The sequence below is a fragment of the Lepus europaeus genome, chromosome 8, assembly GCF_033115175.1.
Source record: "Lepus europaeus isolate LE1 chromosome 8, mLepTim1.pri, whole genome shotgun sequence".
NCBI lineage: Eukaryota > Metazoa > Chordata > Mammalia > Lagomorpha > Leporidae > Lepus > Lepus europaeus.
The window spans coordinates 87,599,682-87,724,070 of NC_084834.1; the positions used below are offsets into that span (position 1 = coordinate 87,599,682).

General features: G+C 38.6%; 1 protein-coding gene across 1 annotated transcript; it reads right to left on the reverse strand.

Moving 5' to 3' along the window:
* Positions 1 to 40,794: 40,794 nt before the first annotated feature.
* Positions 40,795 to 109,296, reverse strand: MMRN1 (multimerin 1). Its single transcript, XM_062199159.1, has 8 exons — positions 108,722 to 109,296; positions 83,245 to 83,364; positions 79,270 to 79,376; positions 62,837 to 62,947; positions 61,642 to 61,815; positions 54,363 to 56,336; positions 43,157 to 43,303; positions 40,795 to 41,585 (listed from the first exon to the last, which is right to left on the reverse strand). The coding sequence occupies exons 1-8, from the start codon at positions 109,294 to 109,296 to the stop codon at positions 41,164 to 41,166; spliced, it is 3,630 nt and encodes a 1,209-aa protein (XP_062055143.1). The 3' UTR covers positions 40,795 to 41,163.
* Between the last annotated feature and the right edge of the window lie 15,093 nt (positions 109,297 to 124,389).

The window sequence follows — 124,389 nt, forward strand, 5'->3', positions numbered from 1 at the left end:
AGAGGCAAATAGAACCTGATAGAAGGGGCTTGATAATAATCTGGTGGGCTTTAGGCCTTGTAAGTGAAGAGGCCCAGACCTATCTATCTCTTCACATGGGGTATATCCTAAGGGAGGTGTGAACCTCCTAGGGGAAGGCACTCTGTTGACTTTCATTACTTGGCTGTCCTGGGAGGAGAGCTGGCCAGGTAAAGGCAGGGGGCATCTCTAACAAGAAATTTACAGTTCTGCCTGCAATGTTGCTGACCCTACTTGACCATCCCCTCAGCTGCAGTGGTCACTTTGAAAGTTGGGCTGAGTGAAGGGCTTTTCAGCTTAGAGCCAATAAGATCTGTGGCTCTGACCTGGGCATCCTTCGACTCCAGGGCAGGTCCATTTCCAGTGATCCAACTCTTGGCAGAGCTGCCAGGGCTCTTCACAAGCTGACTTCTGCTGAAGCCCAGGCTTACCACATTGAAAGCCACTGCAGTGGACTGGCCTGTTGGGTCTCCTTGAGGGCAGATCACTGTACAGATCAGCCATTAATAGGCCTGCCACCCATTGCTTCTGATGCCGAGCTTTCTTTTCCTCCTGGTTTGTGTTAAAGCAGACCAGAGGATGCAAGTCAAGGGAGTGCCCGTTTCCCATCTCTAATCTTCAGTGGCCTGAACTATAGGTCTATAGTCACAGGCATGTTCTGTAGTAGTTCCAAGGTAGACAATGCCCATGAGGAAAATTATATTCTCACTTTAAAACTTTCTTTCCCTTTGGTCTGAAAGGGAGGTTTTTTTTTTTTTTTTCTACTTACTGTATACTTCGCTGATGGCGAAGTGAATCTAGCTATGAGATTATTATTTGAGTTCTTATTTTGGCTATGCTATTGCAGAAAAATGTTAGCCATCTCCTTTATAAGGTCTAAAGATTAAATTGTACATCCTACAGATTCCTTCATAATAGAATTAGTTTCCTACCTTGAAGAGAATAGAGAAATGAAAGAACAAGTTGGGCTTAGAATAGAGAAATGAGGGAGCAAGTCCTAGATCGCTTGCTGACAATAGCAATATCACATGAATACTTAGCAAACTGTTTCAACCATTAGATAACAACTTAAGAAAACATTTACCAGAAGGTCCAATTCCTTCTATTAATTTTAAGAATCATGTATTTGAAAACACCTCTTAAATATCTAACATGGTGTAGTTTGTTTAACCAGTAAACTTAAGCACAACCATATAAAATGTTTTTAGTTTCTCTCTACCAACAAGTTTAAAACATATGATACACAGATTCAGGTCACACAAATTAAAATGTATCTTTGATTGATTTTAGCAGCTTAAATTTATGGACAATCTTATCTATAAGCCATTTAAAATAAAACTCTTAATAAAATTTCCCCATGTGGACATACAATATGTACACACATATAACATAGCATAATAGACCAATATAGCAATTTTAATAATAGCTTTTAAAATCTTTAACTCTTTTTTGTGAATTGCCAATTGATTTGAATTGCTTTTTCTTTTTAGTAACCTCAGTTAACCATACTTTCTCTCAGTTGGTACTGTTAATACATTATTGGCTTCATCTGTTTACAGAGCCATCCCAAAGTACTGAATACAATAAAAGTGGCTGGAAAAAGTCCATAGGAACCTATAGGAGGACAGCTAAACACAGAACCAACAACGCTTTAGTTTTATGAGCAGCAGATCATATATAACTGTGATGACAAAAGACTTTAAGTCGCCATGTTTAAAATTATAAACTCATCAACCAACAAGAGGCACTTGCTTACTTCACAGTAGTTTTGAAAGCACCTGTAGGATTTTACAAGTATTTAACCCTTTAAGCCTCTGGGGCTTTCTCATTAAGATAACTATCATGTCTAGTAACACAAGATCATTAGACTTTTTAATTCTCAAACATTTGTATTAATAGCATTTTCCATTATAGAAACTTAAAGTCTGGTACCACATCACATCTTGACAGTCCTTCTAATATACTCCAAATAGACTGATTAGTTGGTGTCTCTATAAGATGAGAGACATAGGTCCTTCGATTTTTTCAGTTGGGCCCAAACTGGAAAATCCAAAGTCCAGGATTTACTGGAAATTTTAGAGACCAGATTGTTTGAAACTTTGATTTTTTGAATGCCTGTCAAGAATGCCAAGAAGGCTCAAAATCCAAAATATCTGGTTGAAATAAGATTTCTTAAAATCATGACATAACATAGACCAAATTTGATCATTGTTACAAGGTGATTATTCAAATTTTTGAAAAAAGCACATATTTAAATAACCCATAGCTCTTAATAAAAATTCAGCTGTTTTTGAACAATTAGAATTTAACAGACATCAAGAGAACATAATAGATTACTTTAACACATTGCTTTAACAGAGCATCAGAGTTTAATTCTATGTCAAAGAGAAATTGAGCTTCCTGTGATCTTTTGCTGTGAGGTTTCCTTCCTTTACCTTCTTTCATATTGGTGACCATGTTTCTGTGTTTCTGTGTATAAGACATCTTTAAGCATCTTTTGCAGGGCAGGATGAGTGGCAACAAATTCTTTCAGTTTCTGTTTGCTATGAAAAGTCTTAATTTCACCTTCATTCACAAATGAGAGCTTTGCAGGATATAGTATTCTGGGCTGGCAGTTTTTCTCTCAGTACCTGGGCTATGTCTCGCCATTCCCTTCTAGCTTGTAGGGTTTCTGATGAGAAGTCTGCTGTGAGTCTAATTGGAGATCCTCTAAGAGTGATCTGACGTTTCTCTCTTGCACCTTTTAGGATCTTTTCTTTATGTTTCACTGTGGTGAGTTTGATTACAACATGTCGTGGTGAGGATCTCTTTTGGTCATGTTTATTAGGGGTTCTATAAGCTTCCTGTACTAAGATGCCTCTGTCCTTCTCCAAACCTGGGAAATTTTCTGCTAGTATCTCACTGAAAATGCCTTCTAATCCTTTCTCCCTCTCCATGCCTTCAGGAACTCCTAGAACCCGAATGTTGGGTTTTTTAATAGTATCCTGTAGATTGCCGACAATATTTTTTAGGTTTCTAATTTCTTCTTCTTTTCTTTGGTTTGCCTGTTTCCTTTCCTGTTCTCTGTCTTCTAAGTCTGATATTCTCTCTTCTGCTTCGCCCATTCTGTTTTTAAGGCTCTCTAATGTGTTTGTCATTTGATCTATTGAACTCTTCATTTCATTATGATTTCTAGTCACTATCAGAGTTTCTTGTTCCACTAGTTGTTTCATTTCATTTTGATTCCTCCTTAATATTTCACTTTCACGAGAGAGATTTTCTATCTTGTCCATGAAGGATTTCTGTAGTTCAAGAATTTGTTTTTGAGAACTTCTTAATGTTCTTATCAATTTTTTGAGATCCGTTTCTTGCATTTCTTCGATCTCATCATCTTCATAATCTTGAATTGGGGTGTCTTTTTCATTTGGGGGCGTCATAGTTTCTTCCTTGTTCTTGTTAGCTTGGTTTTTGCGTTTGTTGTTTGGCATGTTGGAGATATTTGGTTTCTTCACTGTGGTGTTTTTTCTTGTTACACTATGGCTCTATATTAAGTGGACTGTCTGCTTTCAGTGGAGCCTTAGAGGCTTGAGATGAGTGTGGACTGAGAGCTGTGTTTGGTTCATCAGGGTTGAGGGTGTGTCAAGGATGACACTCCCAGGTTAGGTGTGGTAAATCTCTCTTTCTTTTTTTGATTTAAAGGGGAAGTAATTCCGCACAGCTGAAGGTAATTGGAGGTAGTTAGCAGGCAAATGATATACCCACAGGAGCCAGAGATCGGAAGCTCTTTCCCAAGGACCACACAGGGAATCTCTGCTGCCCTCAGTGTGGGCTCCAATTCTCCTGCAGTCTCCCACTGGGTTGCCAAGTTAGATGCTAATCTCCTGTTATTTCACCCCTCCCCACAGAGTCAGGTTTTTCTGCTAGGCTCAGGGCCGGTGCAGACCTGAGGTCGCCCTGCTTATGACGTATGTCCAAAATGGCGCCTGCTCTGTCTTGCTCGCCTTTGAGAGGTGAGCGGAGAGAGAGAAACTTGTGTCCGTATCAGTCACTTTTTTTATTTTTTCTCTCTCTCTTCTAGTTAGCCTGGTGAACTTTTCCCCACGGAGTTTCAAGCCTCATTCCCTCTAGCCTCCTCTTTCCGCTTGCCTGCTGGTATCTCGGGCTATGGAGGTTCGGCTCACCTCGCGTTCCAGCGCTGGTGCGTTGAGTCTGCCCCTGGTGTCCCGAACTTGGGCTCCCACGCTCTCCACGCAGGTCCACTGTGAATCACTAGTTCCGGAAGAGTTTCCTCTGCTGTTTCATCCCCTACTCTTCCTTGACCCTGCAGTATCTCCACTTATATTAAACTTTCTCTCCCCCCGGACTAAGTGTGCTTCCTGCCTATTCCGCCATCTTGCCCAGATTCGAGTCTTGGATTTCTGTGGTGGAATGAGAAGGCCATGCCAAGGTGGCTGCTGGCAAGTGAGTGTCAGTTACTCAGGAATGGCTTTGAAACCCACCTGGCAACGGAGCCTGCCTGGCAACAGGCTGTGATTGGATGGATTTGAAACCCACATGGCAAATGGAGCCTGCCTGGCAACAGGCTGTGATTGGATAGCTTTGAATCCCACCTGGCAATGGAGCCTGCCTGGCAACAGGTGTGATTGGTTGGGGCATAGACCACCCCTTGACCGGATTGGCTGGTCTTGGCTATATAAGATGTTGTACCAACTGAAATAAACAAGTTTGCGGGCTGCTTGCCTCAAGCTCGCTTTCACCCGACTCCCAGGGTCTGTGTGTTGACTCTGCGCCTCTTTCCCCCACCACGCTCCTTCTCTCAGAAACGAATCCACTGCAACATTGTTGAGAAATCAACTGCAACAGATTTCTATTTGGGACAACTTGGTAGATAGTGACAACATTTATTAAGATAGAGAATTCTGGAGAAGGAACAGGTAGACGTGTTCAAATAGAAAAGTGAAGTCATTTCATATACAATTTATGCTCAAGATGCTATTAGATATTCAAGAATACCTATCAATCTTGCAATTGGACTTGTAAATCTGAAATTCAGATATGTAAGTCAAGAAACTGTAAGAATTCAGAAGACATTTAAATCTGGGGCAACAGAAAGGATCAACTAGACTTAGTGGACAAAAATAGAAGAGTACACAAATTTGAGTAATTTCAGCAATTCGAGGTCAGAAGAAGAGGATCAGAAAAGACTGAGAGGGTGCAGGTAGTGAAATAAGGAGACAGGTAAGAGAATGTGGTGATTTGGAAGTCAAATGGGGAACTTCTTTCATTTCGGAGGAAAGGAAGCACTTATGCCCAGGGCTGCAGGGGAGTGAAATTGAGGACAGAAGTATAGCCCTTCTATTTGTCAGTTTGGAGGGTAAAAATAGTTTGATTGGAATGCTAGAGGCAACAGCCAGAGCAGATTGTAGAGTAAGGACTGTTGCTCAATGGGGATTTGTGGGAATTCCTGAGGCTTCTGGAGAATTTTCTTCTTTTGGTGAAAGTGGTCAAAATCCTAGTATAAATCAGTGGTCCAGTGCATCGGCAATTCATATGATCAAACGAGTGTTAGGAGACATAGAAATGTTGTGTGATCAGCATCCTCCTCATTGAGGGAGCAGGGAAGGCTCCCAATTTTCCATACCTCCCAATGCATCTTTACAACTTGCAATCTGATCAGCAAACACTTTTCCATCTTGTTTCCAATCACATATACAGATTTTTTAGCCCTGGTTGGTCAACTCAAATCAATGAGGATATTGTTATGGGAGAACTGCTGTTGTCGGTCATCATTGCACACTTTTGCATGTGCCACAACAGTATTACTAGTGACAGCTCATGAAATACAGGAGAAAAACATTAAAAGTCAAGTTGATTATTTCACAGTTATATAAAACTGTCATGGAGAAAAATAAACAGATAAAATTAACATATCCTAAAAATAGGTGGAACTGTTGTATGTGAAACTCTATTGAGAAACCTTTGCCTAATATTAATGCATTCAGTCCTAGCACAACTTTTCTGAATAGTGACTTTTGGCAAATACTCATTCTGTGTTCTGCATCTAACTTCTGTTCTCAAAAAAATTCTTATTTTTATTCCCCTACGAACTTACCAACCCTTGTTATTTTCAGTTGTTTTATTTTTAGCAATTTACTGATGTGTGCTGGTATTTCTTTGTATTTATATTTTTCATTTTCCAATGCTGTACACTCAGTTAAATGTACATTATCCATTTGAATGTATTTTTGCCAAGTCTCTATGAATTTTAGTGACTACTTTTTATTTTAATTTTAATATAAACAATATATTTAATGTAGTTCATAGATATGATTCTTTTAAAAAATTTTTTTTATAGATAGGACAGTGAGAGAGAGAGAGAGACAGAGAGAAAGGTCTTCCTTCCATTGGTTCACTCCCCAAATGGCCACTACGGGCAGCACCCTGCACCGATCTGAAGCCAGGAGCCAGGTGCTTTCTCCTGGTCTCCCATGCGGATGCAGGGGCCCAAGCACTTGGGCCATCCTCCACTGCCTTTCTGGGCCACAGCAGAGAGCTGGACTGGAAGAGGAGCAACTGGGACTAGAACCTGGTGCCCATATGGGATGCTGGCGCCACAGGTGGAGGATTAACCAAGTGAACCATGGCGCCAGCCCCTCATTGATACAATTCTAAGAATACAATACTTTCCTTCTTCCTTCCTTCCTTCCTTCCTTCCTTCCTTCCTTCCTTCCTTCCTTCCTTCCTTCCTTCCTTCTTTCCTTCCTTCCTTCCTTCTTTTCTTTTTCTTTCTTCCCTCCCTCCCTCCCTTTCTTCCCTCCTCCCTTCCTTCCTTTCTTCATTTTTATGGTTTCAGATAACATATTTTACATTTACATTATAATCAGAGGCTTAATGCTCTGTTAAATAACAAATTCAACAAGTGAAAAGACCATAGTTCATCAGATATATAGGCAAGGACTATAAGCAATAATCAAATGAAAAGATGTCAATTTCACTCATATAAAGTAAATTTAAATATAATCACAAATGATTCTCATTTTTTTTTTTTTGGACAGGCAGAGTTAGACAGAGAGAGAGAGAGAGAGAGACAGAAAGGTCTTCCCTTCGTTGCTTCACCCCCCAAATGGCCGCTATGGCCGGCGCTGCACCGATCTGAAGCCAGGAGCCAGGTACTTCCTCCTGGTCTCCCATACAGGTGCAGGGTCCAAGCACTTGGGCCATCCTCCACTGCCTTTCTGGGACACAGCAGAGAGCTGGACTGAAAGAGGAGCAACCGGGACAGAACCGGCACCCCAACCGGGACTAGAACCTGGGGTGCCGGCACCGCAGGCGGAGGATTAGCCTAGTGAGCTATGGTGCCAGCCAATTCTCATTCTTGACAATTTCTTTGACAAAGATGTAAAACAAAGTTTGATAAGATTGTATTTGCTGCAATACTGATACACATAGGCATTGCTTTTTTGTTTTTTTGATTGTTTTGTTTTTAATTTTAGTGCCACGTATAAGGGAGAATGTGGTATTTGTCTTTCTGTGTATCACCTTTTTCACTCATCACGAAGCAAATGGTAGAATTTCATTCTTTTTATAGCTCTAAAATATTCCAATGTGTGCATAAACCAGATTTCTTTATCTATTCATCTGATGACGGACATCTTGATTGATTCCATTCTTTAGTTATTATGAACATTGATGCTAAAAATATTGTGTTACATGCATTGCTCTGATACAACGTGTTCATGGTTTTTAGGTATATAACCAGAAGTGGGATTGCTGGATCATATGGCAAGTATATTTCCAGTATTTTAAGAAATCTCCAGACTATTTTCCATAGTGGCTGCAGTAATTTAACATTCCCCTCAATGGTGTCTAAGAGTTCCCCTCTCTCTACATCCTCAACAGCGTTTGTTATTCTCTTTTTTTTTTTTTTTTGGATGTTAGCCAGCAGACAAGGGTGGGGTGATATTTCACTGTGGTTTTGATTTGCGTTTCCCTAATGACTAGTGATTTTGAGCAATATCATAAATTTTTTGGCCATTTGTATTTCTGCTTTTGAGAACTGTCTGTTGAAGTTGTTTGGCCATTGGTTTGGTTGTTTTTTATTGATTTTTTTGAGTTGATATTTTCTGAATATTCATCCCTTTTCAGATACGTAGGTTGCAAATATTTTTGCCATTCTGTCAGTTGTCTCTTCACACTATTGATTATTACTTTTGACGTGCAGAAGTTTCTGAGCTTGATGTAATCCCATTTCTCCACTTTTGCTTTTGTTGTCTATCCTTTGTGGGTCTTATCCAAGAAGTCGTTACCTATACAAATGTCATGAAGTACCTCCACCTATTTTGTTTCATCATCTAAGAGCTCAAACTTAGGTCTTTGATCGATCTTGAGTTGATTTTTGTATATGATAAGATGTAAGGATTTAATTTCATTCTTATACATATATACATTTAGTTTTGCCAGCATCATTTTTTGAAAGGATTACATTTTCTCCAATGTATTGTCTGAGCATTTTTGTCAAAAATCAGTTGGCTATATGCACATGCTTTAATTTCTGGGCTGTCTATTCTTTCCCCTTGATTTATGCCAGTATCACACTGCTTTAGTTACTATAGCTTTATAGCACTCATTGAAGACAGATATTGTGATGCCTTCAGCTTGATTTTTTTTTAAACTCAGGATTGCTTCAGCTATTCTGGATATTTTTTAATTCTATTTGAATTTTAGGATTGTTTTTTTCTAATTCTGTAGAGAATGTCACTTGTATTTTGATAGGAATTGTATTAAATCTGTAGATTGCTTTAAGTAGTATAGACATTTTAATGATATTGATTCTTCCAATCCATGAGCAAGGAATATTGTTTCATGTCTTTGTGTCCTTGATGATTTCTTTAATCAGTGTTTTATAATTTTCATTGTTTAGATTTTTCACTTCTCTGATTAAATTTATTCCAAATTTTTTTATGGCCACTGGAAATGAGATTTCTGATTGAGCCAGTTCATAATTAATGTATGGAAAAAGCTACTATTTTGTATGGCTTTTTTGGTAATATGCAACTTTATTAAATTGCTTTTATCAATTTTAACAGCTTCGTGGTGGAGCGTTTAGGTTTTCCCATGTACAATATCATGTCATCTGCAAAGGATATTTTGACTTCCTCCTTCACAATTTTGATGCTGTTATTTCCTTTTCTTCTCTTGCTAATACTTCCAATATTATATTAATTAAGACTGGTAAAAGTGCATAGCCTTGTGTTGTTCCAGATCTGAAAGGAAATGCTTTCAGGTTTTTCCCATTCAATATAATATTGGCTGTTGGTTTGTCATATATAATCTTTATAATTTTGAGATGTGTCCCTTCTACATCTAATTTGTGGAGGTTTATTTTTTTCTTTTTATCATGAAGCAGTGTTGCATCTTATCAGATGTTTCTCTATATCTATTGAGATACCCATATGGCTTTTATTAATCATTCTGTTGATGTGATTTATGATGTTTATTGATTTCTGATGTTAAATCACACTTGTTTCTCTGAGATAACTCAACTTGATTGTGATGTATGATTTTTTTTTGTGGTATTGGATTGGATTTGCTAGTATTTTGTTGAGAATTTTTGCATCTATATTCATCAAGGAAATAGATGTGCAGTTTGGTTTTCATGCTGTGTCTTTATTGGGTTTTGGTATCAGAGTGATGCTACCTTCATAAAAAGAGTTTGCAGGGTTCTATTATTTTCAGTATTTTGGAATAGTTTGAAAAATATGAGTTTGTTCTGCTTTAAATGTTTTGTAGAATTCAAAGTAAAGACATCAGGTCCTGGACTTGTCCCTGACAGGAGATTTTTAAAATACTGCTTCAATCTCATTGCTTGTTATGGGTCTGTTTAGATTTTTCTGTGTTTTCTTGATTGCCTTCTGACAATTTTGGTGCTGGATTATTCTTGCTTTCCTATTTGAGATGTACCATTAGATCATTTGAGACTGTTCTTTTTTTTAGTGTAAGCAGTTAATGCTATTAAAATTCCCTATTAATAGTGATTAATACCCAGTTTTGCTGTATTCCAGAGGTTTTTGATATGCTGTGTTTTTATTTTCTTTTATTTCAAGAAAGCATTTGATTTTCTTTTTACTTTCTTCAGTGACCCATTGATTATTTAGTAGCATGTTGTTTAATTTCCATGTATTTGTAAATTTCCCATTGTTGTTGATCTCAGGTTTTATTCAAAGCTTTGTGGTTTGAGAACATATACGATATGATTTTAATCTTTTTTTTTAATTTCCTGAGACATTATCTGTGGCCTAACATATGGTCTACCCAAGAGAATGTTCCATGTGCTACTGGAAATAATGTATTGTGTAGCTGTTTGGTGAAATATTCTGTAAATGTCTTTAAGGTCATTTAATGAATAGTACTGTTAAATTCTGATGTATCTGTGATATTCTGTCCGGATGATCTGTCCATTGATGACAGTGGGGTGTTGAAGTTACTCACTGTTGTTGTATTGGAATCATGATTCTCTTTAGGTCTAATGCTATTTGCTCTATATATCTGAGTGGACTTGTGTTCAGTGGATATATTTATATATATATAATATATAAAATGTATATATACATATAATTTATATATACATTACATATATAAAATATATATATATGAATTATGCTGTATCTTCTTGCTTAATCAATCCTCTTATCAGTATAAAACATCCTTCTTTGTTTTTACAGTTTTCAATGCAAAGTCTCTTTTACATGATGTGAGTAAATCTACTTCGTTCATTTTTGGTTCTATTTGTTTGGTATATCTTTGTCCAGCTCTTCATTGTCAGTCTATGTGTATTTTTATTTGTGAACTGAGTTTCTTTCTTTTTTTTTTTTTTTTTGACAGGCAGAGTGGACAGTGAGAGAGAGAGAGACAGAGAGAAAGGTCTTCCTTTTTGCCGTTGGTTCGCCCTCCAATGGCCGCCGCGGTTGGCGCGCTGCGGCCGGCGCACCGCGCTGATCTGATGGCAGGAGCCAGGTGCTTCTCCTGGTCTCCCATGGGGTGCAGGGCCCAAAGACTCGGGCCATCCTCCACTGCACTCCCTGGCCACAGCAGAGAGCTGTCCTGGAAGAGGGGCAACCGGGACAGGATCGGTGCCCCGACTGGGACTAGAACCCGGTGTGCCGGCGCCGCAAGGCGGAGGATTAGCCTAGTGAGCCGCGGCGCCGGCTAGAACTGAGTTTCTTGTAGGTAGTATATAATAGATCTTTCTTTCTTTTTATCCATTCAGCCAATCTAAATCTTTTGGTTGGTGAATTTAATCCATTTTCATTCAAGATTAATATTCATAGATAAGAACTAACAACTGTCATTTTGTAGGTTGGTTATTGATCATACTTTTTCTGTTGATGAATCTGATAGTGTACTATGTTTTAATAATTTTTATTTCTAAAGTAAGACTCAGTTCAGAATTTCTTGTATGACTGATCTTGTGGTGGTAAATTCTCTTAGTGTTTGCTTAGCTGGGAAATATCTTATTCTTCTTCACTTCTAAAGGATAACATCACTGGATAAAATAGTCTTTGTTAGGACTTTCTTTCTTTTCTAAAGATTTATTCATTTATTTGAAAGGCAGAGAAGCAGAGGCAGAGAGAGAGAGAGAGCGAGCGAGCGAGCGAGATACATTCTATCTGCTGGTTCACTCCCCAAATGGCTGCAACGGCTGGAGCTGAACTGATCCAAAGCCAGGAGCCAGGAGCTTCTTCCCGATCTCCCACGCAGGTGCAGGGGCCCAAGGACTTGGACCATCTTCCACTGCTATCCCAGGCCATAGCAGAGAGCTGGATTGGAAATGGAACAGCCCGGACTCGAACTGGTGAACACAGGGGATGCTGGCACTGCAGGTTGCAGCTTTACATGCTATACCACAGCACCCGCCCCTTACTTTCTTTTAAGACTTGAATTATATCACCCCTACTCTTCTGTTCTGTAGGGTTTCTGCTGAGAAGTCTGCTGTTAGTCTAATTGGATTTCCTTTATGTAGCTTGATGTTTGTTTCTTACTGTCTTTAGGATTCTCTCCTTGTGCTTAACTTTTGAAAAATTTGACTTCAGTATGACTCAGAGGAGGTCTTTTTTGGTTGGCTCTGCTTGGGGTCCTTTGAGCTTCTTGTATGTGGACGTCTGTCTCTTTCAAGACTTGGAAAGTTTTCAGCTATTATTTCACTGAGCAGCTTCTTAATGCCTCTTCCCTTCCCTACTCCTTCAGGAAGCCCTACACATGAATATTTGGTGGCTTAATGATATCCCATTTTTTGTATAGGCTTTCTTTATTCTTTTAAATTCTCTCTCTTTATTTTTCTCTGAGTTGGTTATTTCAAAATTCTTTTCATCGAGATCAGAAATTCTGAGGCTGACACTGTACTGTAGCAGATAAAGCTGCTGCCTACAACACTGATATCTGGTAATCTCACATGGGTGTGGTTTGAGTCCTGATGCTCTACTTCCAGTCCAACTCCCTGCTAATGCACCTGGAAAAGTAGTAGAGGACAACCCAAGTGCTTTGGCCCCTGCATCCATGTGGGAGACCTAGATGAAACTCCTGGCTCCTGGCTTCAGCCTGGCCCAGCCCTGGTCATGTGGGCATTTGGAGAGTGAACCAGCAGATGGAAGACTCTCTCTCTCTCTCTCTGCCTTTGCTTTTCTCTCTTTCTAACTGACTTTCAAAAAAATAAAATGAATCTTAAAAAAAAAAAAAAGAAAGAAATTCCAGGGGCTAGCTCTGTGGCACAGCAGGTTAAAGCCCTGGCCTGAAATGCCGGCATCCCATATGGGCACTGGTTCTAGTCCTGGCTATTCCACTTTCGATCCAGCTTTCTGCTATGGCCTGGGAAGGCAGTGGAGGAGAGTCTAAGTCCTTGGGCCCCTGCACCCACGTGGGAGACCCAGAAGAAGCTCCTGGCTCCTGACTTCGGATTGGCTTAGCTGTGGCCATTGCAGCCATTTGGGGAATGAACCAGTGGATGGAAGACCTCTCTCTCTCTCTCTCTGTCTCTACCTTTCTCTGTGACTCTGTCTTTCAAATAAATAAAGGTAAATCTTAAAAAAAGGAAAAAGAAATTCCTGCCCCTACTTGGTCTATTCTGCTCTCAAAGCTTTCAATTGTATTTGCTATTTCATTGAAATTTTCATCTTCAAAATATCTATTGGGCTATTCTGAATGATTTCTATTCCCTTAGTGAAGTTTTCATTTTTGTTACCTATTGTTTTCTTCATTTCTGTAAGCTTTCTATCTGTATTCTCTTTCACCACACATTGTTTTTTTTTTAAAGATTTATTTATTTATTTGAAAGTCAGAGTTACACAGAGAGAGGAAAGGCAGAGAGAGAGGTCTTCTGTCCAATGGTTCACTCCCCAGTTGGCCGCAACGGCCGGAGCTGCGTCCATACAAAGCCAGGAGCCAGGAGCTTCTTTTGGGTCTCCCATGTGGGTACAGGGGCCCAAGGACTTGGGCCATCTTCTACTGCTTTCCCAGGCCACAGCAGAGAGCTGGGTTAGAAGAAGAGCAGCCGGGACTAGAACTGGCACCCATATGGAGTGCCAGCACTTCAGGCCAGGGTGTTAAGCCTCTGTGCCACAGCACCGGCCCCTATCAAGTTTTCTTACAATCATTATTTTGAGTTCCATTTCTGGCATTTCATAAATGTCGATGAGATCACGATCTATTTCTGGAGTTTTGGTCTTTTGGAGGTGTCATGCTACCTTGCTTCTCATGTTTCCTGTATCCCTCCATTGACATGTACGCATCTCGTGTAATACCCTCTTCTTTGTGAAATAGGTTTTATTGTAAAGGAGTTTATGGTTTAGATGGCATACATGATATCACCTGGCTTATTGCTTTTGCTTTGGTCCTAGGTGAGCCCAGAAATGTAAACTCTGAGTGATTTCTTTTGCTTTAATCAATGTCAGCTATGTCTATCAGTGACACTGTGGACTAGTCTGTAGCCGTTTGTAGGGGTAAAAGTGTGACTCAGATGAATGTGGGATGTTTAGGGTGTGCCTCTTCAGTCCCCAGAGAGTTTAGTTTCATCCTTACCATGGATCGTAACAGCCAGGGTCTCATTCTTGGCGCTGAGGGACACAGAGGAGGCTGTCCCGTTGTCTCTCTGGCAAGCCTGAGTGATGCTGGGGCTGTAGCAGCAATAGTTGTGATTCTAGGTCTATGTGAGGTGGATAGGCCCTTCCTTATCCTGCTGGGAGAGTGCAACTGTTGCTGGGGCTTACAACAGCAAAAGCTCTAGTCCCAGGACATGGAGCTGTGAAGCAAATGCTTCTCCAGTGTGGCAGAGTGACTACAAGGAGACTTTGTACTGGGAATTATGGGTCTGGAGAGGTGGAATGCAAACTGATTATTCCCTAGGTCCCTCCAGGTAGATTCCAGTGGGATTGTGGAAATTACTACTGGTTGTTACAGCCTTGGTGCCGCCAGACACAAAGGCATTGTTGCCTAGGATGGGAGTCAGATGTTGGGGATGGTAGTAGCCATCTGCTTGCAGCAGGGAGACGAGATAGAGTAGTCTAGAGAACACAATTGAGTAAAAAATCACTCTAAAAATTGTAATACCAAAATCACCAGTCAGTCCTGGTTCTGCGAGGTACAGGTAGAAGTGCTCCAAGTTCTCATATGGCATGCAAGTGTGATGCTGGGGTTCGTGCCTGGGACTCCCAGCACCATGAGCTAGGAGGTGCAGAAAGAACTTCCTTAGGTCAGGTTCTGTTTTTTTATGGGCTGCTACTGGTGCTAGCCCCAGGATGTTGAAGGGAGTCATCCACGGATCACGGAGAGTGAGTACAGCTGCAGGGCATATGGCCAAAACACTCACAGTTGCAGGATGCAGGGGTCTGTCTATTTTCTGCCCATGAATCGCCCTAGTTCTGGCTCTAGTCACTTGATAGCTGCCCAACAGTGATCAGCGCACAACTCTATATAGCCAATTGAGTCTGGTGCTCCGGTGGGTGGGGGAGGGAAGGGAAGCAATGTGGCTTCCCTTTTCAGAGTCGTTGCTCAGATCCCAGTCAGCTAGCCAGGCTGCAGCTGAAGTCAGCGAGGGACTGTGGAATTCTCCCTCGGTTAACCCGGCTGATCGTGGAGCCTGTGGCAGCTCCTTACTACTGAGACTTGGGAGGATGGTGTTTCCCAGCTGGCAGCTGGCTGTGTAGATACAGGGCGTGGCTGTCTGCACACCCAGCTGTGGCAGTGTCTGGCCTCTCTCCTATCTGGCCCATGGAATCTCTGTCCTGTTCTGTTGCTTCTCCACTGAAATTTTCTGTCAGTCTCCTGGGAACGTGATCCTTCCTTTGTTTTTCTGTTGTCTTTCTGTGGCTGAGGTCGGTGCCTCTTTTCACAATTTAGTCATCTTGGCTCTTCTCCTTATTTTCAAATGTTTATTTGACAGACAGGTTCATTCCTCAAATGTCTTCCATAGCTGGAGCTGAAGCTGGAAGCTGGAAACTTAGTCCAAGTCTCTTACATGGTAGCAGGGACACACCTACCAGAGCCATCATCTTCTCTTAGGGCCTATAGCAGGTAGTGGGAGTCAGGAGCTGGAACTGGGCATTTAGTGCAGCACTCCAGCATAGGACGCTAAGTGTCTTAAGCAGTGACTCTTAACCCTAAGTAACTATCTTAAAATACCTGTTTTTTATTGAATAACATCAGTCTTAAAATAGTAAACTTTCATGTGTGGATCTCAATTAGAATTCATTCATAATTATTTTAAAGAGAATTATGTGTTCCTAGCATAGTAAAAAAGAGTAGAATTTGGCATTACAAACATGACTTTTATTTTACTTGAGACATATGGTTTAGACTGATAGTCTAAACTTCATGAGTTTCTCAGTAAATTGCCTGTAAAATAGGGGTAATAATGCCTACCTGTTGGCTCTTAAACCATCGTTGTTATATGTGAAGTGCCTTAATGTGGTGCTATTCACAGATGTTACTATTGTAAGCTTTTAAAAGATGTACCAACATGTTTTCGAACTGATGGTGCAGTGACATTTCCTGCCATCACCAAATGTATGAATCAAATATCCCAGTAACTGTGGAATAAACACAACTTATGTGAGAGTAACAATTATCAAGCACCATTCAAATGATGGATAGATGCTCACAATCTTACTTTCCAAACGACACTGAGGCACTCAATCAATTTTTACCTTGCTTTTTGAGAGAAAAAATAAACTCATATATTATCAACATAACAATGTCAACTGAAACTGTACTGTAGAATGATAGTCTTGAAAGGAGAAATATGTTTGCTTAAAATTTTCCAGAGCCACCTTTATTCAAAAATTAAATTTCATGTGTCCCAATAGGAAATGCTAGATAATATTAACAAAAGGTGCTATGTATGTACACTGTATGAGCAAAGAATAGATCTCATTTAAGGCAATGATAAGCAGGTGAGGACCCATGATCAAGTATGTCAATACAATAGACAGATCCCACAATGTGGAGGCTGACAGCATGCTGTTATCAGCATATAGGAGCAAATGATTGGTTCATTACTCTGAAAGAGGCAGCCATCATGCTGTGGGAAGATCAAAACATAGATAGAAATTTCTCATTAAGGTTGTTGGGTTTGAGGCAATTGTATGAATGGGTTGTCAGCACTACTTACAATGCTGTTGGCTAGAGAACAGAAATTTCTTGGTAGGAACATGGTATTATTACATATTCTGTTACCCATGAGGAATGATCTTTGCTTTCCATTAGCTTTATAAATCCACACTTTTTTACAATGTACCTGAATACTTATAAAATTTAGATGCTGATGTAAGTAAGTTTTTCATCATTTTCAAGGGAATTCACCCTTTTTGGGGTAATTTATGTGTGTGTGTATTTTTGATGTCAACAATGCAGACTAGACAAATTATTTTAACTATATACACACACACACATATATATGGGGATACTTCAAAATGTCTGTGGAAAAATATAATTAAAAGATAAATTTAATTTGGTATAATTTTGTAAAATCTACACACAATTTTTATGAAGATTTATTTATTTATTTGAAAGTCAGAGTTACACAGAGAAAGAAGGAGAGGCAGAGAGAGAGAGAGAGAGAGAGAGAGAGAGAGGTCTTCCATCCACTGGTTCACTCCCAAAGTGACGGCAACAGCTGGAACTGGGCTGATCCGAAGCCAGGAGCCAGGAGCTTCTTCCCAGTCTCCCACACAGTGCAGGGGCCCAAGAACTTGGGTCATCTTCTACTGCTTTCCCAGGCCATAGCAGAGAGTTGAATCGGAAGTGGAGCAGTCGGGACTCAAACCAGAGTCCATGTGGGATGCCAGCACTGCAGGCAGCAGCTTTACATGCTACACCACAGCACTGGCCCTGACTGTTCCACTTTCAAGATAGCTCCCTGCTAATGTACCTGGGAATGCAGCTGAGGAAGGACCAACTCCTTGGCCTCTTGCATCCATGTGGGAGATTCAGGTGAAGCTCCTGGCTCCTGGCTTTGGCTGGTCCTGTTCTGGCCATTGTGGCCATTTGAGGGGTGAAACAGCAAATGGAGGAGCTCTCTCTATTTCTTCCTCTCTCTCTCTGTAACTCTGCCTTTCAAAGAAATAAAATAAATATTTAAAAAATACCGTAGGCTGGGTGGCTCAAATAAAATAAGTTTATTTTCTCAGAATTCTGGAGGTAGGAATTCTAAAACCAAGATGTGAATAAGTTTCTTTTGTTCTGAGTCCTCTCTCCTATGCTTGTAGATGGCTCTGGCTCCTGACTCCAACTTCATACTAATACACAGCCTGAGAGGCACCAGGTTATGTCTTAAGCAATTGGGTTCCAGCCACACATGTGGGAGACCTGGCCTGAATTTTTGGCTCTTGGCTTTGGCCTGGCCAAGCCTTGGCTGTTGTGGGCATTTGAGGAGTGAACCAGTGGATAAAACATTTCTCTGTCTCTCTACAACTCAAAAACATAAAACAAAAACTTAAACAGAAGAGGCGGCAAGATGGCGGAATAGGCAGGAAGCACACTTAGTCCGGGGGAGAGAAAGTTTAATATAAGTGGAGATACTGCATGGTCAAGGAAGAGTAGGGGATGAAACAGCAGAGGAAACTCTTCCGGAACTAGTGATTCACAGTGGACCTGCGTGGAGAGCGTGGGAGCCCAAGTTCGGGACACCAGCGGCAGACTCAACGCACCAGCGCTGGAACGCGAGGTGAGCCGAACCTCCATAGCCCGAGATACCAGCAGGCAAGCAGAAAGAGGAGGCTAGAGGGAACGAGGCTTGAAACTCCGTGGGGAAAAGTTCACCAGGCTAACTAGAAGAGAGAGAAAAAAAATTTAAAAAGTGACTGATACGGACACAAGTTTCTCTCTCTCCGCTCACCTCTCAAAGGCGAGCAAGACAGAGCAGGCGCCATTTTGGACATACGTCATAAGCAGGGCGACCTCAGGTCTGCACCAGCCCTGAGCCTAGCAGAAAAACCTGACTCTGGCGGGAGGGGTGAAATAACAGGAGATTAGCATCTAACTTGGCAACCCAGTGGGAGACTGCAGGAAAATTGGAGCCCACACTGAGGGCAGCAGAGATTCCCTGTGTGGTCCTTGGGAAAGAGCTTCCGATCTCTGGCTCCTGTGGGTATATCATTTGCCTGCTAACTACCTGCAATTACGTTCAGCTGTGCGGAATTACTTCCCTTTTAAATCAACAAAAGAAAGAGAGATTTACCACACCTAACCTGGGAGTGTCATCCTTGACACACCCTCAACCCTGAGGAACCAAACACAGCTCTCAGTCCACACTCATCTCAAGCCTCTAAGGCTCCACTGAAAGCAGACAGTCCACTTAATATAGAGCCATAGTGTAACAAGAAAAAACACCACAGTGAAGAAACCAAATATCTCCAACATGCCAAACAACAAACGCAAAAACCGAGGTAACAAGAACAAGGAAGACACTATGACGCCCCCAAATGAAAAAGACACCCCAATTCAAGATTATGAAGATGATGAGATCGAAGAAATGCAAGAAGCGGATCTCAAAAAATTGATAAGAACATTAAGAAGTTCTCAAAAACAAATTCTTGAACTACAGAAATCCTTCATGGACAAGATAGAAAATCTCTCTCGTGAAAGTAAAATATTAAGGAGGAATCAAAATGAAATGAAACAACTAGTGGAACAAGAAACTCTGATAGTGACTAGAAATCATAATGAAATGAAGAGTTCAATAGAGCAAATGACAAACACATTAGAGAGCCTTAAAAACAGAATGGGCGAAGCAGAAGAGAGAATATCAGACTTAGAAGACAGAGAGCAGGAAAGGAAACAGGCAAACCAAAGAAAAGAAGAAGAAATTAGAAATCTAAAAAATATTGTCGGGAATCTACAGGATACTATTAAAAAACCCAACATTCGGGTTCTAGGAGTTCCTGAAGGCATGGAGAGGGAGAAAGGATTGGAAGGCATTTTCAGTGAGATACTAGCAGAAAATTTCCCAGGTTTGGAGAAGGACAGAGGCATCTTAGTACAGGAAGCTTATAGAACCCCTAATAAACATGACCAAAAGAGATCCTCACCACGACATGTTGTAATCAAATTCACCACAGTGAAACATAAAGAAAAGATCCTAAAAGGTGCAAGAGAGAAACGTCAGATCACTCTTAGAGGATCTCCAATTAGACTCACAGCAGACTTCTCATCAGAAACCCTACAAGCTAGAAGGGAATGGCGAGACATAGCCCAGGTACTAAGAGAGAAAAACTGCCAGCCCAGAATACTATATCCTGCAAAGCTCTCATTTGTGAATGAAGGTGAAATTAAGACTTTTCATAGCAAACAGAAACTGAAAGAATTTGTTGCCACTCGTCCTGCCCTGCAAAAGATGCTTAAAGATGTCTTACACACAGAAACACAGAATCATGGTCACCAATATGAAAGAAGGTAAAGGAAGGAAACCTCACAGCAAAAGATCACAGGAAGCTCAATTTCTCTTTGACATAGAATTAAACTCTGATGCTCTGTTAAAGCAATGTGTTAAAGTAATCTATTATGTTCTCTTGATGTCTGTTAAATTCTAATTGTTCAAAAACAGCTGAATTTTTATTAAGAGCTATGGGTTATTTAAATATGTGCTTTTTTCAAAAATTTGAATAATCACCTTGTAACAATGATCAAATTTGGTCTATGTTATGTCATGATTTTAAGAAATCTTATTTCAACCAGATATTTTGGATTTTGAGCCTTCTTGGCATTCTTGACAGACATTCAAAAAATCAAAGTTTCAAACAATCTGGTCTCTAAAATTTCCAGTAAATCCTGGACTTTGGTTTTTCCAGTTTGGGCCCAACTGAAAAAATCGAAGGACCTATGTCTCTCATCTTATAGAGACACCAACTAATCAGTCTATTTGGAGTATATTAGAAGTACTGTCAAGATGTGATGTGGTACCAGACTTTAAGTTTCTATAATGGAAAATGCTATTAATACAAATGTTTGAGAATTAAAAAGTCTAATGATCTTGTGTTACTAGACATGATAGTTATCTTAATGAGAAAGCCCCAGAGGCTTAAAGGGTTAAATACTTGTAAAATCTTACAGGTGCTTTCAAAAATACTGTGAAGTAAGCAAGTGCCTCTTGTTGGTTGATGAGTTTATAATTTTAAAAATGGCGACTTAAAGTCTTTTGTCATCCACAGTTATATATGATGTGCTGCTCATAAAACTAAAGCGTTGTTGGTTCTGTGTTTAGCTGTCCTCCTATAGGTTCCTATGGACTTTTTCCAGCCACTTTTATTGTATTCAGTACTTTGGGATGGCTCTGTAAACAGATGAAGCCAATAATGTATTAACAGTACCAACTGAGAGAAAGTATGGTTAACTGAGGTTACTAAAAAGAAAAAGCAATTCAAATCAATTGGCAATCTACAAAAAGAGTTAAAGATTTTAAAAGCTATTATTAAAATTGCTATATTGGTCTATTATGCTATGTTATATGTGTGTACATATTGTATGTCCACATGGGGAAATTTTATTAAGAGTTTTATTTTAAATGGCTTATAGATAAGATTGTCCATAAATTTAAGCTGCTGAAATCAATCAAAGATACATTTTAATTTGTGGGACCTGAATCTGTGTATCATATGTTTTAGACTTGTTGGTAGAAAGAAACTAAAAACATTTTAGATGGTTGTGCTTAAGTTTACTGGTTAAACAAACTACACCATGTTAGATATTTAAGAGGTGTTTTCAAATACATGATTCTTAAAATTTATAGAAGGCATTGGACCTTCTGGTAAATGTTTTCTTAAGTTGTTATCTAATGGTTGAAACAGTTTGCTAAGTATTCATGTGATATTGCTATTGTCAGCAAGCGATCTAGGACTTGCTCCCTCATTTCTCTATGCTAAGCCCAACTTGTTCTTTCATTTCTCTATTCTCTTCAAGGTAGGAAACTAATTCTATTATGAAGGAATCTGTAGGATGCACAATTTAATCTTTAGACCTTATAAAAGAGATGGCTAACATTTTTCTGCAATAGCATAGCCAAAATAAGAACTCAAATAATAATCTCATAGCTAGATTCACTTCGCCATCAGCCAAGTATACAGTAAGTAGAAAAAACCTCCCTTTCAGACCAAAGGGAAAGAAAGTTTTAAAGTGAGAATATAATTTTCCTCATGGGCATTGTCTACCTTAGAAAAACTACTACAGAACATGCCTGTGACTATAGACTTGTAGTTCAGGCCACTGAAGATTAGAGATGGGACACGGGCACTCCCTTGACTTGCATCCTCTGGTCTGCTTTAACACAAACCAGGAGGAAAAGAAAGCTCGGCATCAGAAGCAATGGGTGGCAGGCCTATTAATGGCTGATCTGTACAGTGATCTGCCCTCAAGGAGACCCAACAGGCCAGTCCACTGCAGTGGCTTTCCATGTGGTAAGCCTGGGCTTCAGCAGAAGTCAGCTTGTGAAGAGCCCTGGCAGCTCTGCCAAGAGTTGGATCACTGGAAATGGACCTGCCCTGGAGTCGAAGGATGCCCAGGTCAGAGCCACAGATCTTATTGGCTCTAAGCTGAAAAGCCCTTCACTCAGCCCAACTTCCAAAGTGACCACTGCAGCTGAGGGGATGGTCAAGTAGGGTCAGCAACATTGCAGGCAGAACTGTAAATTTCTTGTTAGAGATGCCACCTGCCTTTACCTGGCCAGCTCTCCTCCCAGGCCAGCCAAGTAATGAAAGTCAACAGAGTGCCTTCCCCTAGGAGGTTCACACCTCCCTTAGGATATACCCCATGTGAAGAGATAGATAGGTCTGGGCCTCTGAATTTACAAGGCCTAAAGCCCACCAGATTATTATCAAGCCCCTTCTATCAGGTTCTATTTGCCTCTCAATCAGAAAACTTAATTGTAGCTTAGACAGCACCTTTCTTAGCACATCTAATAATGACTCTGTCCTTTGTTCTAGGCCCTGTCTAGTGCACTTGGGCCTCATTCCTTTGTAATCATAACCTCTACTCTACCACTAATGGCTCTACTCCCAACATGTGTGTACTGATGGTCCTCTTCCCCACTTAATGCTGTATAATTGTTCAAACCTGGTAAATGCCACTCTTAGGATCATTGGTTACTATCCTCACTCTGTCTTTTATGACCTTGTCTAAATATGATCAGAATCGGCAAACTTGGAAGGCTTCCATAGCCTTGGCAACTCATGACGACAGCCTGGGATGGTTACTGGCGCCATAAACTAGAGTGTCAATTTGTTGGGTCAACAACAGGAGCCACTGTGCACTTGCTCCTCATGTGGGATCTCTGTCCTTAATGTGCTGTACATTGTGATTTAATGCTATAACTAGTACTCAAACAGTATGTTTCACTTTGTGTTTCTATGTGGGTGCAAACTGTTGAAATCTTTATACTAAATTGATCTTCTGTATATAAAGAGAATTGAAAATGAATCTTGATGCAAATGGAAGGGGAGAGGGAGCGGGAGAGGGGAGGGTTGAGGGTGGGAGGGAAGTTATGGGGGGGGGGGAAGCCATTGTAATCCATAAGCTGTACACTGGAAATTTATATTCATTAAATAAAAGTTAAAAAAAAAAAAAAAGGAAAAAAAAAAAACTTAAACATATTTAAAATCTATAAACACTCATGTTATAATTCATGATTACTTCCAATTCTAAATGGAACAAAATATTTGCTTAATTTGTGCAATAGCATAAAGAATTATGAATTTCAGAAAAAATTTCATATTATATCTTTTTTCTACATTCTCATGTGGCCTAGTGGGTAAAGCCACTGCCTGTGATGCTGGCATCCCATATGGATGCCAGTTCATGTCCCTGCTGCTCTACTTCTGATTCTGCTCCCCGTACCTGGTAAATCAGCGAAAGATGGCCCAAGTGCTTGGGCCCCTGAACCCATGTGGGAGGCCTGGAAAAAACTCCTGGCTCCTGGCTCAGCCTGGCCCCATCCTGGCCATTATGGCATTTGGAGAGTGAACCAGCAGATGGAGATAATTCTCTCTCTCTCTCTGTAACTCTGCCTTCAAATAAATACATAAATCTGTACCTATATGAAAAAAGAGTCAGCATCTTTTGTTTATATCTTACAAATTTCATCTTTCTTTTTTTTTCTTTCGTCTTCTCCTTCCTTCTGCAAAATCACTAATCCAACGGCACAATCAAGTACATATCAACCTAGGGCTATTTCTACCTTGCTCTCTGATTGAATTCACTGTCAGTGGGTTTTGTGATTGTTTTGGTGTGCTTGTTCTTTCACCAATACTCTTTTACTCAAAATATCTCTTCAGGGTGGCTTTAACTGCACCATAAAACAGATCATCAGGTTATTTCTGACCTTCTACTTAAGTGACACATAACTAAATCAAGCATGTAGGAATCCATGTGGATTCAATTTGGAATTGGTGATTTACTTGCATCATAGACTAGGTCCTTGACCCTATATGAACAAAGCTTCAGAAGGGACAGTGATAGATGAATGGAAATCATAAGTGGGCAATTCATTGTAGTATCAGAAAGCTTCTGTTCCTACATTGACTTATTTAAGAGCATCTTGGTAAAATAATTCCTATTGTTTTATTCATATTTGTTTCAAGTGAGATTCTTTGAGCATCTCAAGATCTTTCAAGTAAAATCTGAGATTCAAAAAAAAGCATTACTATTAGATAGTAAATTGAAAGGTATAGCTCTGAACAACACTGTTCTTACACATAAAAAGTTGGTATCATACTTTGATAAAATAATGCTTCATGTATTTGTTATCATCATCTTTAAGTGAAAAATTCTAGAAACAACAACAGGGACTACTTCCAGAGTACAGATTTACGTCCCAAGTATTATTTTAAATTCATATGGTTACTAATTAATTTAATTGCTATGCCAACCATATGAGGTAGATATAATTTTATTATTATTCATCTTGGATAGGACTGACGTTCAGAGACATTAAGTAACTAACCAAAGATCCTACAGCAAATAAGTGGCAGAGCCAGGATTTGAGGTAACCAATCATGTTTGTGATTATCATCTGTTTTTCTCTTCAAAGGTTTAAGCTCATTATTCCTGCTCTGTTTATTATTTTGTGTCTCTTCCAATGTGTTAGAGTCGAGAAAGAATGGTTTTAACAGAATATTTGAAAATTCTTTAGAGATATCAATGAAGAAGTTTTAGTGAACCATTTTATTACTACAGAACCAAACATTTTTGTGGGTGATAAAAAATAGTTTCCTTAATTTTCATGTCATTTTGATGCACTGGGGCAGATTGTAATGTTCAATAGCTCTGACACCTACATGTTCTAAGTAATCTGTCGTTTTGACATTTATGATTAATATGATACCTAAGGAATCTTATACCTACTACAGCAAAACTGTTTGTAGATAACCAAGAAGCAGGATAAAAATGAGTTTAGTCTTTTTTTTTTTAATTTGAAAAACCCTCTTTCATCTTGGCAATGCTTTTTTAGTAAAGCATTTTTTATACTCCTGCAGGATTGTGTCATGATATAAAAGTAAGTGAAGAATTAATGTAGCATCTGAAGTTCAACAAATATCTCTGTAGCATTTTCTTGTTCATATGTCCTCATTTCCTATGTCAGATTTTTGTCTCAAACATTGACAAATTCCCTCAGATTAAGGATTCTTTTCTTTTCTTTTCTTTTTTCTTTTCTTTCTTTCTTTCTTCCTTCCTTCCTTCCTTCCTTCCTTCCTTCCTTCCTTCCTTTCTTTCTTTCTTTCTTTCTTTCTTTCTTTCTTTCTTTCTTTCTTTCTTTCTTTCTTTCTTTCTTTCTTTCTTTCTTTCTTTCTTTTTTTTGACAGGCAGAGTGGACAGTGAGAGGACAGTGAGAGAAAGAGAGACAGAGAGAAAGGTCTTCCTTTTTCCATTGGTTCACCCCCCTAATGGCCGCTGCGGCTGGTGCACTGCACTGATCCAAAGCCAGGAGCCAGGTGCTTCTCCTGGTCTCCCATGCGGGTGCAGGGCCCAAGGGCCTGGGCCATCCTCCACTGCCTTCCCGGGCCACAGCAGAGAGCTGGCCTGGAAGAGGGGCAACCGGGACAGAATCTGGTGCCCCGACCGGGACTAGAACCCGGGGTGCAGGCGCCACAGGGAGAGGATTAGCCTATTGAGCCGCGGCGCTGGCAGGATACATTTCATTTCAAAAGCATGCAACTAAATGTGCAAGACTATATTTTTATTTACTGCTGGTGATACAATGTCTTTTTACTTACCAGGTTTGTAAGCTATTTCACTCTACCAATTCAATTGATTTTGTTTCTGTTTCCTTTTCTTTACCACACTAAGAATTAAACAATAAGAAGTCTTCAGAGTTTGGTAACCATCCCTCTCCTTGGCTGTGTATTCCCTTTTACTCCTCACAATCTTCCTTCTAGCATGATAATAGTACTAGGTGGTTACTTTTGAGTATTTGCTAAGTATTAACCACTGTTGTTAATGTTTTACATGCATTGCTTCATTTATTCTACTTAATAATTTTACTAAGTAGGAACTGCTTTATAAACATTTTACAAATAAAGAAAATAAGGCACAGAAAATAAGGGTTAAGTGGTTTAGGACTGGAGTTTCAATTCAGTCATTCCTCATCTCTTTTATTCCCCACCCTTACAAGCCTCCCTTGGACACCAAATGGCTATGATCCTTGGGTGTGACCAGTTGACTACTAATTTTAGACCTTGTTTACAAGGGAAGAGTTGATTATCTTTGTAAGTAAATCTGTGGTTAGTGTGAATGAGTAAATTTAACTTAGATAAATAAATATTGAAATAATAACTGTAAACAACATGCAAATAGTGAATAGTTAACATGATTCTTATAGTCTTTAATTTGGAATTAAATCAGTCCTATAAATTTGATTATTGCTACATTCAATAGATAAAAGGTTGCTAGTAACCCCATTTATATGAGAGATTGTTTTTATAAACATTTAATCATATCCTTACTATTTCCTTGTACCATATGTACATATACTTTATGGCATATATCTGTTTGAAGTAACTTTAGTTATTTGCTGGTGATATAGTTTTTGACACCTAAAAGATATTATTTTATGAATACTTAACTCATACATTAATTTTAAAGTCTAGAATTCAATCAAAACATTCTAACTAAATGCCCACTGTATGTTTTCTGTTGAGCTAAACTTTCTTTTTTTTTTAATAATTTTTTTTTGACAGGCAGAGTTAGTGAGAGAGAGAGAGACAGAGAGTAAGGTCTTTCTTTTTTGTTGGTTCACCCACCAAATGGCTGCCATGGCCGGCGCACTGTGGCTGGCGGGGTGCACTGATCCAAAGCCAGGAGCCAGGTGCTTCTCCTGGTCTCCCAAGCGGGTGCAGGGCCCAAGGACCTGGGCCATCCTCCACTGCCTTCCAGGGCCACAGCAGAGAGCTGGACTGGAAGAGGAGCAACTGGGACAGAATCCGGCTCCCTGACCAGGACTAGAACCTGGGGTGCCAGTGCCGCAGGCGGAGGATTAGCCTAGTGAGCCGTGGTGCCGGCCGAGCTAAACTTTCTAGATGGCACAAACAATTAAAAAAACCAATGTTAATTCTCTGGGAAATAGCTTATTTTTTCTTTTGTAGTAATTGTGCCTGTTTATAGATAACAAAGAGTAGTGTTTCTTTGTAATGAAAAACAATATATACAGGAGTTCAGAAATCATTCGTTTTTAACATTTCAGTTATTTGCAAAATAGGTCTGATTAGTGAGAGTAGTTATAAATTACCCTTTATTCAAAATGTCTACAATTTTAATCATGTTATTTTAATTGCAATAGGTTGTAAATTTGCAATAAAATAACAAGAAGGGAGGCTGTAACAGATGTTCTGTCAGCACAAGTGATTCCAACCGAGACTATCTGGCATTCATCATGCTTAATTTCATCAATTGAAATGTACTGATTTTCAATAACGTGATGAGCACTATATAGTCAAAAGGCTCCTGACACTTAACAAGACATTTTTTGGATTGAGGCTTTTTTGTATAGTGGTTAATTCACTCTGTTGATTTCTTTACCATGGATTGTAAATAATTCTACTTAATTATATAGTTTTGATATTACATAACATAAAGGTAGCTTTTTTGAAGTTGTTTTCTTCTTGATCATCCCATGTTTCTTTGCACATAAAAGTATTTTACTTACATAAGGCAAATGTATCAAGCATGCTGAAACTGGATAAGATTTGTAATTAATGGTGTTAAATTTTTCCTTTGAACTCTATTACTCAATGGTAGTTTAATTTATTTAGATAGCTGTAGAATTCTGTGGCACAGAACATTAGCAGTGCCACTTTCATAAGCAGAATTACATCTAGGCCTGGTTCGGTAATATATGGGGGGTCTCAAACAGTTTGTAGAAAATTCATATTATTAAAAAAGCATGGATTTCAAAATTTTTCTACACCAAAATACACTTATTGTTTAATCATTTTCCATGAACTTTTTGAAGTACCCTATTACACAATGGATGTTTATACAACTGACAACATAGAACTTCTTCAAGTGTGTTTTTGGATTATTATTTGACCTTGGAAATGTGTGTTAAACAAACAAGGAGTAGAATGATTGGCAGGATTTATATGATCTGTGTTTTTTTTTTTTTTATCACGCGCGCACACACACACACATTCATCTGTCCATGTAGTCTATCGAAGTTCTTCTTCTTCTTCTTCTTTTTTTTTTTTGACAGGCAGAGTGGACAGTGAGAGAGAGACAGAGAGAAAGGTCTTCCTTTGCCGTTGGTTCACCCTCCAATGGCCACCGCCGCTGGCGCGCTGTGGCCGGCGCACCGCGCTGATCCGAAGGCAGGTGCCAGGTGCTTATCCTGATCTGTGTATTTTTAAATTATGGTTTCTGCAAATGCAGAAAGGGAGAGTGACAAGGGAAAAGAATGATAAGGGGAAGAGCAAGAGAGATTAAAAGTGAAGAGTGGTACAGATATTTTAGAAAAAATGCGCAGTTAGAAAGAGAAAGAAGAATCAGAGGAAGAGGTAGGTATTGAGAAGAAAGAGAAAGAAAAAGGGAGAAGCAAAAGGCAAGTGAAAAAACGACAGCCTTTCCTTTCACATGCAAGACGCAACTTTCACCAGCCAACATTCAGAGAGTCATGGAGAGAGGCAAGCTGTTGGGTAACAGCAAGGTGGGATCCTACCGTAGGGCATGCTTTCATGGAGGAAGAGTCAAAGTGGGAGGGAAATGAAGGAAAGTTCCTCTCAATGGCACATGAGGAGAGGCAATTAGACCTTGGCTGGGTCTCAGGTACTGCAAATGCCCTTTGTCAGGACCTGGAATCATCCAGGCTGCTGAGTAAGGGAGCGCAGCTTGAGAGATTCAGGGGAAAAATGTGAGCATTGCCCAGAGACACAAGCTGGTGAATTGAGAGGTCAAGGAAGAGGGCAATAAAGGGCCAGTGCTGTGGCATAGTGGGTAAAGCCACAGCCAACGGTGCTGGCTTCCTATATGGGCACCATATGAGTCCTGGCTGCTCCATTTCCAGTCCAGGTCCCTGCTGGTGTGCCTGGGAAAGCAGCAGAGGTTGTTGGCCCAAGTGCTTGGGCTCCTGCACCCATGCGGGAGATCTGGAAGAAATTCCTGACTCCTGAATTTGGACTGGCCCAGTTCTGGCCATTGCAGCCCAGCAACAAGAAATATAATTATCCTTATTTCTTTGTTTTTTTTTTTCTACCCAAAGAGTTGGAAAATAAAACAGACTATCTTCCAGAATATCTTTAATTCATTATGAAAAATGATTATAAAACTTCCTGAACGTTATTACAAAATATTTTAAGAAGAGAAAATGAGAAGAGTGGATCTTTGGTATCAAGCCCAAGACGTCATAATGAACATCCTCTCCCAACTCCACCGCAAGGGAAATTAGTAACTCTGGGTGATGGGTACTTCAAAAACAGAATGGTGAAATTAGGTCTGTGTAACTGTTTACTGTTGAAAGTGTATTCTCCCTAAGGCTGGAACCATTTGGCACCATTTCCAGTAGCATGCTCAGAGGATCACTTGCCAAAACAATTTGTCCATTAGTGTGAGGAAGACCTGTCATCTTGGCAAAAATGTATCAGTGTATTAAGGACATAGCTAGAGCATGTAGTATTGTTTGTTACAACCCAGAATATCTTACAGAGAATATTTCTGTCTCTATCACAGGCTGAAAATGTCTATTCAAAAGAAGATAACATTAATGAAATATAGATATCATATCTATCTCTCCTTGAAAAAAGAACAGAGTTTTGGGATTGGTGACTGCAAATTCAGATAAGTGTCTCTATTAGGGTGAGTAAAATGAATTTTACTAATAAAATGTTTGGATACCAGCATTGCTCCAATGAAAGGACAGTCTCTTACTAAAATAATGTCTTTAGCATTTACAGGTGTGTGGATAGTGATGATATTTTCTTTTCTCAAACAGGTGTTTCACTTTTAGTACATTTTTATGTTCTACTCTGAGTTCATTTTGAGAACAAAAAGGCCCATATCAAACATAAATGCACCGACGCCCTTTTTTCACTGCTTGCCTTTATTGTAGAGTTTGCTTAGTGTGCTGTCAACCTGGAGCTCTGTGGAAGGGTAAAATCCACTGATGATCTGCCAGTGCACTGACCATTCAGAGAAACAGAGCTAGAGTTCATGAAACAGAATCATGATTCAAAGAATTGAATGGTAAGATTTAGAAAGGGCAATGAGTGTCACATTTAAAAGACATGGAATCTCTGGAGGATCTTCGAATTTTATCTACAGAATAATTTCCACACAACTTAGCTGCCTTCTCAGCAGGGATAAAGAGAACTAAACATGTTCAACAAATACCAAATCTACAATAGAGACATAGGGAAGAAAGGACAGTAGGGAATTAGAAGTTTTGGAAGGCTGTTTTAGGATGTTCTTTGTTACCAGTAAGATTATACTGACAAACGATGACATTTAGTACTTGTTCATATATCTATGAAATCAAGATAAAGAAAGCACATATTTTTAACATATATTTGATGTAGAAATAGCAACTAAAAGCTTTTGCCAAAGTATAATTTTTTTATAAATTGTATGCTAACCATCTTAAATAATTTTTGGAAATGACCTACTTCTGTTTTCTGGCAAACGACTATCACATTAATTCAAAGATTTCATGTAGATGAAGAAATATAAAAGCAGTCCTCTTTCTACAAACTCACATTATGTAGAAGTAAATCCTGCAATTGTGATGATGGTGGTTGCAAAAATAAATCATAAAAAGCATATTTCAAAAAATTTAGAAATCGTCAATAATTGCATTCTACTAAAAGGAATCCAGTAGATCAACTTTTCTATTAAAAGCTAAGTAAACAAAGCTGATTACTTATAAGAATACCAACCTCCTGAATCATATCGTGTAGTGTTTTGCTATTGAGTACACTTGGTAAAGTATTGCCTTGGGCCCTACACATAGCAAATCCAAGTAAGTATTTGAATTGTAACAAAACATTAAAAAAATCCTCAACTCCCAGGTTATGTCATGTTTCAATTTTTACAGTTATCTTCTGTGGGCTTGATATAAGTATTCATTTGAATATAACTAATTGAAAAATGAATTATACCCAGGATCTGCTATAGACCAATACTTTTTAAACAATGAAAATACTGTTTTAAAACATCATTCTAACTATTACTGCATTCAACACTTGGTACTATGGACTGTATTTTTTAAATTTTGTTTTTAATATAAAGAGAACAGATTTTATGCATTCCATATGGATAGTTCCAAGAAGCCAACCACACTTCATTACTCTCCTGCTCCCCTCATCCCTCTCCCTCCTTCCCCTCTCTCCATCAGTTTTTACAAAGACATAATTTTAATCCACTCTAAATTCACAGGGCTAACTTTACACTAATCATAATATTCAACAATTAAAATGTTGGAAGACCACCATACCACAGAAATATAAACAAGGGATAAAATTGATAACCATATCCCAAAATAACCAGTTCAATCCTATACATTTTCTGGTATTCTATATCAACTGCCATATATCAGAAAAAAACATAAGATATTTATCTTTTTGAGATTGGCTTATTTGACTAAGTGTAATGGTTTACAGTTGCATCCAATATTTGCCAAAGAATGGGCTTCACTGTTTTTTATGGCTGTGTAGTATTCCATAGTATATATACACATTTTATTTATCCAGTCTTCAGTTGATGGACATCTGGGTTGATTCCACATATTAGCTATTGTGAACTGAGCTGCAATCAACATGGGGTTACAAATAACTCTTTTATATGCTGATTTCATTTCATTTGGGTAAATTTCCAAGAGTAGGATGGCTGAATCATATGGTAGATCTATTTTCAGATCTGAGGAATCTCTGTGATGTCTTCCATAATGGTTGTACTAATTTACATTCCAACTAGCAGTGGACTAGGGTACATTTTCCCCACATCTTTATCAGCATTTATTGCTTTTTGATTTTCAGAGGTGCTATCTCATGGTGGTTTTTATTTGTGTTTCCCTGATGGCTAATGATCCTGAGCAATTCTTCATGTGTCTGTTGGTGATTTAAATTTCCTCTCTCGAAAATTGTATGTTTGTGTCCTTTACAGATTTCTTAACGCTATTGTTTGTTTTGTTGTTGTTCAGTTTCTTGAGCTCTTTATAGATACTGGTTTTTAATCTTAATCAGTTGCATATCTTGCAAATATTTTCTCCCATTCTGTCAGTTGCCTCTTCAATTTGTTGAGTGTTTCCTTTGCAATGCAAAAGCTTCTTACCTTGATGTATTTCCATTTGTTAATTTTTGTCTTGTAGATTTAGATCCTTGATCTATTTTGAGTTGATTTTTGTATAAAGTGTAGGGTAGGGTTCTTGTTTCATTCTTCTGCCTATGTAGATCAATTTTCCCAGCACCATTTGTTGAAGAGACTGTCCTTTCTCCAGGGATTGATTTCAGCTCATTTATCAAAGATTAATTGGTTGTGGATGCGCAGAAATTTCTGGTGTTTCTATTCTGTTCCATTAGTCTACATATTTATATTTTTTGTCAATACCAGGATGTTTTGATTACAACTTCCCTACAGTATGCCTTGAAGTCTGATATTCTGACGCCTCTAGCATTGTTTTGCTGCTTAAAATTGCTTTACCTACTTGGGGTCCTAGGTGTTTCAATAGGCATTTTTAGCTTTTTTTTCTAGATCTGAGAAGAATTTTGTTGGTATTTTGATTGGATCACATTGAAACTGTAAATTGCTTTCAGTAGTATGGACATTTTGATGATATTAATTCTTCCAATCCATGAACACAGAAGATTTTTCTGAGTTTTTTTTTTTTTGGTGCCTTCTTCTATTTCTTTCTTTATTGTTTAAAATTTTCATTGTAGAGATCTTCCACATCATTTATTAAATGTATTCCAAAGTATTTACATTTTTAGTAGCTTTTGTGAATGTGACTGATATTAGACATTCTTTCTCAGCCAGTGTATACAAAGGCTACTAAAATGTGTGTGTTGATTTTATATCCTTCAGCTACACCAAACTCTCTTATGGGTTCCAATAATCTCTTTGTAGAGTCTTTTTGTTCCCCCTATAAATAGAATCACATAATCTGCAAACAAGGATTATTTGACTTCTTTTTTTTTCCAGTTGTATCACTTTGATTTCTATTTCTTGCCTAATGGCTCTGGTTAAAACTTCTAGGCCTATACTGAATAGCATTGGTGCAAGTGGGCATCCTTGTCTGGCTCCAGATCTTGGTGGATATGCTTCCAACTTTTCTGCATACAATATGGTGCTGTCAGTGGGGTTGTCATATATTGCCTTGATTGTTTTGAGTAATATGCCTTCTATACCCAATTTGCTTAAGGTTTTTATCATGAAAGGATGTTGTATCTTATCAAATGCTTTCTCTGCATCTATTCAGATAAATTTATGATTTTTATTCTTCAATATGTTAATGTGATGTATCACATTTATTGATTTGCATATGTTGAATCAATCTTGCATATCAGGGATAAATCCCAATTGGTCCTCCTTGAAATGAATGAAAATGACAACACAACATATCAAAACATATGGGGTGCTGCAAAAGTAAGGCTAAAAAGGAAGTTTATAGCAATTAGTGACTTAATCAAGAAATGGGAAAGGCCAGTGCCACATCTCAATAAGCTAATCCTCTGCCTGCGGCACAGGCACCCCGAGTTCTAGTCCCGATCGGGGTGCTGGATTCTGTCCCGGTTGCTCCTCTTCCAGGCCAGCTCTCTACTGTGGCCTGGGGGTGCAGTGGAGGATGGCTCAAGTGCTTGGGCCCTGCACCCGCATGGGAGACCAGGAGAAGCAACTGGCTCCTGGCTTCAGATCAGTGCAGTGCGCCGGCCGCAGTGCACTGGCTGCAGCAGCCACTGGGGGGTGAACCAATGGCAAAGGAAAACCGTTCTCTCTGTCTCTCTCTCTCACTGTCCACTCTGCCTGTCAAAAATAAATAAATAAATAAATAAAAACTATTAAAAAAAGAAAGCCTTTAAAAAAAAAAGAAATGGGAAAGGCATCACATAAATTATCTATTGATGCATCGCAAAATCCTTGAAACACAACAAACCAAACCCAAAATTAGTTGGAGGAAAGAAAAATTATAAATAGAGAAAAATAAATCAAAGTGAAACCAAATAAACTATACAAAATATCAGTGAAATGAAGAGCTGCTTTTTGAAAAAAAAATTGGTACACCATTGGCCCAACTAACCAAAAAACATAGAGGGAGAACACCCAAATCATTAAAATTAGAGATGAAAAAGGAGTTGTTACAATAGATACCACAGAAATGAAAAGAATCAACAGGGAATTATTACAGTTATATGCCAAGAAATTGGAAAATCTAGAGGAAATGGATAGATTCCTGGGCAATACAATCTACCAAAATTGATGTGTGAAGACATAGAAAATCTAAACAGAGCAATAACCAAAACAGAGATTGAGTCAGTAATAAAGAACCTCCCAACAAAGGAAAGCTCAGAACTGGTTGGCTTCACTGCTGAATTCTGCCAGATTTTTAAAAAATAATTAATTTAGTTTTTAAGGTGAACAAATTTCATATAACCACCATAGTTTCCAATGAGATCTAATCCCAATTCTTCTCCAACTATTCAAAACAATTGAGAGGGTGAGAATCCTCCCAAACTCCTTCTATGAGGCCATAATTACCTTAATTCCAAAACCAGGAAAAGATACAGTGAAGAAAAAGAACTATAGACTAATATTCCTAATGATCATGGATGCAAAAATCCTCAGAAAAATACTAGCTAATTGAATTCGAAGACACATCAGAAAGATCGTTCACCCGGACCAAGTAGACTGTATATTTTTGCCCCTCAAACGACATATGTTGAAGCCCTAATCTTCCCATCCAGCTCCCATCATGATGTTAGGAGATAAGGTCGTTGGGAAGTGACTAGGGTCAGATGAGTCAAGGATAAATGGATCTCACGATGGGATTAGTGTCCAGATAGAAAAAGGATGGACAGCTCTCTGCCTGACCCACTCCTGAAGACATTATATTCTCTAGAGAAGGCAAACTTCTGCAAGCCGGGAAGTGGCCCCTCACCCTGATAATCTGCTGGCATCTTGAACTTGGACTCTCCAGTTTCTGGAACAGAGAAATTTTGGTAGTTTAAACTATCTAGTCAATGGTATTTTGTTATGACAACCTGTGTTGATTAAGAAACTCAGCATCTGGAAAATGTTTTGTCTCTAACCTGGAATTCAACAACTCATGAAGCAATCCATCAATAACAGTAATAAAAACTACAGACTTTGGTCTTTTTCCAGAATTTGGAATTGTTTAATGAGATGCCAGTCCAGAGAAATGGAAATGACTTTGTTGCAGGAATGCAGCATGGCTCATGGGGAATTCTCACTATACTGTGGCAAAAACACCCAAAGGGAAGTGTTCAATAACAACCCCAGCTCACTTATGAGTGCCTGGGTATGGCACTCCTGGGGCAGTAAATGTCTTCACTTCTTATGGGAGAGAATGGCTCAATTGAATTCTGTGCTGTAAGAAGGGAAGGCCTCTAGTTTTTGTTTAATGTGTCCCTCATGTACCCTGCAGTAATAGGGGGAGACAAATAGTCTTGAGTAATGAAAATAATTTTGCTACACTTAAAAGGTTCCCTTGCTGAAGATAAAGAACATGGCTCACTAGTTTCAATGCAAAAATTTTGACATTAATACAACATATCAATATTTTTAAAAAGATATTAAGTTGTCTTCCAATATTCTCCTGTGCATAATACCTGAAATTACATATATAAAATATAACTGAATGCATACATATTATAAACAGAAATATTTATATATTAATACATAAAAATGATATATAACAATAGGAAAAATAGTTATATATTAAGATTATGCTTTATAAATATATAAAATATAAGTAATATTTATATATAATTTAATTGAAGTTCTAAACATTAAAGATTGATTTGGATCACTAAATTCATATCTGGAAACAAATAAAAAATAACTAAAATGTCTCCTGTAAGAGAAATAAACAGGCAAACCAATAAAAAATTAATAAGGCTTATTTGAGTCATTTATTAGTGTGTAAATACTATCTCATTCTTTCAAAGTGAGGGATTTGACTGGCAAATTGATAAGGAAGAACAAAGTTTGGCACACTTGACTTTGAATATGAGTTCTTAATTTCTGGAGTGATCTTAAGGAATGTAATGGGAGTTAGGTCAAGGGTGCAGAAAAGGAGCAGTGTGGTTACTAAATATAAATTTCCTGGGGTCAGTGCTGTGGTGTAGTGGGTTAAGCCACTACCTGTGATGCTGGCATCCCTTATGAGCGTTGGTTTGTGTCCCCGCTGCACCACTTTCAATCCAGCTGCCTGCTAGTGCCCTAGGGAAAGGCAGAGACAGATGACCCAAGTCCTGGGCCTCTGCCATCCATCTGTCATCCAGCTCCTGGCTCTGGCCTGGCTCGGCCTAGTCATTGAGGATATTTGGAGTGTGAACCACAGGATAAAAAAAAAAACTCTGTCTCCCCATAAATCTGCCTTTCAAACAAATAAAATAAAATTTTTTTAGAGATTTATTTATTTTATTTGAAAGTCAGAGTTACACAGAGAGGAGAGGCAGAAAGAGAGAGAGAGAGAGAGAGAGAGAGAGAGAGAGAGAGAGAGAGAGGCTAGTCTTCCATCCTTTGGTTCACTCCCCAATTGGCCACAACAGCTGGAGCTGTGCCGATCCGAAGCCAGGAGCCAGGAGCTTCCTCCTGGTCTCCCATGTGGGTGCAGGAGCCCAAGGACTTGGGCCATCTTCTACTGCTTTCCCAGCCATAGCAGAGAGCTGGATTGAAAGTGGAGCAGCCAGGTCTTGAACCAGCACCCATATGGGATGCCAGCACTGCAGGCCAGGGCATTAACCCACTGAACCACAGCACTGGCCCTAAAATAAAATAAATCTTAAAAATAAAAAAATTACCATTCTTATAGTGGTACTCATGACTTTAACAAATGCCAGTATGACTCTGGATAAAATACTTCAAATTCAGCATTTGTATTGATTTACTCAACATTTATCTTAATATATATCTTGGATACAATTTATAATGCCTGTCACAAAGTAGTTATTTATTAAATAACTGATGAATGAATGGATGTGAAATTGTCCTCAGTAGTTAGGGTCTTACCATGCTTTGGGTGCTTGCTGGGTAGGGAGGTTTGGTGAGAGAAAAGGCCTCTGGAATGGAATCAATAAAATAACACCTAAGATAGTTGCCTATCTCCACAGAGGAAATAAAAACAAAAAAGTCCCAGCACTATGCTTTTTCTAGAGATAAGTTTGCCATGAAAATTGGAAAAATATTAAATTGCCTTATATTGGCAAATTTTTAAAAATATTTATTCATTTATTGTGAAAGTCAGAGTTACAGAGAGAGAAGGAGAAGCAGAGAGAGACCTTTCATCTGCTGGTTCACTCTCTAGATGGCCACAATGGCCGGTGCTGGGCCATCTGAAGTCCGACTTCATCCGAGTCTCCCACAAAGGTGGCAGGGGCCCAAGCACTTGGGCTGTCTTCCACTGCTTTTTCCAGGCCATTAGCAGGGAGCTGGATTGGAAGATTGAGCAGCCAGGACATGAACTGGTGCCTATATGGGATGCCAGCATCACAGGTGGTGGTTTTACCCACTATACCGCCAGTCCCAACTAGGCAACTTTTAAAATTAAAAGGCAAACAAGTCCACAACAACAATGCCTCTTGGCTATTGGCGGTAATTTATTTAATTGGGAATTCTACTACTGTACTAAAAATGAAGAATAATGTTAACAATTAAATCTTCCAAAGCAAAATATCATTTAATTCTTTCTTAATTATCAAATTATGAAATTAATAATTACATTGGGCATGGCAATGATGAAAACATACCATTAAAGAAAAGCAGTGCATTGAATTCACTGAAATACTCACATGTCAAAAGGTATATTTAGAAAGCACAAACTGTACTTATTTATTTATTTATTTAAAGATTTATTTATTTATTTGAAAGGCGTAGTTACAGAGAGGCAGACTTAGGGAGAGAGAGAGAGAAGTCTTCCATCTGATGGTTCACTCCCCTGATGGCCGCAACAGCTGGAGCTGTGCCGATCCGAAGACAGGAGCCAGGAGCTTCCTCTGGGTCTCCCATGTGGGTACTGGGCCCAACGACTTGGGCCATCTTCCACTGCTTTCCCAGACCATAGCAGAGAGTTGAATCGGAAGAGGAGCAGCCGGGATTAGAACCAGTGTCCATATGGGTGCTGGCATTGCAGGTAGTGGGTTTACTCACTGTGCCACAGCACCAGCCCCAAATTGTATTTGTTTTTAAAGATTTATTTATTTCCTCATTTGAAAGGCAGAAAGAGGGAGAGAGAAAGACAGATCTTCAGCCTATGCTTGATTCCCCAAATGGCCACAAAAGCCGGGCCTGGACCAGGCTGAAGCCGGGAGGCAGGAACTCCATCAGGTTGTCTGTCCCACATGGGTGGCAGGAACTCGAGTATTTGGGCCGACATCTGCTGCCACCCAGGTCCATCAGTGGGGAGCTGGATTGGCAGCCAAGCACACAGGACTTGAACCAGAACTCGTACATGGGATGCAGACATCCCAAGCAGCTGCTCCAGCTGCTGTGCCACAGTGCCCACCCCCAAAATCTGTATTTAATCTATGAGTATTTGAAGAAATAAAAAAATGCTTCAGATTATAGTGGATTTTTAGGCAGGATGTGAAGACAATATGAAAATAGTTCAAGTGTTTTTGAAAGTGACCATTTATAGACAACAGAGTAGAAATTGCCAGGCATCCAGCCTCTGGTCACATGATTGCTTAACAGTGTGCAAGAGGGTGGGCCCTGAAGACCCAACCATTTTGGCGCAATACAGGGAGTTCTGATGGACAACACTCACTCCACAGTTCCCTCGCAGGGTTGGCTCAGGTTTGTCAGGTGGTAGCTTGAAGTTATCTCCTGCATAATTATTTTGAAATTCATGGATGATGTAGTGTGTTCACTGTTTTCTGTGGTGTGGAATTCACCTGCTGTATGGATAAAGGTTTGCTTAGCTATTCCTCAGCTATTGGACATGTGGGTGATTCCCAGTGTGGGCATGTGGCAAATAGAACTGCTATTATCATTCACATACAAGTCTTTGCATGAACATATGCTTTAAAGTTTTGACAAATTTGAGAAATTTTCAAAATTTCTGCTGTAAGGAGATAATATTTGCAACTTCGAATTTAGAAATATTTAAGAACTTGTGAATTTTGATGAGGTTGTGTGGGAGATAAAGAGCATTATTTTCCTTACTGACTATGGATGAGTACAAACATTTTAAAGGGCAAATTGTGAGTATCTATCAAACTTGAAAAATGTGTTTATCATTGTCCTAGAAATTCTCCACCATTTGCTGAACTATTGAGAAAATTACTTAGCCTCTATATTCTTATATTTTTCAAAGGTGGAAAGAGGATGATAATGTGTAAATATGTACTTCATAGGTTAATACATATTCATAGGGTTAAAGTGAGTATTTAATAAGTTCATGAAAAATGCTTGCTATACCAACATGGCTTTCATTATTATTTTTACCACTACCATGAGAATCTATTCCTCAGAAATACTTTCTTAAATATATATAAAGAATATATTTGTAAGGATGTTCACCACAAATCTTGTTACAATAAAAAGTTGGAGACAATCTAAATGTTTAGTGATAAGGGATCTGTTAAACAACTTTTTGTACATCTTTTTTTTAAAAAGGATTTTTATTTATTTGAAAGGCAGTTACGGGGGGGGGGGGGGGACAGAGAGGTCTTCCATCCACTGATTCACTCCCCAGGTGGCTGTAACCTGCCAGGGCTGGGTCAGGTCAAAGCCAAGAGTCAAGAGCTTCTTCCAGGTCTCCCATGTGTGTGCAGGGGCCTCAGTACTTGGACCGTTCTCCACTGCTTTCCCAAGTGCATTAGCAAGGAGCTGGATTGCAAGAGGTGCATCCAGTGCTCAAACCAGTTGCCTGTAGGGGATGCTGGTGCTGCCGGCCTTAGCTTTAACCCACTGTGTCACAGAGCCAGCTCTGAATTTTTGTACATCTGTGAGAGGCAATATAGAGAAAGGATGGATGGGCTCTGCGGAAGACATGGCCTGATTCCATATACTGCCTCAGTCCCTACAGGCTGTGACCTTTAATCCATTCCTTAACTTCCCTATGCCATAGTCTTCAACTACAAAAACTTAAATAATGATAATAATCTCACAATATAGCTGTGATTCTGAGGAATTAATGAGACATTCTCTGTGAGATTGTTTAGAAGATAACCAGAACACAGTGAACAATATCCCATAATTTATATGATTTCCTGGATATTAACATACTGTTAAGAGGGGCTATCAGCTGTGGAAGCTGCAGAAAAATGTGTTATCTTTTCCTCCCTGTAGATATTGCATGATGATGACAGGTAAATGCTCCACTTAGAAGTCCTTAGACTGGGATGTCAATGTCCAATTATGTGCCATTTGATACATTATTCTCTAATTACAGAAAGAGAATGGTTAAGCATATTTCAAGTTTCTAACCAAATTTTCTTAATTTTGAATTCCAAAGGAAAATTTTTGTATATAAAATTGGTCATCTAAACCCCAAGGAAAAAATAGAAAAAGTTTTACAAAAAGCACTTTTTGTTTCTGAGGAATTTATTTTAATTTGTGAATCTAAGGAACATATGTTTTACATTTAAATACGCAGGGAATAACAAAAGTTACGTGTTTTATTGAAATGACTATTGTAACTAACATTATTCATGATTGATATTTTGTAATATTACCTTAAACTGAAATGACTAACAATGGAGAAACAAAAATAAGAATAGTTGTGCTCATGAATTGACTTTGTCTTCTATGTCACTAAATTTCTTTAGAGCAAGAACTCCTTTGCATACAGGCTATGCAAAAAGTATTCAAATAACTTTATGAAATAAACAAGCATACAGTTTGCTCAGATGAAAAAAAGAAATTGGCTTTCTTGGCGTGTAGAAAAACCAAAAACAGAGCAGATGTGCATGCAAAGACAAGTGAAAACACTGGCTGTTTCTCAGTAAAGGTGACAGTCTTGTCTCTCATAGTAATTTACGTACGGTATAGTAAGTAACCACTAAATGTGGTGACAGGGGGAATCTTCGCTGGAATGGTTCCTTTCACGAGTCGTAACCACACTTCCTGCCCGTAATTTAATTCTAGCAGGGCATCCCCAGTCAGCACCCTGTCACAGTGAATTTCACTGTTAATATTTTCAGACTCAAATGCAAGTTTGTCTCTTCCATCAACCACTAAAAACCCAGAGATATGAGCACTCAGTGACTCAATGGTGTACTTGAAAACATATACTCCAAGATACGGAACCCGAAATTTCCCAGTCCTTGGAGTATATGAAGCTCCATAATTGACATCCAAATCATTAAATAGGATAGGACCAGGAGTAGTCATTCCATAGGTATGAGATACAAAAAATGCCACCATCGGTGCGTATCTGTAAGATCCTTTGGAAAAATCTGTTAAAGGGAAAAAAAATGGCAAGAGTTAATTTCCATGTTTCTGTCTTGTTTTGTCTCTCTTCATATCGTTATCATTTTCCTCAGTTACAAAATGGCTTAGCAAAGAGAAAAAGTTTTCCATCAAATTTCACAAGGTGTGCTGGTGAGTGCCTGCATGCCTTACTCTTCTCTGGGCTGCATCACCCTAAGTGGTTTAACCTATTAGTGCCTCAATTTGTCCATTTAGATCAGGATAAAATCAAAATAACATTTGTTACCTTCCTCTTAGAAATGCCTCAAAGACTAATTTGCATGTTGCTTTGATCCCCTTGGAGATAAAGAAATTCAAAGCACTCTGATTATTATGGTATGCCAGAATATTTTAAAGCCCCTTGCAGGAATTGAAGCTGACATGATGTAGAAGCAATTTTTCTAGCACCTTGTCAAACAGATTTTAGAGGCTAATGCAGAAACCAAATGAAATCATATTCATTGCAGAAAAGTAGACAAAAGCAATTTTTCCTGTAATTAATGCCAAGTGTACTTACAAAGGCTGAGAATTAAAAATAGACTAAAAAATTTACTCTTTACTATGCAGCATACTATTAAGAAAAGCCTCATTTTTTTGTTGGCTGTCATTAAAGAGAATGCATTCTAGATACTGCATATATTTTCTGTCATAGAAATCAGAAATGGTGCATTCTTGCAGTAAATATAGAGCCATCAATATTCCTCACATTAAATGTACAAAATAGCTTTCTTGGATTACTCAACATTTTTGAGCATTTTCTGTTAGTCCTTGTGCAATTGAAAATGGCACTGTTTGCTTATCCTTTGTGGAAAATATATGAGGGTTTCATTTAAATGACCACATCTGATGAGAGTCAAAGGCATATTTCTTTAAGAGTTTGAGGAAAAAGAATTTATACCAGTGAGATACATACATTTGAATTGTCTTTTTTTTTTTTTTTTGAAGGCAGAGTGGACAGTGAGAGAGAGAGAGACAGACAGAAAGGTCTTCCTTTGCAGTTGGTTCACCCTCCAATGGCTGCTGCGGTAGCGTGCTGCGGCAGGCGCACCGCGCTGATCCGATGGCAGGAGCCAGGTGCTTCTCCTGGTCTCCCATGGGGTGCAGGGCCCAAGCACTTGGGCCATCCTCCACTGCACTCCCTGGCCACAGCAGAGAGCTGGCCTGGAAGAGGGGCAACCGGGACAGGATCGGTGCCCCGACCGGGACTAGAACCTGGGGTGCCGGCACTGCAGGCGGAGGATTAGCCTAGTGAGCCGCGGCGCCGGCTGAATTGTCTTTTAACATACATAAGAGAAAGATTATGAGGGAGAATGGAATTTTCAATGAACTGCCTTTGGTATAGCATCATTGAAAAGTTCCACAAGTGCTTATAAACACAAATGTCCCTGCCAAGAAAATATTTCCACTTGTAAATCATTATTCAGTAAGTTTCAGAAGTCAAAAGATTCCATGCTAAGTGAGCTGCATTATCTGGGCTTAGCCATTCATTCACAAATATTTTCCCAAAATGCTTCTGTGATAACATTGAGCAAACCCAGGGATGCATGCCCTTTTTTACCTGGAGGCAAAGCATTTTCTTCCACCAGCTTGATAGTGCAGTTGTCACCAGTAAAAGGATGTCGGCAAGCACAGGTAAAGCTTGTTCTTCCATTTATACATGTGCCCCCATTCTGGCACGGGGACTTCCTGCAGCCTGAATACTCTTCTGGTACTGGGAAAGAACCAACATGAAAGGGGATAAAGTGGCTGTTTTCCTGTTGACCTCAAATCATAATTTGCAGCAAAAAGGAAAAGCACTGAACTTGAGATAAGAATAATAGTGTGCAGGCACAGGTGCATTCTTCTTTGATGGCCGCTTCTTGCCACTGGGGTCTCTCTCACAGAGATTCTTCATGTACTTTTTTTTTTTTTTTTTTTTTTTTTTTGCCACAGTATCTTAGCTTTCCATACCTGAAATGCTCTCAAGGTCTTTTCAGCCAGATCAGAATGCCAGACTCAGAATGATTCTTAGGCCAGAGTGCTACTTACAGTGATTGTTATTCTATGAGTCTGCTGTGTTATTCTATGAGTCTGCTTCCCATGTTGGAATATTTCTCCTTTTTAATTCTATCTATTATTATTACCAGATGTTTGATCTTATTTATATGATCCCTTTAACACTTAATCCTATCTACATCTTAAGTGTTAAAGTGACCATATTAAGTGTTAAAGGGATCATATAAATAATTATCATTACCTCAGTAGACCTGAGTTACCATCTCTTTCCAAAGAAGCTATGCAGGGTTCGATGCAGTGATGTAGTGGGCTAAATCTCTGCCTGTGGTGCTGGCATTCCAAGAAGTGCACCTGTTTATATCCCAGCTGTTCCACTTCTGATCCAGCTCTCTGCTGATGGCCTAGGAAAGTGGTGGAAGATGACTCAACTGCTTGGGCCCCTGTACTCACATGAGAGACCAGGAAGAAGCTTCTGGCTCCTGGCTTTAATTGACTCAGCTCCAGCCATTGTGGCCATTTGGAGACTGAACCAGCAAATGGAAGACCATTCTCTCTGTCTTTCCCTCTTGCTGTCTGTAACTCTACCTCTCAAATAAGTAAATAAATAAATAAATTTCTAAAAGATTTATTTATTTATTTTAAAGTCATAGTTACACTGAGAGAGAAAGAGAGGCAGAGAGAGGTCTTCCATCCACTGATTCACTCCCCAAGTGGCTGCAATGGCTGGAGTTGCACCGATCTGAAGCCAGGAGCCAGGAGATTCCTTCAGGTTCCTCACATGAGTGCAGAGGCCGAAAGACTCAGGCCATTCGCTGCTTCTTTCCCAGGCCATGGCAGAGTGCTGGATAGGAACTGGAGCAGCCAGGACTCGAACTGGCACCCATATGGGATGCCGGTACTGCAGGTGGTGGCTTTACCCAATATGCCACAGTGCTGGCCCCATAAATAAATATTTAAAAAAATAATTTATCCATTGTTCTATTCTAAATGAAATGTTTTAGCCACCCTGTCTACCTTTGCTATCACTTCCAACTTTACACTTTACACATTCATCCAGGTCATTGATAAAAATACTTAATGGATCAATGTTGAGTATAGAACCTCATAACAGACAATTAAAGATTGATTGGCACTGAATTGGCATCTCCAGTTGGCAATGATTTGTTATACAGTTAGTTACAGGTCTACTTTTGTACATCTTTTGACTCCTATTTTTCTACTTTATTATTAAAATACTTAAAAAGTGATGAGGTGCCTTTATAAGCACCTGTTTATGTTAGTGTTCATTAGGTTATTTGTATTGAAATAAAAAACACATCTCTAGCTCCAATAAAGCATCGTTTACTTTTTTTAAAAAAAGATTTACTTATTTTTTGGAAGGCAGAGTTACAGAGAGGCAGAGACAGAGAAAGAGACAGACAGACACACACACACACACACAGAGAGAGAGAGAGAGAGAGAGAGAGAGAGAGAATCTTCCATCTGCTGGTTTACTCCTCAAATGGCCACACAGCTGGAGCTGAGCCATTCCGAAGCCAGGAGCCAGGCACTTCTTCCGGATCTCCTATGTGGGTGCAAGGGTCCAATGACTTGGGCCATATTCCACTGCTTTCCCAGGCCCTAGCAGAGAGCTGGATCAGAAGAGGAGCAGCCAGGACTTGAACTGGAGTCCATATGTGATGCTGGCACTGCAGGCAGAGCCTTTACCTGCTACACCACAGCTCCAGCCCCACATCATTTACTTTTTGACATCTTCTCTCATGTCTACCCAGTAGAGTAAATTACTTTAATTCTCTCAATTATTGCCATGATGCTTTGCAGGTCTCTCAAAGAATTTGCATACTTGGATACAATTACTTCCAAATAAAGTGTGAGTTTTTGTAAGGTTAGGGTTCAGACTCTCTGTTTCTTAAACTTTCTGTTGCTACTGCTTAGTACAGTGACTGTCATTTAGCAAGTGCTAAATTCGTGTCTTTTTGACACCAGGCTAGTTATGTAACACACAGAGAAGCACATTACACAAATTCACTCAGTGACTCTGACTCTAGGTAATATGACCATACAGCATCAGCATGAGTCTTTCTGCTTCATCCTGATTGCAATGCTCACTGTAATATTTCTACCCTCATATTTGTGAATGCACTCTTAGCGTCAGTACTGTTTTGACTATCCATTTATCAAAATTGTTTCTGACAAATAATTATACTTTCTTTTTTTTTTATTTAACAGATAGACAGTGAGAGAGAGAGACAGAGAGAAAGGTCTTCCTTCCATTGGTTCAGATAATTATACTTTTATTGCTCAAGAACTAGTGTAGATTCTTTTTCCACACCTACTACAAATGTCAACATTAATCTTTAATAATAAATGTTCAATTCACTGTTCCAATTACCCATCATTTATTCACTGGTGTATTTCCAACCATCTTTACTTCTTTTTCTTCAAAGTATCAGTTTTGATTTTTTGTCATCCCTTTTACATCACATCTTTCATTCTTGATCTTGTTTCCTGGTATCCTTGTTCCTTAAGCCCTCAAATATTACTTTTAAGCACATTCAAACATATCAGCAATCTTAACTGGATATATTAGCCTTCTCCAAGAAGAATTACTCTAAGCTTGCCATTTTATTATTGTTCCATTATCTTAAGCCATGACCTAGGAAATTAAGTGTTTTTATTTGCTATCATCGACTGTTTTCTCCTCATCCTTCGGAGTCATTAGCTTATTCAAAAGAAGAGTTAAAAGAATTGTCTAGATTAAAATATTGTTTGTCATTAGTCATTAGGAAAATGTAAAATATCATAAAATACAACTGCTTACCATCCAGATGGTAAAATAAACTACATTGATGATGTCAATGCTGGCAAAGACATCCAGCAATGACAACTCTCATACATTATTGATGGGAATGCTAAGTGGTTGGCCATTTCTTTTAAAATTGAAACTATACTTACAACCAAGCTATGCTACTGCTGCTTATCTATTCAAAAGAAAAGAAAACTTACATTCACACAAAAACCTGCATGTCAGCATTATTCATAATCACTCCAAGTTGTAAACAGCCCAAATACCTTTCAACTGGTAAGCAGAAAAACTGTAGTATATCCATATAATGGACTACTACTCAGTAATAATAAAAAGGAATAGGTATAGCAATGCCGGTGAGAGTCAGGAACACACTATTTTAAGTAAAAAAAAAAAGCCAGATTCAAGAGTCTCTGCAGACTGTAGAAGTTCATTTATTAAATATTCCAGGAAAGAAAATTGTATACGAAGAAACAGATCACTGGTTGCCAGTGCCTAGGAGTGGGGATAGAGTTTGACTACAAAGATGCAAGAGGAAATGTTATGGCGTGTTAGAACTGTTCTCTATCTTGATGGTGGTATCAGTGAATTTAACTGTGTATAAATTATACCACAAGCAAACAAACAGTATCTGTTTCAAGTCCCTCAATTGCTTGTCTAGGATTTCAAAATCATTTTAGGTCCTTTTGCTCCTCTTCCTCCACCTCCTCCTTCTCCTCTTCTTTCTCCCTCTGATCCTTCATCCCTCTCTCTCTCTCTTTTACCTTCCTGCTCTCTCCAAATAAAGGCAGTCTCCATGTTTCTATCTTCTACCTTTTTCCTCTTCTAGATATTTGTTTTACTTCTGTATCCTCCTGTATCACCTCTTTAAATGATTTCCAAATTCTATCTATACATCTTTTTCTGCTTCCGGACTTCCATTTAAACTGGACTTTTGGTCACTTCCATATAGATAATAGATCTTCAAACTGTATGTCACAAACTAAAATTCTCTGCCTGTGTACATTTATTTTCTTTTCTTTCTTTTTTTTTTGACAGGCAGAGTTAGACAGTGAGAGAGAGAGGCAGAGAGAAAGGTCTTCCTTCCATTGGTTTACCCCCCAAATGGCCGCTATGGCCAGCGCTCAGTGCTGATCTGAAGCCAGGAGCCAGGTGCTTCCTCCTGGTCTTCCATGCAGGTGCAGGGGCCCAAGGACTTGGGCCATGCTCCACTGCCTTACTGGGCCACAGCAGAGAGCTGGACTGGAAGAAGAGCAACCGAGACAGAACCGGTGCCCCAACCGGGACTAGAACCCGGAATGCCGGTGCTGCAGGTGGAGGATTAGCCTGGTGAGCTGCGGCGCTGGCCCTGCCTGTGTACATTTCTACCTCCCCATGTTACTTTTTATATTAATGGATTAATGAATTTCCTAGTTATCAATCCACTTTGGTGGTTTTTTTTTATTCTAAGAATTTATATTTCCAATTAGTTGTTGTTTTCCATCAATTACATATTCATATTTAACTGATGTCCCTAGCTATAATTTTATTCTTGTCTCTTATCATCTAGTTTAAGTCTTCATTGGTTCATGCCTACATTATTTTAATACTGGTCTGCCTGAAGAACTCAGAATAAACCTTAGTAAGGAACATGTATGGGGTAACATTCCCATGCAAACAATTTTCATTTCTCTTCATGAATTTGAGCATATTACACTCAACAGAATAAGTAATTAGTTGAAGAAATGATTGCCTCGTCAAAGTATAACTTTTTTCGTAAGATTTATCCATACACCCAGTACTTGATAAGACACTAAACTCTTATAATAATAAACTCCTGTAACACTCATTTAGTGACAGTATACGCTTTAGTATGCTATATAGCTTTATAATAACATAGTGTTGATAGGTACAAGTCATTGTAGATGTTTGGGGGAGTGAATCAGCAGATGGGAGTGCTGTCTCTCTCCCTCTCTCTTTCTGTTTATGTGTATATGTTGTGTGTGTGTCTGTTGATCTCTCTCTCTCTCTCTCTCTCTCTGTGCCCCTTAAATAAATAAATAATTTTAAAAATTAAAAAATGGTTTAATAACACATGACACATTGGTTAATGACCAGGAAAAATGCATATATTCTTTGTATTTAACTTACAGATCACTTAATTAAATTTATTTTCTGACCTTTGATGACAAACATCTGTTATCAAGAAGCAGCTTGTCTATGGCCATACCATACCACTCTGAACACGCCCAATCTCGTCTGATCTCAGAAGAAAGCAGCTCCCTCGGGTGATTACTGACGTCATAAATAAGAGTGTCAATTGTTAAATCAACAACAGGAGTCACTGTTCACTTATTCCCCATGTAGGATCTCTGTCCTTAATGTGTTGTACTATGTGAATTAATGGTAAAACTAGTATTCAAACAGTACTTTATACTTCGTGTGTCTGTGTGGGTGCAATCTGTTGAAATCTTTACTTGGTATATACTAAGTTGATATTCTGTATATAAAGATAATTAAAAATTAATCTTAATGAAGAGTGGAATGGGAGAGGGAATAGGAGATGGGATGGTTTGCGGGTGGGAGCATGGTTACGGGGGGGAAACCGCTATAATCCAAAAGTTGTATTTTCAAAATTTATATTTATTAAATAAAAGTTTTTTAAAAAAGCAGCTCCTGTGATTCTTGCATGGGAAAGAACCCAAGTATATGCAGTGACTATGTCAATGAAATAAGGCATTCTGTCCCATTTTGTTGTGAGTGTTAGACCAAATGTTGGAATTTGTGTTCAGAAATGACCATCAAGTACATGGGTTTCTGACGACTCATCTTAGATATTCTGGCCACTTTATTGTAGGTCAAGGTTCAGAAAACGGTTGTCAACTTTGTCAAGATTCTGTCTTCAGCTGTCACCATCCTTCCAAATGAAGGGGCATCTTATGGAAAACCGGGGAAATCTTTCTTCCCCAGGGAGCCTGAACAAAAAGTAGTTCATTTAATATTCTCTTCAACACCGATGTTTTATTGACACAAACTGGGGAGGCCAACCCCAGTAGCAAGGCTGCTAATCAACTCTGACGCAAAGAATGTTTTTAAGATCATGTGCAAACGAGAGCTAACGTAGTAGGCCTGCCACTGCTACCTTTAGAAAAGCCTGTATGCAACGTTTTCCCCTTGAGCAGCATCTGGGGCCTTGACTCGTCTCCATTCCCTAGCTGATAATTGCCATTTACTGTGCCCTTGTCCAGACTCCGTGTAAGCAATATGCTTTATGCTGGATAGCTCCTTTCCTTCTGAGAAGCTAGCATTTCCCTGCGTGCCTGGGTGACCAGCACCCAATAAAATCCTTGGCTGCAGAGGATCTGATGGGCTTCTCCATGGAGAAATATTGTACGCATGGCTACATTTTTGTGCCTGGAATAAGAACACTTAACAATGAGCCCTTTCATGGGAGGGAAAGAGATAAGGATGGCTGTGCATGGGTTTTTCCAGATTTTGAATGTATCTCTTCTTCTAGCGGATCCTGTTGTGTATCTTTGGACCATAAAAACCCTTAGCTGTAAACACAAGCAGAAGTCAAGTCCTACAAATGCTTCTGGTGACTCCTTAAACACGTGCATGGTTTTGGGGGCCTTCTAAAGGAGATCACAAATTCTAATTCCAAGTAGGTAGCTTTCAAAATTTAGGTGGCTTATATTCAGTAATTTTGTACAGAAACCAACTTGTTAGATACCTTGAGTTATATTTGAATATTTTGTTTTATAATATAAAAAATGACATAATTAGAAAATGTTTTGGATAAAATAATTCTTAAAACATTTTGTAGATCATCTTAAACTTGTGCTTATCATAAATGTGCATTTTTAAACAGCTGAGTCTTTACATTTTGTATTCTATTCTTCTTGATTTATGATTATATTATAAGCATAAGCTAAGTTATAAGCATATGCTGAGTTAACATTGTAATCTGTAAAGTCGGGACAATGTAATACCATGAGTCTATAAATTATATTTCTCATGGAAAGAATTGCATATCAAATAGTAAATGAAAACACTGAGAAAATATAAACATTAATATCACTAAGAAAATTATATCATATAGCCATCACTAACTTACTAATATACCCCATGAAGATTTTTTTCTTTATCCTCAAAATAAACTCTTCAGGTGGGCACATTATTTAATAAGCAAGGAAAGTAAGGTCTGGAAAAATAAATGACTTATTACAGATAAATATATTGCCAGGCAGGACTTGAGCCTTGGTTTCCTGATTCCAAATTCAGAGCTCATTAATTATCCCAATAGCCTTGAAGAAGTTTCACAAGTAAGTAGAAATGGCTTTTATCTGATACAAGATAATTAACTATTCGTTAGCCTCTTATTTTTCTGAGAGAGAAAGAGAGAGAGAGAGATGGAGAGGGAGAGAGAGAGACAGAGACAGAGAGAAATATTGCCTAGCTGCTTGTTCACTCCCCTGCAGCTGGGGCTGGCAACAGGCTGAAGCCAAAAACTAGGAACTCAATCCAAGTCTCCCACATGGGTGGCAGGCACCCAGTTACTTGAACCATCACCTTTACCTTCCAAGGTCTGCATTAACAGGAAGTTGGAGTCAGGAGCCAGAGCTGGGAGCCAACACTAGGTACTCTGATGTGGGCAGGCAAGAGTCTTAACTGCTAGGCTAAATGCCCATCCATATTTTTCTCTTCTAAATTGCTATGTTCACAACAATGATAATCTCAAAATTTGTATTTAGTATATTATCAAATGTTTCATAGAATGTAATATTTCTTAGGCTTATAGGAATAATTATAAAATGAGTGATTTATTAAAGAGAACCAACTTGGGAAATATTGGGGAAATGGTTGAAATCAAATGTCCTTGGTTTCCCAAGCAGCAGGTACATGGGCTCAGCAGTGGGGCTGCTGACATATAAAGACAGGATCCAAGAGAAAGGACTTTGGGAAGGGCAAGCAGCCAAACTCCTCTGCAGAGAGATGTCTGCCAATTGCTGTGCAAACAAATCCTCAAAGACGAAATCAAACCCTCTTGGTGTCTATTGGAATAGTGTTTAGAAACAAGTCAAATATTTAGCAATTGAACCAGACTAGCTTATCAGCAATGGCATACTAGGAATCCAGATTAGCATAAGTGAATGTAGACATGGTTCAAAACAAAGTGCTAGCAATGAGCACTCTCAAATTGGCCTCTTACTATTTCATTCAAAGAAGATCTTGTGAATAACTGTTGATGATTTTTGATAACTACTTTATATCATGTCAGCAGCCCCACTGCTGAGCACATGTACCTACTGCTTGTGAACCCAAGGACATTTGATTTTGTGTATACTATAACTTTTCCAGTGCCTGTGATGTAGTAAATATGAATAAGTAATATTCAATATTTAGGAAATATTGATTTTATTAGGCTAAGTAAATTACCAGTTAACAAAATTAAGACTAAAATTTAAAAATGATATTTATATAACTTTTCTTCTATAAACTGCAATTATTAGATAAATAATAGTAGTTATAATCTGAACAACATGACTGAGATTCATATGATAGTAAGCTGTCTTCTGACCTTAGTTATGTAGACTATAATGTGAATCTATGGTATTCATCGTATAATAACAAAACTCAAAGGGAACATAGTCAATGTATCAGCGTGTATCAGTGTGTCAAATACAGTAGTTTATTCTGATATTGTTTTATTTATACAGGGCAACTTAACCTGATGCCACTGGCTTTATCATCTCACATGGATCTTACTTGCTAATCTATCCAATGAACACCACCATTTTTATGGCCCAGAGAAGCAGGGCCAGGTTAGTGGGCATGTAAAACTATACACACATTTAAAGGGCTCCACACATCATGTTGGTTGTTGGTTCTCCATAAAGTGAATACTTACTTTAAACATAGAATTAAGAATATAGTCCCTTCATTGTCACTAATATCCTTACTGAGATAGAATCAAGCATTTGTAATTAATGATTCATTGTGATAGATAGAACTGTAAAAAATTCACAGTAAACAAAGGAGTAGGAAGCAATTTTATCAAGACATCATTGGAAAACAGAATTAGAGATGAATTATTTCCTATTAGAACATTAAGCCTGCTACTGAGCCAATCACTATATGAGTATCTAAATATAATTTTATGAGCTCCTAACATGCATTCTTTTTTCCCATTAAAATTCTTTTTATTTATGTATTATATTTATTTGAAAGGTAAGAGAGACAGAAAGAGAGACACCATCCATCTGCTGGTTCACTCCCTAAATGCCCTTTTTTTTTCTCATTTAATTTCTTTTAAAAATATTTTTCCCTAAATAAGCATTTTATTTAAGGAATACAAACTTCATGCATTTCATAAGCACAACTTTAAGAATATAGTGATTCTTCCCACCATACCCACCCTCTGACCCATACTACCACCTCTCCTCCACCTCCTCCCTCTTCAATTCCCAGTCTCATTCTCCACTTAGATACATTTTCAATTAACTTTATAAACAGAAGACCAACTCTATACTAAATAAAAGGTTCAACAATTTGTATGAAAAAAAGGAAAAAAAACAAAAAAACAAAAAAACCCTGTTCCTCAACTTGGGACCCTGGCACTCTTGTGAGAAACACAGATGGAGTTCCTGGTTCCTGGCTCCTGGCTTTCACCTGAACCAGCTCAGGGTACTGTGTCGTTTTGGGGAGAGAACCAGTTGGTAGATCTCTTTCTCTTTGTGCCTCACTCTCGCTCTGTTACTTTGCCTTTCAAATAAATAATATAAATCTTTGTAACAATATAAAATTCATGCAAATAGACATATAATTTAACAGTAGTATATGAGAAATTATGAGAAAAATCTATTTCTTTTAGTTAAAATCAATTATTCTTATTGTGAGGTCATTCAATATTAGTCGTATGGCAAATATATTCATAACGTATTTCTTTTGTACAGAGAGACTATTACGCAGTTCATTTGTACCACATTGAATTATTTTTTCCTCCCGATTATCATTGCCTGTTAATGGAATACTCTGGCCTCATCTCCAAATTCAAAACCTCAGAACATTCTTGCCCCAAGTGTCATGCATTCAGGCTGTGAATGCAGTCTGCCACACATTTCACTTAATGACTTTGGCCAAATACCTGTTGCAATTCTATCACTTAAAAGAAAAAAAAAACTGAGGCCCAGAGAGATGGACTTTTTACCTAGCTAATACCTAACAAAGAAACTTTTTAACACAATTAGGACCAGAATCAAGATTTGATGTTCCTCAGATCATTCCTTGATTAAACTGTTTCTCTGCTTCTGTAGGTTGTACCTGCAAGATTTTCCTCATATCAGTTTCCTCTGTTTCAATTACCTTTTCTTTAAACATTAATCTTACCAATATTCATTCAGCAATGTCCTAATTGGTACCTTAATTTCATTCTCTGAAATCATGCTACATATTACTGCTAGTTTCATCCAGAAAATTCCCAGTTCTTACCATGCCTTACCCACTGCTCCACATTTTAAGACATTCTGCTCTACAGAATGTTGTCTGAGTTCCTTATCTGGGCATTTGCAATCTTTGGCAATCTACTCATATCTAATTCCTGACATTCATTGTAGACAGCATTCAACACAGTTATTCAGTTTCTATTGCATACCTGATATCGTGCCAGGTAATGTCAAAAATGAACGTCTGGTGAAAAATATTCTATGGGAGAAAATCTGATTGTTTTATAGAGGTCTGTCTGGAAAAAATTAAAAGCATGTAGACAAACATTTGTACTGGAAGTACCTGTTTTGGATTGATGTCTAAATTAATAGTTAGACTCAGCTTCAAATCTGTCAGTGACCTTTGCATTATCTGAGTATACGCCTAAGATGAAGTAAGCACATTTTACGTTTTATGATCTTGATGAAGTGTAATAGATCTACCAAACATCATTTCAATAAAAATAGAGGTTAAAAGTTATTTCTTAGTAACAGCTTACCTGGAGATATAATGTTGTCTGTGTTTCTTTGAGTCCGGCCTATCAGAATAGTGGTAACATTCACTGTTGGTTTCTTGAGTGTATTAGGTTTCTTCAACAAGGACTTGACTTGCTTCTGAGACCTGACAGCATTTGCCAGGTTACCAGACAATGATCGATCTATATACCAAGTTAAATTAGACAGGGCAGCTTGAGTTTTTACCTCAATTATCGGTTCCACAAATTCTGTTAGAGCTTTCTGAAGAAGGTGAATATCTGGTAAGGAACCTTTTATCCACTTAGGTATGGTAGCATTCAGTTCTGATATATTTGTGGAAGCACCGTGACACATTATTAAGACTTCATTGAGAGTTTTGTTAAGTAATGAGAAGTTAATTGAAAGACGGATGGATTTTGCTTCTAGTGCCTTAAATCTGGAATTTAATACCTGTAGTTGAAGTGCTTGGTCTCTATCATTAGTGGCCACACTACCTCTTTTAAGTGAAATATAATAAGGTATGAGTGTCTGGATCACTTTAGATTCAATCTCTTGCAACTTGGTTTCAAAATGTTTGGAAATCTTGGTGGCTAAGAGTATTTTTTCTTCCAAATGACTCATATTTTGCTGATATTTTGCCATTTGGGACGTGGTTTCATTGAACATTTGATAAAGTTTCTGAAAATTTAACTGACTTAATTTTTCATCTTTAGGGAAATACGCGAGAGCCTTGGCAACTTGCAAAACAAAGTCATATTTCTGATTGTCATTAACCAAAATCTCAATAGAATCATTCAGGCGTTGAAAGTGAGAAATAAATGCCAAAATGGTTTCCATATTTTGGGTACATTTATCATGGATCTCAGGATTATACTTAGTAGCACTCAAAGTCTCTTTTAGCACATAGTTATCTTGAATGAAGTCAATGGCATTATTGATAACAGTCATTGTCTTATTTAGGCCATCTTCCATTTCTAAGGCATATTCATTGATTCTTCTTTCAAAAGTATCACCACGACTTTGTACTTCATTTCTAAGTAAGGTGTGTCTTTTTGTAAGTTCTTTGATAAGAAAATTTAGACTATTGACAGCGTTTGTTAGATTTTCCATCCTTTTCCTTGTAACTGCTGCCTCCTTTGGTTGTTCATATGTCATTGTCTGTCTAAGAGATGCTCCCTGCTCGAGCAAAGGTTGAAGAATCTCCATGTCATGTGTCAAGTCATTTAATTGCTCACTCATTTGATTCATCTTACTGTCCATCGGAAACAGAACCTCAGCCAAAGTTTGGTTTAAAACATGCAAATTCTCTTCTGTGTCCCTAAGTTGAAATTTAAAATCATTTCTACACTTGGATAACAAGTCATCACACTCACCCCTGACAAATTCTTTCCCCATCTCCACAGTGATGGTGAGGTTGTTAATCTTGCTGTCCTGGATGTGCAAATCATGAAACATTTGCAGCAGCATCAAACCCTGCTTCTTCATATTCTCCTTTAGAGTAGACATGTATTCAGTGACATTACTGCTAACTGACTCACCAGCTGGCACATTCTTCTGGTCTGATAAAAGCTGCTCATGTACTTCCTTCATTTTAGAAAGAGTCTGATTGAGGGATTCATAATACAGAAGGCTCCTAGCGCGTTCCTGTGCTAGAGCATCTTCTAAACGAACCTGCTTTGCTTCTAGTTCTTTAATTGGCTTCTCACATGTGAAGGTCATTTCATGCCTTACATCCACAATGTGATTCTTTAGATCTACTACATCAGGCAAAGTAGGTCTGTTTTCTTGAATTGAAACTGACTTTTGCTGGGCTGTTGCTGAAATCACAGATTCATTAACTTGTTTAATTAATTGCCGGGTGTTTTCAAGATCCTCTGATAGACTTGATACAGTTTTGAAGAGCTGAGCGACAGTCTCTTGCATGTCATTTTGAAAAATTTTAAATTGTTCTTTTACTATGTCTGTTACCAAATCATTGAAGCTTTTGGATTTTAGACCTAGAAAAAGAAGTGAAGAACAATGAATGGTGCATGGTTTTAATCATATAAGACTTCAGATATCTCTAATGAGATAAACAGTTTGAGATTAAATACTTGAGAAGATGTAATAATAAAAATACTTAAACACATTTACATACAAAAATGTGGAAAAAAACCCTGCAATTTGTGGGGGATTTTTACTTTCTTAACTGACAAGTCTGAGAGAAGCTAATTGCAGTGTAAAACATACTACAATGCTAAAACTAGAGCTCTGTAGTCAAGATATGAAGGAACTGCTACTGGCTTCAGGAGTAGAGATACATATGAACCAACTCTTGTTCTGATCTCACATGAAAATAAATGGCTTCAGGCTTTTTGCCTTAGTAAATTATATCAGGTGTTAGCACATGACCATGTTATTAGCTTTCTAGTAATTAGGTTTCAGAGCTTATGTTTTGCGCTTATAAGAGCTAATAAATTGACTGTAGAGGAGAACCTTAATGAGATTCCCAAGTGAGGAAAAATATAAAGTAATATTCACAAGATTTAACAATGGTTTATAATAACAATAAAATCATAATAATGAGAGGCTTGAGGATCACAAAACTAAGTCCACCTCAAATAAAAGCAAGAATTCAAGATAGAATAGATTATCATAATATGACATTAATTAATACAGTGAGAGAAAGGGAAACTTGCCACAAATGCAGCACTTAACAGTATCTACAGTGTGAGAAAGCTTGGGTTGATTATAACCAGAATGTGGTGACATTAAAGGTAATATTAGGGTACTGGACTGTTCAGAACTACTTAGAATAAAAAAATGTAAAATTCAGTAAAAAATACAACATATGCTTGATGTGGAACTATAGTATCTAACTGTGGACACACCTAAGTTGAAGATATGTCTATTTAATTCAAAAGGACTGTAAAACAAAATATAGTTAACATAATACAAAGCACTTTAAATCAGAAAGTTTATACAATGGGATATTGCCGTAGTTAAAGCTACTATGTAGCCTATTCAAGAAAGATCATTATTGGATAAAAATGAACCCAGGCTCTTCATGTCTTCATTTCATAATCAAGTTTTCAAAAGTATTGAATATGCATGGAGGACATACTTAAAAATATTGTGAAAGAACAATTCTAAAAATAGAACAATGTATTGCTAGAGCACCTTGATATTACTTAGTCTGGTACAAAGACAATGCTGGAAGTGTGGGTGGTGGTTTATGTGGAGTTATATTTCCCTAGAAATCCTACACTCTAAATATCAATGTTGCTAAATGAAAAGAAAAAGGAAAAGATATTTTATTTTACTTTTTCTAAGTCTATTTGAAACAGAAATAAGTTTGAAAGTCCAAAATATAGGGGCCAGTGCTTTGGCTCAGTGAGTTAAACTGCCACCTGCTGTCATCCCATGCGAGCACAGGTTTGAGTCCTGGCTGCTCAACTTCCTATCCAGCTCTCTGCTATGGCCTGGGAAAGCAGTACAAGATGGCCCAAGTCCTTGGGCTCTCGCCACCTACTTTGGAGACTTTGAAGGGGTTCTAGACTCATGGCTGTTTTGGCCATTTGGGACGTGAACCAGCAAATGGGAGATTCTCTCTCTCCGACTCCTTTTTAAAATAAATAAATCAAAAACTTTTTTAAAAGGCAGAAATATGTAGGTAAAGATCATGTGTGGTAGAAAATACCAATAAAAACATGTGAAGTATGAAGTAGTAATCAATGACACATAGCACCAAAGTACCAAGGAAAGAATAAATTAATTAAAAGGCTAAGTAGCCACAATTATGAGAAATCATATGGAAATAGCCTCAGTTGTGTCTAATAACATGGATAATCACAACAGAAAGGCTTAAAGTATTTTTATCTTCTAAATTTTGCTTAGACCGTTATCCATTTATTCAACAAATATTCATTAAATACATTCTATATGCTACATATAAAATGAAATTTGGAAAGTAAGATTTCTGATCTCAAATATGTTAGCTTCACTGAGTGTACAGTGATAGCAATGGTAAAGTTATTTTTATTGCTGTTTCTATAGGATCATTAAGCTATTTCCTAGTTATTAAAGTTGACTTCAATTATCATGGCACCAAAAACTTGATAAAATACTATAAAATGTTTATGGTTAGGGATTAAACCTTCTTTGATTTTATAGCCAGCCCCATATTTATATTTGAAGATGTTTTCAAAATTGAAATAAAAATACCTTTAATCTTTACTGAACTGGTTAATTAGTTATGGAAATGACAATAGATGCTTAACTTTAGTAAACTAAAACTACATAAATCAAAGTCTAAATAGGAATAGCAGTAGGTAAGAACAGAATCTTTTTCAATGCAATTAGATAAATGTGAGGTACTGTCGCTATTGTGCTTTAAAACTTTCATGACAAAATATGTGGGAGAAAGGATAAAATCCGGGCAGTCTGCAAACATACCAAGCAGAGTAGCAGTGTAAGGATTTGCTTTTGAATAAGGAGATTTTCAGTTAACCCTTCCACAGTTTGTTACTAAAGAAGATTTGTGCAAGACTTTGATTTTGTGAAATATATCAGAATGTTTTATGTTCATATATGACTGGTCACATTTAAAAAATTCTACCTGATTCTGCTTTACATAATTTACACATTTCTATTTTTTAAACAGATTCTATTGTGTTTGACAAGCACAGATAGATTGGATATCAAACACATTGGCATGACCCATCTCTGGTTGTGCATGGCCTTTCTGTACCATTCAGCTATCTCTGATGATTGAGACAGTATTTTCAACAGTTTCTCAGGCTACTGCTGATTAAGCAGTGTTTCTCACCTTGGTTGTAAAATAAACAAGGGAAGAAGTGGTGGTTGTACTAGACAAACACAGCTCCTTGGGGGTGGGCTTAGTTTTTGTTTCCTGTAAGGATATTCATTAAGCACAAGCCCTCTGGTTCTCATAATTAATAACTGTGCTCAGTACACAATTAATTGCTCCTATCAAGGAGGGAATTTCATCATTGTTGCTGTTGCCATATGTGTTTTTTTTTTTCCTTTGTCAGTGCCACTAGTTTTTTAGTAGATTAGTAGGTCACAAAAAGCAATTGAAGGGCCTAGTGCTCTGAGATCATGATAATCAAATTTCGCTAAACAAATTTCATTCAGATGGTTATGATCAATTATTTACTGTTCCTATTTGACTTCTTTCTCGTGTTTTCGCTGAAGGGGGAAAATGTTCCTCTTTCATGCTCAGGCACTAGGGAGCTTTGGTTACAGCAGATGTGCGGAGAAGGAGCTTTCTCAGTGGCTGAACGGCACCAAATATTTATATGTTAAGAAAATTATACTACCAATAAGTTATGAGAGATGCCAAATATCCATCTTTTATTTTTGAACTTTGAAACACAATAGAGAAAACATAATATAAGAATGATATAGGCCGGCGCCGCGGCTCAATAGGCTAATCCTCCGCCTAGCAGCGCCGGCACACCAAGTTCTAGTCCTGGTCGGGGTGCTGGATTCTGTCCCGGTTGCCCCTCTTCCAGGCCAGCTCTCTGCTGTGGTCAGGGAGTGCAGAGGAGGATGGCCCAAGTGCTTGGGCTCTGCACCCCATGGGAGACCAGGATAAGCACCTGGCTCCTGGCTTCGGATCAGCGCATTGCACCAGCCACAGCGCGCCGGCTGCGGCAGCCATTGGAGGGTAAACCAACAAAAAAGGAAGACTTTTCTCTCTGTCTCTCTCTCTAACTGTCCACACTGCCTGTCAAAAAAAAAGAATGATATAGAGGTCAACATTGTGGCATAGCATATAAAATTGAGGCCTGTGATGCCAGCATCCCATATGTGCACCTGTTCAAGTCCTGGCTACTCCACTTACAATCTAGCTCCCTGCTAATGGCCTGGAAAAAGCAGTGGAAAATGGTCCAAGTGCTTGAGACCCTGCCACCTATGTGGGAGACCTGGATGAAGCTCCTGATCTTTGATTTTGGCCTGGCTCAACCCTAGTTGGGAGTGAACAAGCAGATGGAAGATCTCTTTCTCTGTCTCTCCCACTCTCTCTGTAATTCTTTCAAATGAATGAAGAAATCTTTAAAATAAAAAGCAAATGACATAAATGGAATTGTAGAATGAGTATTGTAAAAAATAAAGCACAGTGAAGGAGAGGAGTAATTCTGAAACATACAATAAATTTAATGAATTGGGACACTCTTGGCAACCAAACGTGCACCTGGGCATCAAGCCCACCTGAAACTCTTCTATCTGGTTAACTTATCTCAATCTCTCACTCAACAGTTGATGTGGTGTTTCCTCCCACAAGCCTTTCTTTTTCCTTAGACTGAATTTGTTGAAAGTCTTTATTGGTCCTATTGTACCCTGGGAATAATGCTATCTGCTATTGAAGCAGTTACTCACTGGCTATAAATCTATGTGGTATGCAGAATAATGTGCAGTCATGCCCCTGCTCCCTAATACAACCTTGATGTTTCTACACCCAGTACCTGTAGATATGTTGCCCCCCAGGTCAAGAGGGATGTGGCAGTTGTGGTTAAGTCTAAAGACTCTGAGATGAAGGAATTTTCCTGGATTATCCAAGTAGGCCCAATCTAATAACACGAGTCCTTCAGAGTGAAAGAGGAATTCAGAAGAGAAGGCAGGAGGGACTCCATGAGGACTCAACACAATGTTATTGGCTTTGAACATGGGGAAAGAGAGAGGAGTCAAGAAGTACAGTGGCCTCTAGAAGCTAGCAACAGGCCTCACTTTACTGATATCTAACAATCAGGGCTCTCTGGCCCAGCTTCAGGAAAGTGAATGTTGCCAATAACAAGTATTAGTGGGAAAAATATTATGCTAAGGAACCTCCAGTGAGAAACTAGGATGCTTGACATATATTTTACTGACTATATCTCATAACCTGGATAATTTCTGGGAAAATAATATGCCAGATATATGCTCGATATCTCTATCAATAATATTGCCTTCATAACAGTTCCTTAACTAGAATCTTTGTTCTTGAACTGGATACCACAATGAAAATACACTAAATAAGGCTCATAACCATAAATGAATACAAGTTAGGCTGCAGCTAGGTACAAAATATCCATCAACCAGATGGCACAAAGATTTGAAAATATAGTAAAAAATATTTACATATGGTATTTCAACTACATCGAAAGTTGGGTGATTTTAAAATATGACATTCAAGAAATGCTTAGCTCAGATTTCCATATCATTCCAAGTTAAAGGAAAAAATCCAAAATAATGTGAGACAAGATAAAGGAAGCATTTGTCTTTTGTCTTAATTCAGTGAATATTTTATTTTGGTTTTACCTTTTAGAAAAGATTGAAACTCTTTGCCTTTATCTTCACTGATTTTCCCTTCCAGGGAGGAGTATGTGTTTCTCACATCATTCACAGCCAAAGAAAAACTGTCAATCTGCTTCTGCAGAAGAGTCAGTTTCCTTGCCTGATAGTTCATCTGGTCGGTCATTTTTTGCATCACTGCTGCATAGACAAGGAGAAAAAATTGGCACCCTTTAAAATACATATTAAACTTCTCCAATATCAAGGTCGTTTTAAAGGTAATTCAAACCAATTATGCTGAAACTAATGTATTTGAAAATATAGACCACATTGACTTCCTCTAGCAGATGCCAACATGCACGTCAAGCCTTTTTAAGGGCAAAATTTGGTAAAAAGTATTTTAAAAACTTAGAATTCTAAAATGAGAGATGGCTTGAATCACTTTAAATAGTAATGATTCTCGGCCCTTTACACTTGCCCTTCAGTAATTTAAGGATTTTACAGTATTTCATAAAGATACTGAATTCCAATCCCTTAAATAAACTAGAGCACAATTTCCAAGGCACATTCACTTGCATTCTTAAGGAGATTCTCTTTAGTCACATTTCTCAATGTGCCTGGTTTCATATAACTACACCAATAGCACAGTAGAGATGTGTTCATGCTAAGGAATCCATGTCTCCAAAAGCTAAAGCTAACTCTAAGAGAAATGGTATAGCATTTTTTTATTGGAAAGGTGAGAAATTAAGTGACATAATGCTGTAACAACATAAGATCCTTGTTGGTTTTAATTATGATTTCTCCTAGTCAGTAATCAACACCCATTATTGATCTCATATCAAACAACAGAAGGGGGCCTTCCTAGCTCCCTTAAAATGATCAAGTGAATCCTTCAATGTCAAGATTCTCCCATGACTGCATGGTATGAAGGATGCAAATTTGGTTTTAGTTTGGAAACCTGCTATTTCCTTACAAGCTAGTATCAAGGCATTTTTAAACTTCTGTGTTGGCACGCAGCGCTTCAACAATTATACAAGGTCCTTCTCAGTCTGGAAATCTATGTCCAGCTTCTCCCAACATCCAGCACCAAGTACAAAAGGATTGAGAGGTATGTTAATGGGTCACCATCAAATACTTGATAGCCAGCAGATTTGTTACATGGGAATTATAATAAACAGTGTACAATGAGTGAGTTAGAGACAATAGTAATTGTGATCATCACCTGTGTCACCATGGTCTTGCTGTTGATGTAGCTGTTGCTCACCAGTCCCTCTGCCAATAGCTGCGCTACTTTCAGCCTGGTTGCTGTGCGTCAATTGCTGCTGTTCCCGGGCTATTCAGAGACAAACACAGAAGAGTGAGGGTTAAGCATTGGGCCTGCCTCATTTTTTCCAGTCCTGAGTAATAATGTGGCTGACATTCATTTTCCTGTGTGCTGAAGCATGATGGTCTCGGATGATTGCAGAGTAGGCTGCTCCGCCCCCCTTCATGGGGCAAAGTGACACCACGTTGGAGTTAGAAGGGCAGGAGTCTAATTCTGCCTGGAAAAAAATTTAAATTATTCAGGTCTCCTTTAGATGAAAATGGGTGGCAGCTTGAGGAGGGGCCCTGAGTAAACTAACTATTGTAAACCGCCTGTATAATTGTGAGGAATTTAAAACCGGCTGTGTTAAAAGCTGTAGCAGCCCTATAAAAGGACTACCACAAGGGCCAGTTGTTTAACAACGCAATTTGCAACTAGTGACGACTCAGAACTAGTCCTAGATTTTAATAAATACAAAGCCTCAAATGGACTAAAAGTAAACTGTTACAGACACAACGCAGGGGCATCAACCTATGAGGTAAGCGAAATTTCAGAAAAATAGAAATTCTTACAAAATTATCTACTCATAAAGGATTGCTTCCACTTCCTATGAATCGTCATATTTTAAATGGCAATATAATTTTCCATTGGGAAAAACAATTTCGAGAGATTTATTAAAAGTATTGAATACATCAGTAAGATTTGCCTGTAATGCACAGATTTCTAATAGGCAAATTTATTCACTGAAATTTGCATATCCGACCTGCCGCATCCTCACCCTCTTCCTGTGTGAGCGGCAGGATCAGTGCATCTGCACCTCTGGCACCTGTTCATTGCCCTCCCCGAGGCATATGTGGCTGTGACAATGATACTAAAGCTTCTCCACTCCACACAAAGTATAAATATTTGGCACTAACTTGGGTTGGTCTCAATTGTGAGACTGAATTTTGCATTGCTTTTCTTCTGAACACTGAGCTAAAATAATGAATTTCCATTCATGTCCAAGGTTTTTGTGTTGATGCTGTTTCTATTTCCCCTTCACTGCATTTTATAAAAACTCTGTGTAATTGCTTATTTGGTGGAAGAAAAGAAGCAGCAACTTGGGGAGAAGTGTAATTATTTGGGGCCAAGAGTATGTGGGGGAACAGAGTTAATCTCCTGCTAAATCTAAAGTCAAAGGTATTCATTAAAGAATTGCATACTTTTTCTATCATGATTCCTTCTCAGATGGTATAATAAGGCACTTTTCTGGCAATTAAATGTAGTGTTACTAGAGCGAAAGTAGGGGCTCTCAAACTGGGGTTCCTAGCTCATGAGTATTACAATTACCTGGGAACTTTTGGAGCCGCACCTTCTAGGGCCACAACTCATTGAAAACCCTGTAATGTGGGCAGCAACTGGTGATTTAACAAGTCCCTCATTTGAATCTTTCTTTTTCTTTTATTTATTTATTTATTTATTTATTTTTTTGACAGGCAGAGTGGACAGTGAGAGAGAGAGACAGAGAAAAAGGTCTTCCTTTTTCGTTGGTTCACCCACCAATGGCCGCCGCGGCTGGCGCACCGCGCTGATCCAAAGCCAGGAGCCAGGTGCTTCTCCTGGTCTCCCATGGGGTGCAGGGCCCAAGCACTTGGGCCATCCTCCACTGTACTCCCTGGCCACAGCAGAGAGCTGGCCTGGAAGAGGGGCAACCGGGACAGAATCTGGTGCCCCGACCGGGACTAGAACCCAGTGTGCTGGTGCTGCATGGTGGAGGATTAGCCTAGTGAGCCACGGTGCCGGCCCCCTCATTTGAATCTAAGGCACACTGAAACTTAAGAACTACTGGAGCAAAGTGTCAAAATAAATCCTACTTAGCTACTTCCTACCTCATTTCCTTTCCTGTTAACTTTTAGCAGTGGAAGAGCATTGGAGACTCTTGGTATTTATAGCAGAAGGGGGAGGAAGGTTTAGCAGGATGAACAATGGTCTTTTCATTTTCTTACTGCTTACCTGTGTGAGTGCGATCATAGGAAAAACACAGAGCATTTAAAAGCACTACCGTAACTTGCTAGGCGCTGAATACTTTAGTAAGAAGCAAAGCATGGAAACGGTTAAAACAAAAGCTATTGTTTTCTGGTATACATACAAACTTGCCATTCACATTTCTTTTTCTAACATTAACTCATAATACATTTTACTTTGAAAAAAATTCCTTTGGGATACTGGTTTTTCATCATGGGGGAGAGTCAGAAGCTCCTATAAACCCTGAACCATTAACACTGTCTTTGTTCTTTCCATTTCCCCATCTGAGATTTCTCATTCTGTAGATCTATTGTGGAGAATTGGGCACATGTGTATTTCTTTCTAACTCTACAAGTGATTTGGATGCATGGTCCTGATTAAGAATCACCAGTTAAGAATAAATTGTGAAGGTTTCTAATTTTAATAAGTACTTTCATTGTTATAAGGCAGGAAATGCTAGCTATTTTTATAGTAAGATTATAATACAGACGTTGATCTTTACAGATTTTTGAAGAGCATGCCCATTGATAGTCCAGGTACACATTAAAGATCTAACAAATGAAAACTTCCACTCTTCTACAACTCCATAAATCAGTGGGTGGTTATAAAGTGGAGTGGAATAGGAGGGGAAAGTGGGTTTCATAGCTTTTTGATTCTCTCATGTAGATAGCGCCATTCTATGTTATTACAACACAGACCCCTGAAGAAGCACTGCTAAGTGTTGAAGCCTACATACAAAGAGTATTGTCACTGTCTTCTGGTCAATCAAATCTAGAACTCACTGCCAATTTTAGAATATCTCAGAAATAAAATCTCCTTTCCACTTGAGAGCTGAGCTCACTTCCACCATGAACATTACACATTCCCCAACTCCAAGATTATTTTTAGCCATTATGATTGATGTGGCCCACCAGTGGCTAAAATACATGAAATTCAGCCATACATGATGGCAAATGTATAATGATAAAGTATAATAACTGATAATATCAATAGATAGAATTAAAAAGGAGAGAATGTTCCAATATTGGAAGCTAGAATTAAAAAGAGAGAATGTTCAAACATGGGAAGCAGTCCACATAGCAGACTCATAGAATGACAAACACCCTAAACAGCACTCTGACCTCAGAATCAACCCTTAAGGCATTTGGATCTGGCTGAAAAACCCATTAGAGCATTTCATGCATGGAAAGCTGCTAGAGGCCAGAGCCACGCCATGACATGCTTCTCACAAGACAAAGGAACTGGCTAGGCCCAGGACGCTTCCTCGAAGATAAAACCTGACACTGGACAGTCCTTAGTCCCACGTGGCCAGGTGGGGGGCAACCAATAATGTGGGCTGTCCTTGGTCCAGCAGGGCCAGGGGAAAGAAGGAATGCGGACATAATACTTGTTTCCTGGGGACTATAAAAACCCCAGGAACAAAGAGAAGAATGTCTTGGTCTTCCAGCACTGCATTGCACGGGAGGCCAGGCCCCAGCATGCTGGACCTACAAATAAAGTTCCTTTGTTCTTTGCATTTCAGTGAGTCTCGCTGGTTCTTTCTATCTGGGCGATCCAGAACACAACAAAGCCAAGACACTGTGGCAAAAAAAAAAAAAAAAAAAATCTACTTGAAGGATCTCTGTGAGTGAGAATCCAGTTGCAAAAAGTGGCCATCAAAGAAAGATGTACTTTTCTCTGAAGGGAGGAGAGAACTCCCACTTTGCTTATGGCCCTGTCTAAATAACCGACAGAGTTTGTGGACTCAAAAGGCTTCCATAGCCTTGATAGCTCATGGAAAGAGCCTCGGGTGATCACTGAGGTCATATATAAGAGTGTCAATTGTTAAATCAACAACAGGAGTCACTGTGCACTTACTCCCCATGTAGGACCTCTGTCCATAATGAGTTGTACTGAGAATTAACTGTAAAACTTGTTTTTAAACAATACTTTATACTTTGTGTGTCTGTGTGGGTGCAAATTGTGGAAATATTTACTTAGTATAGAGTTGGTCTTCTGTATATAAAGTTAACTAAAAATGAATCCTAATGAAGAATGGGATGGGAGAGGGAGTAGGAGGTTGGATGGGAGTGAGGGTGGGAGGGCGAGTATGGGGGGAAGAACCACTATGTTCTTAAAGCTGTACCTATGAAATTTGTATTCATTAAATAAATAAACATTTTCTTTAAAATAAATAAATTTTAAAACATTTGTATCAGCTATCCAAAGTGTAAATTTTTGAATATTAAAAAACAAATTTAATAAGTTATGAACCTAGTCCTAGACTGTGGTACTTTGCAAAAATCAGTTAGTCTGGAACATTTCCTAATATGTACAATATCAAAATAAGGAATCATAGAATCAACATTAAAAATAAATGCAATAGAAAACATATAGGTTGTTTTCCTGGAAAGAAAATTAACCTGATTTTCAATAAAAGCTAGTGGATTATTGTAACTTGACATTTCATAAGTGTTGGATTTAAATGATACTACAAATTTGAATGATTTAAAATTAAAATTAGAGGGTTGGCATTGTGGTGCAGTGGTTTAAGCTACTTCTCGCAGTGCCAGCATTCCATGAGTCCCAGTTGGAGTCTTGCTTGTTCTACTTCTGATCCACCTCCCTGCCAGGGAAGTTAGTGGAAGATGGCTGAAGTGCTTGGATCCCTGCCACCCACATGGGAAACCTAGATGGAGTTCCAGGCTCCTGGCTTCAGCCTGCCTGGCCCAGCCCCAAGGATTGCGGCCATCTGGGGAGTGAACCAGCAGTTGGAAGATGTTTCTCTCTCTCTGTCTTTCCCTCTCTCTTATCACTCAGCCTTTCAAATAAATAAGTCTTTAAGAAACTAAATTATTAGATATATTCTTTATCACAATGGTATTCACATTGTGTTAAAATTCAATTTGTTATTTATCATGAGGAGAAAAATATTAAAGAGCATTATGAAATTAATCTCATGAAATAAGCTTTTTCAGTAAAAATTTTCAATGAAAGCAAATGTTTCTGAAATAATAAAAAGCTCCAAAGTAATTTATCAAATAATATTAATAAGACCTGTCAATAAAGCACTTAAACTCAGAATTGTAAACACTACTTATCACATGTTTAGAATAATGGAGCATTTCATATTAATATGAAATTAAACGTATTAATTAAACTTGAACTCTTTCACACACAAATGTTTTCATAATTTACCTAAAATGCAAAAATAAAGAATTTGAAGACAAATAATGGTTCACTTTAGCTTAAGGAAGTCCGAGGAAAGGCTTTCCTTTTTTCTTTTTTAACATTTTACTTACCTATCTGAGAGGTAGAGTGAAAGACAGAGAGAGAAAAGTCTTTCATCAGCTAGCTCACTCCTCAGATGGCCCCAATGGCCAGAGCTGAGCTGATGCGAAGCTAGGAGCCAGGAGCTTCCTCCAGGTCTCCCATGCGGGTGCCGGGGCCCAAGCACTTGGGTCATCTTCCATTGCTTTCCCAGGCTATTAGCAGGGAGATGGATAAGAAGAGAAGCAGCTGGGTCATGAGCAGGCCGCCATTTGGGACGTCACTGACACAGGCGGAGGCTTAGCCCACTCTGCAACACCACTGGCCCCAGGGAAGACATTTCTACTACCACATTAATAATATAGTAATACATACAAACAGTTGAGAAAAATATTTTCAAGAAAATTGTGTATGCAAAAATTCATTCAACGTTTTTAACAGGTGGAGTCAGGGACTGGCATTGTGGCATAGCAGGTAAAGCAGCCACTGCTATGGCAGTATCCCACATGGGCCCTGGCTCATGTCCCACGTGCTTCACTTCTGACACAGCGCCCTGCTGATGGCCTGTGAAAGGCAGCAGAAAATGGCCCAAGTGCTTGGGCCCCTACTGCCCACATGGGAGACCAGAAAGAAGCTCCTGACTCCGGACTTCAGCCTGGCCCTGTCCTGGCCCTTGCAGCCATCTGGGGAATGAACCAGCAGGTGGAAGATCTCTCTCATCTCTCCCTCTTTCTCTGCAACTCTTTCAAATAGATAAGTAAATCTTTTAAAAAGAAAAAAAGGTGGAGCCAGTAGAATAATAATGAGAAAGTAAATTACGAGAGCCAGACAAGATTTTACACAAAAATCCTAGGTATCAAAAAATTTTGCACTATAAGGTTACCATATTCAAATATCTCTGAAAAACAATGATAAATGTGTTATCAAGTAATTAATTTTTTCTAGGTTGATTCAGATTTACTGAGTAATATCAAATGACAGAGAAAATAAATATAGAAAAGAGAGGGAGAGAAAGAGAAAAAGAAAACACGCTATGAATTGAAATTCATTTGGACTTCAGTGTTAGCCTATGATGCTACAGCTGTAATGGTACTTTGTACATTGTATTAAAATAAAGGTATAAACTATTGTATAAATTGTGACATATAGGGGTGTGTCTTTGGCCAAGCAGTTAAGATACCACTTGGAACATCTGCATCTTATGTTAGAGTCCTAGGTTCAAATCCTGACTCTGCTCCTTTATTCTGGTTTCCTGCTAATGTATACCCTTGGAGGCAGCAGATGGTGAACATCTGGACTGAGTTCTCGGTTCCTGATATCAGCCTGGGTGGGCCCTGGCTGTTGCAGGCATTTGGAGACTGAACTAGTGGGTTGGAGATTTCTCTCTGTCTCTCTCTCTGTCTCTCTCTCTCAAATAAACAAATGCGTACTTTGTGAAATTAAACTCTGGAAAACAGGTTTTTTAAAAAGAGAACTGGTTTTCAGACATAAAACTTCTAACAGTGATGTCAGTCCCTTTTTAGCTCCACAAGGAAAAAAATGCCCCTCTTGTTAAACTGTAGATGATTTAAAAATTGGTGAAAATCAACGTTGATGTGAAAATTTCAAATGAGCTATGAATATATCTGTATTTGAAGCATACATATTTTATTTGAATAAAATACATATTATTTGAAGTATTTATATGTATGTATACTGTTTGAAACAAAAATTAAAAATTAATTACATGAGAAAACACTTTACGATAGATTAAATGAAAATGACATTTGACAGTGCTCAAAAATGTAATAAATGGCCTTTGATTTATTTATATTGCCCAGAATTTGAACAAATTGTGCTTACAAAGTTTGGAGTTCCTACAAGAATTTTCATTATTTAGTTAATCATAAAGTTCCTAAATATTTTAAAATGTACACAATATTAGAGGGTGGGAACAGTTTTAAATATGATCACTTTACCTCAGTGGAATCTAATAGCTAATTCAGCGGGATGACAATATAATTGATGTTATTAGAAGCTATCAATTTACTTTGATTTCAAATCACCCAACGATTCTAAATCAGATGGGGCAGTACTTAGAGGGGACTGAGGAGGTTTGTATTACATCACCTCTGACTCAGGGGACGTCACTTTGCTGGTGTCATCCACGTCAAAAGAAAGAATACAGCAACAACTCATCGATATCAATCAATTATTTAGAGACTATTAGAAAATGAGTGACTTGTGTTATGACGTATTTTTCTTCTAAGATAGTTTTATACTATTTTATTATAAGTAATATATATTGATTTAAGAAGGTAAAAACTGATGCATTCTTAATATTTGATTTATAGATTGATTATGTAATAATTGATTTTAATAGGTTAGTTGTTAAATGTTTGAATATAATCACTTCCCCTTCACCTTCCCACTCTATCCTTATAATCAACAGGTAGATTTATTTGGGTTCTGGTGATTCTGAAGTGCAATGACACAAATTTAAACACAGAAGCATTTTACATTGGGATTAGTTGCAGGGCTTCAAACTACTTCGCTAAAGCTTTATTATAGACAATAAAGCTTTATTTTAAATTGCATCCTTATAATGAATTCAAAACTCTTATTGCATAGCATGTATTTATATAGAATTATGTTTTATTTCGTATCCTTCAAGAGCTAGCAAAGCAAGAAATTTCAGTCTCTCTCTCTCTGCCTCTCCCTCCCCAACCCCAGTCATGAGCATGCACACCACACATGCATCTTTTGTCTTCTTGGATCCTATTTGATCTTGGAGTGGGGCCCTCATCAAGTCATATTTCTCCCATGCTGCCCATTTTATAAAGACAAACCCAGGTGAGTGATGAGGTATTGGGAATAGAGAGGGGCCAAATAAGGAGCATCAGAGTCTAACTCTCTATTGACCTTGAGGTCAAAAGAATTTCAGATAATATCGTTCATGTGATCTAAAAAATGTTATTACATTATAGACAAGGGAATAGAAAAAGACAGTCCAGAGAAAATCAGTAGACTTGAAACAGCAATTAGAAAAAAAAGCTTTAAAATCAATAAGAAGGAGGGGAGTAGAAAATCCATAAGGAAAGCTGTGAGAAGGAAAAAAAATGCAAGGCATTGAAAGGACTAAGAGGAATATATAGAAATATCAAAGGGAAGTTTCCTGTTTTCTTGCACACTCCAGTCTTTGATGGTTCACTCCTAATTATATGGAAATACATATTAAATGGAAAAATTAAACTTTGTCCATATTTTTGTAAAGTTTTAAAAGGATTGATCTGAAAGAAAATGTAATTGGAAAAATACTTCAAAGTGTTAAATGACAAAGAATGGTGTAACTGCTCTTATGTACATGTGCATGTAAACCTTCCCAAGTGCTCTTAGTGACGGTTCTTTTTAAATTAATTGTTTTGGAGGAACTAGGTGAGAAAATTGTACTCTGAAATAAAAGAACCAGCTACTAAGCACCACCCAAAGATCCTGGAGATCTGTTGTCACGTGAACCATGAACCTTTTTTCTCCAGAATTCATTGGTTTGGGTCCCTGCCAAGGCTGTTAAAAACCTGAAATGCCCGTTTTATAAATTCAATACTTTATGTTATCTTTCCCTAGCTCTGTTTGTCAACTGGAGGTCAATACTTGCATTCATCTGAATTTATGGCCCGGGATTTAGCCAGTGGCAGCGAGGAGCTGATAGGATCTCTCACCGTGGAGTCAGTTACTCTGCTATGATAAAGAGCCTTGTTGATCGATGTTCTTTTATTTTTTTTCACTTAGCAATCTTTCCGTTTCCCCAAATGTATTCTCTATCACAAGGACTGCCACGGATTCTAGGTTTTCCAAGCAATCCATCTTCTCTTTCACTTAAGCACAGACCTCTGCTTTGTTCCACAGAGTGTAGGTTTCTAAGTCTCTTTTTCTTGATCCTTTCTGAGTGATAGGTACAGTAACAGAAGAACATTTATTTAAGTCAACTCATTTGAAAGATCTTTGTGCACATCAGATTTTTGCAAAATGAAATATATTTTAAAAATTGGATTCTTTTTTTTTTTCTGCCAAGACAATTGCCCTTTTTCCCCTCCTGCAATGGAAACTCTGGCCTTGATGAATGAAAGACTTAGAGCCAAGGTCAGCATATGTCAAGAGCAAGAGCAACAGCCTCCTTATTAGGTGCTTTTTATTCCTTTTTTTTAATTAGACAGGTTTCATTTGAAATTTTTCCTTCCTTCCAGGCCTTTGAGCCATATGGAGGAAGTCATTAATGGCATCTCTGTAATGAGGATGCCTGAACTCTCCCCCTCAGCACCAGCAAACCTTCCTGTGTGGCTTGACAAGATGGATTCCCAGCTGGTCCTGTAGGGAACTCCGAATGCTGGGCTGGTGAATGTTCCATATTTACACAAAAATTTACTGTAATTTACAAGGTAAATCGAAGTAGGCAGCTTGATGCAGCAAAGATTAAAGGTACACAATGTTCTTTAACATAAATGTGTCATAATTTTATTATGCAAGGTACTTATAGTACATAATGTAATTTCTCAAGGAGAAAAGTAGTAAGCACCACACAAATACAAAAAATATGGATTTTCTCTCTCTTTTAAATACTGTAATTTTTTGAATGTATTGTAAAATAATCTCACTGGAGATGCCCTGTATTTAAAATGTTAGTTCTAATAGTTCTTATACAATTTATGGAAATATCGTATAGCATTTTAAAGCCAAATGTCTGTCACATATTCACAGCATATTTAAGGGCCAGTTTATTTCACAACCTGTGCGTGCTCACATGTTTTCAGTGATACAGTTTATAAAATACATTTTTCCTGTATAGAGGATTTGATTCAAGCAGACTATATTTTTTTTAAAGCTCTGAAAAGAATTTTTTTTAATCCTCTCTAATCTAACTCTATTTGAACTTAAATTCCTGTCCTTTGTGTCAGTAAATCAAGCCACAATTTCCCTGTTCTACTTCAGAATATTTTAGAGACACCTACTGGAAAGGTGTGTTATTGCAAATTTTATGAAATAGGTTTAACTGTTATGTTATTACTGGCATTTCAAAAAATGTCTTGAATACTGTTTCACAAAATTAGACCTCTTCCTGAAGACAGAACTCTATGACCTCAAAAAAGGTATAACAGGTGTAAAAGAATCAAAACTATGACTTTGCTATTAGACTCACTGCTCCTTTTTCTAGTAAAAGTTTATTTACTTAGACTTTTAAAAAATTGTTCCCTTTTGGTGATATGATGCATATTTTAAAAAATTTTACATAATGGGGCTGGCACTGTGGGGCAGTGGGTTAAATTCCTGGCCTGAAGTGCTGGCATCCCATATGGGCGCTGGTTCTTGTCCTGGCTGCTCCTCTGCTCCTCTTCTGAAGCAGCTCTCTGCTATGGTCTTGGATAGCAGTAGAAGATGGCCCAAGTCCTTGGGCCCCTGAGCCCACGTGGGAGACCCGGAAGAAGCTCCTGGCTCCTGGCTTTGGATCAGCCCAGCTCGGGCCATTGTGTCCATCTGGGGAGTGAACCAACAGATGAAAGACCTTTCTCTCTCTTTCTCTCCCCCTCTCCTCTCTCTGTGTAACTCTGACTTTCAAATAAATAAAATAAATCTTTTTAAAAAATTTTACATTTATCCATTTGAAAGCTAGAGAGACACAGATAGAGAGACAGAATGTCAAATGCCTAAAATGATCAGAGCTAGGCAAATCTGAAGCCAGGAGCCAGGAATCCAGTCCAGATGGCACAGTGCTAGAGCCCTCACTCCCAGACTCCCAGGGTTCACAATAGCAAAATGATTGAAATGCACGCAGAGCTGGGACATGAACCCAGGCACTCCAATATGGGATTTGGGCATCCTATGCTGTGTCTTATCCACGAGAACAAATGCCTGCCCTTTCTTTCTTTTTCTTTTTTCTTTTTTTTTTTTGAAGATTTATTTATTTATTTGAAAGTCAATGTTACAAAGAGAGAGAAGGAGAGGCAGAGAGAGAGAGAGAGAGAGAGAGAGAGAGGTCCTCCATCTGCTGGTTCACTCCCCAATTGGCCACAACAGCCAGAGCTATGCCGATCTGAAGCCAGGAGCCAGGAGCCCTCTGCGGGTCTCCCACGTTGGTGCCATCTTCTACTGCTTCCCCAGGCCATAGCAGAGATCTGGATTGGAAGTGGAGCAGCTGGGACTCGAACCAGCACCCATATGGGATGCCAGCACGCAGGCAGTGGTTTTACCTGCTATGCCACAGTATTGGCCCTGTGACTAAGACTTCCAATAAGATAATCTAGAACATAACCGCTAATACTGTATTTTGATTATCTGAGTTGCAGCTAAAGGGATGCAACAAATGAACATGTTGTGAATTAACCCATCAAGGAAAACTGACCCCATGGATTTTGGGTCATGATATCACTTCAGAACGGTTTAAGGATGGATCCAAAGGAAGAGAGGGATGAAGGACAGGAGAGAGGGGTAGACATGTGGAGGGGAAAAACTAAAAGAGAGTACAGTTGCTAGAAGCTCTGTTTTACTCTTGATCTATTGTTGTTCCTTGTATTTCTAAAGATCCCCCTACTAAAATCTAAATGAAAAGGAAGTTATTATTTTTCAATTATGTAATTCATTTTTGGTGGTGAGAGAGGAGGAAGGTGGGGAAGCAGAGATCTTCAAAGTGTATTTGGTACTTTACAAATGTTCTAGGAATAAAGCAATCTGGTGTTTCTGGGGGCACAAACACTGATACCTGGGTTATTCCAAACCTTGAATGTTCAGAAGAGGATTAACGAGTAGATGGATCAAGCTGATTATTCTTCCCCTATTTGGGGGCCGCTTGTTATATGAGACAAAGAGGACAAGGCTGTCAAACACTGTTTATTCTTACAGGATACTCAATTTTCTGTAAGACTTGGCACATATATAAAGTGCGATAAAAAAAAAAAAAAAGAAAGATGAGGGCTACTCCGCAGATAATTGGGTAGGTATCAGAATGAGAAAATGTGCTAAAAAGCCCCCGAGATAGAGACAACAAAGAATGGTTCAGGGACAAAGGGACACAATAATTCTTGATTCTACCAGTGTGTCTACAGCACTAATAAAAAATTCAGCAGTTTTCATGAACTGCAATACAAGCACAGAACAAGATGGTCAGAGTACTGTAGGGAGCAACAGCAGGTTCATGCAGGACCAAAGCTGAATTATAGTTGATTGTATGACAACATGATGCAGTGTACACAGCTGCCATCACACTGTTACTTCCACTTTAGATTTCAACAGAAAAGAGACCTTTTGACAACAGCTTAATCAACAGATACCTCGATTATGAACAGTTCCAACCATAGCTTTTGTGACAGAGGTTTTGATCAGAACTATTTGGGGACATTTTTGTCACTGGGAATGAAGACAAAGAATTGTATTAAAGATATCTATTGCTCCCAGTTAGAGCACAAAATATCACTTAACAATCAAAGCTAAACCACTTAAATTCAATGTAAATATTTCATATAATACTTTGGAGAAAGGAGATGTCTACCAAAATGATATTAAAAATTATCAACTTCCTTTTGTTTCTTGTATGTGTATTTCCAAATGGCTTCTTATGCTTTTTAAAAAATTTTCTATATTAGTGCACCATAGTGATTAAAAATAAATTCAGGGGAGGGGCATTGTGGTAAAGCCAATTAGGCTGCCAATTAGGGTGCTTGAATCCCAAATGAGATCCAGTCTCAGTTCCTCTGCTCCCATCCAGCAGGTGGCATCAGTGCTAGAGCTCCTGCCACCACATGGGAGACATGGATGGAGTTCCTGGCTCTTGGGTTCAGCTTGGGCATTTGGGCAGTGAACCTGTCATTGGAAGATCTCTATCAATCTATTTTTATTCCTCTGTCACTCTGCCTTTCAAATAAATAAAACAAAACATTTTTAAAAGAATAAATTCATAGATAAGAAAGGAGGGAACATATAGCAACAGCAGTTCTCGTTAGGTATGGTCCACGGCATCTTTTGACCCAAAGACTTTGTTCTCTGCCACATTATCTTCACGCTGCCTTGGATGTGTACTAGGGTGTGTGACAACTTTCTAAAGTGACAGAAGCGGTGGCGGTGGGGCTTCTGGTGCAGCAGGTGACTTGGGACGCCCACATTCCCTTTCGTAATGCTTGGTTTAAGGTCTGGCTCTGCTTCCAAGAGAGCTTCCTGCGAATGCATGCCCTGCAGGCAGCCGGTGATGGCTTACTTCTTTTGGGAGAACTGGATTGTGTTTTTGGTTTCTGGGTTTGGCCTGGCTGTTGCAGGCATTTAAGGAATGAACCAGTGAATGGAAGACCTGTCTCTCACTTTTTCTTTTTTTCTCTCTCCCTCTCTTTATCTCTGCCATTCAAACAAAAGGAAAAGAAATAAAAAGCTATAAAGTTCTAGAATGACACTGTAAAAATAAACATTTTAATCTTTGAGAAATAATCATGTTATTAATATTCTCAAGATACCCTTCTTGAGGCAAGTACTGTAGCGCAGGGAGTTAAGCTGCCTCCTGCAGTGTTGGCATCCCATATGGGTGCTGGTTCTAGGCCTGGCTGCTCCACTTCTGGTCCAGCTCCCTGCTTGAGCTTCTGCACCCACAAGGGAGACCCGGAGGCAGCTCCTGGTTCCTGGCTCCTGGCTTAGTTCTGGCCAAGCCCTGGCTGTTGTGGCCATTTGGAGAGTGAACCACCAGATGAAAGATTTCTCTCTCTGGTTCCTCTTCCCCTCCATAACTCTGCCTTTCACATAAATAAATAAATCTTTAGATTTATTTTTATACATATATTTATTTATATATGTATTATATATTCATGTATTTATTATAAATATAATATTTATTTTACAGAGAGGCAGAGGTAGAGACAGAGAGAGAGATGTCTTCCATGTGCTGGTTCACTCCCCAAATGGCTGCAGTGGCCAGAGCTGAGCCGATCTGAACCAGGACCTAAGAGCTTCTTACGAGTTTCCCACGTGGATGCAGGAGCCCAGGGACTTGCGCCATCTTCTAGTGCTTTCCCAGGCCATATCAGAGAGCTGGATCAGAAGTGGAGCAGCTAGGAATTGAACTGTTGCCCATGTTAGATGCCGGCATTGCAAAAGGCGGCTACACCCAAATCTTTAAAAAAAAAAAAAAATGAAACCTTCTTCATGTAACAGAAATACAGAACTTAAAAATGAAATTCTAAATAGTGTCTATGCTTTTAGACATTTAGAAAATATGGGCAAGAAACAAGTACATTGTTACCATTCTGAGTATATTCATGGAAACCAGAAGTCCTTTGATATTTGGATCTTTTTAGAATGTACTAAGTTACCTCATTTCCAAATATTTTCAATATAGATTATATTTTATTTAAGAGTATATTTTATCTATTATGAATTCAGTACATATTCACACCACAGTCTGAGAATGCATTGAATTTTTATAACATGTCAAATTCAGGCCAGCCCAGAACAAATAGCATTAAAGTGAAATTTACCTACAGTTTCTCTCATTTTATGGGCTAGCAAAATCACATATAATATCCCTAACTAAGCTGCAAGATTCCTAGAGCTTTTGTATTATGATTTTCTTTTCCTTAATGTGAATCATAATGGTCTCTCCACACTTATATTAATTTTTAATCACAGTGTCTTACACTGTTGATTGAATTCCCCACCACTACTAATGGCCTTTCTTGTAATATTCATTCATTTAAAATATGTATGCTGATGCCATATCTTATTTTTCAAAGGAAACCTGTTTAAAGCCAAAAGCAAAATAATAGTCACATGGATGTTAGGCCACAGCGGGTTACCATGTGTTTGATCAGCCCTGCCAACGGAAAATCCTTAAAATCTCAGTTGGGAAAAAATGGCTCCATTAGGATAAAGGAAAAAGGAAAATTATTCATGACATACTGGTATATACATGCTATATTCTTTAACAATGAATTTCGCTCATATGCACATTATTTTGAGTAACTGAACTGGAACAAAACTAGAAGGCACTCATGTTTTTATATAGGGACACTTCTAATAAAAATTTAGTAAAAGTAAACATTAATATTCTTGACAATAATATGTACCTCTGCAGCATTTAGTTAAGAATAAGTAAAATATTTAGTCAGATTAGCACTTACCCATCACAATATGCTAAAAACATGGGAATAAATGTTAAAAGATAGCTTATGAGATTTTAAGGTGGTATAATAGCCACTGAGTTAAGATGCTGTGTAAAGGTAACTTTAGTAACTAGTCTACATGCTAATTTATTTTGCTTCTAAAAGGAAAAAAAGAAAGTAATTCTGTTTGTTTACTTAAAGAAAACAGATTTCATGGAGTTCATAGATACAGTTCTAAGAATATGATACTTCCCTCCCTCCTTCTTCCTACCTTTCTTTTTTTAAAATTTGGTGATGATATATTTTAATTTACTTTATGGTCACAGGTTTAATGCTCCACTAAATAAGGAGTTCAACAAGTAAAAAGCAGAAAGAACACTGTTCACAGGAATACAGACAAGGGCTATAAACGTTAATCAGACCCCAAGATGTCAACTTCATTTGTACACATTAATTTCTTTTTGTACTCTACATACTAGAAATCACAAATCAGGGACTGGCGCCGTGGCTCACTTGGTTAATCCTCCGCCTTGCAGTGCCGGCATCCCATATGGGCTCCGGTTTCTAGTCCCAGTTGCTCCTCTTCCAGTCCAGCTTTCTGCTGTGGCCTGGGAGGGCAGTGGAGGATGGCTCAAGTGCTTGGGCACCTGCACCGGCATGAGAGACCAGGAAGAAGCACCTGGCTCCTGGCTTCGGGTCGGCTCAGCGCTGGCCCTAGCAGCCATTTGGTGGGTGAACCAACGGAAGGAAGACCTTTCTCTCTCTGTTTCTCTCTCTCTCACTGTCTATAACTCTACCTGTCAAATAAAAAAAAATTAAAAAAAAAAAAAGAAATCACAAATCAAAGAAAACGTCACGCTTGTCTTTTGGCATGGTTCACTAAGCATAATGGTCTCCAGTTGCATCCATTTTGTTCTTTTCTGCAAGCAGCCACATATTCTACAGAATTTGTATACTTCTAATTATTATTACAAAGTTCGTCTCTGAGGATACCTTTCAGCTGACATTTTAGCCCACTGTATCCGGGACAGCACCTCCAATCCAAGGAAGTAACAATCTTGTGTTGCATCCTATAGACAGGATTTGATACCTTCTGAGATCTAGAGAGGAGAAAAATTGTGAGAAGATCAATTATTTGTCTCATATTAGTTTGTCAGTTGGCGTAATAGATGGAGAGTATATGGAACAATGCCTGAGATATTATAGGCATTTAGTAAATGTTAGCTGTTATTAAAATAATTCTTATTAAAACAAATTCTTATTAAAATAAGATTTTTCATCAATATTATTGCCAAACTTAGATTTCTTTGAATATACTACAAAGAATGTTGTGGTTATACTGTTTGGTATTTTAAAAATTGATACCTATTCAATTCATTTTCTAAAGATACAGCTTTAACTGTGAAATGCTTTTAGTTAAACCAATGGGAAAAATCACTTAAATTCCAATTTCTAAAGTTTATATGTGGGGAATAATTTGTTTTATTTCTATTATTTTCTATATAATTATAGCTAAAATTACCTGCATTTCCTGCAGATCTATATTAACCAACTTGAACAAACTGGATATTAATGTTACCTAAATTATTATAACCACAGTCATTTTCAGGCTATATCTTCAAATCTCCTAAGTGTTAAAATTATCCTATATACTATTTCTTTTATACACTATTTCCAGGAGAGAGAGAGAGGGAAATGAGATAGAGGAAAAGAATCTTTAGTGAGAAAATGTTTCTTGGGTGAAACCATGGAAAAGAAATGAAGAAATTGTAACATTTCACATTCAGTATAATTAGTAAACGGTACAAATTATAGGCTCAATCTATGTATGTAAAGGTAAGTCATAAGCAAAATTTAAGCATATTATTCTTATATATAGCTGATACTCATCAAACAGGTCTGTGACATGGCTACATACAATTTGGCTTAATTTTCATATTGGTCTATAATGGATGTATTATTAATTTGATTTAATGAATAAGTAGATTAAGAACAGAGAGACAGTTAATCTTATAGTATAAAGTAAACTGAAAATAGATCTTTGTAAAAATTAAGAGTGGGAATAGGAGAGAGGGGCGGAAGAGGGTGGGAGCGTGGGTGGGAAGGAGGATAGGTGGGAAGAATCACTATGTTCATAAATCTGTAACATGAAATGTATGAAATTTGTATACCTTAAATAAAATAAAAAAAACAGATAAGTGAAATAATTTGCTCAACATCCCAGATCTAAAAGTGGTAGAGGAGTACATAGAGTTTGGATAACAGGGACCAAAACAGAGAAGGCAAGAAGGAATAAGTTCCTAGTGCTGCATGGCTCAGTGTCAGATAACTATGGTTATCACAGCCCACAATAACCTGCTTTATGTTGATGAGCAAGTAGAAGAAAGGAGCTCCAAGGCTCCAGTCACAAAGTAATATCAGAGAAGGGGACATGAGGATTACTCTGATCAGATCAGAGTAATTTTATTCATAAAATTTTATTATTATTCATAACTTTATTCATAAATTGAAATGCTGTACTGTAGTCCATATAATTCATATTTACTATTAAATAGAAATTTTAAAACAGGGACCAGCTCTGTGCCGTAGTGTTTTTAACCTTCACCTACAGTGTCAGCATCCCATGTAGGTGCTGATTCAAGTCCTGGCTGCCCCACTTCAAATCCAGCTCCCTGTTAATGCTCTTGGGAAGCAGCTGAAGATGACCAAGTACTTGGGCCCTTACACCCACGTGGGAGACCCAGAAGAAGCTTCTGGCTCCTGGCTTTGGCCTGGTCTTTCTCAGCCCTGGCCATGGCAGCCATTTGGGGAGTAAACCAGCACATGGAAGATCTCTCTCTCTCTCTGTGTCTCTTTCTCTTTCTCTCTCAGTATACTCTGCCTTTCAAATAAATAAAATAAATCTTAAAAACATTTTCTAAATAAATAAAAGTGGTAGAGCTGAGATTTTTATTCCTGTTGTATGCTCACGCTGGCACACTATTGTTATTCCAGAGTTTATCACAGTCAACTAGGAAGTCTCCAGTCATCCACATGGGAAATTCCCTGACCACACAGCCAGAAGGCATTGTAAGCAGACCAGGCTCCAGGATATTGGGCTTTAGTTTCTGCTAAAACATTATAGGTACTCAATATGTTCAAGGTTATTCTTCAGCTACACAATGAGCTACCAGATTGTTCCCACTTCCATAAGCACACTAGTCATCTATCTACATTTATTTCAGTAAGTTCTATTCAGTAAATAACTGTCCAGTATGATATCATGTCCAGTCCAACAGGTAAAGTTAAAAATGAAGGCGACCAGGAAGGGACTTTAGCTTGTAGGGTGAGCTCAAGAAGTTAGTTTATTTTGGGGTCAGGGTTCTTCCTTCAATTATTGTTGAGGTCAGTGTTCCTGCTTTGGCAAATAAATACCTGTTGTATGCAGCTCAGGCATAATCAAAGGAAAAGTAGCAAACATTCCACTGGATTGAAATAGGGAATGAATGAACAAATCCATTTAAAGGCATACAAATATAGGCTATGAGAATAGCAATAAATACATGCGGTTTGTTTAAGAGCAGTGAATAAAAAAGGGAGTGGAGGAGTTCACCTTGAACCTAGAAGGGCCATATGATAGATGTTACTGTGGTAGTATTTTCATTACTAAAATTTAACAATGCACTCTTTGTGTCTCATGTTGACAGGAAAATTGTCACAAAGTGAGTAAATGCCAAAAGCATAATTGGAGCTCAGCTCTCTCAAGTCCCTGAGATATGCTAAGCTCTCTGGACCATGAACCTTCACCTTCAAGGGACCAGGGAACACCTCAGTTTTATGTATCCTTACTGTGCACTCTTCCAGATTGCCCGTGTGTCAGTTTCATTGCCTGAGTTATTTACATGACAATTTGCATAACATTAGCCATCACGGCCTGAACAACAACGTTAGTTTTTATTGCAGACTTTTCAGAAACACCTTTTGCTGAGCTACCGAGACTGATAGATTCCGAGAACTTATCAATCACTCAGCCTTACATTTTGGGACAATGATATACGTTTGTTTTTTTAGAAAAATGAACACCAAATAACAAGAGTCATCAAAATAGACACAATAAGAAAGGTCCCACTTTGCTCTTTTACTAGACATAATTGCAATCAGTGGATTAGCAAATTGTAGAATATGAGCTAAATTATGGATGAATTTCCTTTGATCTAGTATGAAAAGAAATAATCAATAAATCTTCAAAATTATGTATGAATTTCATAAGGAATTAAAGGACAGGATTGTTGATCAGTTAAATAAAAATAATAGTGATAGTAAAAAGAGAAACAAGTATTAGTGGTAACCTTTCTTGAACATTGACAATGCACCAGGCAGGCTAAGTATAGGCATGCATGATCCCCTAGGTTTCTGAAAACAACCATATGAGACAAGTGACATCTTGCCTCTGCATTTTAACTCACTGAACTCATATAATTAATGTAATATGATGACCCTTTCCCCATGCTACCGCACATAAATCTGTACCTGGAATGGCTAACTTATCTCTGGCTGTAAGTCATTGTAGTGGCTATTGTTAAGAAAGATTACAGCTGGCGCTCAACAGGCTAATCCTCTGCCTTGCGGTGCCGGCACACCGGGTTCTAGTCCCGGTTGGGGTGCCAAATTCTGTCCCAGTTGCCCCTCTTCCAGTCCAGCTCTCTGCTGTGGCCCGGGAAGGCAGTGGAGGATGGCCCAAGTGCTTGGGCCCTGTACCCTCATGGGAGACCAGGAGAAGCACCTGGCTCCTGCCATCGGATCAGCGTGGTGCGCTGGCCGCAGCGTGCCGGCCACGGCGGCCATTGGAGGTTGAACCAACGGCAAAGGAAGACCTTTCTCTCCATTTCTCTCTCTCTCTCACTGTCCACTCTACCTGTCAAAAAAAGTATATAAATAAATAAAAAATAAAAAATAAAAAGAAGAATGTTAAAAAAAAAGATTACATACCTCTGAGCACAGAATCCACTGGTCCAGCCGCAGGGACTTCTGCTACCTGGAACATAAGTGGTCAGGGGGTCCAGGACCACTGTCGGGGACAGCCTGGTATGCACATAGGCACACCAGTTCCTAAGGAAAAGATCACTGTTGTTAGCAAAGAAATCATCAAAATTATTTCCATAGAAGTATATTTACTCGTGCCAGTATTGTAGGTCAGGTAACTTAAAGGATTGGCCTCTAGATTTGACACATCTAGGTTTGAGAAAAAAAATACATTACCACTTTTTGCTATGCTCCAAAAAAGTTATTTAAAAAAACTACAGACCAAAATAAAGAAAGAAAAAAATCAGATCTAAAATCTGAACCTGTAGTGTTTAGCCATAACAGGGGTCAAAATCCAAGGTTGTTCTTGTAAGAAGTATGAATATTAATATTGAGATCAGGTACATAGGTCTAGGTCCATTACCTTGAGTAACAAGACAGAAGTAAATAAATTGAATAATATGTTGTAAATAAATATCTAAATGTTAAAAAATGAAGAAAAAGCAACTTATTAGCAGATGATGTGATTATAAATAAGGCATAAAATATTCTAGATGAAAATGTTTATAATTAATTGGAAAGTTCAACAATGGCATGAAGCTCAATATAAAATGTTTATAACTAATTTAAAAATTAATTTACATTAATATGCCATAAGGTTAAGATCAGTTACATTTCTATGTACTAATTAACTCAAAAAAGATACAATTTATAATAGCAAAAAACCCACAAGAATAATAAAAAGAATAATAAAAAATCCAATCAAAGAGTACAGTATTTAATATATACAAATTTTAAGCTTCACATGAATTTCAGAGTTTTTCTCTGGTTATAATAGAATATCAGATTTATCTCCCTCTGGTAGGGTTGGCAATTTGGCACAGCACTTAAGACGTCACTTGGGATGCCCATGTCCTATATTGGAGGGTCTGGGTTAAAGTCCTGTCTTGTGCTTGCCATTCCAGCTTCCTGCTAATGTATGCTATTGGAGGCAGCAGATGCTGACTCACGTACGTGAGTCCTTGCCACCTACTCGGGAGACCTGGATGGAGTTCCAGGCTTCTACCTTTGTTCTGGCCCAGCCTTGCTTGTGGGCATTTGAAGGAACCAGCTGATGACTCTATCTCTGTTTCTCTCTCTACCTTCCAGACAAATTTAAAAAAAAAAAAAAAACTCCTCTGGTAAAAATTATAAATCTGGACAAGATATGCAGAGCCACAATTTTCAGATATTGGAAAGCAAACCATTCAGCAGTATGATTCTTGAGGGACAGGTAGCACAAGAGGTTAGCACTACATTTGGTCCACTCTCTGCCTGGGAATAATTCTTCAAACTGTCATCACAGAGAAATGGGTCCGAATAAAAGAACCCTTGGTGAAAGAAGCATAGATCTGAGTTGTGGGCTGCTGAGATGGGCAGGATAAGTAGGGAGATTAATGAAAGTAGAGGCTGGGCAGAGGTGTCACTGTCAAATCCAATATAGAGAGACCCTTGAATACCATGTTGTGCTTGCAGACAAGCAAATACACTTTAATAACACAGCAACCACAGTGTCCAGCATGAAAGGCAAACAGACAAAACTGGATGTGAGAAGAGCATGGAAATAGGACCACAGTATAGAATAAAACACCAGTAAACAGAAAAACAGAAACAAAACACAGATGACACACAAGACATAATCACAAACAGTGGCTTTAAAACAATTAACCACCTTGCTTCAGGGATTCATTTCAGCTCATTTGTCAAAAATTGTTAGCTGTAGATGCATGGATTAATTTCTAGGGCTTATATTCTGTTCCATTGGTCTACATGTCTATTTTTGTGCCAGTACCAAGCTGTTTTATTATTACTGACCTGTAGTATGTCTTATTGCTTTAGCTATTCAAGGTCTCTTGTGTTTCCATACGGATTTTAGCATCTTTTTTTCTAGATCTGAGAAGAATGTCCTTGGTAATTTGATTGTAATCCCATGAATTTGTAAATTGTTTTGGATAGTATGGACACTTTGATGATATTAATTCTTTCAATCCACAAAAATGGGAGATTTTTCCTTTTTTGTGTCTTCTGTTTTTTTCCTTAATGCTTTGTAGTTTTCATTGTAGAGCTCTTTCACATCCTTGGTTAAATTTATTCCAAGGTATTCAAATTTTTGTAGCTTTTGTGAATGGTACTGATCTTATAAGTTCTTTCTCAACCATAGAATTGTTTTTACATAAAAATTCTCTTTATTTTTTGTGTTGGTTTTAGAACTTGCAACCTTGCCAAACTCTTTTATGACTTCCAATAGTCTGTATATTGGTGTTTTTGGTTCCTCTATATATGGAATCATGTCAGCTGCAAATAGGGATCATTTGACTTCCTCTTTTCCAATGTGTAGCCCTTTGATTTCTTTTTCTTGCCTAATGGTTCTGGCTAAAACTTCCAGAACAATATTGAATAACAATGGTAAGAGTGGTCACCATTGTCTAGTTCTGGATCTTAGTGGAAATGTTCCCAACTTTTTACCGTTCAATACCATGCTGGCTGTGGTTTTGTCATGTATTGCCTTGATTATATTATATTCCTTGTGTATCCATTTTTCTTAAGGTTTTTTTTTCTTTTATCATGAAAGGGTGTTGAATTTTTATCAAATGCTTCCTCTGCATCTATTGAGATAATTATGTGGTTTTTACTCATGAAGTTGTCAATGTGATATATCACATTTATTGATTTTTGTATATTGAACCATCCCTGGATCCCTGTGATAAATCCCAGTTGGTATGAGTAGATGATCTTTTAAATATGTTGTTGGATTTGGTTAGCTAATATTTTGTTGAGGATCTTTGCATCAGTGCTCATAAGGGATATTGGTCTATAGTTCTCTTTATTCCTTTTTATCTTTTTCTGATTTTGGAATTAAGGTGATCCTGTCTTCATAGAAGGAATTTGGGAACTAACCTATCATTCAATTGTCTTGAATAGCTTGAGAAGAATTGAGTTAAGGTTTTCTTTATAAGTTTGGTAGAATTCAGCAGTGAACCCATCTAATCCTGAGCTTTTCTTTGTTGGGAGAGACTTAATAAAGATTCAATCTTTATCTTGCTTATTGGTCTATTTAAATTTTCTATATCTTCATGCCTCAATTTTGGCAAATTTTATGTGTTCAGAAATCTATCCATTTCTTCTAGATTTTCCAATTTGTTGGCATAAACCTGTTTATAGTAATTACTAAGTCTCTTCAACAAATGGTGTTGGGAAAAATGGATCTCCATGTGAGGAAGTATGAAGCAAGACCTCTACCTCGCACCTTATACAAAACCAATTCACAATGGATCAAGGATCTGAATCTATGACCTAATAGCATCAAATTGCTAGAGGGAAACCTTTGGGAAACTCTGCAAGACATTGGCATAGGAAAAGACTTCTTGGAAAAGACTCCAGAAGCATAGGCAATCAAATAGACAAATAGAATTACATTAAGCTAAGAAGCTTTTGTCTTAAAAGGAAGCACCAAAGTAGACAGGCAAAAGACAGAATATGAAAAAATATTTGCCAGCAATGCATCTGATAAAGGGTTATTATTCTTGATCTGTAAAGAGCTCAAGAAACTCAGCAACAAAGCAAATAATTCATTTAGGAAATGGGCAAAGGCCACAAACAGGTATTCTTCAAAGGATGAACTACAAATGACCAACAGACACATGAGAAGATGTTCAGTATCACTAGCCATCAGGAAAATGCAAATCAAAACCACAATTAGGTTTCGCTGCACCCCAGTTAGAATGTCTATCATCCAAAAACCAAAGTAATAAGTACTGGCAAGGATATGGAGAAAAAGTACCTGAATACATTATGGAAGACCCTATGGAGATTGCTCTGAAATCTGAAATTATATCTACCATTTGACCCAGCCATCCAATCTTGAGAATTTACCCAAAGGAAACAATATGAGCATGTGTAATAATTATCCATATCCAACATTTGTAGCAGCTGAATTCACAATAGCTAAGAGATAGAATCAACCTTGATGTCCATCAACTGACAACTGGCTATAGACATACATGGTACATCACATATATGTGATAGGCATACATGGCAGAATACTACTCAGCTATAAAAAAGAGTGAATCCTGTCTTTTGCAACAAAATGGATACTTTTAGGGACCATTATGGTTAGTGGAATAAGTTATTCTCAAGAAGACAAATATCATGTTTTCTGATTTGTTGTGACTATATACAGAGTACCAAAAAATGCAATGTATATGAGAAAAATTGACATTTTGAGATTGCATTATTATTTATCATTTTTGTTTATATGTCTGTGGAAAAGTGATCTTTTTACTTGATAAGCATTATGGGTAGTGGTGCATTAAGCCTCTGATTATAAAGTAAATTAGAATTATGTTTTTGCAAAAATTAAAGGAAAAGAAAAGAAAGGAAGGGAGGATATGGGGTCGGGAGAAGGAAGAAGTAAGGGAAAGAAGGAGAGAGTGTGGTTATCTTCTTAAAATTGTGTCTATGAAGCACATGAAATGTGTTCTCTTTATATTAATAATTTTGTAAAAAAAGAATGAAAAGCGAAGCCAACAAATGCAACTCTTATGTTAATTTCACTCTAGTCTTCATATATTATCAAGCAATGTTTTAGAACTTACATAAATATACTGTATAATATTAGAATGTTAATATAATTTATAAATAAAATGGATAATATTGTCAAAAATATAACCACCAAACAGAATAGGAAATATGCAACATATGAATTAAAAATGTATGAGTTGTGATTAACAGAAAATTAATTGGACACTGAAATTAAGATCTATGAAACTGAAGACAAGAAACTATTCAAACTGAAGTATAGAAGAAAAAAAATTTTAAATGTAAATGAATGAAACCTCAAGTGGCAAAAGGTTATATAATCAAAGTTTTAAAAAATAGAGAAAGAGATGGAGATAGAGATGATGAGATAGAGAAATTAAGGCAGAATAAATAGTTATGAAAAAGAAAGCATGATTTTTAAATCATTATCTTAGAAGCTCAGTGAACTCAAGAGCATAAACACAAAGTAAAACCTCACTTAAGTGCATTACATAAAAATTCCAGAAAAGAAGATATAAAAAGCGAGTTTCAGTTTAAGTCTTTTGTCCCACGTGGGGTTCTCAGTAATGATCAAAGTAGAAAGCACAGACCCTGCGGGATGGATTTTACAGTTGGTTTGGTATAAAAAATCTATTTGTAGTCTACTCAAGAACTATTTTCCTTGTTAGCAAAAGTCTGATTTTGTTAGGAACAACAGTACTACCTGCTAAAAATAATTCTTTTCCAAATCGAGGAGTGGCAAGATGGCGGAATAGGAAGGGAGCACATTGATAGTTCAGCAAGACACACAGGTTAATAAAAGTGGAGATACTGCAGGGTCAAGGAAGAGTAGGGGAAGAAACAGCAGCAGAAACTCTTCCGGAACTAGTGATTCACAGTGGACCTGCGTGGAGAGTGTGGAAGCCCAAGTTCGGGACACCAGCGGCAGACTCAACACACCAGCACTGGAACGCGAGGTGAGCCGAACCTCAATAGCCTGAGACACCAGCGGGCAAGCAGAAAGAGGAGGCTAGAGGGAACGAGGCTTGGAACTCCGTGGGGAAAAGTTCACCAGGCTAACAAGAAGAGAGAGAGGAAAAAAAAAAAAAGTGACCAATACGGACACGAGTTTCTCTCTCTGCTCACCCCTCAAAGGCGAGCAAGACAAAGAGCAGGCGCCATTTTGGACATACGTCATAAGCAGGGCGACCTCAGGTCTGCACCGGCCCTGAGCCTAGCAGAAAAACCTGACTCTGGGGGGAGGGGTGAAATAACAGGAGATTAGGATCTAACTTGGCAATCCAGTGGGAGACTGCAGGAGAATTGGAGCCCACACTGAGGGCAGCAGAGATTCCCTGTGTGGTCCTTGGGAAAGAGCTTCCGATCTCTGGCTCCTGTGGGTATATCATTTGCCTGCTAACTACCTCCAATTACGTTCAGCTGTGCGGAATTACTTCCCTTTTGAATCAAAAAAGAGAGAGATTTACCACACCTAACCTGGGAGTGTCATCTTTGACACACCCTCAGCCCTGAGGAACCAAACACAGCTCTCAGTCCACACTCATCTCAAGCCTCTAAGGCACCACAGAAAGCAGACAGTCCACTTAATATAGAGCCATAGTGTAACAAGAAAAAACACCACAGTGAAGAAACCAAATATCTCCAACATGCCAAACAACAAACGCAAAAACCGAGGTAGCAAGAACAAGGAAGACACTATGATGCCCCCAAATGAAAAAGACACCCCAATTCAAGATTATGAAGATGATGAGATAGAAGAAATGCAAGAAGCGGATCTCAAAAAATTGATAAGAACATTAAGAAGTTCTCAAAAACAAATTCTTGAACTACAGAAATCCTTAATGGACAAGATAGAAAATCTCTCTCGTGAAAATGAAATATTAAGGAGGAATCAAAATGAAATGAAACAACTAGTAGAACATGAAACTATGATAGTGACAAAAAACCACAATGAAATGAAGAACTCAATAGATCAAATGACAAACACATTAGAGAGCCTTAAAAACAGAATGGGCGAAGCAGAAGAGAGAATATCAGACTTAGAAGACAGAGAACAGGAAAGGAAACAGGCAAATCAAAGAAAAGAAGAAGAAATTAGAAATCTAAAAAATATTGTCGGGAATCTACAGGATACTATTGAAAAACCTAATATTCGGGTTCTAGGAGTTCCTAAAGGCATGGAGAGGAAGAAAGGATTAGAAGGCATTTTCAGTGAGATACTAGCAGAAAATTTCCCAGGTTTGGAGAAGGACAGAGGCATCTTAGTACAGGAAACTTATAGAACCCCTAATAAACATGACCAAAAGAGATCCTCACCACGACATGTTGTAATCAAACTCACCACAGTGAAACATAAAGAAAAGATTCTAAAAGGTGCAAGAGAGAAACGTCAGATTACTCTCAGAGGATCTCCAATTAGACTCACAGCAGACTTCTCATCAGAAACCCTACAAGCTAGAAGGGAATGGCGAGATATAGCCCAGGTACTAAGAGAGAAAAACTGCCAGCCCAGAATATTATATCCTGCAAAGCTCTCATTTGTGAATGAAGGTGAAATTAAGACTTTTCATAGCAAACAGAAACTGAAAGAATTTGTTGCCACTCATCCTGCCCTGCAAAAGATGCTTAAAGATGTGTTACACACAGAAACACAGAAACATGGTCACCAATATGAAAGAAGGTAAAGGAAGGAAACCTCACAGCAAAAGATCACAGGAAGCTCAATTTCTCTTTGACATAGAATTAAAGTCTGATGCTCTGTTAAAGCAATGTGTTAAAGTAATCTAAAAACAAAAAGCAATTCAAATCAATTGGCAATCTACAAAAAGAGTTAAAGATTTTAAAAGCTATTATTAAAATTGCTATATTGGTCTATTATGCTATGTTATATGTGTGTACATATTGTATGTCCACATAGGAAATTTTATTAAGAGTTTTATTTTAAATGGCTTATAGATAAGATTGTCCATAAATTTAAGCTGCTAAAATCAATCAAAGATACATTTTAATTTGTGTGACCTCAATCTGTGTATCATGTTTTAAACTTGTTGGTAGAAAGAAACTAAAAACATTTTATATGGTTGTGCTTAAGTTTACTGGTTAAACAAACTATACCATGTTAGATATTTAAGAGGTGTTTTCAAATACATGATTCTTAAAATTTATAGAAGGCATTGGACCTTCTGGTAAATGTTTTCTTAAGTTGTTATCTAATGGTTGAAACGGTTTGCTAAGTATTCATGTGATATTGCTATTGTCAGCAAGCGATCTAGGACTTGCTCCCTCATTTCTCTATTCTAAGCCCAACTTGTTCCTTCATTTCTCTATTCTCTTCAAAGTAGGAAACTAATTCTATTATGAAGGAATCTATAGGACGTACAATTTAATCTTTAGACCTTATAAAAGAGATGGCTAACATTTTTCTGTAATAGCAAAGCCAAAATAAGAACTTAAATAATAATCTCATAGCTAGATTCACTTCGCCATCAGCGAAGTATACAGTAAGTAGAAAAAACCTCCCTTTCAGACCAAAGGGAAAGAAAGTTTTAAAGTGAGAATATAATTTTCCTCATGGGCATTGTCTACCTTAGAAAAACTACTACAGAACATGCCTGTGACTATAGACTTGTAGTTCAGGCCACCGAAGATTAGAGATGGGACATGGGCACTCCCTTGACTTGCATCCTCTGGTCTGCTTTAACACAAACCAGGAGGAAAAGAAAGCTCGGCATCAGAAGCAATGGGTGGCAGGCCTATTAATGGCTGATCTGTACAGTGATCTGCCCTCAAGGAGACCCAACAGGCCAGTCTACTGCAGTGGCTTTCAATGTGGTAAGCCTGGGCTTCAGCAGAAGTCAGCTTGTGAAGAGCCCTGGCAGCTCTGCCAAGAGTTGGATCACTGGAAATGGACCTGCCCTGGAGTCGAAGGATGCCCAGGTCAGAGCCACAGATCTTATTGGCTCTAAGCTGAAAAGCCCTTCACTCAGCCCAGCTTCCAAAGTGACCACTGTAGCTGAGGGCATGGTCAAGTAGGGTCAGCAACATTGCAGGCAGAACTGTAAATTTCTTGTTAGAGATGCCACCTGCCTTTACCTGGCCACTCTCCTCCCAGCCCAGCCCAGTAATGAAAGTCAACAGAGTGCCTTCCCCTAGGAGGTTCACACGTCCCTTAGGATATACCCCATGTGAAGAGATAGATAGGTCTGGGCCTCTTAACTTACAAGGCCTAAAGCCCACCAGATTATTATCAAGCCCCTTCTATCAGGTTCTATTTGCCTCTCAATCAGAAAACTTAATTGTAGCTTAGACAGCACCTTTCTTAGCTCCTCTAATAATGACTCTCCTTCGTTCTAGGCCCTGTCTAGTGCACTTGGGCCTCATTCCTTTGTAATCATAACCTCTACTCTACCACCAATGGCTCTACTCCCAACCTGTGTGTACTGATGGTCCTCTTCCCCACTTAATGCTGTATAATTGTTCAAACCTGGTAAATGCCACTCTTAGGATCATTGGTTACTATCCTCACTCTGTCTTTTATGACCTTGTCTAAATATGATCAGAGTCGGCAAACTTGGAAGGCTTCCATAGCCTTGGCAACTCATGACGACAGCCTAGGGTGGTTACTGGCGCCATAAACTAGAGTGTCAATTTGTTGGGTCAACAACAGGAGCCACTGTGCACTTGCTCCTCATGTGGGATCTCTGTCCTTAATGTGCTGTACATTGTGATTTAATGCTATAACTAGTACTCAAACAGTATGTTTCACTTTGTGTTTCTATGTGGGTGCAAACTGTTGAAATCTTTATACTAAATTGATCTTCTGTATATAAAGAGAATTGAAAATGAATCTTGATGTGAATGGAAGGGGAGAGGGAACGGGAGAGGGGAGGGTTGTGGGTGGGAGGGAAGTTATGGGAGGGGGAAGCCATTGTAATCCATAAGCTGTACACTGGAAATTTATATTCATTAAATAAAAGTTAAAAAAAATATAGCACAAACACACACACACACACACAAAAAGAAGATATAAAAAGCAAAAACTGGATATACCCATTAACTTGATTTAATCATCTGCATTGATGACAGATAGATTATGCACCCTGAGGCAGGCTTCAGCCATTAAGACCTAGCTGGGGATGCCTGAATCCCATATTGGAGTGGTTGAGTTCAAGTCCTGGCTCTGTTCCCGATGCCAGCTTCCTGCTAGTCCATATCCTGGAAGGCAGCTAATGATGGCTCCAGTACTTTGTGCTATGCCACCTGGATTGAGTGTGAGGGTCCTGGCTTTTGCTTGGTGTAGCTCTAGCAGTTGTGAGCATTTGGAGAGTGAATGAGTAAATAGAAGATGTCTTTCTCTCTATCCCTAATATCTCTGCCTTTCATGTACATAAAATAAATAAATAAAAATAAGTAAAAAATTTAAGCCCATTGAATAAAGACTCTTAGCCCATGGTGACACTTGAGGCATGGTGATACTTCAACATAGTGACACTTGAGGCAAACATAATGTGAAACAAATAATTGGAAAGAAAGGCAAAAATAAGTTCTATTTAAGATTAAGAGCACCACAATAAAGGAGTCTTTAATACAATTAATTAGATTCCTCATGGAAACCGAGTGATGATCCTCATTACTGAAAATGATCAACTTCAACAGAAGAACAATTCAACTGTTTTGTTCATGAATGTTATTGAATGACAATGGAGGGTGGAGGGTGAGACAGGAAAAATAAAGAGTCATTATCTTTACACATTTGGGGGTTTGAAAAAAAAGTACTTTTCAATTTGGGACATGCTCAATCGGACTTGCCCCAAATGGTAGAGTTAGAAACATATCAGGGGATTCCAATTAAATCCCATCAAGGTGGCACTAGTCCAAGTGATCAATTTCTGTTCACAATTGATCATAATAACAGGACTAAGAGTCAAAGGGATCACATAAACAAGACTAGTGTCTGAAAATACTAACTGATAGAATAAAAAAAGGGAAAGAACAATCCAACATGGGAAGTGAGATACACAGCAGACTCATAGAATGGTGGATGTCCTAAACAGCACTCTGACCTCAGAATCAGCCCTTAAGGCATTCGGATACAGCTGAAAAGCCCATGAGAGTATTTCAGGCATGGAAAGCCAAGACACTCTGGCAAAAAACAAACAAACAAACAAACAAAAAAAACCTAAATGAAAGATCTCTGCAAGTGAGATCCCAGTGGAAAGAACAGGTCATCAAAGAAGGAGGTACCTTTCTCTGAAGGGAGGAGAGAATTTCCACTTTGACTATGACCTTGTCTAAATATGATCAGAGTCGGTGAACTCAAAAGGCTTCCATAGCTTTGGCAACTCATGACAAGAGCCTAGGGTGATTACTGATGCCATAAACAAGAGTATCAATTTGTTAAGTCCACAACAGAAGTCACTGTGCACTTACTCCTCATGTAGGATCTCTGTCCTTAATGTGCTTTACATTGTGATTTAATGCTATAACTAGTACTGAAACAGTATTTTTCGCTTTGTGTTTCTGTGTGCGTGCAAACTGTTGAAAGCTTTACTTAATATATATTAAATTGATCTTCTGTATATAAAGAGAATTGAAAATGAATCTTGATGTGAATGGAAGGGGAGAGGGAGTGAGAGAGGGGAGGGTTGTGGGTGGGAGGGAAGTTATGGGGGGGAAAAGCCATTGTAATCCATAAGCTGTACTTTGGAAATTTATATTCATTAAATAAAAGTTAAAAAAAAAGTACTTTTATCCTCCTTGAGATGAATGGCAGTTCACCTGCAGAGAGCTTTTAAAATCCTAAATAGTGAAACAATCTCATGACTGAAATAGTTGAGGAGGCAAAGAAACAAACCGACAGATCGCTCATGGTCCACCAGTCTTTGATCCAGCGTAAATTGGAAGAACTATCCACAGCAAAAGAGCCCCTGGTGTGACTCCTAATTAGGTTTATGCTACTGATGAAATAGGCTTATTAAGCTATGCTAAAAATGTAAATATGATTTTAAAACCAAATTATCTGAAAATGTAGGTTTAAAAATAGAAAATGAAGTATGACAAAATGGTGACAGGCAATTTAAAGGCAAACGTGATGATCCAAGACAAGCGTTTTGCTTAAACCTGGAAATCCTTTGTATCTTTCCAGGCTGATTATGTTAGATGGAGAGCAGTTACTTTGAAGTGTTTAGCTTTCCACAGGGTCATAACCCTCCAACCAGCAGACTGCATTTGGGATTCTCTTTAAGGATAATAACTCTGTTGCTTCTGTGCAGTGACATGCACTGCAAAAAGCTGGTATTGATTCTTTGGCTTTTCCAAGTTAATAGGCAAAAGGTTTGTTCTAGGGCAAAGCAGACATCTTTGGTCATGAGCAAAGGCCTAGCTTGTTGAACATATAAAACAGAAGCAGGAAAAAAAGTCTCTATTAGGACTTACAAAGCTCGAAAGCTTGTAGGTGAGGAACTGAGAGAAGGCATTGTAAATAATCAGTGTACTGTATCTTTATTTTGATGTTTTAGAAATCTAATCTCTCTGGAGCTAACGAAAAGACCAAATTAAGAAAAACGCATTAACTGACAAGCCATGGCCCCATCATATTCATTCTTACTCTGAACTAAGCGAAAACAGACGGAAGCAACAAGGAGGCTTTTCAATAATGACCACATGGAACATTTTCCTTAAGAAATTAAGGGCGACAATCTAAGAGTTAACTTAATTCAATTATACTAATCCTTCAAACTCAGAGCAATAAAGCACTCATCATACAGTTCCTAAGAGGCTAAATATTTAAATTTTCATATTGATAACTTGTGCTTGAATTGACACAAAAGCATGAAAGTATCAAGTATTCAGGATTTTTCCTTAAGTCAAGGTGAACCAGCAAAATTCCCACCATAAGCCAAGCAGATGGAAGACTTGGAGAAGGTTTTGTGTTTGGAGAAGAATTTAAGGACTGAAGGAGCTTTGGTCTTGTTTCCCTTTTAGTGAGATGAATTCAGGATTCAAAGGAGAACAAGAAAAAATGAGACAAAGCAAGACAGATGCTGAAAATTAGCACTGTCCTGATGAACTAGAGTTATCTGTTGTCTCACATAATAACACACACCTCACATATGACCTAGCCATGGCTCCCTGACTTGTGAAAGTGTAAGATCGTAAATTATCCTTTCTTTACCTTGCGCCTAAAGAAGACTACAAATTACGAAGACAACAACATACATATATGTATTAACTAATCTACAAACACCTTAGGGAAAGGACTCAGTCTCTGGTGAGATTTAATTTAGAGAAAAGTGTTAATTAATCATTAATAAGAAAATCATGCATTTGTACCGTCACTCATTTATCTCATGGGGAACACTATAGTCTTAATTCTAGGATTGTTGTTGCAGGGGAACACACCTCTACAAAATCTTAACAGAGCTAAGAGCTAAGTGGGGTCAATACTATTAGCAACAGCACAATTACCAAATGAGATGTTATACATTATTGCCCAAGAAAGCCCTCAAATCCATAGCAGTCATATCCCCACCAAATCCAATGATGATAAGTAGGATAAACACATCCTACATACATAAAAGGCATTCATGTATTTTAATGACAAATGTTTACTACTTTTGCAAGCCAACATGCTCATCATCATCATTTTCTCTCTTTCCTGTATTAGTAAAAAGTTGTTTATTTTACTAGGCAAATAAATATTTACATGCAAGATTATATCTTAATATAAAATCAGTTTTTTCCTTGGCATCAATACTTAGAGAGAAAAGTATCCAAAGATAGCCCCATTTGGTTCAACAGTTCAGCTATTAATTCCCTGAGGGTAAACGTATCTTCTAAGTTGCTAAACACAGCACAGGTTTTATTTTTATTTTTTATTTTATTTTATTTATTTATTTTTTGACAGGCAGAGTGGACAGTGAGAGAGAGAGAGACAGAGAGAAAGGTCTTCCTTTTGCCATTGGTTCACCCAACAATGGCCGCCGCGGTAGCGCACTGCGGCCGGCGCACCGCGCTGATCCGATGGCAGGAGCCAGGTGCTTCTCCTGGTCTCCCATGGGGTGCAGGACCCAAGCACTTGGGCCATCCTCCACTGCACTCCCTGGCCACAGCAGAGAGCTGGCCTGGAAGAGGGGCAACCGGGACAGGATCGGTGCCCCTACCGGGACTAGAACCCGGTGTGCCGGCACCGCAAGGCGGAGGATTAGCCTAGTGAGCCGCAGCGCCGGCCAAGCACAGGTTTTAGACAACAGCACCAGTCAGGGTAAGTGTATGCCCTATGTGCACTATTTTAATTTGAGAGCATTATTAAAATATCATGCATCACAGTAGCCAAAAGGTAGGAACAACTCAAATGTCCATTGACAAATGAGAGGAAAAATGAAATGTAATAAACACACAATGGAATATCATTCAGTCTTGAAAAGGAAGGAAATTCTGACAACACAGATGAATCTGGACTGTATTATACCACCTGAAATAAACTGGTTAGAGAAAGACAAATATTCTATGCTTCCACCTACCTGATGTACAGGGTGTAGTTAAACTGAAACAGTATTTTTACACTTTGCGTTTCTGTGTGGATGCAAACTGATGAAATCTTTACTAAGTATATACAGAATCGATCTTCTGTATATAAAGATAATTGGAAATGAAAAAAAAAACCTGGTGTTAAATTGGAAATGACATAGAAAATTAATTAATTTTTTAAAAAAATATCATGTAGGATCTCTGTCTTTAATGTGCTGTACACTGTTATTTAATGCTATAACTAGTACTCCAACAGTATTTTTTCACTTTGTGTTGCTATGTGGGGGCAAACTGTTGAAATATTTACTTAATATATACTAAACTGATCTTCTGTATATAAAGAGAATTGAAAATGAATCTTGATGTGAATGGAAGGGGAGAGGGAGCGGGAAAGGGGAGGGTTGTGGGTGGGAGGGAAGTTATGGGAGGGGGGAAGCCATTGTAATCCATAAGCTGTACTTTGGAAATTTATATTCATTAAATAAAAGTTAAAAAAAAATGTTTAGAGGCAGAAAATAGCTGGTGGCTGCTAGGGGCTGTGAGAAAGGAGGGATGGGGAGTTGTCATGGAGTGGGTATAGGGTTCCATTTTGGAAAACTTCCGGACACAGATGACGGTGATGGCTGCATAACTATGTGAATGTACTCAATGCCACAGAACTCCACACTTAAGTATGGTTAAAATGGTGCAATTTTTATTATATATATTTTACCACAATAAAAATACATGTATACATACATTGAGAACTTAACTTTTAGGAAATCCGTAAATAATACTTTTGTGTAGGTATGCCTAAAGAGGACTCAAAGAAGAAAAAGTGGAAGAAATAAGAAGAATGAATGAAAAGATAGAAGCGAGAGAGCAGGAAGGGAGGAGGCGGGGAGGGGAGGAGGGGAACTGAAGGGCTGTCCTGAGTGTGTGCTTGTGTTTTACTCCACTCATGGGGTCGAAGGAAGAATGTGTCCGGAGTTCATTCCTTTGTTTCTCTTAGGAAATTAACCAGGAGGGGAGGGGTGGACGAACTTTCACAAGCACAAAAGAAATAATATAGAAAGTTTTTCTCTGAATAGAGGCTATAACATGGTTGGATGGTGGAGCCTGGCTGTGTTCATTTGGATCTGGAGTTTATGAGTTACAGAGCTTGTCGGGTACTCGTGACTTCCTCGTCAGGGCAGTCAGGGTAACACTATTACCTGACTTACAGGATCGCTGTGTGCCGAGATGAGTTAATGCCTGGGAAACACCTGCTGCCGCCGCCACTGCTCATGGTGATTCTAGAAATCAGAGTTAAGTGGGATTTCTTTAACCAAGGGACTATTGACTCAAGTAGGGTCCCAGGTTTTTCCTCACATGTCAATAGACGTGGCTTCTTTTTTTGCGTCTTTAATGACTTGATAAATTTATCGTAGCCATAATTGCTTGTAAGTTTGAAGTCAACAATAACTTCCAGAAAATCAATACACAACACTATGATTATAATTTACATTCAGTTCAGAGAATGAAGCTCAACTCTTGGGAGAATGAAGTTAAAGCACCTCTAAATCTTAAGAAGTCATGAATATAAACATAAAATAAATAGCTATAACAATCTATTTTATTAGAATTGTTTTTCAGTTAAAAGAAAAAGAGAAGTCAATTTACAAATTACTAATTTAAGAGACTTGAATGTACATGTTATTCACCAGTTATAAATGATAGTCTTTTAAGGGAAATATACACAATATGAAAGAATAAATAATAGAAGTGAGAAGCAAGAACATTTAATGCAATAATTTAATATAATAATAAAAGGATCTTGATATGTAAAGTCACACTTAAATAAAGTGTTGGAATTTTTACGTTTCATTTTGGCTAATACCCCGAGAACAAGTTCATTTTAATACTTACTTAGAAAAATGATTGCTTTGTTTTCAAACAAAAAATAATAATTAATATTTATGCTGTATTTCATTTTAGTGTAATTTTACATAGCTATGTTTTTCTGTTTATGAAATTTACTCTTTTTTACTCTTAATAAATTCTATATGTTAGTCAAACTTGGATAAAAGTATTAGTTTTATAAAACACTCATGTAAATTAATATTTAAAACAAGTTTTGAAAGATAATTGGGCAAAGCTCAGATCACGGGAAATTTCTGATACTTTAATTTTGGGCTTTAAGGATGAGTACCTTATATAAAATAAGATAACCACTGGATCAAAAAATAAAAAAGAATAAGCCCCTTTTGATATATCAACTTTGCAATTAATGCCTTCTGTCAGGCTCATTAATTTGCTTTCTGGAATGAGCAAATTGTGGTGAATGTAATTGAGTTTGCAATGATGGAAGACTGTACTGTGTCTCAGATTCACAAATCATTGTCTATATACAATATCCCCAGTGTAATGACCTACATGTGTCCTCTCCCAGGATATACATAGCCTTTGCTTTTAGAATCAATTTGTTTTCCAACATCTAAAATCAAAGATAGTACTTTTTTAAAAGAGCCAATTGAATTAAATATGTAAAATTTTCATGTATATTTCACAAGTAACAATGTATACTTTATAATTAGTTTAATCTTTAATACTTGTCAAGTATTTGTTTTATTTTAGTTAGTTCTATTTTGAAGTTTTTTTTCCCTGAACTGTGACTTGAGCATGTTCAGGGACATTGTAAACTGCTTCTAGTCCAGCAGGTGTCAGGCTTTCCCAGGGTGTAGACCCCAGGGCAGACTAATGGATGCTGCGATGATGCTTAATTCTAGGCTCAATCCAATTGTAAAGTGACACCTTTAGCAGTTTCCCTGAATAATGAATTTGTAACACTATGGTTTGACATTCAGAAAGACTGAGGGTGTGAAAATCTAAAGGCTTCCTACTTACTGACCTGAACTACATGAGCACTTATTAAATTCTAGCCTTAAACACAATATATATATTTATATATTTAGTAGTAACTTAGTAAAATAGCAAAGTAATGAAACAAAGGAAATTATAGATTGGAAAAAAATTGAGACACAGAATATACTTTACATGGTATTTTTGTTCTGCTGGCAGTAATATAATACATGCATTTATTTTCCAAGTATATAAAAGGTACTTTTTAATGCAAGGGTATGTTTCTCTTTAGAATGTTACAGCATATAAGTACAATACCCTTTCGATGCCATTCAGCCGAATAATAACTTTGCAAATAACACATGAACTTAACTGTTTGGATTTTGTGCATTTCAAATCTACTCATAATTCACACAAAATGAGCCTTAAAAAGTGTTTTATAATATCAGAATTCACTAAATGATTTTTGTAATTTTAAAACATTTTAAATGAGGTATTTAATTTTAATTTAATAAGTATCGTAATAAGAGATGTGTAGAACTTACATTAGAACATTGTAACAGAAATCATAAATCATTGAACTTGTCACCTCTATTTTTATTTTTATTTTTTGACAGGCAGAGCGGACAGTGAGAGAGAGAGAGACAGAGAGAAAGGTCTTCCTTTGCCGTTGGTTCACCCCATAATGGCCGCTGTGTCCGGCGCACTGCAGCCAGTGCACTGCGCCGATCGCAAGATAGGAGCCAGGTGCTTCTCCTGGTCTCCCATGCGGGTGCAGGGCCCAAGGACTTGGGCCATCCTCCACTGCACTCCCGGGCCACAGGAGAGAGCTGGACTGGAAGAGGAGCAACCAGGACAGAAGCTGGCGCCCTGACCAGGCGCTGTAGGTGGAGATTAGCCTAGTGAGCCACGGCACCAGCACCCTGAGTTCTAGTCCCGGTTAGGGTGCCGGCTTCTGTCTTGGTTGCTCCTCTTCCAGTCCAGCTCTCTGCTGTGGCCCGGGAGTGCAGTGGAGGATGGCCCAGGTCCTTGGGCCCTACACCTGCTTGGGAGACCAGGAGAAGCACCTGGCTCCTGGCTTCGGATCAGCGCAGTGCGCTGGTCGCAACGCACTGGCTGTAGTGGCCACTTTGGGGGATGAACCAATGGAAAAAGGAAGACTTTTCTCTTTGTCTCTCTCTCTGTCTAACTCTGCCTGTCCCCCCCAAAAAAATTTAAATTTATGTATTTGAGAGGCAGGGAGACACACACATACACACACACACACACAGAGAGAGAGAGAGAGAGAGAGAGAGAGAGAGAGAGAAAGTGCTGCATTTCCTGACTCAGTACAAAATGCTTGCAATGGCTGGGGTTGGGCTGAGGCCAAGCTGGAAGCCAGGTATTCGATCCAGTTCTTCCACATGGGCAGCAGGAACCCAATTACTTGAGCCACTATGACTGCCTCCCAGTATCTGAATTTCTTTATTTTTTTTCCTTATTTTTTTATTTTTTGACAGGCAGAGTGGACAGTGAGAGAGACAGAGAGAAAGGTCTTCCTTTTGCTGTTGGTTCACCCTCCAATGGTCGCTGCGGCTGGAGCACTGCGGCTGGCGTGTCGCGCTGATCCGAAGCCAGGAGCCAGGTGCTTCTCCTGGTCTCCCATGGGGGTGCAGGGCCCAAGGACTTGGGCCATCCTGCACTGCACTCCCAAGCCACAGCAGAGAGCTGGCCTGGAAGAGGAGCAACCGGGACAGAACCCAGCGCCCCAACTGGGACTAGAACCCCGGGGTGCTGGCGCCGCAGGTGGAGGATTAGCCTATTAAGCCGCGGCCGTCGACCCTGAATTTTAAAGAAACTGAAAACTAGGGAGGAACTGAGTACTGAACCCAGTGAATTTGAGTGCCTTAACTGTTACCTTAACTGCCAGGCCAAACACCCACACCTAAGTAACCCCTTGTGCATAAAACAAGTTTGGGACATGTAAAGAGACTATAACAAGTAAAATTCTAAGTGCAACTGTCATTGAACTCAGAAAAAAAATCCATCTTGTTTTTCCTGTCTATTCAACTTTTATCTTCTTTCTGGCTCCTCTTATTAATAATTTAATATAGTTATATTTAAAATAAAATAAAATTTTTAAAACATTTTAAATATTAAAAAATTTTAAAATATTTAAAATAAAATAAACAAAAACAAGAAATGGATCATTCTTGACTTAATTTATTTGTACATGTGAGAAATATTTGGTGATCCATTTTCAATATAAAACAGTAAGTGGAAAATTACTGACAGCAAACCCACACAAGCAGTTTGCTGATGTGGTAGCTGTGGAAGTTCAAACAACAGGAAAACTCTTAAACAAATAATTCCAACAAGATACAGCTCTTGTGCAGCAACAAGTTCAACCAATTAGCTCTAACTCTGTCAACATTGCTTGGGTGCTTTTGTCACTGTACAGGATAGAAACATAGCGGAGAAGGGAATAGAATATACCCTTATATAGGAAACTAGGACAGAGTTTGGGAATATTATACATCCCATATACTCAGCCAATGAAGAAGCAGGGATAAAATACCAATTGCAATTGATCCAGGTGTGCCTGCTCCGCTGACAGACAACAGACCTTACAGGACCATTTTAAAAGTCTCACTTGTGCTGTGCTTTCTGTCCTGAGTCCATTCCTTGGCTCTTGGTGGGTAGCAGTGCTTCCCGCATCCTGGGGAGATCTGTTTCCCACATCTACTAATACTTTCCCCGATTTTCATAACTGGTCTTGATCCTCCCTCTGAGCTCTAAGCCCTTCCAATAGCCCATCATTCCAAAGCATTTTACTGAGCACTTTCTCTGTGCCTGGCCCTTTCTTTATTTTTTATACTTCTTTTATTTTTATTTTTAATTAGCTTTAACAGGCTTGATGTGATTTATAGACACAATCCTAAGAAAGTAATGATATTCCCTTCCTCCCTCCACCTCTCTCCCTACCACTGTCTTTCCTTCTCTCTTTATTTTGTCTTTTTTTTTTCCTAGCTTTTGAGATAATATTTTACAATTACAGGGGGCCAGAGCTGTGGCGTAGCAGGTAAAGTCACCGCTTGCAGTGCTGGCATCCCATATGGGCGCTGGTTTGAGTCCTGGATGCTCCATATTCTCCTCTATGGCCTGGAAAGGCAGTAGAAGATGGCCCAAGGAGGGCCCCTGTATCCATGTGGGAGACCCAGAAGAAGCTCCTAGCTCCTGGCTTTCGATCAGCCCAGCTCTCGGCATTGCAGCCATCTGAGGAGTGAACTAGTGTGTGGAAGGGTTCTCTCTCTCTCTCTCTCTCTCTCTCTCTCTCTGCCTCTGCCTCTCTGTAGCTCTGCCTTTCAGGTAAATAAATAAATCTTTTTAAAAAAAATTACATTACAATAAAAAGGCTTAATACTTCACCAAATAAGAGGTTTAACAAGTAAAAAAGCAAAAAGAATATAGGGGATACAGATAATAGCCATAAACAATAATTGAATGGAAAAATGGCTATTTCACCTATGTAAATTAAATTTTAGCTCCAAAATATATGTGAGAACATGCAGTATTTGTCTTTCTGGGTCCAATTTATTTCACTTAACATGAGGTTTTCCAGTTGTGTCCATTTTGCTGCTTTACTAGGCAAAGAACAGAATAGTAAATAAGACAGATAAGGATTCTATTTTCACGGGGTAAGTTTCTATTTTGGGAAGACATGAAATAGCCAACTATCTATATAAGTAGACTGGATAATTTCAAATAAGTGCTAGGAAGAAAAGATAAGGTGGTAAGACAGGAGTGGTGAGCGAGAGGAACAATATTATTACATTGGGTGGTCAGAGAAGTTCTCTGAGGAAATACCATTGAAACTGCAGAGTCCTTCATTCTGAGGGCTGAAGGAAGAGCAAACAGGAGGTTCCTTGAGATGTGAATTAACTTGACAGGCTCAAGAAACACACAAAAATAAAGGCCAGTGAGGCTGGAGGAAATGAAGTACAGGGAGCTTGGACTGTGATGCTGAGTGAAATACTAAATTCTGCACACATCTCTGAAATCAAGAATGGACTTTGAATTCAGCAGTAATTTTTAGCTACTGTTGATCACACAATAGTTATTGCTATTACTTTAGAAATGCTTTAAACAGTTTCACTTGAAGTTTGTAAAAGAATGATAAATGGTAAGAAAAATCTCAAAAAGTAAAAGATAACTAAATCTATAAGTTCTAAGCAAGAAAATATGGTGTCACCTTTTTCCTTCTTTTTAGTCCCTAAGATAATGTGTCACTTAACAAGTAAAGTTTAGGGCTGGCACTGCAGCATCATGGGTTGGGCTGGCATTTGTGGTTCTGCCATCCCCCATACGGGCACTTGTTCGAGTCCTGGCTGCTCCACTACCATTCTAGCTCCCTGCTAATGTGCCTGGGAAAGCAATGGAAGATGACCTAAGTGCTTGTGCCCCTGCACCTACATGTGGTGCCTGGAAAAGCTCCTGGCTCCTAGTTCCAATTGGCCCAACTCCAGCCATTGCAACCATTTGGGGAGTGAATCAGCAGATGGAAGGTCTCTCTCTCTCTCTCTCTTTCTCTCTCTCCGTCTCTCTTTAATTCTGACTTTCAAATAAATAAATAAATCTTAAAAAAATAGTAAAATCTCACAACCAGTGAAATGCATCAAAAAGATCTGTCAGGAGGGAGAGGAAAATGTCAAGGGCATATCCAAAGTTTGTAGTTGCCAAATGAACCATTCACCAAGATGGCAAAGCTTCAGACACAGTGTGCAAGGGGCGGCTGGGGGTAGAGGAGAAGTTAAGTAGGCACTTGGATCACGTCCTTATCTCGTTGCACCTCTTCCCCTGCTGGGAAGGCTTACTGACCCTGTTCAGAATGTTCAGAATGAGTAAGCCATTCACCCCGTTACACACTCTCACAAGCGTCATGCAGAAAGTTCATCACTGTTTCAACATCAGCATTTGTGATTCATTGTTTTCCTTCTCAGAACCTTCCCACTGGGCTGTAGGTACCACAGCAGGGCAAGGCATGCAGAAATTTTTGTTTACTGTTTTATAACTAGCTTTAGGGATGGATTAGGTATTCAGGAAATATTTGTTCAGCACCTAAGTGCACTAATCCTAACTTCTTTTTATCCTGAAAGTTTGAAAGCATTTGGTCATTGACTATACCCACTCTGTTAGACGGGAAGCCACAGCTCTCTTTTAGCCTGAACTTCCTGCAGTGCTAACATGGGAGATAATACAAGAAGAACCAAAAATAAGCCAGAGAAATCCTGTAGAAAAGAACCTGCCATAGTCACAAGTATTCCCTTTACTAAGGATTATTATAAAATCCCGAGAATGGTAGCAAAAACAAAATGAAACAATAACAACAAAGATGAGTTTATCCCAAACTAACTAGGTATTTTCATAGACAAATAAGAATATTTCTTTGGAAAAAATTCTACCTTATATTCATTTGTTGACTTTCCTGTTTAACATTGTTTGATTAAATATTTATTGTGTACTTTGAATAAGAGACTTTGCTAACACTAAAACTGTGCACCAATGTGTAAAGAGATGACAATGTTCCTTGTAATTCTTATACACTGTTACAGATACAGTGAGGGAGGAACCCAGGGAGAGCTATAGGAGCAGTCACAAGGGCCACCTAATAGCCTGAGAAGGCTGCCTGAAGTATTATCATCGGGGGAAAAAAAAGGAGATGAAGAAAAGAAGACCATGCTGGACAGAGGGATCAACTAAAAGGAAAAGGAGGCTGAACACAGGGCCTCTTGTTGACCACAGAACTACAAATGTGCATAGGCTGGAAGTAGCAGAAGATGAAGTTGGGGAGGAAGGCAGGAGCCAGGTCCAGGATGGCATCATGTGACTAATTGGATAAGGAATCTGGAAAGTATTCTGTAGTCAACCAACAGCCTCCAAGGGCTCACAACAGGAAAGTGAACTGTTCATTGCTATTTTCCTACTTGGGAAAATAGACTGTACCTGAAGATGGAATATAATGTAGGGATTGAAAATATATGACTCTGAAGCCAGGCAGCTGGGGTTTGAATCCTTGGCGAGATTTGCTGGCTAAGTCTTTCAGGTGAATCACTTAAACTCTCTAAGGAAATGATAGGATCTTCTTCGTCTGTGGGGGACTGTGCTGAGATACACATATATATCTCACTACTGTACACTATCAGGAACAGTGCCATATAAATGGCACTTAGTAGTAGTAGTGTTTGCTAATCAAATGAAAATATGAAAGACTTCTTTTGAACTTATCAGGGTCTCTTACATCCACACTATCAAGGAGGGACCTAGGTATTCTCTAATACCATTGTCATTTGCATGGCTTCATGAGAAGAAATCTTAAATGTTCAGCAAAAAATTACCGAAACAAAACATCAGGCTTTCCAGGACCTCAAGCTATAAAATCTCTAAGTAAAGTTATTATTTCTAGAGAAACAAGATTATTGTTGTTTGTAAATCCATAGGTTGTTCAGTAAGCTACACTTACAATGTGTGGTTTTCAAATAAAACATATCGATTTTTTTTTAAAAAATCTGTTACTTACGTTGGTTTTACTATTTGTATGAAATATTTCTTATAGGAAGGAATTATTATTATTATTCATTAAATTCTGGGCATGACTACATGGTAGTCAATTTACAAACAATCATCAAGTAAATAACTGTTCCCAGGCTTTGAGTGTAAGTGGTAAAGCAACTAGCGGCTATTTAAAAACTAGTATTTATGAAACTTTTAAACTACTAATTTGAACTATGAAAAATATATACCACTTTCTATATGTTACATAACATTTTAACTTTTTTATCCTTTTTATAATATTTTCAAGTCTATTAAAATCTATAACTGTAGCATTTCCGGAAAGTTCACAATGGTTTCTTATGAATGTCTAAAAATTCTATTATAGCCAAAAATTGAATTATAAACTCTAATAAAATATGATGACTAGAAATGATACATGGAAATGATTAATAAAAGGCTCTTGATAAATAGTATTTGTTATCTTTAATAGATAAAAATCTGTATTCCTCCAAAACAGAAATATAAACATAAGTTTGTTAAATGTCTGGTGTAGGCAAGTTGAAGATTTTGTAACCTATAATATATGTTTTCTAGATAATCGGGATTTTTCTAAATTATAAGTGAGTAAATTTGCAGATAAAATAAGACTTATATTTTTTAATTAAATACAATAAAAAGTTGACTTAAATAATAAAGAAAACATAAATCTATTTGTTTGTGTCCTTCCCATTGATTCATTCCTGATCTGTATATCAGCAGCCACTTTAACAAGATGTCTTTCACACAGCAAGTGTTAACTTGTATTTTTAACTCAAATTTTATTATATAAGTGTATTTACAAAAGTTGTGGAAAATGGATATTAACTTTTAATTCCATTTTCCCTGAACTTTTTGAAGTGCCCTTGTATTTTTAGTAAGATCTTTAACTCAGCTTAACTCTCAAAATGTGTTTTTTGTCTTGAAATTGTTTCATTATAGTTTTAAAGTTTTTTGAAGTTTAGTTTTGTAACACTAAATATCTGGTATTCCAAACATACAGATAACTCAGCACATTAAATGAACAAAACATTGAATTGACCATATATGTTTTTCTTTGCTTATTTTCTTTTTAAACAATACTAAGCTTTGTTTTATTACTTATTTTAGTTTATCAATTCGAACTGCTATAACTTAAATCAAAATTCATTTGACAAATTAGGCTTTTCTGATTCATTGCACTCATGATGATAGCACATCTTAATATAATTACAATATTAGTAGAGTATGACTTGTTAAGTATTCTGTAGGCAGCATGCATACAAATATTTTATGAATTTTAATGTGTGTGATAATCTGCAGTTGTCTTTGTATCTGCATCCCCTGTATCTTATCTGTATTTATATATGTATACATGAAGAAACCGAGATTCAGAGAGATCAAATGACTTGTTTAGAGCTGTGAATCTCCACAGTACTGAAGATAGGATTGCAATCCGGCTCAATTACATGAAGTTATCAAGCATAACTCAGTTGATTTGGTTTGATCCCTGAGAGCTTTATACCTTCCACAGTATCACTTCTGCGGTTTTCAAATCTGCTCACTTCTCAGCTTTACTATTTTATTCTGTTTTTTTTTTTTCTTTTCTTTCGTAGGTATAGCTCTGAGCACAATCAACTCCAGCACATACCAGGAGTTGAATTACATAAACTACCAGCCCCATGCTGATATGGTAGTGACTAACCCAATTAAAGGCATCTATACAACTTAACAGAGAAGTGACTGGCTATTTAGTCAAAACAAAATTGCTGCATTTTATTTACTCACCTTTCCTCTGTTAGATAGGAAGATAACAAAGACCATACCTAACTGAAATGTTGAAATTACAAATAGGGTCTGATTTCATCTCACACCTGAAATAATTTTCCAGGAATGTCGTAGTTTAAACTGTTAAGGTGTTTTGGTGGACCTTATAGCCAGAGAAAGGAAAAAAAGAAAAACAGTTTCTTACTTTCCTCTAGTTGTCTCAAAACTTGATTTTTGATAGCCAGCTCCTTGACTTTGGTCGCTGAGATACGTTTTCCTGGGGGACCGATTTCTCGTGCCTCCAGCTAAGTTCTGAGACACTGTTTGCTCCTTTGATGTGCTAGCAAAACTCTGCAGAAATCTCAGTGTAGAATTGGAAAGGACCACCGACTTTGCTCCGGGGTTGAACTTGGTGCTAGTCTGGGTGCTGAGGGCAGGATTTTGTGACTTCACGGTTCCTTCTTCAGCCATCTCTGTGGGTGCAGGCGTCTGGTTTCCCACACCCTCTGCAGGTGTACTTGACTCTAAGAGGGGCAATGCTGACTGTAGAAGAGTCTCTTCAGAAGTTCCCTCTTCAGGAATTGGGGCGATCTCAGCTAACACGGGCTGAGTGGTGGGCAGCACTTGGAAATTTTCTGTTTTGTTGGGAGCAACTGAGGCAGAAGTCACATTCTGGGAGCTTTCACCCTCAGGTGCAGTCCAGGAGGGCTCCATGCTGTTGAGCCCGATGCCTCCACTCCATAAACTGGAAAGCAGGACAAATAACCTTGCTGCCTCCATCTTAGTCCTTTGAAGCAAGAAAGCTCATGGGAAATTGTGGGATGAAGCCCTTCTGGCCGTTTCGATAGCTGCTTTCACATTGAATCCGCTAAGACAGATCTCTGCCTGTTTGAGATGAGTAGAGGAAGCAGGTTTCTGTGTTTTGGAGTGCACTCAGGAAGTTTGTTTCCTGTTTCTGTAGGTTTTTTGAGACCTGTGACCTCTGGTAGGAATGATCTATGGAGGTGGTGAAGGGACTCTGACGAAGCTGAGGGTAAATGGGAAAACACAGGCGATTATTATCAGGAAAAACCCGTGAAAACACATGAAGTAACCTTCCTTTCTTAGGTACACTCATGTCTCATGTTTCACGGATTTCAAAGACAAACTGCATGTTGATGATGGAGAATATGGAATTTTGTTTGCATAAGCTCAGTGGAGGAATTAACATTTTGTTCTACCACATGAGGAAACAGAAAAAATTTGGTGCCACCCTTTTCCACCACTCTACCTTTTGTGCAAGTGCACACACACACACAGAGAAACAACAATGTGCTTGCAGTGTTTCTGTCAATTCATGTGTGATTCATAGGCTGAATTATGAAAAAAAAAAAAAAAAACCTCCCTATTTTATACATACACCCCAGTCACACCATTGCTTGGAAATGATCTCAATGATTATAAGAAATAGCAAAAAGGAAAACACAAATAACTGAATTTTAAAGGTACATAAGGAACTCGCTTTAAATGGTGTTCTTAGAATTTCCACCAGAGATATCAACTTGCAGGATGAATAATAAGAATTTTACTTTCTTTACTTTCTGAACTGGTTAAGGTAATTAATATTTTACCACTAAGGAATAGATGAAGGAAACAATGAAGTGATATACACAAATAAATTAAAACGGGATATTATTAAAGGGTTTTCTTTGGTTATTTTTCTAACAGAGATGTTTCATGGGATTTGTAATTTCATATCTAGATCAAATCTCTGACATCGATGTTTCAATTAACTTTTCCCACCTGTAAAATTCCATATCAGACTCTTAGGACAGTTCATTCATTCATTCCCATATTCATTTATTTAGTAATTATCTAAACGCACAGCCTGTGCAAGGCACTCTCTTAGGTGCTGAGATGATAAAGGAATGGGAAAATATTCTCAGCTGTCAATGTGCTTGCAGCCTGGTACATGTTAGTTGAAGGCTAGCTCCATGTGTAATTAATTTTCCTGTTAACTTTTGTGCCAGACATTAAGCTTTTGCTAAATATTCAGTCATAGATCTTTACTTAATGTATACTAAATTGATCTTCTGTATATAAAGAGAATTGAAAATGAATCTTGATGTGAATGGAAGGGAAGAGGGAGCGGGAGAGGGGAGGGTTGCGGGTGGGAGGGAAGTTATGGGAGGGGGAAGCCATTGTAATCCATAAGCTGTACACTGGAAATTTATATTCATTAAATAAAAGTTAAAAAAAATATTCAGTCATAGAATCTGGTCTTTCAGAATGAGCAAATTGGAAATTTGGTGTTTGAAAGTCTTGCTTTATTAAAAAAAGTGCTCATTTTCATAATCCTGACAAAGGATACCAAGATTTGAAACAAGGCTTCATTTTTCTCCTGGACTAGTTAATACTTTTCTGTTCCCATAATCTTGGCCATTCATTTTTATTAATCACATTTTTGACCTATTGAAGAGTATATTAATATGGGATTACTTAAACTGAAACACAATAATAAACAATTGTGTTTGGATTAGATATGGAATACAAAGCAGCCATTTCTCTGCTATTCGATAAGGCAACCCACAAACTGTGAATTACTAAAAGAGAAAAAAAAAACACCATAGACAATCTAGGCAGCAATTAGTTACTATAAACAGCAATGAAACTGCATGATTTTCACAAAACAATCATGATTTTCAGTACTACAAAAAGACACTGCAGTTTTTTTATCTGGAAGAGGCAGAAGCAATTTGCTTTGACTTAGTACAGAATAGTAATTCAGTAAAATCCAAGTCAAATATTTCTATTTAATATACAATTTTAAATTCATTTCCTTAGAGTTAATACAAATAGATGAATCAACTATTTTAAAGTTTTAAAAAATAACTATATTGGACCTCACAATCTCCTTCCTTCTATTATTTGAAAGACCAACTTGGTCTTGGTCAGGATAAGTGAACCTCAGTGGTAAAGGGTCACCCACTAAATCTATAACTCATAATCAAATGGTAAAAAAAAAAATAGAATGGAGCTAAGCAATTCATTTAAACTCTTGTAAGATATTGACCAATAATGCCATTTACTTATCCTCATCCTAGCTTACAAGTGACCTTGTGATCAAAGGTTAAGGGTTCTGTATCTCATTATTGATCTACTAAGCCATCTTATGTTGCACCTCCCCAGAGAATCTCCAGCTCATTTGATGGTTTTCAGTGTGTGGATTGGCTTTTAATTGGAGGCATAAAACATTTATACGCGAGAAACTGTCAGAGGCCTAACTTCAATTCTGCTCTGAGATGCATTAATGCTCATCAAATAGCAATTAAGAAATATTGTACTCCTAGGATGACTGCCTTTATAATACTCAGTTCATTCTTCCTTCTAGAATTCTAAATACTATTGTTGTGTTAAACAATACCATCAGTTTTTTTAAGATTTATTTATTTACTTGAAAGTCAGAGTTACAGAGAGAAAGAAGGAGAGGCAGAGAGAATGAAGTCTTCCATCCACTGGTTCACTCCCCAAATGGCTGCAACAGTCGGAGCTGAGCCAATCCAAAGCCAGGAGCTAGGAGCTTCTTCCGGGTCTCCCACGTGGGTGCAGGGGCCCAAGGACTTGGGCTATCATCTACTGCTTTCCCAGGCCATAGCTGAGAGCTGGATTGGAAATGGAGCAGCCATGACTCAAACCAGTGCCCATATGGGATGCCGGCACTGCAGGTGGCAGCTTTACCCAATACGTTACAGTGCCGGCCCCTATACCATCAGTTTTGAATACCTGATCCCATCATTCACCTTACATTCCCCCTTATGCCCTTTAGACACTTATTGAGAAATAAATCATAAAAAATTATATTTTGTGCTCTCTGGGAAGTTTTTATGTCATGTTTTCAATGTATCATGGAGAACTAAATATATACTGCAAGATAGATTATCTCTGTGATGGGTTAATGGATTTTTTTTCTCTCGGTAATCTATAATTATGTATAATCAAGGACAAAAAACCCAAAAATATTTATTAAATTGAAACAAAAATACAAATAAGAGTTAAAAAGAAAATCTTGGGGCAGGTGCTGTGGCGTAGTGGGTAAAGCCACTGCCTCTGGCACCACATGGGTATGGGTTCAAGTCCTGGCTGCTCCACTTCTGATCCAGCTCTCTGCTATGGCCTGGGAAAGCAGTACAAGATGGTCCAGGACCTTGGACCCCTGCACCTGCATGGGAAGACCCAGAGGGGGTTCCTGGCTCCAGGCTTCAGATCGGCACAGCTTTGGCTGTTGTGGCCAATTGGGGAATGAACCAGTGGATGGAAGACCTGTCTCTTGCTCTCGCTCTATCTTTTTTAAGGTCTACCTTTTGCCGTTGGTTCACCCTCCAATGGTCGCTGTGGCCGGCGCATCTCGCTGATCCGAAGCCAGGAGCCAGGTGCTTCTCCTGGTCTCCCATGGGGTGCAGGGCCCAAGGACTTGGGCCATCCCCCACTGCACTCCCTGGCCACAGCAGAGAGCTGGCCTGGAAGAGGGGCAACCGGGACAGGATCGTTGCCCCGACCGGGACTAGAACCCAGTGTGCCGGCGCCGCAAGGCGGAGGATTAGCCTAGTGAGCCGCGGCGCCGGCTTCGCTCTCTTTATCTTTCTGCCTCTCCTTCTCTCTGTGTGTAACTCTGACATTCAAATAAATAAATCTTTTTTAAAAAAATCTTTGATTGAGGAGTTTGCTATAGATTGTGCTGTATTTTATTCAAAGGAGTTTTTATGGCTTCAAGAGTTATTATTTTGTGTAAAATATTGGGAGTATGGAATAACTTCCTCAGCAACTTCTTTATTTTTGACATGAGAAATTTTTATTTTTTAAAATAGTTTAAAACATTAAAGGAAGATTCCCTTATAGTCTTCCTTTTAAACTTGGTGCTGTCAAAAGTAATTGTGAAAAACAAAGTTCAAAGCCAATTTTTGATTTTGTTGGTTGAAAAATATTAAAGATCTGTTAATAGTATATGTGGACAAAAGCAGTCATTAGCATATAGGGAAGGGGCTAGGGAAAGGAAATAGAATCTTGCTTGATTTTAATGAGCCACGCAAGGTATTAGTTTGAGTTAAATTTGTTATATTAGTGAACTCTTACAATCATGCTAAGTGTTCTCTTCTCAATTTGCTCATGAGAAGTTAGAGATGTTTGATATTTATCTCCCTAAGGTAACTCATTAGTAATTAATACAACAGGTATTTATGCCCAATTATAATTCTTTATACAATCTCTGATAGTACTCCTCAAAATAAGTACTGAATAAACATCTAACTTTACAGAAACTGAGAGAAAAATAATTTTCAAATTATCTTAAATTGATTCTCAATAGTTTTCAACTTATTTTTATCACACAGCTAACATATTATATTTCTGATAATCTAATGATTTCTATTAGTTTGAGTTTATGCAATTAGAGGGGAAATTTGTGTTTCTGTAGGTTTGTTTTCAGTCTGATGATTACTTCCTTTTCTCTTTGGGTGATTTTTTTCCACTCTTGCAAACAATTGTAAGAGCAGATGTTGTCATCTACTTGACAGCACATATAACATGCTCATTTTATCTGCTCTGATGGAGTCTCTAGAAAGTGGATGATCCCATCCTCAACATCTACAACAGTGTGTTGTAAACACTCAATATGTGTTCTTACACAGTAATAGCCTGTGTCAGCAGTTATGCAGGCCCTGATTTCACCTTCTCCTAGCCACAAAAGAGAAAAAATCTACAATTCAATCCAATCTGCAATGCAATGTTTTTTTTTTTTTGTTTTTGTTTTTTTTTGTTTTTTGACAGGCAGAGCGGACAGTGAGAGAGAGAGAGAGAGAGAGAAGGGTCTTCCTTTGCCATTGGTTCACCCTCCAATGGCCGCTGCGGCTGGCGTGCTGCGGCTGGCGTGCTGCGCGGGCGCACCGCGCTGAACCGAAGGCAGGAGCCAGGTGCTTCTCCTGGTCTCCCATGGGGTGCAGGGCCCAAGCACTTGGGCCATCCTCCACTGCCCTCCCAGGCCACAGCAGAAAGCTGGCCTGGAAGAGGAGCAACCGGGACAGAATCTGGCACCCCGACCGGGGACTAGAACCCTGGTGTGCCAGCGCCACAAGGCGGAGGATTAGCCTAGTGAGCCGCGGCGCTGGCCAATGCAATGCATTTGTTCTAGGAACACGACTTTGGAAGTTACCTGGAATATACTTTAAGTCATATTTATTCCCAGAAATCCCTCCTAATAACTCAGAAATCTCCCTATTTCTACATCATCTGATTTCAAAAAAATTTGAGATTTTTTTTGAAACCATCATAGCCACATTGCACTCATAAACATAGAGTTGGAGCAATATAATAAAGGATAATGAACCTGTAGCCATGCCAGAACATTCTGATATGCAAATAGATTGAAGTTAAGAACAAAATTTAGGTCTGGCTTGCGGAAATGGGAATATGGAAATGAAATTATTTATATAATTTTTAACATAAATGAAAGAGGCATATTAGCTTTTCAGGGAAAAAACACAATACATTTTGTCTTATTATTAAAAGTTCAGCTTTATAGTTGAGAGCATAAAGAACATCCTGATAAAGGTGACCAAGTTCCTCTCATAATCTGTAAACTTTCCTGTTGCTTGTTTTATATTTTTTACTTAAGTAGAGCAGTATATTTAAAGTGAAATGGTGCCGGCGCCGTGGCTCAACAGGCTAATCCTCCGCCTTGCGGCGCCGGCACACCGGGTTCTAGTCCCGGTCGGGGCACCGATCCTGTCCCGGTTGCCCCTCTTCCAGGCCAGCTCTCTGCTGTGGCCAGGGAGTGCAGTGGAGGATGGCCCAAGTGTTTGGGCCCTGCACCCCAGGGGAGACCAGGATAAGCACCTGGCTCCTGCCATCGGAACAGCGCGGTGCGCCGGCCGCAGCGCGCTACCGCGGCGGCCATTGGAGGGTGAACCAACGGCAAAAGGAAGACCTTTCTCTCTGTCTCTCTCTCTCACTGTCCACTCTGCCTGTCAAAAAAAAAAAAAAAAAAAAAAAGTGAAATGGTGATTATTGTTAGTGATTTCTGCTTCTGGAAATATGGACTAGACACATTTTTCCTATTTCTCTTGCTAAGTACATCTAAAACGTCCTGGACATTATATGCAAAATAAACATAAGAAAACTGTGAAGGGAGAGAAGGCAGAATGGCCTGGTGAGCCAAAGAACAGCACAGCATTGAGTTTCCTGGATTTACTCGCTTGTTTGTTTGTTTGTTTATTTATTTATTTATCCTACTTGGGGTGGAGGGGTGCTCCTGTTTGCTACTTCATTCTCCTCTGCTGGGGCTGGGCAAGGACTGAAGTTAGGGCAAGGCTGGAAGCTTGGCAGTCAATGCAGATCTCCCACATGGGTGCCGGGAACCCGACTACTTCAGCCATCATCACTGTCTCTTGGGGTCTGCATGAGCAGCAATCTGGAGCCAGGGGTCAAATCCAGGTGCTCCAATATGGGTTGTGGACATTGAAACAATTAGATTAAGTTTCACTCCCCTGGGTTTTCTTTTTTCCTTGTATTTCCCTGACTAAGTACTGGGGAATTTGGAATTTGGAAAACTGGAAATATCAATGGACATGAATAATATTACCTCCAAGAATAAAAACGTGTTCTCGCCTTTGTTTCCCTGCAGGTGCGTGGCCTCCGGGCTACCCGCTCTCTGCTTTCCTGCCTGCATGCTTGCTGCACATGGCTCGTGGCCTGCTCTCTGCCTTTGCTTTCCTGCCGCACTAAGCTACCTGGGGCTGCTCAGAACCACATGCCTGCTCCACGTGGCTTGCTCATGGCCTGCTCTGTGCCTGGTATGGACCCAACTTAGCTTCTTTCTTCCCTAAATAAATCCCTTGCTTTCCTGTGCATTCCTCTCACTGAATAAAAAGCTTAAAAACTGGGGCCAGTGTTGTGGCATAGAGGGTAAAGCTGCTGCCTGCAGTGCCGGCATGCCATGTGGGCACCAGTTCAAGTCCCAGCTGCTCCACTTCCGATCCAGCTCTCTGCTATGGCCTGGGAAAGCGGTAGAAGATGGCCCAAGTGCTTGGACCCCTGCACCCATGTGGGAGATCCAGAAGAAGCTCCTGGCTCCAGATTGGCACAGCTCTAGCCGTTGCAGCCAACTGGGGAGTGAACCAGCAGATGGAAGACCTCTCTCTTTCTCTCTCTGCCTCTCCTTCTCTGTGTAACTATTTCAAATAAATAAATAAATCTTTAAAAAAAACAAAACAAACAAACAAAAAAAAAACAAAACAAAACAAAACTTAGGCTGGCGCCATGGCTCACTTGGCTAATCCTCCGCCTGTGGCACCAGCACCTCAGGTTTCTAGTCCCGGTTGGGGTGCTGGGTACTAGTCCCTGTTGCTCCTCTTCCAGCCCAGCTCTCTGCTGTGGCCCGGGAAGGCAGTGGAGGATGGCCCAAGTGCTTGGGTCCCTGCACCCGCATGGGAGACCAGGAGGAAGCACCCAGCTCCTGGCTTCAGATTGGCATAGCGCCGGCGGTAGCAGCTATTTGAGGAGTGAACCAAAGGAAGGAAGACCTTTCTATCTGTCTCTCTCTCTCCCTTGCTGTCTAACTCTGCCTGTCAAAAAAAAATAAATAAATAAAAAGGCCAGCGCCGTGGCTCAATAGGCTAATCCTCCGCCTTGCGGCGCTGGCACACGGGGTTCTAGTCCCGGTTGGGGCGCCGGATTCTGTCCCAGTTGCCCCTCTTCCAGGCCAGCTCTCTGCTATGGCCCGGGAAGGCAGTGGAGGATGGCCCAAGTCCTTGGGCCCTGCACCCGGATGGGAGACCAGGAGAAGCACCTGGATCCCGCCTTTGGATCAGTGCGGTGCGCAGGCCGCAGTGCGCCGGCTGCAGCGGCCATTAGAGGGTGAACCAACGGTAAAGGAAGACCTTTCTGTCTGTCTCTCTCACTGTCCACTCTGCCTGTCAAAAAATAAAATAAATAAATAAATTAATTAATTAAAAAACGAAACAAAACAAACAAAAAACCTGTTCTCAAGGACCAAGAAAAGGTCAGCCTGCAAAGACAGAAAGCCTTTTAGGAAATAACTTTCTACTGCTACCAAATCTCTTAGGATAAAAATTCTACCCCTGCCAGCTAAGGCTGAATGAAGAGCTAGACTTCTATTTTGCAAGATGGTAATAAGGCGCCCTCACTTCTGTCTCCCTGCTGTAGGATGTGTCAGAGAATGTCAACAGAAAAGCCATTCTTATCAAGAAGGCTCTACTGAATGTACTTCCTGAACTCTCTAAGAGCCTGCACGGAAGGGAAAGAGCAAGGCCAAGCCATCTCCGGAGAGCTGGTGCCCAAAGGGCTAGAGATAAGGCAAGCGGTTGGAGAGATGTCTTTCAGGGTGTAGAAATCCAGTGTTAGTCTGGAAAGAAATGAGACCTTAATAGATATTTTTAAAAGATGATTTCTTGGGGCCAGTGCTATGGCATAGTAGGTTAAGCATCCACTTAGAGTGCCCACACCTGAGATGGGCACCGGTTCAAGCCCCAGATGCTCAAATTCCAGTCCAGCTCTCTGCTATGGCCTGGGAAAGCAGGAGAAGATGGCCAAGTGCTTGGGCTCCTGCACCCACATGGGAGATCCAGAGGAAGCCTCCTGGCTGTTGGCTTCAGGTCAGCCCAGCTCCAGCTGCTGTGGTCATTTGGGGAGTGAACCAGCGGATGGAAGGCCTCTCTCTATGTCTCTCTCTGTCTTTGTCTTTCTCTGTCTGTCTGTCTCTCTCTGCCTCTCCTTCTCAAGAAAATAGATAAATCTTTTAAAAAAAGGTGACATCTGACTGGACAGCAGAAGGAGATCCACACATTATCACCCTTTTTCACTGCCTTTGTAAGGGAGGAACCTCCACCACAGGGCTATGGAGATGGCTGAGCACATGCAACCGAATACCAGATGGATGAGAATGGCAGCAGTGTAGACAAATACTCATGGCACTGAGGGGGAGGACATGGTGCACCAAATAGGGCCACACGGGGATGTACTCAGGAGCAGGGCAAACCATCAAGGTCCAACAGAGGCAAGTTTTGTAAAATCAAGGGTGTGGGTGGCCCCTGGCTTCCACAGCAGCATGCAATTGGCTTGATTGGATAATCTATAGCTGGCCAGGAACTTGAGAGCCTCTGCTCAGGGATCAGCAGGAACTATTTCGGGTCCCCTTGATAAGGAGGTTTCCTGGCTAGGAGGCCTTATCTGCTGGAGCAGAGTAAGGAGAAGAACTCGTGGTTAGGACACATAGTTGGCAATGATAGAAAATACTTGAGCAAAATTACCAGCCAATTGTACCTCATTGATATTTATGGAGCAAGCATTAACTGCAAAATATATATTATTCAAATGCCCATGGAATGGTTATTGAGATAGAATGTATGCTGCATTATGCACTATTTCTCAGTGAATTTAAAAGGATAAAAATCATAGCTATATTATTCAATAAACGCAAAAGTGTTATGTTACAAAAGCATATTAAAAATTCCCTATTTAAGAAGGAAGAAACATAACTTCTAAATAATCCATGTGTCAAAGATGAAAGCAAAGGGGAGGCTTAAAATATTTTCACCTGGAGGCGGTTGTTGTTATATAGCAGTTTAAGCCACTGCCTGTGATGCCGGCATCCTACATGAGTGATGGCTGCTCCATTTCTGATCCAGCTCCCTACTAATGCCCCTGGGAATGCAACCGAGGATGGCCCAAGTAATAGGATCCCTGCATTCGTGTGGGAGATGCAGATGAAGCTCCTGGCTTCTGGCTTCAACCTGGCCCAGACCCAACTGTTGTGGCTATATGGGGAGGGAACCAGTGGATGCAAGATTTCTCTTTCTGTATCTGAGAGAGAGAGAGAGAGAGAGAGAGAGAGAGAGAGAATGAGAGAGAGAGAGAGAGAGAGAGTTCATCCAGTGGCTCACTCTCTAAATGCCCACAATTGCCAGGGCTGTTCCAGGCTAATGCAAAGAACTCCATGGAGACCTTCCATATGGATGGCGGGAACCCAGTTACTTGAGCTGCCTGCCAAGGTGTGCATTAACAGAAGCTGGATTGGAAGGGAAGTCAGGACTTGATCCCAGGTACTCTGATAATGGATGTGTGAATCTCAAGCAGTGGCTTGACCTGCTGTGCTGTGCTAATTTTTTTTTAGTTTTATTTTTCCTGCTTCTATTAGTTCTTGTAAGTTTTTAAGAATGGATTTATCCATTTCATTTAAAATGTATCTAAAAATAAAAAATAAAATAATAAACTTTAAAGAAACAAATGTAAGAAAAGGTATTCATAGTCATGGTGTAAAGAAACATTTCTTTGATTAGTACAGGGAAAGCAGGAATCATTTAAAAAGCTGATACACTAAATCGGAAAAACATAAACTCATCAAAAAGAAATGAAAAGGCAAGAAGTACATAGGAAAAACATAATATGAGTTTGGATACCTGAACAACCCTTCCATCCAGAATATAAAAAAAATTTGTATATAAATAATAAAAGACAATTCAGTTAATAAATTGTCAAAAGCCCTAACCAGACACATCACAAAGTTGTACAAATGGCCAACTAAATCATGAAAAGATGTCCAACATCTTTAGTTATCAAAGAAAAACAAAGCAGTTATAAATGTAATTTCACACTCATTAGAAAAGTACAGCATCAAATGTTGAAAAGGAATGAAGCAATAAAAACTCTTATACATTTTCAGGGGAAGTTTAAAATACTACCACTAACCACTTTGGAGAATTGTTCAGCAATATAAAGTTGAAACATATGTCACCCATGACACAAGAATTCCCTTGAGGTATTTATACAAGAGAAATAAAAATATACATCCATAATATATTTATTGAAGAATATTCATGACAGTCCAAATGTCGATCAAGAGACTATAAGAAACAAATAATGGAATATTGTACTCTACAATGGAAAACTATGAAATAAAAATGGGGCCGGCGCTGTGGCTCACTTGGTTAATCCTCCACCTGTGGTGCTGGCATCCCATATAGGCACCAGGTTCTAGTTCCAGTTGCTCCTCTTCCAGCCCAGCTCTCTGCTGTGGCCTGGGAGGGCAGTGGAGGATGGCCCAGGTGCTTGGTCCCCTGTGCCTGCATGGGAGACCAGGAAGAAGCTCCTGGCTCCTGGCTTTGGATCGGCACAGCATTGGCTATGGCAGCCATTTGTGGGGTGAACCAATGGAAGGAAGACCTTTCTCTCTGTCTCTCTCTCTCACTGTCTATAACTCTACCTGTCAAAAAAATAAATAAATAAATAAAAATGGATGAATGACTGTTGCATGCAATAACATGAATGAACATTAAAATCAATTTGTGGATGGAAAATAATGTCTGCTACATTTCTATTTGTATGAAATCCAGGAGAAGACATATTAATTTATAGTGCTGGAAATCAAAAAATTTCTTCTCTGGAGTTGGAAGAATTGATTGAAAGGAATATGAAAGATCTTTCTGGGTTGTGGCTACTGATATATGGAATTTTCAAAACCTAATGAATTGAACACCTAAGAGCTGTGCATATTATTGTACATAAATTAGATATTTTTAAAGTTAAAAAACCCTAATGAGATTGAAATAAAAAACATTTGCCCTTTTCCAGAATTGCATTGATCTTTCTCAAATCAAATGTACAATCTTCCCTTTGTCATACAACAAATCTAATGCCTACATTCTTCTGAAGAGCAGAGATGATCTAAATGGCAAAAAGTCAACCTAAACTGAATTGATGTTTACCAAAAATTTAATATGCTTAGGATATGAAATGAAGGGAAAAAAATACAAAAGGATGTAAGAAAAAAAATCACATTAGAATCAGGACTAAAATCTAGATTTCTAAGACTCAATCAGTAGTCATTCAAAAAATAACTCTTCATGCAAGTTCTCTTATAAAAATAAAATATCAATTAAATTTAGAGCTTGGAAGATTTTTTAAAAATTCCACTGAGGAGGGAAAGATGGTATGAATTATTTTTTAATCAACATTGGCATTTACAAATTTAGTCTTTTTTTTTTGACAGGCAGAGTTAGTGAGAGAGAGAGAGAGAGAGAGAGAGAGAGAAAGGTCTTCCTTCCGTTGGTTCACCCCCCCAGTGGCCACTACGGCTGGCGCGCTGTGCTGATCTGAAGCCAGGAGCCAGGTGCTTCCTCCTGGTCTCCCATGCGGGTCAGGGCCCAAGGACCTGGGTCATCCTTCACTGCACTCCTGGGCTACAGCAGAGAGCTGGACTGGAAGAGGAGCAACCGGGACAGAATCCGGTGCCCCAACCGGGACTAGAACCCCGGAGTGCCGGCGCCGCAGGCGGAGGATTAGCCTAGTGAGCCGCGGCGTCGGCCTTACAAATTTACTCTTAAGTCAAAATAATATTTATAGAAATTCTTAAATATCAAGAATATAACTTTTTAAAAAGACAGCAACAACAAAAACCTAGTTAAGTAGATGAACAGCAACCCAACAGTTCTTTTTCCTTTTTGTCACAACAGAAATTAAGAAAGAGAAATTAAGAAGCTATAATTCACCCATATCATTGGAATTAAGGAGGAATGTTCATTCTACTGAATGTGATTGCACCCCAATGACATCTATGGTAATCTTTGTGATAGGGTCACTTTTCTTCAGCAGTGGGAAGGTAGTTCAAATATTACTCTAATTTAAACAAACATAGCCTAAATTCAGAGTTAACGTGGCTGCTCTCATTAGACAGAAGTTTAGGAAATGACCAGACATTGTAAGCAAACGTTATATTCAGGACAAAAATCCAAAAATGTCCCATAAGGTACTTTACATTCATCAGAAAGATTTTCAATAATTTTAGTGCATAAGTTATGATATTCCACTCTTTTATGAGCTGTATTGTTACTGTCCAGTTTGCAAAAGCCAAATTACAAGTTCAAAGGTAGCCCTACACCAATGGATTCAGTATACAATTGGCATCAGTCCGTCTCTGAGTTGAGAAAAGTGTTCAGTCCTCTTTTCTGGATTCTTCTTCCAATGACTACATGGATCACTGCCTACGGCTGTTTTACACAATGTACAGTAATAGATTAGTAAACATAGTGATGTTACATCAAGAAGCCAGAGCCACACATCATCAGTCTTCCTCTTCACTTCTGTTCCATTTTGCCCCTGCCATGGCAACGGCCTGGCCTCACAGATCACTGCATTTCTTTGGTCTTCAGGCAAGCTAAGTCTTACTCTAGACACCAGAAAGCCTTCTGTGTGACTTACCTTTCTGTAATTTTTTGTTGGCCAGGTAACAAAATCTCTGCATTTTTTCTCCTTATACCAAAGAATGGCAGATAAATACTGATTGACTCCCTCCAGATAATGATAGTAATTAACTCTTTGTGCACTGATTTGATGCTAAGCACTCTATTAAGTGGCACACAAACCCCATTATCCTGTTTATTTCTCACAATCGCCATTGTAGCAAAAAGTCAAATAACTGCGCCCCTCGTGGCAGCCGAGACCTGTCAGAACTGAGGTTTAAACCCAGAGATTAAACTAAACTCTCTCCTCCAGGGAGACTTGATTTCTTGCATTCATTTAGATTCTTAGTGATTTTCTTCACACATGATTCAACTTCTGCTACTATGTTAGAAAACTGACAAAAACAGCAAGCCTGAGGTGTTTCCAAAAGAAAAGAAAGCAGTATATGTAAACACATCCATTGTTCTCCCCCAGGGTTTCTATACCCAGAGCAATCAGAATACCGATAAGATTAAATCAGCAACATACCAAGTCCAGAAGATTTCCAGTTTACAGTACAAAGTTTGTTGATTTAGTAGTTAACTCAGTCTATCAACTAATGTGCCAAAAGCGATAATAACATGGTAACAGTTTTCAACATAAATGCTTTCCTTCTGGCTATTTTCATCTCTCTTGTTAGAATCTGCCAGAAGATTTTCTCCACTCTTAATAGATTATAAATACCACACATTGTAAAGGAAAAGTTAATACTTTTTAAAGGAAAAAAGTCATTGTATGTTACACAAAGTGCTCAACTATAAATACTCAAGACAGACCTGTAATCTCACTGGAAGTAACAATAGAAAAATTTTGTTTGAAACAAATCAGTAGAATTTTAGTTCTTTAAAGATCACCAGTAACTCTTACCTTAAAATTCTTTGCCCATCGGTACAACCTAGACATCAACATGCGGAAACCTCTGAGAGTCTCTCTGTAGGCAGACTCCAAATATTCACTTATTTTTCAGAAGCAGAGAAAGCAGAGATTAAAGGGGGGCGGGGCAAACCACCCTTACAATGGCCCTGTCACTATTCCTTCAGTGAATGCTTAGCAACAGAGGTCCAGGGACCTAGAAACTGGGATGCCTGGGGCACTGACCCCCCGCCGGTCTCTTATCCTTTCAGTGTAGCTTGGGAGCCTAGGGCTCTAACTGAAAAGAGTTAAGCACCCTGAAAGTTGAGCTAGCACCATGATTAAACGTTCATAGTAATGCATGGCTGAATTTTGTCAAAAATACTGATGGTATTATAATTTGGTAATCTGTAATATTTATACCTGTATAAAAAACAGGTATAAGATAGAAATCTTATAATTAAGGTTTAGCCACATCATTCTACCCAGTAGAAAGAAGAGGAAAAAATAATGGAAGCTGGGGTCATCTATTCTAGTTTATTGACTAACACCATTGGTGCAATGCTGGATTGCATTTCTGAGAGCATTTCATAGTTATTCACAGTGCACTGATAAAATCTCCAGAGCTCATTCCAAAGTTCCTTCCACGGAGTCCTTAAGTGGGTGGAAAGTGAGTTCATGGGTGTCTGTATCCGGAGAAACTCTCACTGGCTGTAGTCAGCAGGATCACTTTGCACTCACTCAGCAGCTATCTCT

Coding starts and splice junctions, on each gene's coding strand:
- MMRN1 (XM_062199159.1), bottom strand. CDS start 109,296: ATGGAGGCAGCAAGGTTATTTGTCCTGCTTTCCAGTTTATGGAGTGGA. Junction 62,948..79,269: donor GCTAAAATGTCAGCTGAAAG/GTATCCTCAGAG, acceptor GTCTCTGAATAG/CCCGGGAACAGCAGCAATTG. Junction 43,304..54,362: donor AGACAACATTATATCTCCAG/GTAAGCTGTTAC, acceptor TCCCAGTACCAG/AAGAGTATTCAGGCTGCAGG.